Genomic DNA, 135,288 nt, shown 5'->3' on the forward strand with positions numbered 1-135,288 from the left:
ATGATCTAGTCCAGTGGCCCTCCCTTGCTCAGCGCAGGCTAACCCGGTGGCGATTGTTTATATACAAATCCATTATTGGGACATTACCCCCTTATTTATGTAGGCTTCTATCCTTCAAGGCCAATATTCGCTCTCTGCGGTCTAATGATAATCTCCACATGATTGTGCCTAGGGCTCGAACAGAGTAAGGGAAGCAAGCATTTAGAATTTCTGCCCCATCAGCCTGGAACCTGTTACAGAATGACTTAAAACTTGATAACTTGGTCTCCTTTGGTCACTTTAAGAGGCTAGTAAAGTATCGGGAAGCAGGCTCAATGGGCACCTGTCCCTGCTTCCCAAATTAGGATAAGTCTTAATAAGTCTATTGTATTGTAATTTGTTACATGTATTTCTAACTGTTGTAAGGCCATTGTGTTTTTTTTAATTTTTTTTTATCAGACAGATGTTTTGCCAGTTTTTGGAAAGCAGGGTGGGGAGCAGCAGCTCATTTGAATTTAAAGATACATGCACGGAAACAGCATGTTTTTCCTCCCACTCAAAAATTGTAATTTACAACATGTATAATAAATGATCTGTGGGTTTTGAGCTGAAACTTCACAAACACATTCTGGGGACACCTGAGACAGCTTGTAAAAAGGGTCATGATAGGTCCCATTTAACTTTAAGTTAGATAAAACATCTAATAAGGTTTAGCATCTAATGCTTTTTTAACAGCAATATGGAACATTAAAGTGTTCTGTATTATTACTAGGCTATATTATTACTCTACTGGGTATAGTGTATTAATGTCAAAGCACGGGAAAGCAATGTTGTTTTGTACATCTAACATTTTTGAACAGCACTAGGAATGCAACTTTCTTATATGGCCACAGCACACAGTCGAGAGGCATGTAACTAAGGTTTACAGCATGGTCAGGTAGACAGGAGGAATGCGCGCGCTCTAGTGACGCGCGTCTCTTCCACTTTAAGAAGGCGGATTCGCGCTGCACACACACTGTGTGTTTATTACGAGCCTTGAAGTGGCACATGGAAGCGTTACAGTAAAATCCATGTCTCTAAATATGGCGAAGCCTACTGGCTTTGACAGCACACACAACGGCGTGGAAGTTTTTTTTAATTCTGCATTTCATTACGATGACGTGTAGATGAGTTGCCATATTTTCTGTTCGTATATAAACTATTTTCACATGGTTCTTCTGCCACACACGCGCCTGTAAATGTGCCAGCGTTGGCGACTCCCGTCTGATCTGACTCTCACAGCTGGATATTATCGGCTGTTAAGGAGGAACTCTGGAGAGCTGAAGACAGGTCAGGAGAGCAGAGACTGAGATGGAAGAGCTGTCAAGCCCGAACAGACGCCAGTAAGCTTGTGGATTCAGTGATTTACACGCGATGGCAGCGTCTAGTAACTCCAGTCTGTCGGGTTCCTCCGTCTCTTCGGGTGAGTAACGTACTAATGAAACGAAATGAAACATGGATATTTTGTTTGGGAATCTGAAGAAGCACTTGACGTGATTATGGCAGAAAGGACGTGGTTGACAGTTTCATTTCTGTGGTTTTGGATGGAATTAAAGCAGACAGGATAGAACATGGTGAAGAGGTGTGTCAAACAGTACCTTTTCTTCATCCAGGACGTACTAGACCCACCTTTGACTTCCTTCACCAATGTAAGAGCATGCAGTTTTTAATATCAACCTATGCACGGTGGCAGAGGATTGTGTAATGTCACACTCACAGTGCACGAGTTTTACAGGCCACCTCTATCTGATAATATGGCATATGACTCTTTGGTTTGATCACGATAAATGTTAACTATTATGGTGGGAGGTTAAAAAATAAAAAAAATGTGCTGAATTAGGCTATAAATATTGTAATTCTAAATAATATCCTATATTTTTAATCCTCAGTGAAAAAACATTGGCCTACTGCATGCACTGATGTTGATTTCATGTAGAATTAAAAGCATTTTGTATTCTCTCTCTTATATAGCTATATTTCTATTAAGTTGTGGCAACCCTGTTACCATACACTCTTAAAAAATAAATGTTCTTTATTGGCATTGATGGTTCCACAAATAGCCTTTAGTATCCACGGCACAAAAGGTTCTTTATAGTGGAAAAAAGTTCTTAAGATTATTAAAATGTTCTTCACACTAAAAACTGGTTCTTTTTGAGGAGCCCAAAATGGTTATTCTATGACATCGCTGCAAAATAACCTTTATTTTTAAGTATGTCGTTCCCCATAACAAGTCCATAAATAATATAACTTTTAATATCTTATATTCAGTGAGGTTTACTAAAATCTCAAATAATCAGCGCTGTTACCATGATTTTATACATTAAAGAACATATTATCGAAAACCTGGATATTTGTGGAAATATCAGCGTATGAGGAAATAGTGTCATGACCTTGTCAATGATTCATCCCTGCATTCGTTTTTTTTAAAAATCAAAACAACACGCTCTTTCATTTTAATGACAGACTTGTCCTATTATTACGTTCGCATAAATACCCTGCCCCTTTCTCTCAGTCGACTGCAAGCTCACATTCAGATCTTCAGTGTCAACTATTGATATCACTGCCAGTAACGCCAACAGTCGTCCTCTCAGAAAATGATCTAAACTTTAAAAACTGGAAAGTTTGGGTTTTGTTGTGTCCATTTCAACATGTTGTAACGTGGGAACCAGAAAACTGGTTTGGACACATCCAGTGCAAATGCACTTCCCGCCCATTGTCTCAAGGGATAACGGTTACAACAGACATATAGCCTACCCTATATCTCAACATTTCAGAATTTTTTGCATCTAAAATGAGTCATCAAATGTTTTCATGGGCGTGTGATGAAAACTAATTACCCTATAAGCTGTTCCTCTCTCCGTTTGATGCACTTGAAAGATTTTCTATTATCCTGATCTTATTATCTGCAAGAAATTATTGATGTTGAAAATTAGCTTTTAAAATTACCTGTCATCTTCCTAGCTGAGTGTGATGGTGTTTGAACTACTTTTTCTCAAGTTTGATTGCCAATATATTACAGTAGCACCTCAATGCAGTACATGAGATCCACGGGGAGGAGTCGGATCAAGATCCAAGGGGTGGAGATGGGTAGGATTAGGGTTGGGTTTAGGGATTAGGGGTGTGTTTAGGGATCAGGGGGCGGAGTTGGCTAGGTTTAGGTGTATGTAAGGTGGGAGGAGTTGGATCTGGATCCGACTCCTCCCCGTGGATTTCATGTTCCGCAGTGAGAACCATCTCATATATTAACTTCCACCTACAACTACCTGTTCATTGTCAAAACTTTTGCCATATTTTGACACAGTTACCAAACTGCATCTTTTGCAAACAACACATTTAAATCTACACCCATGTACACTACTGTTCAAATGTTCGGGGTTGGTAAGATGTTTTCTCCCTGGCCTTTATTTGATACAAAATACATTCATATTTTGAATACTATAAAATGAAATTTATTCTTGTGATGGCAAAGCTGAATTTTCAGGTTCATTACGCCAGTCTTCAGTGTCACATGATCCTTCAGAAATCATTAAAATATGCTGATTTGCTGCTCAAGAAATATTTATTGTTATTATCAATGTTGAAAACAGTTGGGCATCTTAATATTTAGCCTTTTTTGATAAATTTATTGTCTTTGCTGAACAAAATGATTAATTTCTTAAAAAGAAAAACTCACAGTGACCCCAAACTTGATGTAGTTAATGACTTATTCACATTTTGTGAGGTTAGATGATAAACGCACATTGGTTGGAAGGAATGGAAACCACCATCCATAAATCCATAATTCCATGTAAGACACAAAACATAGTAAATGTCTAGGTTGGCCGGAGGTGTGAGAAGCACAAAAAGGGTTTGCAGGTGTCTAAATAAACCGATCCCAAGAGTGAGATAAGGTTGGAAGCGCACTCAGAATCACTCCCACATATTAACACCTCCTCATGCTGCTCCGCTTGGCATTGCGTTTAAACAGAAGGAGGGATGCGTATGATCTGAGGAACAGTACACGTCTCAAGGGAGTGCGAGTTCAAATAACAAGCTTTGTTAAATGGGCGTGTAAAGAAGAAATGTTTTTCCGAGTAGGCACTCATTTCATTGAAGCTCAATAGTGACCCTGGGAGAGAGAAACAGAGGGTTTGTCTCATTCAATTCGTGCTTGCTGTAACTCTTCGTCCAGAGGCACGGAACCGCGATTCCTCCCCCACGCCAAGCCACGGGCTCTTGAGATCCAGTAAAGGGATCAAGCCAAGCCATGACTCTCCGTGGTCGCCATCCATTCCCAAATAGATTATCTCACATGCGTGTTGCTGAAGAAGCAGAACTGCACTGTGGCTGCGAGGCCTGAAGAAGGCGGAGGAACTTTTTGTGCCTGCGGTACGGAGAGCTGTCATTAGCTCCGTGCCCCCGGTGTAATCATTGGATACTGAATACCAGGCTCGCCGTGTCTACAGGAGTATCATTATGTTGGAAATACACTTTTTTGGCTGAAAACCCGTTTCGTCTAGTTTGTTCTGCTTTATATTAGCCAAGGACAGGGCTGTAAACAAATAAAGGGCAGAGCGAGATGGATGCCGCTCTGCTCAGCTCTTCTGACTTCAAAGGCCAGTTTGAGCTTTTGATGTTTCCCTAAAGGAAAACTGGGACTGCAGCTCAGAACTGCAAGCTTGAGAACGATGTTGAAATTATGGTTGATTTATGGGTTTGCGCTGATTCGATTTGTTTTTAATCTGAAGGGGTTGTCTTGACTTAAGCTTGGGGAACTTGACCAGAAGGTTGCTGGTTTAATCCCAGGAAGGAGGGACTCAACTGTTCACTGTACCCTTAAGCGAGACATTTAACCCCAGGTTGCTCTAGACGGATTGTCTTGATAATAATTGCACTTCAGTTAGTCGCTTTGGATAAGACCTTGGATAAAATAACCTGCTAAATGACTTCTTACGTAATTATGAATCTGCATGTGGTAAGTGATAAGGTAGTTGTTAAATTTAGGTATTGTGGATTAAGGGATGTAGAATATGGTCATGCAGAATAAGGCATTTATATGTGCTTCATAAGTACTAATAAACAGCCAGTATTCTAGTAATATGCATGCTATAAGCAGCTAGTTAGTAGTGAGTATTGGACCCTAAACTAAAGTGTTACCCTTCTTTTAAAGTCAACATTACACAGCATTTACAACCCATTTTACTATTGTATTGTGGCTCTAAAAATCTTATGTGGTGTGATTATCAAGTAAGAATAAGAGTTTTCGGTAACACTTTAGTTTAGGGTCCAATTCTCACTATTAACTAGTTGTTAATTAGCATGCATATTACCAGGATGTTGGCTGATTGTACTTTTAGTTATTAGCAGTGTTGGGAGTAACGCATTACAAAAGTAATGCATTACAGTAACATATTACGTTTTGCTGTAACGCAGTAGTGTAAGGCATTACTAATCAATTTTCAGTAATATTTTACTCGGTACATGTTCGGTAAGGCTTGCGTTACAACAGACTTTTAGTTTTAATTGTAAAACAAACAAACAAACAAAAAAAAACAGCAAGACCGCCAGGCATTTACGAATTAATGATGCAAGTAGGCTAAATTACCTGTTCGTGGTCAGTCAATAGCCGCGTGTGGTGTCCAAGTCTGTAATTAAAGACTAAATGGCAGCGTCTTATATATTTGTATAGCGATTTATTTTTTACAGGAGTGCCGTGAGGTATGATTTCGGTCTCTGTGCTCGCGCTGGCCAGTGGAAAAGCAGCTAATGGTGAAGATGGCATGAAGAAGATTATACATTCGTACATTCGCGAGATGGACGTATGAGCATTAGGCTATTCGTTCTGTGTTTTCTTTCTAAACAGTTAGGCTATGTTTATGTGGTATTTTTCATGTTTTCATCACGCAATCATGTTTTTGATGCCGTGGTGACGCGTTCATGTAAGGGCGGCGGCGGCGCTGCCGATAAAACACCTAAAAGCTGTCACAAAGAACCGGCAAAAGCAATGATTATGAATATGTCAAATATAGCAAGGAGACATGTTGATTGTTTATTAATAAAGTCAAGATGAAGTTGACGATGCTGACTCGCGATCTTCGCAGTAGTGAATGCACCAGAGAGAAATGCACATTTCATAAGCAGAGAGCAGTCTGTTTTCTTTCGTTTTGAATTGTTCTGTTTACAAGTAGACATTTCAATATAGATACATTTTTCAGGTCCGTAAAATTAATACAAAACGAAATTCACTTTAAAGAAAGGCTTCGTGTCTTCTGTGTAAGGTGTCTGTGAAAGTTTTAAAGCAGTATTTTAGTGCCGCTTCAGAGCGGTCGCGTCCGTAACGGAGAACTGTCACGTCTGCAACATTGTTTTTTCCTCATAAATGCGAACACGAAAAATAAAATAAAATGAATATTTTATGTTCTGTGGAGAGCCAACCCTTCTTCATTAGATTTGAGCAGTGTAATTCACAGAATTACAACAACAAAAATCGTTGCCTCCTAAAAGTTAAAGATTTTTTTTTGTCACACATGACTGTCGATTTCCCTAATATTAAATATAAAACGCATGTGTAGACTGATATTTTTCTAATGTCTGGACTCCTTTCTGGGAGGAGCCTATGGATAAACAGACGTTTCAATATTTTGGTATTAATGCATTTTCTGAGAATTTATATAATTATATAAGTTTTGACTGCAAGTCTGCAAATGTCTTGTCCATAACGCTGGAATTCCCAAATTTGAAATAATTTATCCTCAACTAGTTTTGTGGTGTAGGTCTACATATTTTATAATGTTAAGTTAACTTCAAATAGTAACTTAAAGATGTGGTAGCATTGGATCTGGACGGTATGGATAACGCTGGGAGTTGGAAGGTGTGTGTCGCGATTCTGCAGGTTCGTGGATCTGAGTGTCGCGATTTCGGTTTCATATCGCATTTCGTTACAGCCCTAGTCATTTTAGAATGTTAAGTTCTACTTCTGTATAGTTATTTTGGTGAAAGTAACTCAAAAGTAATACAGGAGTAATGTAACGCATTACAATTCTGAGAGAGTAATATTGTAATGTAATGAATTACTTTTAAATAACAGTAACAAGTAACATATAATGTATTACAGTTTGGAAGTAACTTGCACAACACTGGTTATTAGTTATTCTGCATGACCTAAACCTAAACTGCACAATACCTAAACTTAACAATAACCTCACTATCTATTAATAAGCAATAATTAGGAGTTTATTTAGGCAAAAGTTATAGTTAATAGTGAGCATTGGACCCTAATCTAAAGTGTGATACATTAACATTAATAATATCATTACTTGTAAATGCTGATTATTGGTAATATTGTGAAGTATTATTACAAAAATCTAAATAACGGTTTTCTATTTTAATGTATGATTTATTTATTCTTGTGATGGAAAAGCTGAATTGTTTCAGTCTTCAGTGTCACGTGATCCTTCAGAAATCATTCTAATATGCTAATTAGCTGCTCAAAAAAACATTGAGAATTATTATCAGTGCTAAAAACTTAATTTACTTAATTGCTGCTTAATATTTTTGTGGAAACAATGGAGCATTTCTGTCAGGATTATTTGATGAATAGAAAGTAAAAAAAAACAGCATTTATTTGAAATAGAAATATTTTGCAACATTATAAACTTACAACTTAACTGTCACTTATTTTTTAATGTTGGTTAAACCGTATGAATTAGATTTGGCAGACATTTTTTTATTTATAATATATACAATTTGAAAATGAATTTTATTTAGATCATGGTCATCTTATAAAAGAGGCATTCAAGACATATAAACTATATTTTTAATATATGTTTGAATAAATTAGTAGATTTAGACCAATATATTTGCATGTTGTTTATCTAAAAATGGTCCTTTTTGATTTCATATTGACTGCTCATCTGTACTTGATCATAGTCATCATGAAAATGACGTCTGCTTTTTGTGGTTCTGTTCTGTGTTCTTCTGGAAGAGAAGGGCGAGTTCTACAACAGGAACAGATCACATGATTGAAAGCTCTGGTAAGCAAACAGCAAGAGAGATAACACTCAACAGGGCTTGCCTGTCCTTTTACTCGGGCTCTCTGCATTGCAGGCAGCATCGGCTTGTTTGAGGTGAAGCTCTGTTCCTTGTCCTGGAATTGGTTAACATCAAAGTCAAGTCTACAGCTAAGGAAAAAAAGGGAATAGAAGAACTCTTACAAATCAATTCATGCAAACAATATCACTCTTAAAGGGATACTCACCCTCAAGCCATCCTAGGTGTATATGACATTCTTCTTTCAGACGAATACAATCGAAGTTATATTAAAAAAATGTCCCGGCTCTTCCAAGCTTTATAATGGCAGGGAATGGCCGTTTCTGTTTTGAAGTCTATAAAAGCGCATCCATCCATGATAAAAGTGCTCAACACGGCTCTGGCGGGTTAATAAAGTCCCTCTGAAGTGAAGCGATGCGTTCGTGTAAGAAAAATATCCATATTTTAAACTTTATCAACTAAAACAACTAGCTTCCGGCAGACGGCCGCACGCAAGTCGACTTAAGCCAAAAGAGTAACACTTGACAATGTATGACGTAGGATGTACGAGTAGCGTAAGCTTTGACGCCTCTCGCGGTTCAAACAAACAGGGCTAGGAAACAAACTCAAGCTCCTCCGACATTTCTCTTCAAAAATTGTCGTTTTAGACTTCTAATTTGTGACTGGTGTTTTGTTTTGCTCTATCCTCTGCGCTTCCGCGTTCGTCATTACGTTGTGCGTCAGGTCAAGTGTTATTCTTTCGCTGTAAATCGATGCGTACGCTTTTGACGGAAGCTAGTTATTTTAGTCGATAAAGTTTTAAATATGGATGTTTTTCTTACACGAACCCATCACTAAACTTCAGAAGACCTTTATTAACCTCCCAGAGCCGTGTGGATTACTTTGATCATGGATGGATGCACTTTTATTGACTTTAAAACAGAAATGGCCATTCACTCTCATTATAAAGCTTGGAGAAGCAGGACATTTTTTTTATAACTCTGATTGTATTCGTCTGAAAGAAGAATGTCATATACACCTAGGATGACTTAAGGGTGAGTAAATCATGGGGTAATTTTCAATTTTGGGTCAACTATCCCTTTAAGCTGAAGACTGATGTCTGGGTAAATGTCTCTTAGCAGTGGTCTAGTAAAAGAACCTTGGTTTTTCGAGATCTTTTCTAAGCTGTTTCACGTCGCTAAAAAAAGCATGAATGAAGGGGCGAAAGATTGAATGGAAGCTCGGCCTGTGATGACAGAGCTGGTAAATGAGGCGTGCACATCACTTACTGGCCCGAAAATGGTACTTTCTCTCCTTCGCTCTTCGGAAAGCTGCTCATTATTATAATCTTGTTTTTAAAGGCTTTCGTTTCTTATTGAAGCCACTGTAATACGGTCTTTCCATTAGTGGTCATCTTAATAGATTTCTTGGTTTCTTGTGTGATTCCAGCTGTAGTTTTACAGTCAGTGAGTCTGAGTGAAATAAGTGGCTTATTTAAGACTGCCGTTTTATTGGTTAAATAGAGTGTTGCTGAGAACCAGAGGAGAGAGTTTTTTAGTGCTCACCTCTTCCTGTGTCTCTGCATTTATTATTAATCACCTCTGTGGATATTCCCATGGCCATCCATCACCCTCTGGAATCACATCACCAAACAATAGATCTCCCTGCTATTGATGTGTGCTTGTGTACTGTTTGTGTGTGTGTGTGTGTGTGTGTGTGTGTGTGTGTGTGTGTGTGTGTGGGTGTAAACTCATGGCAGGCCAACAGACCCTCAACAGTCTGTTCACTGACCTTCTGATCATACAAAACTGGAAATCACTTTCTCAAACTAGCTAGATCTAATCTGATTGACTGGCCTCGCGCAACTTTCTGGTGTTGGTGTATACAACATGGATTTTTTATTTATACTTTTATTTTATTATTTTGTGTACTGGTATTTAGGTTGAAACATGAGCACCAACACACACACACACACACACACACACACAAACATATATATATATATATATATATATATATATATATATATAAACTACAAACTGCATTGTAGACTGGACATTGTATACTGTGAGTCAAATGTCTGCCTACGTGAGACTGTGTGTTTCCTTTGCCAATCAGAAGTGAGTGGCTTCCAACAGTACATGCGGCACACACACACACACACACACACACACACACACACACACACACACACACACACACACACACACACACACACACACACACACACACACACACACACACACACACACACACACACACACAAACACACACAAACAATTAAACAAAGGCATACAGCCATACAGGAAAATACCCTAACCCACCCTCACTTGCATTCAGTGTTACAGGATAAACACACTTCATCTTGCCTTCCCTCGCAGTTACTCTGTCTTAATGCCTTGTCTCGCACATAGTCACAAAATTCTCCACATTTCTTGCCAGTTCTGTTCCTGAAGATCCCCACACTCTTTAGGCTCATTGTGTGAAGTGGAAGTGATGTGTGGCTTTGCTTTCTGTGCCTCAGAGAGACTGTATAATGTACCCTAGCTCTTTGAGCAGCATACTGTACAGATGGCCTCCCCGCAGGAGCTGGAAAATGTCCCCAAAAACACTGGATCAGCACTAAATGTGTGCGTATTGCATATTCACATATGTGTGTTGGCTGAAACAGACTGCTGTGTGTGTGTGGATATGGTTTTGCTGACATTTTTGGACCAAATGTCTCCACAAGCAATGTTTTCTTCAGAATTCTTTGGAGGTTTTGCGCATCCAAACTTCACTTAATATAACACAACAATTATGATAAAAAACTAAAGTAACTTAGAATAGGGTATCGTCCAACGTTTTCCCCTTGATTTTTCATAAAGTTGAGCTTCTATCAAATTTTGGAAAGCTCAATACTTTCTCCGACCTGCTGTCAATCCCACAATCCGATATGCAGGCGAGAAGCTCAGCTTCCATAGGAATTAATTGAAAAAGCAGTGGACATGCACTTTCAACGAGGCAAATTCGCATGACCAACTGAACCTGATGTGAAATCCGCATGGGGAAAATCTTTTGCCCTCACATGAAATGTTGATTTCTATTGAGATGCCTGGATTTTGCTTGTAAAAAATTGGAGAACAACATTATATGTTACTCTACTTTAAGCCTTTTATGAGTTCCTTCAAACTTATCATATAGACAAGCAGACTGTATTGATACAAAACCTGCTTTATTTCGATAACCAAAAAAATTAAATCACGTAATACATTTAAATATTAATAAGTAAGATGCTGATTCAGTAACCAGCTGATATATTCAGGTGAATGTATAGGTGTAACGCAATCAAATCACTGGAGGCAAGCTGGCGAGGACCCAAACACAAACTTTACTTTACAAAACATAAACAAACATAAAACAAGGGCATGGCAAGGCATGAGACAAGAACAACGGCAGGAAACAGTCAACACTAGAAAAATACAATCCAGGACAAAGACACAGGGCAAACATAAGAGCTTAAATACACTAACTAATTACAAGACAAGGAACACCTGTGGACAATGATCATACAATTAAAGGCTCTTTAAAGTCCGGTAGTTTCTGATCAGCTGTCAATATTTATATTGTTCATCAGCTGAAAAACTAATCTTGCTGAAAGTTGAATTAGAATAGAATTAGAAAGATTTCTGCAATTAGTTCATTAAGAGGCATTAAGAGTAGTATTCTAGTATACTGATCTGAATTCAGCCTATCTTTTTGATTCACTAAACAGAACATGTTTCATAAGTCATGTTTGTGAGTCAAATAACATTGGTGGCATTGCATGTTTTTGCATGCTGCCAGGGAGTACAGCTCAATGGAAAGATGTTTCTTGCCAGTATATCTTTTAATTGCCTCCCATTCAAAAAAGACATGAGGCAAACTCACATTCACTACTCAAAAAAAAAAAAATATTGCCATGGCCCTGAAGATGCTTGACAAGTAAACACTGCCAATAATGGATAGTAAACCTGAAAAGCACACATTGTGTGGGTGGTAAGCATTACCAATCATTAGTTCAATATAAAAACAATAGGAGTCTAAGTCCCCACAATAATAAAAAAAACAGTGTGTATAAATGCTAAGATTCGATAGTCAGGTTTTGCTAAGGCTATGTTCCTCCATATGCAGATATTTCAGACGGGCTGTTCGTCTGAAGTACATACTGCTAGTCTATGTTTGGATTTCTATGTTCTGCCCTAAGGATGCCTGTTCCCTCTCATCCGCTGAGCTTTAATTTGTGTGAGAGATAAGAGTCTGCCCAAGAAAGTGGGAGCTGTGAGGGTGTGTGTGAGCTGCAGATAGTCGCCCAACTTTCCATCTCAAAGCAGCTTTTATGCTCTCAGATTCTTTTAAGCAGTGGAATCTTTTCTGCAACAGCCTGGAAGAGCAAATGACATTTAACATTACCCAGCCTATAAAATACTACCTCAAATGGATGCCTGGGCTTTTGAGCTACGGGAGAAGTTGAATACAATAAGAGCCTTTACAGCATATCTCAACAATTTGTCCTTGGTTTGAACATTTTAATCAGATTCATCTAGTCTCTTTTTTCAATAATGGCAAACACTCCTCACAGATTGCCTGTAGCATTCAGGGAAAGACATTTTATTAATTAAAAGCCTTTTCTCCTGAGAACCGCAGCAAAATCTGGTGTCTAATCAAGAAAGATGCAGTATTATGCAAGATTTTGTACTGAATCTTTCAGTCACTTCTTTTCATAGTCTTCACAAAGCCCAACCTTCACCATTCTAATTGCTCTGACTTCAATATTCTTCCTTTTCAGGCTTTCGAAGCCTTTGTTCATTGTTAATTGACATACTGTAAGTAGACGGGAGTGTTTTGTGAATAGGCAGCCTGCACCTCCTGACCCTCAGGTTTCCTCCGTCAGTGTTCTCCAGCCTCTCTATTAGATCCAGCGATAGAGGGAAGAAAGCACCTGGCAGATCACCAAAAGAAATCATAAATTTTCCAAATGAGCCACTGAAGAATATCTTTTTTTTTATTGTTTACTTTGCAGCACACCAGCACTCCTAAACTCCAACAGACAATACAGCTTCATACTAATCCAAACAAACGCTCACATAAACACTGATTGAAAGCTAATCTATCTTACTTGACTACTGTAAAGTTCATACTGGGCCGCCCAAATAAATAAATAGTTCAAAACAAAAATGAAAATACTCACCCCCATGTTGTTCCAAACCTGTATAACTTTCTTTTGTGGAACACAAAGAAGATATTTTGAAAAATGTCAATGTTGTTTTTGAACCTATTGACTTTACTTGCATGGACAAAAACAGCTGAAACATTCTTCAAAGCAGTAATGCACAATTTAATCAAAATAAATGGCTTATGGTGCGTTCACACCAGACGCGAATAGAGCGTCTAGCGCGAGTGATTTCAATGTTAAGTCAATGCAAAGATGCGTTACGCGCGTAAAAAATTCCTGCGGCGCGAATGAGGCATAGAGGGCGGTGCGGTAGACGCGAATTCGCCTCATTGGCGCGACAAGTTCAAGCGAATGACGCGATTACCGCGAATTGAGCGTCTGGCGCGTTCCGTGCGAATGATTTATTTAGTGCTTTTTGTGCATTCACGCGTTTGTCGCGAATTCGCGTCTGCCGCCCAAGCTGAAAAATATGAACTTCTGCGTCAAATTCGCGCAGCGTTAATCAATCAGGAGCCAACTTGCTGCTGTCACGTGGTGAAGTAAATATTTTACCACATAAAATCTTGATTTTAATATATGAGACATTCATTTTGTATGCTATTTGTTCCATATCTAATCTAGATTATATGAAACATTATTATTATTCTAATGTAAAGAGAACCAGCATACTTTAGTGCAAGAACATAGTTCGTGTCTGTGTTGTGTGAAGGAAAAAAAACACAGGACAAACCTTCATGTGGTGTTCGGGTCAATTTGACCCGGAGAAGATTTTCTTTTTCCCGAAAATACTAGTTAATGTTATCGCTTTGGACTGAAACTTAGTGACTTTGTTCCCAAACGGTATAACTAAATCTAATTTTTTTTGAAAAATGTCTTCTTTTTTATGGGGGGGGGGGGGGGGGGGTTTGTTACCTTGTTACACTTGTGGTGTTCCCGGTCAAAAATGGCCGGCCTATAAAAAATAGCTTATAAGTCACTCATTATACCATATTTTCACCCAATCTTGGATTCAATCTTTTTGTCAACATGTTCTCTTTCAATTAGGACTGGTTTTATGTTTTGATTTGCATCTGAATAATCATAGGCCTCATTTATTTGAGAGTAGGCATTTCATTTTTTGTATTTTTTTTTAAACTTTTGAATAACTTTGGAAATATTAAATAAAATCTGAAAAAAAATTGGTATTGTTGATCACACTAGTCAACTTAAAATTTTCACCAGGAATTTTGTTTTGAACTGACGCGCGTAAAAACTAAAGTTTGAAGCGAAATTTACGCGCGTCAGTTTCACTCGTCGCACGAATTAACAAAGTGGTCAAGCGTCAAACTAGACGCGGTAGACGCGAATTTGACGCGCTATTCGCGGTTTGTCCGGTGTGAACGCACAGTTTGTCCGATTATCAAATCGCAAAGGCTACAATTTAAATAAATAAATATATGCGCTGTATCAGATTGAAGCATGGCACTTAGTTCATTTACTCGCAAGCAGCTCATCAACGATGTTGTGTGCTGGGATAGATTTTTACAAATATTGTTAAAAGAAGTTTGGATATACGTGAGCAGCGATATACTGTTAGCGAACATCCCGACGCCGCCCACACTTCACTCGCGGACGTCTGACATCAACGGACTGAACAGAAGAAATGAACCAGAGAAGATTTCCACGTCAAAGAAGGCAGAGCCTCAGAGCACACTTTTTCTAGTACGTAATCGCCACAGACCAATGGTAGTACGAAGGAGTTTACCAGCCGGAGCGTACTTTTCCCGAAAGTTTGCTTTGGTAAGCTGTTTCGAACTCCCAAAACAAACTAAGTTTTGGCCTGATTGTTTTTAATGACGTCACATCAGTTTGTTCTTCGATTTATCTTGAAGGGTCTTAAGACATGCTGCTGCTTAGATTACATGTAGCAGATCTATACAGGTGGAGCTAGGGAAACATTGACCAACTATTTAAATGTTGGGCAGCAAGACAGAACTTGGTAGAGAGGCTTGAGCATTCTGTCCTTTTTAGGGTCGCATCTTGTGACATCACGTCCTGTTCAGGACGTATCCGGTTCGTTTAGATGTCTTTGGTCCCTGTTGCGTTCATATTTCACCAGAGTTCATTTGGTAGCCAACCGGGACCAACCTTTTCAGGGGTCTCAGTCTGCTTGATTGGGGCGCATCAGTGCTCGGAGGGCAGCATTGCTTATTCAAATGAACCGCACTAACAGAGCAATCGCACAAGAGTTCATTTTTGTCGAACCAAACCTGCCAAGTGTGAACACACCCTTAGAGCGGCTCAGTTCACTGTAAATGCCGCTCCACATGAACTCAGCTAACAGCAACATGTGCCAACCATCTTCCCAAAATTGTAATGAGAATTGTCAAAAGAGAACCGTTTAAGGGCCCCCTTGCGGTTTGGTTTAACATTTGAAAATTCATAAATTATAACAGCCATATTTATTAGTATTCTACAGTTGTACTGTAAAAAAGTAATTCTTAAATTATATAATTAACTCATCATTCTTAAATTCTTAAAGTAATTTTTAAATTAATAACAACAATGATAAATAATAATATAGTCATTTTGCTATATAATCGCAAAATTTTTACAGCCCTACAAACAAGCACAGCAAATATGGATATTTTTTTAACTCGCAAAAGCAATTTTTATCAGAAACCCCCCCCCCCCCCCCCCCCCCCCCCAAAAAAAAATTCGTGCAGCCCAACTTCCAAATGTCTTCTTTTGTGGTCCACAGAACAAAAAAAAGTGAGGCACAATTGATGTCAGAGTTTTCAATTTGTGGCGAACTATATCCTTATTTAATTTGTTCATATCTTTCCTCCATATATTTAGTGCTGCACTACTGCCTGCATGTAAAATTGCTACACACTTTGTCATAAATTACAAAGGATTCAGACCAGAAAAACACAAACCTAAACCTCAGCCAACATTTAAACCTCGCTATATCATCATCTTCCAGAAAGACAAGGACTAAATCGCTTGATGTTCTTGCTAAATGTTCTCTTTGCAAGCACATGCCAAAGCCTTAAACCATACAATCCTTTCATTCTGGCTCAGCGTACCTATTGCCAAGCCAAGGAATAATGGGTATCTTAGCTTGGCAGCTCAGTTTTTTGTGTACTTTTCACCTGTGGCTTTATAAATAAATCTGACAAAATGTTTACAACTTTGACAAGACATATACAGAGCGAGCCCATGTTGTATAACAGTTGTTGTATGTTTGGCTGCGGGTTTGGATGGAGCGCTGTGTGTGTTTGTGGTTTGGACTTTGAGCTTGTGTTTTAGTTGTGAGTGTGTAGGCAGGGAGGAAATGCTGACTGGCCTCAGTAAAGTGCTGACATTAAAAGAGACAGTGCCTGAAATAAGACATGGATCCATAGAGACCAGTACGTATTCAGGGAAGAGAAGAAAACGCACATTGATTTATGCGTTCAGAGATTGTTTTACTAAAAGAAAACAACGGCTACTACTTTCCACCCTATCTTTCTTATTCGATCTACTTCTGTCTTTCTCTCTAACACAGACACAAGATCACACTGTCATTCTGAACTTACGCACACTTTCCAGGGCTGTATATTACTATTCTCAACTCAACAATGAGTGTGTCATTGCTTACGATGCAATGTGTTTTTTTGGGTAATCATTCCATGAATGATCAGAGATTCAAATACTTTTCTGGATGAGGAAATGCTGAGTTTTGTTCAGCACAAGCATGTTTGTGAAATGAGTGTCTTTGTCTTATTGCCAAATTTCTGTTTATGGGTTTGTGCAGTTACTGTCAGGCCTACTTTACGTACTAATATTGATTATCTAGAAGCCTGTCTGGCTAGACTGTGAGAGGAACTGTTGTGATTTATTCCTGAGAATCCTGGTTTATTTATTTATTTATTTTTATTTTGATGATTTCAGGCTTCTGTATTTAAACGTCAGAGAAAGATTTAGGATCATTTAATTTAATGACCTTTTTGAGACTGTTTACCTTAATCTGTAATAACTAATAAATAATACAGTAATATTGCTTAGGGCTGACAGTCAATTTAAAAATGAATAGCATGATGTTCCAGTTAATTAATCAAAATGAATCACATTTCATTAATTAAATAAAAAATGTTTTACTTAAAAAGAGTATACTTTGTGTAATGTTTTTAGACACTTAATTGCATGTTAACTGTAATTTTTAAAGGTGTCACAAGAATGAGAATAGAGTATGTATGTTTACATTTTATATATATATATATATATATATATATATATATATATATATATATATATATATATACATACATACACACACAAGTGCACTTCTTTTCACAAGTACTTTTTACTTTTAGCTAAAATTGCTCAGATTAAATTGCTTTACATAATTTGCATATAGTTCAGGAGGGCATGATTAAATGTTAGTTTTTGTATCTCATATTCTTTAAAGTAATTTACTGAATTAAATTGGCATGTTAAACAGTAATTGAGATATTTGAATTCAAATATTGTTTTAGACGGACTAGATTGACAGGACTGCCATTCTCATTATAATGTATGCAAACGAACCTCCATATCCAGACTGTCTGTGCTCAACATCCATACTAAACCATGTCAGCCTCTGACTTGAGTTCCTTTTGAGAAATTACTTGTGCACTAGAGGTGCTGCTTCCCCGTTCAATTATCTCACCCTAGTTTTGAAAGTATTTTCCATAATGTTATTTGAAGTTAGATAGTCTGGAAGAGCATTTCTGAAAAAGTTGGAAAACAGAAATGTATTACTAATTGCAAACTATATAGAATGGTATGGAAGCTAGTTTCCACCAAAAAGTTAATTTCCCAGCAGTTGCGAGTTTATATATAAGTGGGAGACAAAAAGCCAGAATTGTGAGTTATAAACTTGCAATTGCAAGAAAAAAGTCAGAAATGCAAGTTTATATATCACAATTGTGAGAAATAAAGTCAGAATTGCGAGATATAAACTGACTTAGACTGACTTAAAGAGATAAGAAGTTGCAATTACCTTTTTTCTTATTTATTCTGTGGTGGAAACATAGAATGGAGCTCTATTAGGGAGGAGCATGTCAATAACATTAGATGAGTATATAAATAGTTTATTATCTCATTTCTGTCACCCTTCCACAACCCCAACTCCATCTTATTTCCATTAATTTCTGTAGTTTATCAAGTCATCATGGGTGTACTGTGCTGCAAACCAAAATCAGTTAACCTTCATCTCACTCAAGAATTACTGTATTAATATGTGAAACAGATTATTGCTCTCTTTTTGATCTGCCCAAGTTCAAAAACAACTCGTTGTAACGCAACAAACTGTAACAGAATGCAAGAGGAAGCAAAACAAACAGTATATTGACATTCTACATTTTTATTCAATAATTTTTTTCTGAAACAACAAAAAATTCAACGTCCTTGAATTCCCTTTGTGTGGGGGCTTTTCTCAGCAAATTACATTTAAATATGGAAAATACAATTAATTGTGGTTCATTTTATTAATTAATCTGCATATGTAATTAATTTGATTAAAGTGTTTAATCGATTGACAGGCCATGTGTTTTAAATTAGAAAAATCGTGTGTGTGTGTTTTAGCGTGTGTTTTAGCTGTACGGGTATGTTAAACACACATTTGTATATTTATTGTCTTTGAGCTGGGGAACTAAATGAAAGAAGTGTTAAAACGTGTTCCCCGAAGGCATTGTAGAGGAAAGATTATATTGTCAGTGCCATGCACATTACGCATCACAGCTTACTGAAAACTTGCCATTAAGAAAACAATATAATAACCTTGGATTACAGCCGCTCTCTAACCTGACTAAGTTTATAGACCGTGTGAACATGTAGACAAGAGACAATTATTTTGACATGTTCATTTAGCACAGAACAGAAGACATCCTGACATTATTTTATTATCCTTTTTTGTAGATCCTGAAGATTACCAGCCACCGATATGGAAATCCTACTGTAAGTATTCTTGTAACATTACACATGTACAGACATAATTTTAATGTCTCAATTAGATCCAGTTGACAGACTTGACAATAACAACCAGAATAAAACGCACTCGACTGAAGAAATACAATAATCTGGGCTTCAAACATGAGAACATTGCATCATGGGAAATATGGTTTGGCATAGGGTAAAGGGAATAAGAACCAGGGCCAGAAATTAACTTTTTCATTATAGGGCAATATTTGGAATTGATTACTAGTAGCTTTTTTCACCTTTGTAAGAGCAATTTTTATAATTACCTTAATAAATGTATCTGTGTTGTCTTTTTATATCATATACTTAAATTTAACCAATTCATTCATTCAATCAAAATGCTATAGACTTTTACCTGTAAAATTGTTGCACGTCATATTCTGGCTACAAAAACAAAACAAGCTGAACTTAGTTGTTTATACAGTTTCAGCGGTTGCTAATCTCAATGCTAATCTAAATTTAAATCGCAACAGCCGTAATAAATTTAGTTTAATTGTGCACAGTTACATTTCCCCCCTTATCTTGAATGTGGTGGCATTTATGTTCATCTTGGTGGCATTTTTGCCTGTAAATTTCTGACCCTGACAGGAGCGATTCACTTGTCAAGGTTTTTTCTGGCCAGTGAGCATTATCTCCGATTTTTTTAGCCCATCCCACATTTCAACTCATTTTCCCTCGCATTCACTCCCACTGTGCAGTATTTTTAGAGCAGGCCCCATCCTTGTCATTCTGGTGGACGTTGTCCAGAACCCACTGCTCGTTCTGAGCTTCTTTGACAAGATCTTGGCATCGCTGTCAGATACCTCCCTGCTCTCTGGGAGGAAAAATCTGAGCATTGAGTCCAGATTCTGCCTGTGCTCGAACTGCGCCGGCCAATCGCTGCTCTGCATGATGAGCAGCTTTTAATGAAGTCATCATGAGAAGGTCACGTTCATGTCGAGCTGAAGTACCCCTGCACATCTGTTGCTGTTTTTGAGCCAGTATTGATCATTCCACTACCGCTGCTTTCTTCACAATGATCTAAATGCCATTATTAAACTTTTTCCTCACAGTAAAGAACTAATTAGTTCAGATTGATAATATACTGCCAAAAGTCCAAGAGTCCACTATTCCTTATGCTTTCATGTTATATTTTTTTAACTACCAATTTTATTATCATTAATGCAATTTGAGTAAAATGTTTAATTTGAAAATTTAACATGAGTATAAGATTGTAAGAGTTTTTTTTTTTTTTTTTTACTAGCATCATGATTTATTAATACGTTTTAAGGGAGTCACCCCATACACACAACATTTTACAACTTGAAATGATCTTGCCTTGACATTAAAAGGTCAAATAATCTGATATTCCCAAGAGGGTAAACATACAACATGTTCCTGGGTTTTGGATCCTGATCTTTGTTGATTCTGGAACAACATTACAATCAATCAACCAATCAGATTTGAGGGACAGGCTTGCAGTTTATGTGAAGTTTAGACTTACAACCAGGGTTAGGTGCTTCTACATCGGTGTTATTCATCTGTCATTTCCCTTTGATTTTAGGGATAATTTATGGGATTAGGTTTAGGGGTAGGGATATGGAATATGTTTAGGACTACATTTTCGAGCAAAAAAATATGTTAATCCATGAGCATGTCTTGACCTTGTTGCACCACAATACTTTGCCTTGGCGGACAAAAGTTTTTTCAAAATTATTAAGCAGTAAAGCAGTTTCGTTTTTTCCCCTAATAAATAAAAATAATAAAAGATTATGCCAAATGTTTTCTTTACAAGATTTTATTCTTTTGAATTTTTTTCTCCCTTAATTATGATATCAGGACAGTTGCATTAGTTGTAGAGCTGTGCAACAATTAATCTCTTTAATCTCATATTAAAGTTACTGTTAACATAATATATGTGAGTGTACTGTGTAAAATTGTTTTGTATATATAAACACACACATGTATTTAAGAAATATTTTTATGTATATACGGTATATATATATATTTATATATAATTTATATTATATCTAAATATATCATTTCTTAAATATATACATGCATGTGTGTGTATTTATATATATATATATATATATATATATATATATATATATATATATATACAAAATAATTATACACAGTACACACACATATATTATCTAAACACAAATTTTATTTTGGATGCGATTAATCACGATTAACAGTTGCACAGCCCCAAGTATTTTTTACTTTACGCCCCGCCCCCGCCACAATAATATCAAATTTTAAAAAGTATTTTAATACAGAACATTAAAATATGTTCATCATAAAAGATATGTATTCAAGAATACGCATGAATGTTTGACACATCCATATACAGTATTTCTAATTCAATTCACAATTTACAGTGTTCAAAATCTTAAAACTTAATGATTTTTTCCAGGTTTAAATATATATATATATATTTTTTTTAATGTAGTCTCAGACTGCAAATGCAGAGAGAGTTGGATGGGCACTCTACCACCTTGTAGATACAAGGTCTGTTTATAGGTATAGGAGATACCGGTGTATTCTCACTTTAGTGATGGCTTGAAATTCAAAATACCCATTATTATAATTGAGAATGAACTCTCTATCAAAGGAATGTTGTGCGAACTGACCGTAAATTGACCTTGCCTGTGCAAGCTGATTATTTAGGAGAGGATAACCTGAGGAATTCCTGGTGTTAACCTCCATTCTCTGTACTACATTTTAAAACAAACAGGCACAATCAAAACACCTGTACTTAAACCCCCTTGAGCTGAACACTGGCCCTTCATGTACTCCTTTCCCATATTGACCATATTCCCATAACGGTTGGTGTTGATTTATCTGTTTGCCTCTTGCGCAGTGTTCATTTTTCAATAGCTTTACCAATATTACCCAATCCACTTTTATAATGCGTTGTAGCTTAGTCTGACAGCAGTGTAAGTGGGTGTGTGTCCTCAAGCTCAGGCCTAATGGATTAATGTCTAAGAGAGAATGCTGTGTTTTGACACGCTCCATATATACCAACATCTCACCGCAGCGTTATAAAGATCAGAGGTAAAATAAACTGTAGAATTTCTTCTGTTGAGCTGCTTCTCATGCCGAAACACAGTGTAACCTTTTCTTATTTTCAAAATATAGAAATATTCATTTATAAACATTTTAGAAATATTTTGCTTTATTGTTCATCAGTGTACCAATTACAACAAGAAGCATCAAGACCAAAGAGGATCACATGTCCTCAGGAGGTAAGTACAGAAAAAATTTGTGTTAACACTCCCAAGGTTTTTCAAACATGACTCATATTGATTCAGTCTGCATATCTTTTACTAAACACTGGAGCTTATGTTTAGACTGTCGCCGTGTTCACAAAATGCTCTCATCTTGTTAAAAAGACTTACTATTAGAAAAGCTTGTTTAACCACCTTATGACCCGTTTGACAAAGTGATTTGTGTTGAAAACTGTATTTCTCAATGTGTTTCCCTCTCTTACGTTCTCCTCTCTGGCTTGCAGATTGAAAGCAGACCCAAATACTATGGTAGAGAGTGAGTGTCTAACTTTATTGGTGGTGCTTTGGAAGCAAAGCATCAATATTACTATTCCTCTTTTTACTTCTACTAGCTGTCTTTACTTCTTACCCACTTCCTTCAAGTATGCATGTGAAATTTGCTGAGAGTTACCAGAATTTATTATTTAAGCCTGTAATCAGTGATGGTGCACATTGATTTTGTGTAGTGATGTGTGTGTGGGTGCTAATATGAATGAATGAGGAAAAGACTGTGATTTATGTCGTGTCAAGCAAGTTAGAGTGTTTGTGCATGTGAATATGTAAGCATCACAACAGTCTGTGCTGTGTTTTTGCATGTGTGTGTACACCAGGGTAAATAATGGTGTCTCTGTACAGGTTCCATGGTCTGATTTCCAGAGAGCATGCAGATGAACTGTTAGGGGGGACTGAAGGTGCTTATCTCATCAGAGAGAGCCAGAGACAACCAGGAACTTATACACTTGCTTTGAGGTACATTCCATTCCAATCCATCCATCCATCCATCCATTCATCCATCCATCCATCCATCCATCCATCCATCCATATACAGTAATATAATATGCAGTACTACTTGTCTATCATTCAGATTTGGTGGCCAGACTCTGAATTACCGACTGTTTTATGATGGAAAGCACTTTGTGGGAGAAAAACGTTTCGAGTCGGTTCATGATCTGGTTACAGACGGTCTCATCACTCTCTATATTGAGACCAAGGCAGCAGAGTACATTGCCAAGATGACCACAAACCCCATCTACCAGCACCTGGGTTATACTTCTCTTCTGAGGGACAAAATAACTCACCGACTCAACCGGACCCACTCTGAGCCCAAAAAAGTTACTTTCCAACAGAATGATAAGGTAAGGTGCATACCTCTTCAGATATAGATTATAATGTTCTTACCATGTTACTAAAGGTTATAGTGTGTATCAGCAGTGTATGAAATATGAATTAAGGATATAATATACTGATAATCACAATACATTATAATAAATCCTTGGTCATTGTGTGCCAAATAAGATGATGAGGAAATTTGTGACAATTTTTGTTGAAATCATTCATAAAAGTGCTCTGTTTTTTGTGGAATCCCACAGGGCTTTGTTTTAGGACCTCTGTTGTTTTAATTGTATTTGTTAATTATAGTCTAGACTTGGGATAACTTTGGCATTTTTTGCTTGTTATTGAACATTTCAGCCCTCAACACTAACCTGCAGTAATGCTGTAAATTATTTTTCCTTATCTGAGCCGTCGTTGGCATTTGAGATGACATTTACATGCAGAATTCAGTGAGAGAGTTACAGTAATCGTAAATGCACATCTCTGTGTCTGTGTGTAGTAATAACAGGACATTGACACTGGCACTGCTTCATTATGCATTTTCCCATAGATGTTATCAAGGTTTTATTGATAAGAGTTAACAGGCACCGTATCCATTCATTTAGTTTTTGAAATATTATCCACACATTTTCTTTTGACCAAATTATGGTGTCAGACACCATCCTTTCACAAATCGTTGTTAGAATGGTATTTTGACAAATGAGCAGGAGCATTTCTTTGTGTGCATTTGGAAGATTAGAAAAGTGGGAGAGTGTTTCAGCATCAGGGTGTGCATCTTTGATGAATGATAATGCGATGAATGTGTTGTTTCCTCTCTCATTCATCAGACACACTGTCTGGTTCACTGACAGGAGAGTTTTATCAATTCAGTCAGGTCCACCGCTACCTTTTATAAATTCTGTTGCCTCACTATTGAGGTGAAATAGCTCTTCATAAGAGCTCTAAGTAAGCGATGATCAAACCATTCTTGAATTAGTCAACAGAAGTGTTTATCCCCCACAATCATGTTTGTATAGAGAACATTTGTTTTTGTTTACTGACACCAGACAGAGAATTTTAATTGGCTTAAGGATTTGAATTCATAAAAATGAACAACACACTTCAACAAGTGGAGTTGTTTCATCTTACAGCTTGTTCAGATCTCCACTAGAGGGCAGCGTCAACAAGCTGTCAAACTGTGAATATTGATTTGTATACAGTATATACTTCAAAAGATCTGCTTTGTTGTAGCCCAGTATTCCCAATATTTCAGTATTCTTAGACTAATAATGCTGGGATTCATGATAATAACTTTGCAGTTATAATTTTAATTTTGGTTGTGATATACTGCTGCTTTGTTATAGTGTGACTACAATTCTTACAGACTTACTAGAATCTTCCTATTAAAAATGTCTTTATTAGTGTTATTTTAGTATTATTTATACTGTATACTACTATAGTATTTATTCATAATTTTAATTAGCGTTCATTTTTATATTTTGTCTTTTTTTTTATTTTGTCCTTTTTTTTGAATAGCTATAATTTATTTCTGTTTCAGTCTTAGTCATTTTAGAACTTCAACTTATTTTATTTCAGTTAGTTGGCAAGTTTTTCAATTAATTATTTTATATTTTATTTCAGCTTTATTTAAGTATTTATGAATATGACCTATTTATTTAAATTATTTTTAGTAGTTTTAGTTTTGCTTTAATTAGCAATACTCTTAATGAGCTACCATTGTGTTTTAACGATGTTATTGTTATGGATCTATATTTAAGGCTTTTCATGATAATTGGCTCACCCTGGAAGGCTTAGCCAATTTGTTACAATGGATAAATGTTAATCATCATCAACCTTTACAGTGACCTCACATACGCTGAAATCCTTTTAACTTTTGTGTCTCGATTTACCTGTGCCTTACCATTTACCGGTTTCATTCAGGGACCAGAATCAGGGTGTGTCGTTCTATGACGACAGATTTCTTGAGCGATGACCTGTATGAACCGTTCACCTTGCCTGTTTGGTCATCTACGCAGCTCAGAGTTCACATGGCACTCTTCCTCTAATAACAGTAATCGCTGAAATGTTTTGCTGGCCTGGCAAGTTCCACCTAAAACCACTCGCTGATGATGGATTGGAGTTATTAGAATTAGCGCTGAGCTTTGTGGTGATTTTATCATTGTTGTTTACATTATATTTCAGCACTGCAGCTTTTAAAATGAAGGATTGGAATTATCTGTTTTTTTACTTTCCTGCGTTGGTCTTACAAATGAGTCTGGCTCTTACGGTCACAGTGTATTGGTGGTTTTATTATTTGGCCGGTTTGACAAAATTCATTTTTTGGCCTTCATTTTTAAATGTCTTTTCTTAGAGTATAAATGAGAATCTATTATGTCATTTACAGCCTGGTCTCCAAGATCAAGTATTGATATAGAAAATCCCTAATATTACAGCTGTGCTGACAGTGATAGACAGTATTTTGAATGAACTGAATAGTCTATTAAATGAATGTAGCACAATTCCCTCTGTGTGTATTGCATAGGATTTGTTTTTGTACTGTACATACTTTATGTGCCCTAGTTCTCTCTGTCTCCTCATCTGTGGGGTCTCTAAAAAGAGACTAGGCCTTATTGTCTCCCTTTTGTGTTTCGCTTTTGAGCCTCTTTCATTAGGAGACAAGAAGCCATCTGCCTTAGGACAAAAAGTCTTGCTCATACACTTTCTGTGCGCCCCATCTCCCTCTTCCCCTGTATCACTGTATGTGACTCACCAACATCCCTTTATCTTTTCTTTTGAGTGTATAGCTTCAACGTGTGACCCTCAGTAAGTTACTGTTTTTAGTGGTATTGCAGTTTATGCTGTCTGATGTTGGTTTTCAGTTTGAATTTTTGAGATCCTCATCATTGGCTGTGCATAACTGTGCTGGCCTAGCCTAACCTCTTGTGTTAGGTTATGTTGTAAATGCACATTTTGAATGTTTTTTGAGTAAATAAGTGTGAAATAATAGTTCATTTGTTGTAGTTTAGCAATGTTGTATATCTCATTTGTTAAAATAGAGCTATTCATGACCTTGTGAAAAAGAAGTGCACTTAATTGTATTATATATGCACTTGTTCAAATTTTAAAAGTATAGTTTTATTAAACTGTACTTGGAAATAATATAATATTAATGAAATAAAAAAAAGTATTCCTATTTCTCAACACACTTACAGAAAGTACACATTTTTTGTCAAATTAAAAGTTCTACTTTAAAGTACATTTTAAATCATGGTTTAATAATCTTTTGTTATGCTTTGAAAGAAGTACACTTATTTGTGTGTTGCACTGTAAAACATATATTTTCATGATTTGTTATTACAACTTTTTATCTTTTGTCAAATGTACTTCTATAAATAGTGTGGTTCTGTTAACATGCGTTGAGTTTCTCCTTCATTGTATAAACTCAAATTTTTCATTTCAATGAACTCAAAATTTAAAGTCAACAGATAACTTACTTTAAGTTAAACCAACAATATATTTTTAAAAGTGTATGTGTTATGTGTTGACTAACATACAAAAGCAAATTAATTAATTATAATTTTAACGGTATTATTTGATATTATATTTAAAGTAAATGTATTTTAAATGTACTTAATTGCAACTTCATCATTACAAATGTGTAATTACAATAAATACAAGTTTCAATAGAAAAGACATTAAAGTATATTTAGTTTACAATAAATATGTCAGTGCATTTGGCAATACACAATAATCATATTATAAAGACAATAGAAGTAATTATGAAAATACATATAAAGATGTAGGCTACTTGCATAAGTGCTATTTAAGTGGGTCAAAAAAGCTATTCAAATTTCAGCTAAATATATTTAATATAAATGTAATCTATAATACGTTTTAATTTAATTGCAGTTAATATGTAGTTAAGTTTCTGAAAACATTACATTTAGTTCGCACTTATATGTACTTTTAAAGTACCGGTATATTATTTCCGTAATACGTTCTGTTTTTTAAAAGTATGCTAAAGTGTAATGTAGTAACTTTTTAGCAAGTAATGTCATTCTAAAAAACTTATTTTACTCATAAAACCAAAAGGCTGCTATTGTAAAAAAAAAAAAAAACATAGGAAATTCCAGAGGGAATCCGTTCTAGGACTACAAACTGAACAGCTCTATATTGATTATAAAATTGCCATTATATTGGCCATCAGCTGCCTTGTGCCCTAGATATTGGCATCGGCCGTGAAAAACCCATATTGGTCGACCACTAGAGCACATGTTAACTGCCCTGTACCCCCAGCACACAAAAATTTGTGTCACCGTGGAGGTCAGCAGCAATAAAACCACACCAGCGCTTTTTTAGCAGTGCTCATACTTTTACTCGGAACAACCCTGACAGGCTTCCACTCATCTCCACCTCACTGGGAAATCAGGTACTTCATGTCCCTGAATGCGGCATATCTTAAATATGTGAGCCGTAGCCAGTTTGCTTTTCTTCCTCTTCAGCATTCTTTCTTTTTTACTCATCAGATCTCCATTATTCTTTCCTAATCTCACCATTTTGTTAATCGATGTAATCATGCAAATGACCGGCCACCCATACTAGGCCCGAAGTTGTGCTGTATCTGTGAGGTTAGCAAGTCTCATGTGTGTTCTTCAGGATGTTTCCGCAAATACCCAGACAATGATGCTGGATTCGGCATCAGCCTCCTGCTGAGAAGGGTCACGGTCCCCCAGCCTGAAAAATGAGTCTCGCTCGGTTGTGGTCTGACAGTGGAAATGCAGCTCCTTATTTACACCTAGTACTTGGTAACATCCATCTTAGATGAACTGGTCACAAGGGTTGATGGTCCTGAGATCGGAAGTTTAATTTCTTTTAAAGACAAATTCATTCGCTTGTTTAAAAAGTTTAAAACGCTTGTTTTAACATAGTGGATAATTGACAGGTACTGCAATTAGGCAGTACTTAAAGGGAAAGGACCTTCGTTCATCTTCGAAAGATGAATTAAGATATTTTTTAATTAAACCTGAAAAATTCAAGTCCATGCAACCAAAATTTGTATGCTTCAAAAAGATATAAAAAGTAATCCATATGAATTGATTAGTTTAGTCTTCTGCAGAGATATGTTCACTTTATACACGATGAACAGATTTGATGTACTGTAGGCTTTTATTCACAGAAGCTCAAACGTGCTTGCTTAATGGCCGAGAACCAATGAGGTTTGTTCTTGTGCTTCAAGCAAGTACAGTTAAGCTTCCATTGACCATATATGATGTTTCGACTACATTGTAAAAAAAAAACATAAATCAAAATGTACATAAATCAAAGATTATTGGAGTATGTTTTACAAGAAAATACTATTTCAGTCTCTCTACAGAAGAAAACACCAAAAATTCACAGCACCTAAAAAAGTCCAAAAAATCTAGATGTTTAACCCTTCGGAGTCTTGGGCTATTTTGGCCGTTTTTGAGTACTTTTATTTTTTTTTAAATTTTGCAACATAAACAAATGTTTACCATACCAATGTTTGGTATAATTTTTTTCAGCACAACATCACCTATATGATCAGACAATTAGTTTTTCACTTTGATGTACTCTATCAACATACTGGACCCAAAATCACACAAAAAACACAAAATCCGAATAGAAAAATTATAGCTTTTCTACTACAAAAAACACAAACATGCTCAATGAAGCATTTTAAAAGGTTTAAAATGTAAACACAAGTTGTAAATGTCAACATATACAGGTACAATTCAGATAATCAACAAATATACAAAAAAAATATGATTTACAAAAAAAAGCGGGTGTAGCCATAGGCTTTTTTTCTTTCTTTTTAGCTCAGCCACTTTTTAAAAAAATGTTGTGCACACAATTATTCAGAGAACTATATTTAAGGCCTTGCATTCCCAGAGTATGAGGGTTCGCAAATAGTGCAAATACAACATAAAAAATGTAAAATTGAGATAAAATTAAACTATATGCAGCAAAAAGCAGGTGTGGCAATAGGCGTTTTTTCTTTTCTTTTTTGCTTAGAAACTCTACAAAACACTTCATGTACAATTACACAGATAGCTACATTACAGGGATTTCATTCCTTGAGTAAGAGGGGTTCCTCAATAGTGCAAATATACCATACAAAAGGTAAAATTAACACAAAATCAAATTATACATACAACTATTTACAACAAATATCAGGTGTTTTTTTATTTTTATTTTTTATCTGTGCCTCTCCTCAAAACAGTTTATCTAAATCTACTCCTAAACTACCTAAACTACTCCTAAACTACCTAAACTATCTACACTACTCCTAAACTACTCTCAAAATCTACTCAAACTCTTCCAAAAACTAGCAATAATCTCTCTCTCTATATATAACGTATATATGTCTCTCTTTATCAACTCCGTAAATCCTCTGCCTTTCAATTTTGCGTCTTAGCTCAGTTGGCTCCTCCTCCATTCCCTCAAACGTGCATCCTGAAGAGCAGAGTCAGCAGATTCACACATTTTTCTCCGTTTTGTTTTATGACAAAAAACGACGAAGTTATTAGAATAAATGCAACGCCTGTCGCATCCCATCTTGCGTTCTTTTACGAACGCGTCAGTATTTTTTTATATAAAGTTTAAATTATCATATCTCCGTTTTTACTTGGTCTATCAACACAAAACAAAAAGTAAAATAGAATTTCAAGCCAGCACTTTCGACAGAAGTGGACGGCAGCGCTCAACGTGACTTTGTTTTTATGCTTCGACGTCTTAAACTGGTCATGTAACTTGATCACGCCGGCGTGATCTGCGACCCCGAAGAGTTAAAGCACAATAATCCATATAGGCAAAAAAGGCCCACAGACTATAAAGGTGAAAATGCCACAAAAGCCCATGCATATGCAAGAAAATGGCTTTTTGAATAGCTGTCCACTGTAGTGAGCTCTATGTGTGAAAAGGCTAAAGCAATACTACGCCCCTGTTTTTCAGTGACCCCCAAATGTGGTTTGAGTGATCCGGATCACAAAACATTTTGAATCCTGTTTTGCGCTACCCACTTTTGACTAGATTACCTGAAATGGATGACAAGATTAGGTTTAAATGGGGTATTTAAACAAGTCTGAATCCCTAAACAAAGGGTTCTGGTACTACAGGATTTTTCCGTGATGCAGGATTACGACTGTAAGGTGCCTAAATCCTGATCCGATTTGTAACCGAAGTTACCATCAGAAGTGAAGAGACAGAGAGAGGACTAGAAGGCTAAACCCCATAAAAGTTTACGTGCTAGACAGAGACTTGACCTGATAAAGACCTTTTTTTTAAGAGAACCTACTCTTCTCAGTGTAAATCTCTGATTTAAAGCATGTAAAGCTGAGCTCTTTGGCTTTGAGATGTAGGACTGTCCGCACTCAAGGGAACTGCAGTGGAATCGTGTATATAATTAATAAATATATACATAGTGCTGTCAAATTGATTTATTGCAATTAATCACATCTAGCATAAGTTTTTGTTTAAATAATATATATACACACAGACACACATTTGTAAATATAATAATATATGTACACATATAAACAAAAACTTTTATGTTAGTGGCGATTTGACAGGACTAATATATATATATATATATATATATATATATGTGTGTGTGTGTGTGTGTGTGTATGTGTATGTGTATGTGTGTGTGTGTGTGTGTGTGTGTGTGTGTGTGTGTGTGTGTGTGTGTGTGTGTGTGTGTGTGTGTGTGTGTGTGTGTGTGTGTGTGTGTGTGTGTGTGTGTGTGTGTGTCCGCTTGTCATGTGTGGGGCTCCGTAGTAGTTAACAATAATAATCCTGCTGTGTTCTGGATTCCATTTATCCTACTGTAGAAACCTGTTGAGATGTATCTACAAGACTGACACATTCCCTCCTCCCAATGTCCCCTCTCTTGTGTTGCCACTCTGTCAGAGTGCTGAATGTGTGCTATTGTTTGAGACACACTCCTGCCCCCAGGCAGCCCACCCACCCACCCCCAGCCCAGCCCTGCTCTGCTCATGCAGGACCAGGCTGTCCCCCTTCTCATTCGACCCAGATTACCAAAGAGTGAAGACGACAGTTGCCTCTGTTATCCCCCATTCCACATCATTGTCATCTTCCTGTATAGAGGAGATGCAGGATCTTCTAAGGACCAGGGTCCTGGTTGTTGGCACTAAGGGGTCAGCAAAAGGTGAATTAGCCCCTCACAAAGCTAAGCAGAAGGACCGTAAGCACCAGGAGTTGTTGGCGTTAGCTCTGGGGGTGAATCTGGGCAGTAAAGGTGCCCTCCTCTGGAAGCCTCTAAAGATTTTGGCTTGTTCACAGATCACCCCGTCACCGCTGAGCAGACGCACCACACTCAAGGATGGACCAGAGAAACACTGCAACTACGAGAAGATCCACAACTTTAAGGTAAGTACTGGTTGTGTTGCGACAACTGTACGTCATGTCTGAATTATGGTAACTAAACTACTGCTCAAGAGTTTGGGGTAAGTAAGATAAAAAAAACAACTTAAATTCAGCAAAGATGCATTCAATTGATTAGAAGTGGCAAAGAATACTGAAAAAAGATTTTCACAGTTTACAAAAAAAAAATACTGATGAAGCACAACTGTTTTCAACATTAATATAATAATAAATGTTTCTTGAGCACCAATTCAGCATATTCAAATGCTTTCTGAAGGATCATGTGACCCTGAAGACTGGAGTAATGGCTGTTATTTAAATTGTAATAATATTTCACAATATTACTGGGGATGTCATCTCGCAACTGCGATCATTTGACATGTAGAACATTTTAATGTAAACACAAATGTTTCATGCAGAATTCTCAGTTATTTTAGTCAGCTTGTATTAAAGGAATAGTTCACTTAAAAACGAAAATTCTGTCATCATTTACTCACCCTCAAGTTGTTTCAAACCTGTTACCGACATTCTTCAAAATATCTTCTTTTATGTTTAGCAGAAGAAAGAAATTCATACAGGTTTTGAACAACTTGAGGGTGAGTAAACGATGACAGAATTTTAATTTTTAAGTAAACTATTCCTTCAAATGTTGATATTGCACACACTGAATATGTTTTTTTTTTAATTCCTGTGTATACCTGTATATATGTTTGCGATTTCTCAAATGTTCTGATTGGATGGTTAATTTATTTCTTTATGTGCCGCTACTATGAGGTTGTTCGAATGTTTACTAATGTCTCGTTCAAATGTTTATGTGCTGACAGCGTTTAAATGCATGGTACTGTGAGCCTCGTATCAATAAGCCTAAATCTATCCTATGAGCCTAATTGCCTAGGCTTTTAATCCATTAACAGCGTTATTGATTGATTAGATTGATCGCACAAATCAATAACCTCTCGCTGCTGAATGGAGTCTCCCATTTCATGCCTTTTCAGTTTCTGAAAAATTACTGAGGCTGAGAATGAACTCAGTGTATCATCATCTGACTTTTTTAAACTGTAACAAAGCAAAACTGAGCAATCATCTGACTTCAACGTGTCACTTGGATGCTTCCTCATAACATCTTCATCATTATGTCACCTCCAGTCATAAGAACATCATGGATTATTCAGTATCCACCTCCCTCATAAGTGTTCTCACTCAGGCTGTGTTCCAAAACCTAGTGGGCTCACTCAGTAGGTAGAGTTTTTTGTAATTTATGTTGTCTCCTGAGATTTTTTGTTTCAAAGAAACAGCCACAAAAGACCGACTACTCTCCGCCTACTGACCCAATGAGTAAACATTATAGGCACGCTAGCCAGACGGGATTTAACCAATTTTGGTTTAAAGATGAAAAACGTTCTCTCACCATTCCTGATTTCTAACACGCACTCACAGCGGCTGTCAGAGCAGAAATGAAAGCTGATGCTCTCTGTATGATTTTCTGTCATCTCCAGCCGCATTCATATGTCAACTGCGCAAGCTTATTTTGTCCATTAGATCGAAAGATCTGAAAAAACCTATACATTTACCCGCCCATAGACCCTCCCCTTGAAGAAATCAGGACAGAAGTGGTTGAAAGTGGACAAAAGAGACGGATTAAAACACCAGGTGTAAACTGAAATGTGTCTCCCTCGTCTACTTGAGATCCGATCGACAGAAACACATTTTAATACCAGCTGTAAGCAGGGCCTAAAAATAATTAGGCTAATAAAAACTTTAATGTTTAGAAGTAATAAAATAAAATGTGTTCCCTATCGGTCAGTCACTACAACGTAGGTCATGACTGACCAATAGGAATCTCGCTAGAGAGGCCAATCTACTTCGAGTGAAACTAAAACAAGCCAATACACATTGGCGTGCAATCATTTGCATCAGCTGCGCGCCCTCGTTAGCGCGGGTATAAACGAGCAGCTGGTGCGATTGCACACTAGCTTTTTGCTTCGGAGCCAAGCACTTCGTATGCTGAACAGAGTGAATTTGAAAGCAAGCCTCTTCTGGATCTCTCCACTTTTGTGCGGGCGTGACGGCACAACAGCGCGAGCGGTCTTTTTCTCTTCTCTCTCTCTCTTCTTTGTTTGTTGTTTTAAAACTGAGCAAACAAAAAAGCTGTTTTCACGGCTGGTAAGGTGCGCGGTTAAAGCGCTCAACGGCCGTTTTTACGGCTGGTAAGGTGCGCGATTAAAGCGCTCAACGGCCGTTTTTACGGCTGGTAAGACCAGCGAGAGAGAATCGCGCACAGACAGGTGCACATTCCTGTCTGTGTTCGCTGTGACCGTTCCCCTGCGTGCTTCAGCACCAAGGAGAGCAGTCTCTAAAAGAGCTTACACAGATAGTTTGCGTCTTTTTCAAGATGACGTTCTATCTATGTGTTTCTGGATGCGGTCGTTACCTGGGGTCGCGGGATGGTCACGATCGCTGCCTTGTGTGTCTGGGCCTCGAACACGCACAGGCAGCGTTCGTGGATGAGTCATGTACCCATTGTGGGAAGATGACCATCTCGGAGCTGAGGTCGAGACTCACGTTCCTGCAAAGGGGCGGAGTCCCCGTGCCTGCACCTCGTTCCAACCCCCCTTCGCGGGTTGCTTCGGGCAGTGACACGGGTGACCTGAGGATTACAGTGAGCGCGCTTCCTTCGGGGAACCAACCCCCTAGGAACCCTCACTCCTCTCATGCTCCGCAACCAGTTGAGCTGCCAACGGAACGTTCTGGACCGTCCTCGAGATGTGTACCGGTCGTTTCGTTCGGCGCTCCCTGCGACGACCAGATGTCGATCGCTGCATCGGAGGGTGGGTCAGACCTCTCCGCGGACGACGGCTCGGAGCCGCTGCCTCCTTCAGGTGTGCCAGCGGTGCCCGAGTCGGACCCGGAGATGATGGCCATGCTTTCCCGGGCCGCCAACAGGATCGGGCTCGTGTGGAACCCTCCACCGTGTCCCGAGCCCTCGAGGTTGGACGATTGGTATCTCGGGGTGGCGCGCGCTGGTTCTCAGCAACCCACCCCAGTGCCTTTCTTCCCGGAGGTGCATGAGGAGCTCACAGGGACGTGGACGGCACCTTTTACTGCCAGAAACCGTCTCGGTGGATCCTCCTCCCTCACCACCCTTGATGGCGGGGCAGCTAAGGGATACACGCGTATCCCGCCAGTGGAACGGGCCGTTGCTATGCAACTGTGCCCTAACTCCACTTGGCGTGGAGAACCGTGTCTTCCTTCCCGGGCTTGTAAGTACTCGTCGGACCTGACCGGCAAGGCTTACAAGGCCTGTGAGGAAGCTGCCTCTGCCATGCACGCCATGGCGTTGTTGCAGGTTCATCAGGCCAAGGCACTGAAGGACCTGCACGAGGGTGGTCATGATCCACAAGTTCTCCAAGAACTTCGTGCCGCAACTGACCTCGCGCTCCGTGCGACGAAGGTCACTGCGCGGTCAGTGGGTCGTGCGATGTCCACACTGGTGGTCCAGGAACGCCACCTCTGGCTGTGCCTGGCTGACATGCGGGAGACCGACAAGATCAGGTTCCTTAACTCCCCCGTGTCCCAGACCGGCCTCTTCGGCGACGCGGTCGAGAACTTCGCCCAGCAGTTCTCGGCTGTACAGAAGCAGACTGAGGCCATTAGACACATCAGCTGCTGCCTCCACCCCACCGCCCGCGGCTCCTCGGTCTGCTCGTCGCCGTGGGCGTCCGCCTGCGTCTGCCCCTGCTCCCGCGCCGCAGCAGCAGCCTCCATCCAAGCGGCACCGTGGAGCCAGTCGCAGGCAGGGCGCCCCGCCCGTCCAGGCCCCCGCCAAGAGGGGCGGCAAAGCCAAAGGTAAGCGGCCCTAGGACGGGCGACCCAGAGGTGGAAGGGACTGCTCTCCAGGAGACGATGACTGCATCGCTCCCTCCCCCGGAAGAGGGCCGGGTGGAAAATCCTTTGTTTCGTTTTGTTTGTGTTCCGCCGCTGGCCTTAAAACCAGCGGTACCCAAATTTTCAATAAAAGAGCGGTTTCTATCATCTCTGGGTCCGAAGAGGGCCCGGAGAGTAGTGGGGGGTCAGAATCCTCACCACTCTCATCCGCCTCTTCTATCGCCAGCCGGCAGCTGCGTACGGTCCGAGAACGCCATCGAGCCGCCTCCCGCACCTCCTGCCCCGTGGAACCAGGTAAGTGCTGCACAGCACACTCAGACCCCGCTACGGGCCGCCTCCCAGAGAGAGCCTCCCGAGCTGCGTCCCTGTGTTCCACCTCGCTGCCCCACTCCGGGTACGCCTACGGTCCCTTTGGTCCCGCTTGTACGGTCTCTGCGAGCCTGGTTAGCGCTCCCCAGGCCGTCTCGCTGGCTCATTCGAACCATCAGGCTCGGCTATGCGATTCAGTTCGCCCGGCGTCCCCCCAAGTTTCGGGCCATCCACTCCACTACAGTGAGAGCAGCCGATGCCCATGTCTTGCGTGCGGAGATCGGAGTCCTACTAGAGCCGGTCCCTCCAGCCGATATGAGGTCAGGGCACTACAGTCCCTACTTCATTGTACCCAAGAAAGGTGGTGGGTTACGACCGATCTTGGATCTGCGAGTTTTGAATCGGAGCCTCCACAAGCTACCGTTCAAAATGCTCACGCAGAGACGCATTTTCGAATGTATCCGTCCCCAAGATTGGTTTGCAGCGATCGACCTGAAGGACGCGTACTTTCATGTCTCGATTCTTCCTCGACACAGGCCATTTCTGCGCTTTGCGTTCGAGGGTCGAGCATATCAGTACAAAGTCCTACCCTTCGGGCTGTCCCTGTCCCCCCGTGTCTTCACGAAAGTCACGGAGGGGGCCCTTGTTCCCATGAGAGAACAGGGCGTTCGCATCCTCAACTATCTCGACGACTGGCTCATACTAGCACACTCTCGAGATCAGCTATGCGAACACAGGGACCTAGTGCTCAGGCACCTCAGCCAGTTGGGTCTTCAGGTCAACTGGGAAAAGAGCAAACTCTCCCCTGTGCAGAGGATCTCTTTTCTCGGTATGGAGTTGGATTCGGTCGCCCAGACAGCGCGCCTCACAGAGCAGCGTGCTCAGTCGGTGCTGAACTGCTTGAACACGTTCAAGGGCAGGACAGCGGTCCCACTGAAACTCTTTCAGAGGCTCCTGGGGCATATGGCAGCAGCATCAGCGGTAACCCCGCTCGGCCTGCTACATATGAGACCGCTTCAGCACTGGCTTCACGGCCGAGTCCCGAGATGGGCGTGGCGTCATGGCACTCACCGGGTGGCAATCACACCGGCGTGCCGCCAGACCTTCAGCCCGTGGTCAGACCCCTCGTTCCTGCGGGCAGGAGTCCCCTTGGAACAGGTGTCCAGGCATGCTGTGGTATTCACAGATGCCTCTGCCACCGGCTGGGGTGCCACGTACAACGGGCATGCAGTGTCAGGGGTGTGGACGGACCCTCAACTGCGTTGGCACATCAACTGCCTCGAGTTGCTAGCAGTACATCTCGCCCTGACCCGCTTGAAAAGACGGCTACAGCGGCAGGGACGTGCTGGTCCGTACGGACAACACTGCGACCGTTGCGTACATCAACCGACAAGGTGGTCTACGCTCCCGTCGCATGTCGCAACTCGCCCGCCATCTCCTCCTCTGGAGTCAGAAGCATCTGAAGTCGCTTCGAGCCATGTATGTCCCCGGCTTGCTCAACCGTGTGGCCGACGAGCTATCACGAGCTGTGCTCCCGGGAGAATGGCGACTCCACCCCCAGGCGGTTCAGCTGATCTGGAGAGAGTTCGGGGAGGCTCAGGTAGACCTGTTTGCCTCCTCAGAGACCTCCCACTGCCAGCTGTTTTACTCCCTGACCGAGGGAACACTCGGCACGGACGCACTGGCACACAGCTGGCCCCGGGGCCTTCGCAAATATGCGTTTCCCCCAGTGAGCCTACTTACGCAGACACTGTGCAAAGTCAGGGAGGACGAGGAGCAGGTCCTTCTGGTGGCTCCCTATTGGCCCACCCGGACTTGGTTCCCAGAACTCATGCTCCTTGTGACAGTCCCTCCCTGGCCCATTCCTCTGAGGAAGGACCTTCTGACTCAGAGACGGGGCACCCTATGGCACCCGCGTCCAGACCTCTGGAAACTCCATGTCTGGTCCCTGGACGGGACGCGGAGGTTTTAGGTGACTTACCCCCTGAGGTACTTAACACCATCACTTCAGCACGGGCGCCGTCCACGAGACGTGTTTACGCCCTGAAGTGGAACCTGTTCGTCAAGTGGTGTTCTTCTCGCCGAGAAGACCCCCGAAGATGTCCGATAGGGTCTGTGCTTTCCTTCTTGCAGCAGGGGTTGGAGCGTAGACTGTCTCCCTCCACCCTCAAAGTACATGCTGCCGCTATTTCAGCTTATCACGACCACATAGATGGCAAAGCAGTGGGAAAGCACGACCTGGTCGTCAGGTTTCTTAGGGGGGCGAGACGATTAAATCCTCCTCGACCCCCCTCCATACCCTCTTGGGATCTTTCCCTGGTGCTTCGAGCACTTCAGGATGTTCCCTTTGAGCCTCTGCAGTCAGTAGACTTAAAGCTTCTTTCCATGAAGACTTTGCTGCTGGTTGCACTGGCCTCTGTCAAGAGGGTAGGAGACCTGCACGCATTTTCGGTCGACGAATCGTGCCTAGAGTTCGGGCCGGGTGACAGCCACGTGGTACTAAGACCCCGGCCTGGCTATGTGCCCAAGGTTCCTACCACTCCCTTCAAAGACCAGGTAGTGAACCTGCAAGCGCTGCCTTTGGAGGAGGCAGACCCAGCCCTGGCTTTGCTCTGTCCCGTTCGCGCTCTGCGTATGTACGTGGACAGAACTCAAAGCGTCAGGACCTCAGACCAGCTCTTTGTCTGTTACGGAGGCCAGCAGAAGGGAAAGGCTGTCTCCAAGCAGAGGATGGCCCACTGGATAGTGGATGCCATCGCCTTGGCTTACCAAGCACAAGGCGTGCCCTGCCCGCTCAGGTTGCATGCACACTCCACGAGAGGCGTTGCATCCTCCTGGGCGCTGGCACGTGGCTCCTCGCTAACAGATATCTGTAGAGCTGCGGGCTGGGCGACACCTAACACGTTCGCTAGATACTATAGCCTACGTGTAGAGCCGGTGTCCTCCCGTGTTCTCACCCTAGACGGGTAGAAGCACTGAGAGGTCTGGCTCTGTCGGCTTGCTGCACCCTACTGTGCACCCTTATTGCTCCAGAGTAAAACCTGTTGAGTCCTCCAAAACCCCTCGGCCCGGACTTGGCGGAGCGTCCGGCGCCAGGCCCTTATCCGCTGAATCCTTGAGAACCGGATCTGGGCTGGGTTCCATTTGTGTGACCCTACGGGGATCCCATATGTGTATATTCCACGGCTGCTCCTATCGGAAGCCCGTGTCTTTCCCTTGGGCTAAGTCACCCATTATTTCATATGCAGTACAGCCTTCGGCTAGTCCATATGCATTTCCACATAACTCTTTGAAGAAGTGGCTTCCGCAGCGTTCCTTCCTAAACAGAAAGGGCACGCTTTCCCAGTGTTATCCAATATCTCACTGTATGGGTTATTACGGAACAACAGTGTCAAACTCACTCTGTGTAAGCCTCCGCCTATCGTCCTTCCAGGCAAGAAGGTGTAGAGGCTTGCACGGGGGCGCTGGATGGGGTGCAGCGGCTGTGGCGCTTTGGTAGGGATTCCTATTGGTCAGTCATGACCTACGTTGTAGTGACTGACCGATAGGGAACGTCTCGGTTACATATGGTAACCCTCGTTCCCTGAGGGAGGGAACGGAGACGTAGGTCCCGTCGCCACATCCGCTGCCGCCCGCCGCGGCGGCCAGCTTCTCAGGCTTGGCTCCTCAGCAAAAAACTACTGTGCAATCGCACCAGCTGCTCGTTTATACCCGCGTTAACGAGGGCGCGCAGCTGATGCAAATGATTGCACGCCAATGTGTATTGGCTTGTTTTAGTTTCACTCGAAGTAGATTGGCCTCTCTAGCGAGATTCCTATTGGTCAGTCATGACCTACGTCTCCGTTCCCTCCCTCAGGGAACGAGGGTTACCATATGTAACCGAGACGATTGTTACATAAAATAGAACTAGCTTCATTACCTAAAAATAAAATTGAAATAAAATCAAACAAACTGGCAATTTTTCCCAAATTTCATGTTTGCTATGCATATTGAGTGCTATTTGTTTGATGCGCAGAATTTCTGCCTTATTTAGGGTTCAAATTGGTCACTTATTCGGTAGTATTTCAGAATGTAGACAGCTCTCTAGGTTTTGGAGAACTGCCAGTAGATGTGGACACAGATGAGAAGTATTGTAATTATGATATTTATATTTAAGCATTCAGACACCTGGGCTTTGTTCCAAAAACCCTGTGTGTTACGTCTTTTCTTTTGTCAATCTTTGAGTTGTGTTTTGACAGCACAAGGGCGTGCTTGGGAACATGCTTTGCGTGTGACTTTCAGCAGGTTGGTAACAGATGCCAGACACATTATTTTCCCTAGCAATCCTGTAATCTGACTCACATGTATTTTAATTTAAAAAATCAAGGCTGTGTCTATATGAGGGTCCACTCTATTTACATTCTTACAGCATCACCCTCTAGAGTTTACTTACAGGCTTGATTATTTCCTCTGAACTTTGACAAGGATCAGTTTTGTCTCTGAGTCTGTTCTTATGGTCAAACTGGCCCTCGAGAGCTCGTTTGCAGTTCAGGGTTTGACAGAGGTGGTGGGGTTGACACTTTCCTGAGCTATAGACAACAACTTAACTTGTCACTGGCTGTCGTTTCCTAAACTACATTAAACGTCATGGTTGTGACATTACATAAATACACTGAATTTATGACCCAAGAGTAAGTGTACCTTAATGCAGGCAAAAGTTTTAATCTGTTAAGTATTTCCCGGTTCTTTGCAGAACTTTTTTGATCATTGCATGGTGGCAATTTTTTATTGATTTATGTTTTAATATTTTCAATATATATATTTACATTTATTTTTGTTTTTATGTGTTGTTGAATTTTTTGTTTTCTTTTGAGATTTTTGAATCGAAATGAAATGAATTGTTTTAATATTTTTGTTTAGTGTTATGTTTTTGTTTTATTTTAAATGTATGTTTTTAAACTGAAATTAAAGTTACACTATGCAACTTTTGGCCCTCTAGTAAAACTGCATGCATTTTACACAAGAACGTTTTGGTTTTGCTTTAGCTCTGCGTGGCTGTGCGTATGAATATGGTTATCCGACTGCTCATAAAACATTCAGTAATAGGCTTTAGAGATATAACCAGTTTAGATGGAACGGATCTCAAGCTATGCTGAAGACATTTCTGTAGCTTTACGCATTAATAGAGACAATACTTCCTTGAAAATAAATTCCAGCACAGCGCTACAACAACCATAATGAAATGACCCTACACAATAGATAATGGTTTACAACTCTTTAAGAGAGCTATATATAGCAATTAATCTGTTCAATAAAATACCGTACTCACCTGTAGATTAACCGCCATCTCCGCATCGCTTTTACAACATTTCAAATCCCTCAGTTTGCGCCATTTCCAAAAAGCCAAGTCCATGTTGATTCTTGTTTTATTACGAGCTCTTTCGCCTTCTCTTTTTGCTAGCAAACTCTCCTCTGTTCAGCGTTCTTTTTTAACGGGTAACTTCCCAGAGATTGGAGATTTAACCGCTCCATGTCAACCTTTCTCGCTCGCTGTGAGAATTTACCTATGCCCCTCCCAAACCATACACGCGTCATGCATGGGCGAGTGACATATGTGCGCAATTTTCCGTGAAAACCCTCGTGTCAGGTATAAAATATAAACACTTGCAATATGCTTACCATAGTGAATCAAGGTTAGACAAAAACTTGTTTTGGAAGCAGTATTGATGATGTGTCGAATAGATTAATGAACATCACTCTGCCAAAGTTTATAAAATAATAAGCCAGTGGTTCTTTGTACATTATAGGTCTAAAGTATAAATGTGTTGTGCTTTGATCTTTATGTTTGTCCAGTCTGAGTGAGACAGGTATTGTTAGCTGTCAGGTACAGTGAGAAAAACTCTGGAAATGTCATCAAGTGTTTCTGTGGAACTTTTAATTGTGAGCGTTAGCTGGAAATGAAAATGTAGGGATGAACAAATCACTGACATTTTGTGTGTGTGTGCATGAGTTTTCAAAGTGTATTTCTGAGCTTGTGTGTGACTCATGATGACAACTTTGTGTTTGGTGTAGGTGCACACCTTCAGAGGGCCGCACTGGTGTGAATACTGTGCTAACTTCATGTGGGGTCTTATCGCCCAGGGCGTCCGTTGTTCAGGTAACCCTCCACCAATCAAAAACTCTCCCACACACATAAACTGTCCGTCAGAGTTATGACATCAGCAAAGGAGCTTTATTCATATCAAGTTACAATCAATAGCCGCTCAAGATCCAGATAATTTCTCATGCCCTTCTGGTAACAATGCGCAATTGCCTGTAGAAATGTTCCAATGTGCTGTGGAAACCTGAGGCTAAATAATGAAAGTGATACCTGGGACAATAAGGGTTTTAACTAGAATGCTGGTGTACGGGTAGTACTCTGAATTCCTAAATGACACCTGGTCCAAACCAGTTGAGTGCGTTCTGTTGAGTGTTGACTATTTATAGATGTACATACTGTATATACCAGAGTATTGTGAGATAGGCACACCCATGTGAACCAGGACAGTCTCCTTGTATTAACGCTAATTGAATCAGGCTACACATGACATAATATAAAGACGTGCTTAGATGCACATACTGTATCAGTACTGTATCAGAAAGTATGACACTTTATTGGTTACTTTGTAGAAGTGACATGTATGAATTATGCAATAACTTTAGAACTAAAATTTGAATTAAAATTCTTTAAAATTGAAGAATTTATATTGTTCATTCAAGTTCGATCATAACAATAAACTAATCTTAATGGGATAGTAAAAATGAGGACATTGGAATATATGTCATTATTTACTCACCCTCATATTGTTCTATCCAAACCTGTATGACTGTGGAACACAAAAGATGTTTTGTTTGTTTTTCTGTTTTTTTTAAATGGTGAACAATGCCTTTAATTTATACACACATTTAAAAAAAATTGTGTTTGTATATAGAAAGTAACCTCAAAGTAGCCTATTAACTATATAATTTAATATTATTAATTAACTTAATGCAATTGTTATTAATTAATGAGATGAATAAATGTTATTAAGTATTGTTCATTCATATTTTATGTTAGTTGTGGCATTAATAAAGGGATAATGTACTGTCAGTCGCTCATTATCGCTAAATAAACCTTGACAGGGTGATTATCCTTATAGGGATAGTTGACCTTAGAATGAAGATGAAGTCAGTTTTTTTGTTGTAATTAAAAATGTAAAAAAAAATTCTATTAAAAAACAGCCATATTAAATCGATAACCATCTTCGATACAGGATGTTCTTTGATGTGCCCTAGATAAACAAATGCACCATAATGCCATGATTACAGGTTTGGTCAGATCTCATGTTAACATGGCGCTGGTTATTGTTTGACAGCACTTTCCCAAAACACTCTGTACGTAAAATCAATCCAGTCACAAGGCATGACTGTTGGTTTGTCTCACTGTAAATGGTCTCACCCATTTGGGCCATTATTCAAGCCTTTTCTTTTCACACAGGAGCTCTTATTTCACATTGACCCCTGGGCGAGCCAGTGTCATCAGACACATTGAGAATTAGAGCAGAGTTGAATTTGTCCCCTGGCCCATATGGAGGAACACAGAGTTTTTTCTTATCTTTTCTTTATGGTGTAAAGATGTGAAGGAGGGGTCCAAGCAGGCAGTAAAATGGACAGAGAGAGTGATTAATGGGATTGCTGAAGATGAGGAACAGTGGGACAGCATGCGAATGCTACTGGAGACACAAAGAAAGACCACCCTTTTTCCACACACACTGTCTCTGTGTCCCTGCAGAGTATCAAACCAGGTTTATTACACCTAAAATAACATGAAATCTGCTTACTATTTTTCACATCTTCTGGTGGTGATAAAACATATCTGTTGAGTTAAATGGCACTCATTTTTGCACTCATTATTTGTTGAAAAATTCTTGCTACGAAGAATGTTTTTACATTTTAAATTTTTTTTTCAATAAATTGCGAAACATCGCCACTGATGCTTGGGTGTGGTTCCCTGAGCTGTGCTATGGGTTTCCTAGGGTGTTCTGGGTGGGGTACTAGCTCAAGTAAAAACAAAATCAGATCAGTTGAGGTGTGTTCATGTGTGTAGCACAAATGGTGCAGGGCACATTACATGCCGAAGTTTAATACCTTAAGGGGTTGTTCAAATATCTAACCCTGAATATGAGCAAGCATCAGTAATAAGGAAAAAGGTCACATTTAACAGTAAAGTTCAATGTGATAACATTAGTTCATACAATGGTTGACATGAAATAACAATGAACAATACTTTTACACCGTTACCCCATAATTAAGTATAAATCAAGTGTAAATAAATAATAGTTGATATACTATGAACAAACATGGACAACAGGGGTATATTTATAACTTAAAATTCATCCAAAACTTAAAATTCGCTCATCATTCCAAATTCTTGTGTTTCTTTCTTCTGCATAAAAGAATGATTTAGCTGTTTTTGTACAGTATAATCATTATGGGAGCCAATAGTTTCAAGTGCCAAAAACAGCATAAAGGTAGCATGTGACTCGACTGGTACATCCAAGTCTTCTGAAGCAACACATTCAGCTTTGTATAATGAACAGATCAAAAGTCTTTATCATTCTAGGAATATTGTTCATGTAATGTGCCCCGGGTTCAATACAAGTTACGCTCAATCATTGTATAATGTTGATTACCACAAAAATTAATTTCAACTTGTCTCTCCTTTTTGGATAACAATGGCCTGATGGCAAACTCGCCAAAAGTCACTCAAGGTTATGTTCTCAGATTGACAGAGCCACTAACGCAACAGCATGTGACGTATATTGTTACACTTTACCACCCAGCTTGACTGACACTCACCTGTCTCTGCACGTATACTTTACCCCCGAGGATATACCCTGGATCAGACACACACACACATACACACAAACTCTTCGGCTCTCCAGTCTCTTGGAGTCTGTCTTTTTGTCTCACGGTCCTCTAACCCTTTGACCTGTTGCTCTTGCAGACTGCGGGCTGAACGTGCACAAACAGTGCTCCAAACTAGTGCCCAGCGACTGTCAGCCGGACCTGCGCAGGATCAAGAAGGTCTTCAGTTGTGATCTCACCACGCTGGTAAAAGCCCACAACACGCCGCGGCCAATGGTTCTGGACATGTGTATCAAAGAGATCGAGCACAGAGGTACTGATCGCTTCTAAAATGGAGTGCTATAAATAATCAGAACATTTTCATTCTTTGTGGCCTTCAGCAAGGCAATTAATCACTGTCTCCCTGTCATATTAAAATGCGTAAAAAGACGAATTCTTAGATGCCAATCTTAAAGCAACAGGAAGATGAGCTAACATTCTTCACATTATGACTTACTGGTTGACGCCTTTCATTAAAGAGAGCAGTTCTCAAAATGTATTTATTTGAGAGAAAAACAACAATGAATGCTACAACGAAAGTGATCAAATTTTACAATTTAAAATTTTTTGTTTTAATCCAATACAGATAAATGTGTGTATGTGTGTTCTTAGGCAGCAAGTGAACATTTTGTCCTCAAAGTTAATGTGTTACGAGCAGGAAAAATGGGTAATAAAATGCTCAAGGATTTGAACAAGTTTGACAAGGGCCAAATTGTGATGGCTAGACGACTGGGTCAGAGTACCTCCAAAACGGCAGCTCTTGTGGGCTGTTCCCAGTCTCTGCAGTGGTCAATATCTATCAAAAGTGCTCCAAGGAAGGAACAGTGCTGAACCGGCAACAGGGTCATGGCTCATTGACGCACGTGGGGAGTGAAGGCTGGCCCGTGTGGTCCGATCCAACAGACGAGCTACTATAGCTCAGATTGCTCAAGAAGTTAATGCTGGTTCTGATAGAAAGGTGTCAGAATACACAGTGCATCGCAGTGTGTTGCGTATGGGGCTGCATAGCCGCAGACCAGTCAGGGTGCCCATGCTGACCCCTGTCCACCGCCGAAAGCACCAACAGTGGGAACGTGAGCATCAGAACTGGACCACGGAGCAATGGAAGAAGGTGGCCTGGTCTGATGAATCACATTTTCTTTTACATCACGTGGATGGCCGGGTGCGTGTGCGTGTGCGTCGCTTACCTGGGAAACGTTTGGCACCAGGATGCACTATTGGAAGAAGGCAAGCCGGCAAAATTTAGATATCTTTTGACCTAAATGAGGTCCTAACTGAAATAGCCATGGTTACCAAACATGCAAGGTGATTTACTAAGGTTTGCACTTGTCAATTCACTGGAATGTGTGACCTTATTTACCACCCAAAAAAGCACATCTTAAACCAGACACTTATTTGCGCAACTTTCCATTCCCATCAACGCTTTTTTGGAATTATGCTCTAACGCTAATTTGCACTGTTTAGTAAATCTGGCCCTCACTCTTTTATTCTTGCACAGTGTAAAGGGCATAGATATGTATACATAGATGCTACATTCGACCACTCTAGACACGTTGACGTGTATGCCATCATGGAATGGTTAACATGACACTGTTCATCACTCCCACTAACAAATCAATTAAATTTATTCAGAAAATGTTACAGCATTATGCAATATATGGCTGTGAAAACCGCTGAGCTATAAGTTACAGATGGAATGGGATAACCTCAGTGGTGAAAATGTACTGGTTTGTGTTTTATGTAGAACTCAATATGCAACATCCACATGGAGAATTATCACATCAAAGATTAACTAAATGATGTGAAAATCATCCGCTAATGTCTTTTGCATATATATATATATATATATATATATATATATATATATATATATATATATATATACATACATGTTAATAACTAAGTTGCAGATGCACAGTCGACTTCCTGTCGGGTGTCACAGACCAGATTTGACCTTTCCAATGTTGAGAACGGCTTAGATTATCATATATAAACTCAGCAAAAAAAGAAACGTCCTCTGACATTCAACTGTTTTTAATTTCAGTAAACTTAATGTGTGTAAATATTTGTATGAACACTAAAAGAGTCAACACCATAAGATATAAACTAAAAATGTTTCACAGACATGTGACTAACAGAAATAGTATAATGTGTCCCTGAATTAAGGGAGGCTCAAAATCAAAAGTACCAGTCAGTATCTGGTGTGGCTACCAGCTGCTTGAAGTACTGCAGTGCATCTCCTCCTCATGAACTGGACCAGATTTGTCAGTTCTTGCTGTGAGATGTTACCCCACTCTTCCACCAAGGCACTTGCAAGTTCCTGGACATTTCTGGGGGGAATGGCCCTAGCCCTCACCCTGCGGGTGCCCGACTTGCTCAATGGGATTGAGATCCCGGCTCTTCGCTGGCCATGGCAGAACACTGACATTGCTGTCATGCAGAAACTCACGCACAGAACGAGCAGTATGGCTGGTGGCATTGTCCTGTTGGAGGATCATGTCCGGATGAGCATGCATAAAGGGTACCACATGAGGGAGGAGGATGTCTTCCCTGTACCGCAAGGCATTGAGATTGCCTGCAATGACAACAAGCTCAGTCCGATGGTGATGTGATATACCGCCCCAGACCATGACGGACCCCCCACCTCCAAATCTATCCCGCTCCAGGGTACAGGCCTCGGTGTAACGCTCATTCCTTCGACGATAACAACAAATCCGTCCATCACCCCTGGTGAGACAAAACCGTGACTCATCAGTGAAGAGCACTTTTTGCCACTCCTGTTTGGTCCAGCGAAGGTGGGTTTGTGCCCATAGGCGGCATTATTGCTGGTGATGTCTGGTAAGGACCTGGCTTACAACAGGCCTACAAGCCCTCAGTCCAGCCTCTCTCAGCCTATTGCGGACAGTCTGAGCACTGGTGGAGGGATTGTGTGTTCCTGGTGTGACTCAGGCAGTTGTTGTGGCCATCCTTTTCCTGTCACGTAGGTGTAATATTCGGATGTACCGATCCTGTGCAGGTGTTGTTACACGTGGTCTTCCACTGCAAAGATGATCAGCTGTCCTTCCTGTCTCCCTGTAGCGCTGTCTTAGGTGTCTCACAGTGCGGACATGGCAATTTATTGCCCTGGCCACATCAGAAGTCATCATGCCTCCCTGCAGCATGCCCAATGCACGTTCACGCAGATGAGCAGGGACCCTGGGCATCTTTCTTTGGGTGTTTTTCACAGTCGGTAGACAAGTCTCCTGCGTTTTTAGAACTGTGATCTTAAATGCCTACTCTCTGTAAGCTGTTAAGGTCGGTTAACGACCATTCCACAGGTGCATGTTAATTAATTGATTATGATTAATTGAACATGCTTGGAAAAAATTGTTTAAACCCTTTACAATGAAGATCTGTAAAGTTATTTGGATTTTTACAACATTATTGTTGAAATACACAGTCCTGAAAAAGGGACGTTTCTTTTTTTGCTGAGTTTATATGATAAATAATTATGTAGCTGCTTTTATATTCAATGAAGTCGGTTTGCAAATCTCTGTTTAAACCAATCCACAAATGACTAATCAGAATGCATATGCAAATAGAGTATCATCATTTTTGGCACAAAGGGGAAAAAAAATTGCATCTTCCGTACAATTATTATATCATTATGAGAGGATACACTCGTAAAAATAAAGGTTCCAAAAGAGGGTTTCTTCAATGATCCCATAGAAGAAACCCCAAAGAACCTTTCAGGGAATAACCATGAAGATTTTAATAATCGAAAGAACATCTTCAGAAATTCAGAACATTTTGTGCAATGGAAAGGTTTCATGGATGTTAAAGTTTCTTCGTAGAACTATATATGACAATGAAGAACCTTTACTTTTAAGAATGTATCATCCAGCTTGCTTGTGGTTAACATAAATATTGAGAAAATACACATAGAAGAGACTTTTCAAATCTAGTCTAGTGAGTGAGTTTATAAGTGTTCCACATATACATTTTCCAGAATAAGTGAGTGAGGGATGACGTTCCTGTACACACAGGTGAATCGATAATAGATATACTGGGCATATATTATCAACAGAATAATTTATCATCCGATTAGTTGTTGGTTGCAGCCCTAGGTTGATCAATACAAGTTTACACGTCAAGTAAATTGGTGTTTTCTGCTTCTTTCAGGTTTGAAATCAGAGGGTCTGTACAGAGTGTCAGGCTTCACAGACCACATAGAAGATGTGCGGCTGGCCTTCGATAGAGGTGTGTAGTAGAATAACTACTTTACTACCTTTAGATTATGTGTGCAATAAACATGATGTAATCATGTGTATTATAGGTGTTGAACAAAGATTTGTTCTCTTTACGTTTTCTTACACGCTTGGATGAACTCACAATCATTTACGTCACTTTGATTCTATCAACATTCAACCTTTTTCCAGTCAAAACAATGTATTCTTGTATAGTATAGTGATTCATCTGTTATTTATAACAGATAACTAATTCTCCTCCGTAGATGGTGAGAAGGCGGACATCAGTGCCAATACCTACTCAGACATCAATATAATCGCTGGAGCTCTCAAGCTTTATTTGCGAGATCTGCCCATTCCAGTTATCACATATGGCGTCTACTCCAAATTCATACTGGCAGCCAGTAAGAGACTTCAGAACACTTTCACTGACATTGAACCTGGAACTTTTTCTTCTAATCTCTGATTTGATTATCCTTAATAATGTTTATTTCCCTTTTTTCTTTTTTTTAAACTTTGATTTTACCATTAAATTCTCTTGGATTCTGATATGGCACTAAATAATGAAATAACTTATGACAATGAATGAATGAATAAACAAATATATAAATTAATAAAAACATATTTAAATAAATAAATAAATCTTTTATTCAGTGGGGTTCAATATTATTTGAAAATATACACTACCGTTTACCACTACTAAATACACACTAACCTTTGGGGATAGTAAGTGGTGGTTGTTGTTGTTGTTGTTTATTTATACTTTTATTCACCAAGGGTACATTAATTTGATCAAAAGTGACATTAAAACATTTATAATGTTACAAAATATTTCTTAACTTTCTATTCATCAAAGAATCCTTAAAAAAATGCATGACAGTTTATCATCAACAGTGATGATAATAATAAGAAATGTTTCTTGAGCTGCAAATCATCATATTAGAATGATTTCTGAAGGATCGTGTGACATTGAAGACTGGAGTAATGATGATGAAAATTCTACTTTTCCTTCACAGAAAAATAAAAGCATAAATAATTCACAATATGACTTTTTTTTTTTTTTTTACCATATTTTGATCAAATAACTGCAGCCTTGGTAAGCATTAGATACTCAAAAATTAAAAATCACAATCTTTTGAATGGTAGTGTTATTTCTAATTGGAACAAAGTTCAAAAAGTATTTTATGTCAAAAATACAAAAAATAATCCCTTTCAATAGTGTTCTCAGATTTTGGACCAAATTATGTTTAAGCATCGGTAAAATATGTGCACTAGTGGCAGTTTTTAGCATAATTCTGAACGGTATTTTTCAAAACTTTTTTTTGAGCAGAAATAACAGACCCTGACTCCAGACTCGAGGCAGTTCATGATGGTCTCCTCCAACTTCCTCCAGCCCACTATGAGGCCCTGCGGTACCTGATGACACACCTGAAGAGGTAAAACCACAAATGTATTGAATTTCCAGACACATTTACTACTCCCTTAGGTTCTGGTCCCATAGTTTATTTCATGACTCCACTTTGAGCCTGTGGGTGTTCAGGTTTTTATTGCATTTAAGCATTTTACCTACAGCTTAATAGAGTGAGTTTACTTCCTGTCACCCTGCAATATAAAACTTCTAAGAATGATTAGGAGGAAACTGGAAACCCAATACTGCACTTTAGCTCCGTGTACTTCAGGAAACCTTTAAAATGATCCTCACGGAAAGCTTGTCAAGCCAGCTTTGCCGCATTTCCCTAACCATGGAAAGTAATATAACCAAAATTATATTTTCTGAGGTGATTTTTCCATGTCTTTTCTCTGTTTATCAGGGTCACCATGTACGAGAAGGACAATTACATGAACTCAGAGAACCTAGGAATCGTTTTTGGCCCGACGCTCATGAGACCCCCGGACCAGAACACGCTCGCCACTCTCAACGATATGAGATACCAGAAACTGATTGTTCAGCTCCTGATAGAGCATGAAGACATCTTGTTTTAAAAATGAAGACATCTTTTAAAGATTTTAAAGAGCTTGTACATTTGAAAAAGCGACCTGCCACACATTTCAAAGATATTATGTTTTCTCGTCATACGAAATTTTGGAAGTAATTGCACATTTCACTCAATGTGTTTCAAACCCCCAAAACTATGGAAGTTTTAAAAACTAAAAAAGGAATTTTATCTCACAATTCTGACTTTTGTCCTTTTTTTTATTTTTATTTTACTTTTGCGAGTTTATATGTCGAATTGTGAGACAAACTTGCAGTTCTGTGAAAAATAGAATTGCGATATAAACTCGCAATTGTAAAAAACAGACAGAAAAAAGTCCGAATTGTGAGATTAAAAAGTCACAATTACTTTTTTTAATTTGCAAGTTTATATCTCAATTCTGAATTTACAAACTCGGAATTGCGAGAAAATAAGTCAGAATTGCAAGCTATAATCTTGCGGCTTTTTATCTTACAATTTTGACTTTTTTCCTCACAATTGCCAGTTTATATCTCACAATTCGGACCTTTTTTTGTTAAACTAACAAATTGTGAGTAAATCTGAATTGCGAAAAAAACTCATCATTCTGGGGGTAAAAAGTCAGAATTGTGAGAGATAAATTTGCAATTTAAAAAAATTCACATTTACCTTTTTATTTTATTCAAACATATGCTGTTAAGCATGGAGCAACATTGTGTATTCATGCTGAATACAGTTTGAATTATTATTGATGGGCATTTTGTTTAAATTAAATTATAGTACCTTTTTTTTCTCTGATGCCAAACAAGTATGATGCATTGACCTTAATGCTCTACATGACGTATGAATCTATGGTCAATTAGCATTGTGAAACTAACAAATTGTCAAATATAAATTTAAAAAAATATATATATTTTTTGGCTCATGTGGTTGGTAAATGTATATGTACTATATTGGCAAGACAATTGAGATCATGTGTAAAGCACTTTTTAATTTTACATGTGTAAATAGTTATTTTTTTGTTCAGTGTTAACAATTCTGTGTTTAACCCATGCCTTTGAAATTGTTTTGTTTACCCTGAAAACAATAGAGTGATTATTCTGTGACTGGAAAAAAAAAGTTCTTAGAGCATTTATTTAGTGCTCGTTCCTTCCTCATTGAGCTTGATCCCATTTCAAGCACAAAATTGTTTGTATTGTATTCATCTTAGTCTCCTGAGGCGAGACCATTTATTCACCTTGGGAAAAAAAAGTTGATAAACGGTACAGTCACCTTGGTTTGACTTCCTTCAAATTGTTTATTTGATATAAGACCTTTCTACAATTTGTTTTTTTGAAGATACTTTCTGTGAAGAATGATTGTAATTTATCAAATGCTGATTTATTAAATTATGTAAATCTGGTTACTTTAAAATCTGTGAATACCTTGATTCTGGACTTCAAAATGAAGTGGCAGTCGAAATGAACTTCTGAAAGTAGTTTTCGTGTCATTATTTGAAGCTGCAACACCTCACATTTGCAGTATGTGAAATATGTTGCTGTAATTAGTGCTCTGTCAGCTCTCTAGGCGTTGGTTATCTCTAAGCTCGGTTTTCTTGTTCCAAATTCAGGGGTGTGTATGGCAAAATTGTTTTAGTATCAGACAGCTGAGACGGTATATGCCCCAAAGAGAATTTTTTTTTGTAACCAAATCACAGGTGAAGCTTGAACCTGAAACCAGCCTCCTGAGGGCAGCTGGAGGAGATCAACAGACCAATGGGAGAGATGAAGGAGGGTGTTTGAGACGCAGGTGAAGTATAAATGAAAGAATTCATCACTTATTAAAGTTTAGCTGTAGCTGCAGAGCTATGATGTTGTGGGTTTGGATATAGACAAAAAAAAAAAGCTACAAGGTTCTGCTGGATATTTTCATAAAAGAAACAAAAGACTTGACAGTCAGTCTCTGAATGACATTGAACACACCGGCTGCTGAGGTGAGTGTTTCTGATGGATGATACAGAAAGAACTTTATCTTGAGGACATGCTTATATATATGTATATAACACTGTAAAAAAAGAAGTTTCTGCCTTAAATACTGTAAGTACAATCAACTTGGATGTTTAAGTAATTTCAATTTAAATTACATTAAACTGACTTTAAAAAATGAGTTGAATCTTGTAGGCCTATATAACATAAAAAAACAGTTGGAAATTGCTTTAACTCACCAAAATAAGTTAAGCAATGTAAAAACATATGTTGTTAATCATATAATTTTTAGGTATATCATTGTAATCGGTGTTGTTTTGTTTTATAAACGCTAATAGTGTGAATTGAAGAATAATACAGAATGGCAGACAAATCCTCCTGGTGGAAAAACATAACTGGAAGAAACAAGAACAATTTCAAAGAAACCCAACAGGAATTTGGAAATTCGGACAAGACGTCAGCGAAACAAACTGGGAGCGAGAACAAAAACACCAATCTGATCAGCGACGAGACTTACGACGACTCTCAACTCGAGCCCTCCTTCAAGGAAAACACGTGCCGCAGAAATTGGACAGTTTCACGGTCTGGCCGTTTCAAGGAGAAACGAAAAGTGCGGGTCACCATGCCCGAACACAACTTTTATGACAAACACATTGCTGTCGCCAAGTAGCACAGCTAACCAATTTACGGTGTTATTAACGAAAAAAAGAAAAGAAAATAACCTGTTGCTCTGTTTAGCCTACACTGCAAGCGGTCTTCTGGGATTTGTGAATGGAATCTTCAGCCGTCCATCTGTCGCAAGAGCGTTGTATTTTTGTCGCGTTGCGTCGTTCGCTTGCAGTGTATAGAGGATGTAATGAAGAAAACCGGCATCATTTGCTGGAGCCATTGATTTCAATTTCAGTGACTGACAATGACACCTGTTACACTCTGCTGCCGTAGTAATCTGGGATTATTATTATTTTTTACTGCTGGTTGTTCTTAGAGACACGCTTCATGAATTGAGCCTACAAAAAGAAAGACATTTAGCCTACTCTGTAGGCTCATGTATTTATTGTTTGGGTTGTTTTGTTTTTAAAGAAAAGTCTCTTAGCCTATTTATTTTAAAAAGGGATTTAAAAGAAGAGTTTAAGGCTACCGTAGGCTAAATGAAGGAAATACAGATGTTTAGGCTCGATTTTTTTACCCTGATATGTAGTTTCCCCCCCCGATTGTCGAGGGAAATTCGGTTTCATTTACATTAGCCTATAAATATTGCACGTTTGAGAAGTTGTTACCCTATCTAACCTTTTTTTCCGGAAAAATTACCCAATCGGGTTTAATGTAAATCCATGTTGTGTATAGACTTATATATTTGTTTGGCAAAATAGCTCTTGTTTCCTAAAAAAATATTTGGCAGAACAATATTTCAGAACTGATCATATTAATTTACATTACAATAGCCTATAAATAAAAATTGTATCAGAGAGGTGACTAATGCGTTAAAATGTAGTTTTCATGTAATTTAAATATTAAGCTTGTTCAAATTTATATTTAGTAAAGAGTAAATATCAATATGTCGATTAAACAGATGGTTCTGTCCAAAGTGATTTGAGATTGAGCAATTGGAGCAAACTGGTTAGCTAAACATAGGCCTACTTAAACACACAAACTGTAAATGTAACTTAGACTAATGTTGCAAAGGTTTACGTAACTGTAAAAGAATGGAATGTTGTTAAACATGGCTCTGAATAAATGTCGTCAAATTATAATACACACCACAAATAGTCATCTGCATTATGTAGGTGTGTGATGATAACTATGCCATCTGTCAATGAAAGGTCACATGAATGCATTTTAACTGCGTGTCTCGAAGTTTTCTGTCCCTTTGTTCATTATTAAACACTAAAGTATGTTTTTATCTATGATATATATGTATGAGCCATTGCAGATAATCACTCAAAAAAAAAAAAAAAATCACACAACTTGTGCTGATTGGCATGATCTCAAGTTGTTTGTGTCATGTCAGGCCATAACAGGCTAAGAGAAGAGCTCCCTCTAGTGATGGTGTAGAAAACTACAATGTCAACAGTGATGAGCAGCACAAAACTGATATATTTTATACTTTATAAGAAATACAGGCAACTCCTGACAAATTAACTTTAACATGTTCTAAATATTGTAAACAGTATGCATAATTCATTTGGCACACACATTAAAAACACACAAACACACACACATACTAAAAAATAAACGGCACCGAAATGTTCTGAAAGGTTCAATATTTCAGTGAACAGGCACTTTTGGGGAAAAAAACATTCTCTATGAGCAGAATTTAATTTTCATCTTGCCATTGAAAAATACCTAAAATCTTCAAACACTACAAACAGCTCAAACAAACCTTATACCACCTGAGTGTATATTAAAAAAAAATGTTTTACACACATGACCTGTAGATAACAGAAAACCTGTTTATATCTACCGTAACATTATGTGAAATGATACTGACACGCTGCAAATCTCAGAAGGTAAACATTGGAATCTTTTGAAGGTAAACATTGCTGTGGTTTTGCAGGAGTGTGTATTTATAGTTCATCATGTTTGTAAGTGAACTCACGGGATGATATATATCCATCATTGTCTTCATCTTCTTTTTGGAAGATGTCCTCAACCATCACTTCATGATGGGTGTCATTGGGGGCATATCCATGTCTTTCAAACTCTTTGCGCAAGTATTCTTTGACCTGAAATAGAAAGCCATAACAAAAAGAACTCCCTGAAATAAATTACTATGAAACCCATGCTTGATAAAACAGCAGCTTTTCGACACACAGTTGTGAACAAACCTCTGATCTGGAAAGCTTCCAGTCATCATTGAGGTCCATTTCCTGAAAGGACTCATGTGACCTGGGCCCATTTCGGATCTCCATGATCTCGATGTCAAAGATCAGACTGCTCTCCGGAGGGATTTTACCTGAGTACAGAGCATAACCATTGGCAAGATCAAGCAAGTTCTTTTTGTATGGGGTGTTTTAGATCACCCTCAAAATTCTGTCATAATTTATTTTCCCTAAACCTGTTTGAAGTTCTTTCTTTTGTTGAACACAAAAGAAGATAATTTGAAGAATGTTGGTAACCAAACAGTTTCTGGTCCCCATTGACTTCCATTGTATTTATTTTTCATACTGTAAGTCAATGGGGGCCATCAACTTTTTGGTTAACAATATTCTTCAAAATATCGTCTTTTGTATTCAATAGAACAAAAAACTCATAGGCTACAGGTACATCTTGAGGGTGAGTAAATTATGAGAACATTTTCATTTTTAGGATGAACAAGTTCAATATTGGAAGGTGTAAGAAGCCAAAGTTCCTCAAATAATGCTTTATGAATATGCATCTTGCTGGCACACCTTTGCCCTCTTTGCCATATGCAAGAGCTGGAGGGACAGTCAGTTTCCTCTTCTCCCCCACACACATGCCTTGAAGACCCTTGTCCCAACCCTTTATCACCTCACGGATCCCCAGTGTGAACCAGACAGGGTTTTTGTCTCCATGATGACGGCTGCCGATTACAAGACATGTGCAAATCTCAGTTAAACTCTAGAGACATGCATGCTTGAGATGGCAGCTGTGTTTTGGAATATGATATGTGGTTTCTATCTGGTCTAAGTTGGTCATTAGCTGATCCAAACTAGACCATCTTGGTCCAGCAACACACCAGATAACAGCTAAAGCTGGTCAAACTGTTTTTGGACCATATACCATGCTAATGCTCACCTTATATCAGAAACAAACTACCATGTTCCAAAACATAGCTGTTTAAGCTTAAATGTTGTGTATTCAACAACCAAAACAAAAGAGCAGGCTTAGGTTAATGCAGTCTGTTCTTGCGGTGTGCAGTCTATTTAAAGTTTATGAACATGCAATAGATGGTCCATTAGTTGTCACCTGGAATGAAACATTGTGCCATTACTCTCCAGAAAGCCATCGTAGTGAACCAGAAGAATATCCCCGTATTTGGATTTACGATGGCAAAGGAAAGGTTTGTATAGTACTTCAATCTTCACCTCTGGTTCCGGAAGTTTTGCTCCATGCACGTAAAAGAAGAATGCAGAAAAAATGCATGTCCACAATTCTGGAATCATTTTAATATCAAGAACAGTTTAACAACCTCTAACTGTTAAGCTGATGTTTCATACACAACAAAGCATGAAAAGCTTCACAGAGTAGGGTAAAAGTTGTGCAGCCGCGACTACGTGGCAAGCAATTTTCTGCAGGGGTCTTTCCCAAAACGAGCTATGTTGGTCCGATTCGTTAACGAATTGTTCTTTTGTGTCGACTCTCTTCAATGAATTGTTCGAACCTGTTCACAAACCTGTCTAAATAATTCCGAGCAATTCAATACGAAGTGAGAAGTGTCCACATCAAAATAATTAATTGCAGAAATGATAATGGCTGATTGAATGACTTATTAAAATATATGAAACTTACTGAAATTTTAAACCAAGTGATCATGAATTTTAGTATTATGAGAATACGGTCAAAAGTTTGGAAACATTACTATTTTTATAGTTTTTGAAAGAAGTCATCAAGCATGCGTTTATTTGATGAAAAATACAGAAAAAAAACATTGTTATTATTACTATAATTTAAAATAATGGTTTTCTATTTTAATATAGGCTCCTTTAAAATAGAATTACTTTCTTTGATGCAAAGCTGAATTTTCATCATCTAGTCTTCAGTGTCACATGATCCTTCAGAAATAATTTTATGCGGATTTATAATCAATGTTGAAAACAGTTGTGCTGCTTAATATATATATATATATATATATATACAAAAACACGCGAGAGGCCTACTTTTTTCAGGATTCTTTAATGATTAAAACGTTTAAAAAGAACAGCCTTTATTTAAAATAGAAATCATTTGTAACAATATACACTGTCATTCAACAGTTTGGGGTCAGTAATTTTTTCTTTCTTTTTTTGAAAGAAATTGATACTTTTATTCAGCAAAGATGTGTTAAATTGATTTAAACAAATTACTGAAAGTAAAGATTTATATTGTTAGAAAAGATTTCTATTTTGACTGAGTAAATGCTGTTCTTTTTAACATTTTATTGATAATAAATCAGTAGGCCTATATTAAAATGAGAATGTAATATGCCACGATTAGATGTCATAACGCAATGGCGTAAAAGACTCGTTGATCTTTTAAAATGACCTGTTCAAAAGAACCGACTCGAAGAAATGAGACGGACTTCAGATCACACTCACAGATCCCAATGTAAACGTTACCACCCTAAAATACAATCCTGTATTATTATTGGTCAGCTTCTTTTGAAGACACGCCTTAACGACCAATATTCAATTTTCATTGGACGTCAAACACAGCCCCAGTACCACAACGCCCACATGCTCGTACTGTATCCAATCAGAGATGCGCTAAGAGAAAATCCCACAGACGTCAGGCGCATGGGCCGATCCTTCTATGATCACATGGATTTGAATTCTCGAAGCATTTACGAAAATCATTTGCGTAATCTCTACTCCCAGCAGTGACTTTGCGTCTTTTACGTATGATGGTCGTAGGTAAGAATTATCTCTAGTTTCTAAAAGCGGCTGTGTTGAGCTCAGTCTTGCCACGACTAAGTAATGAATTGTCAAGAGAATGTCTACCATGGAGGGAGTTCTCTATAAATGGACCAACTATATTAGTGGTATGTATGCAGCGACAAAAGTTATGTGTTATATAAATAAGGGAAGTATGTAAAGCAATTAGCCTGTTTGCTAGCTTTAGTAGTGTATAAATTAAGTTAAGCCAACATCCTTTTTAACTCTCTGTGTCGATACTTTATCCAAAGCAGTGACCAACTCACCCACATACAGTTCATCTGCTAAAAAAACATTCGCAGAAAAGTTCCTAAGATTATGTAATGGATTGTGTTTTATTCACTTTTGACAATGGGTTATTAAAAGCCTCTTGACTGGAAAAACAAGTCAAGCCATATTATGTTCATGTATCTTAAACGTCATCAGATACATTGTTACATGTGTCAGCTACAACTTAAAATGTCATATATGGCTCCTTTGTGTCTTTTGAAGGTTGGCAGCCCCGTTGGTTTGTTCTTGAAGGAGGCACTCTTTCCTACTATGACTCTCAAGAAGATGCATGGAAAGGATGCAAGGGCAGCATCAAAATATCTGTGTGTGAAATAAAGGGTAAGGGAAAGTTTATGCCTAACCCGAGCAGGAAACCTAATAATGGTTACATCACAAGCATCTATTCTTCATATGCTTCAGGATATCATAATACGCTTACGCAATCTCCGGGAACTTTTATGTCCCAGGGGTTGGTTTTCATTACTGTCATGGAAACTTTTTTATATATATAAATCATGCCATCAGAACTTATTTTTTCTACTCTTCAAATTATGATTTTATGATTTTACTCTTTTCTAAGACCCAGACCATCAAACCCAGCTATTAAAATTAACTGTAAAAGTATGAATTATCACATGGTTATAACCGTAATGTAAACACAGCATATTTTGATATTTACGCTATTGTGTGAAAATGATGTATTATTATTACCACTGCTAAATCAAACAAATGTTCATTAATAGCCTACATGATAAATCAGTAAAGAGCTTGAGATAAAATATGAGACATGATCAGAATAAAAAAAAGTGAGATATTTTTTATCGTACCTCATTTCTAACCTGTAATTTCATCAAAGGGGTGAAAATATTATTTAATTGTATTTAGGATACATGAAATGCTAGATATGAAGTTAGCGCTTAAAAAGAAAAATGTGTCAGCTATTTTATTCAAAAAATGTCCACAAAAAAATCCACTGCCATCATTTCCACCATATAATGCTATTAAACATAATACTTCATTTGAGATGTGGTATAAATGACATTGTGGTTGAAATCATTATCGCTTTTCTTAATAAAGTAAGGGGGAAAAGTTTGTGATTAATACGTGTTCACTGTTGAACATATTAGACTAATGAAACAAACCAGTAAGAGTGTGTGAAGAGACATTATTTTTTACAGTCCACAGGCCCCAAAATGTCCGTAGTTGAAGAAACACCCAAGTTCCAGCTATTGTGAATGATCTTACAGAAGGTATACTTTGCTAATCCATCTTCTTTGTCCTCCCTCCGCCCATTGTAGTTCACCCATCGGATTTCACAAGGGTTGATCTGATCATTCCAGGAGAACAGTACTTTTATCTCAGGGCAATTAATGCAGCAGAGAGGCAGAAATGGCTTGTGGCGTTAGGGACTGCAAAAGCCTGTCTTACAGACAACCGAACCAAGAGAGAGAAGGGTGAGTGTTGTATTTCTGCTGAAGTAGACAAGATATTCTCTGTAGATCATCTGGCTTTACAGTGAAATATGATAAAGTCATTTATAGGGTATTGTGAACAATATACGGTAGTGTATATTGTGTTGTGGTTTTTAGTCCGTGTCTATGGACTTTTTAGCTCCTGCAATATGACTAAATTAACTTTTAGCAGTTATACACATTGAATATTTACAGTCTTACACTTCCAGGAAAAAAATTATACCAAAAATATTTTGTGTCCTGGCACCAACTTCCTGTTTCGATAGTCAACGTGTCAATACAGGAAGCAAACCCCATTTCAAGGGATTCAAATTCAATTGCATAACTCATTCAGATCAGGATGTTTCCTCATTTTGCAATTGTTCAAAGAACTGTCTAGGAAGAAAGTAAGTGTCAACACTAGTGTCTTCTGTTTTCTTAGAGCTCCAGGAAAGCTCAGAGGCTCTGAAAACAAAAATGTCTGAGCTAAGGCTTTACTGTGACCTTCTCCTTCAGCAAGTGAACAAAATACAAGAAAGTCCTCTAGCGGAGATGACAGCTGATTCTGAGGAGGTAAGGGAGTGTTGTGTTGATTTTCATTGTCGACCTCGGCTGCCTTCTGTTTCACTATGCATATTTCAAGGACATAATTGAGGAAACATGTATACCATTAAACAATTTACAAGCTCAATGTCAAACATCAATAATGCAGGGTTATAAGTTTATCTTTTCATACCTTATCATTCTAAGGGTGTGCTCACACTTGTAGTTCGGTTCTCTTGGTTCTTTTGGTCCGGACCAAGAAAGAAAATTATAGTCCTATTTAGTCCTGGTTCACTAAGCATTCACACAGTCATTTTTAACACTGAACCTAAAGACACAAAACCAAAAAAAAACAGCTTTTATGATGTATATTTTGCGACGGAACTTATCGAACATTGTGGGCTGGGTTAAATGCTCTCGCTGTATGTGTGTGCATATGATGTGGTATATAATATGCATACTTACGGGGAGCCGAGCATACTTACAAATAATACGGGGAGCTGAGAACTCGTGAAGAGCTTATAAATGTGTAAAGGACTCAAAACAGCGGCAGGAATCCCTCCGTCACACACACAAACGAAATTCTGCTGCAAGGAGATGCAGTTCTGATGCCTGTCCCGAAATGTGATGAGAAAAAACAGGTATGCTTGAGGATTCTCTCCTTTTTGGGTCGCATGTCCTGTTTTTGGATCGTTTGCATGTCTTTTGTCCCCGTTGCAGTCATATTTAATTTGAACCGCACCAGAGTTTGTTTGGAAGTGGACAGAGACCCATCTCGGTCCACTTGTTTGGGTGCGCACCAGGGTTCTGATGGCAGCCTTCACACTTATTCAAATGAACCGCACTAACAGAGTAATCGCACCAGGGTTCGTTTCTAAATGTGTGTCCTTTGTCTTCATCACAAAACCAAGGGTCAAAAAGCTGCCCTGTACTGTTCAGACTGGTCAAGTGGCTCTGGAAATTCAGTTTTGGTATGTGTTGGTTTCAGGTAGGGGATGAGACAGGAAATCTAGTGAAGTCCACATGCACCACCTTCTTAAAGACCCTGGAGGAGTGTATGCAGATTGCTAGCCGGACCTTCAATCCAGACCTTCTGAGTCAGACCCCTCCAGGCTCTCCTCCTGTGGCTACCATCAAACCTCAGAAGGTATATTAAATAGACTGTTATCACCAACTGGAAAATACAAACGTTCGTGCTATTGTAATTCTAATTCAGTTTGTCAGAACCTACACTATTTCTTATTTCCATAGATCAACGCGACTGATCCAAAAAATCAGCACCAAGGAGAAACGTGAGTTCGTTCAGTAATGTTAATGGACTCTTGTGGGTCAGGTGTGCTTTTGTTTGTCTCTAAAATGTTGAAAATGTGTGTTATGCAGACAAAGGGACTTAATAAACACCTCAGGAGCATCAGCACATGAGAGTGGGCCAGAAAATGAACCACCTCCATCTCCTCAAGAAAGCATACCTACAGGTTTGCCAAGCATTAAGCCAGTCGGATTCAGAGCTGGTGCTACATTTTGACTTCCCTCAACTCTCATTTCCTATCTTGTCTGTCTTGTTTGGTTTAGGAAGTGGTTTAATGGTGGACCAAGAGGAGCCCATGGAGCCTCATAATGGCTCTTCATCAAGCACACATGACCCTGAAGAACCTGTAGGAGAGAAGAAGGACAAACCAACAGAAGAAGCAGACCGTGCTCAAGAAAAACAACAGGAAGTCTCCCATAGCCCCACACAGAACAAAGAAGAAATGGTCACTGAAGAAATCCAGGCTGACCTGGAAGTGAACAAGCCTCAGTCTGAGAACACACAGGAAGAGGAAGATAAGGTGGACACATTCTTCAGTACCATGAGCCACAGGTATGAGGCGCCTCCGTTGCTGTGATCCTCTGAAGAAACAACATGAATGTACTGCACACATTTACACAATTCAGAACACAGCTTTCCTTTGTTAATGTAAAGTTATAGCTAACAAGACTCTTAGAATTTTGTTTTACAGTAATGTGCTATATGCAGCATTTCAGTGAAAATCTAGATTGAGGGACTAGAAATCTCCATATAGGAACATTGTGTTCTAAGGAACCAGGTGCAATGCGATAAAGTGACGTTATCAATCATGTCTGTTTCATGTAAAAGGAATGTCCAGGTTAAGTGCAAGTTAAGAATCTGTTTTGTGAATGCTGTTAAATAACACAGAAAACAAGTTGGACACATGCGACAGTTCATAAAAACAAACAAAAAATGCATTGACTGAAATGCGCTAATAATTGAAGTCTATGAGATAATTTGTAGTCTAGCCTGATTAGATTATGGTTTTAAAAAGGCACTTCCCACAAATAGGGTGCACTTAGGTCTCCCTTTTTTTATAGCAATAGAAGTACAAATCCCTTTTTTTTTTTGTAAGCTAAACAGTAGGTGTGTTCACACCATGTCAGAACAACAAAACAATTTTTGACGGCTGCAACGCAATGCGGAAACACTCAAAATACCAGTATTAAAAATAGTGAAGTTTTATTATTTCTGTTCAATAATTCCTGTAATTGTTTATTGTTAATGTCTTAATGCAAGAGTACTATGAAAATAAAACGCATACAATTTAATAAGCTAACACAAGTTTGATAACTAATTACCTTCTAAATAAATTAAAGTTTATTAATAACTAGGGCTGTGAAAAGATTAATTGCGATTAATCGCATCCAAAATAAAAGTTTGTGTTTACATAATATATGTGTGTGCACTGTGTATAATTATTTTGTATATATAAATACACACACGTGCATGTATACATTTAAGAATAATTTTTTATTTATATATAAAATATTCATATTTATATATAATATAAATTATAAATAAATATATACAGTAGATACATGCAAATATTTCTTAAATATATACATGCTTTTGTGTGTATTTATATATATATATATACAAAATAATTATACACAGTGCACACACATATATTATGTGAACACAAACTTTTATTTTGGATGCGATTAATCTTTTCACAGCCCTATTAATAACGCATTTGTATATTGACTGTTAATTCTTTTATTGTGGTTTTGTATAACTTTATCTGAAAAAAAATTACAGCAATATTTAATCTCAAATTAGCTAGCAGACTCTTTTGTTTATTTATAAAGCTTAACAATTTTTTTTAAATTTTGGTAACAGGGTTATAACAACTCGTATAATATTTAAATTGACTTTTGGAATTTAACAGACAAACAACTTCCTTGCTGGAGAAGAAAAAGTTTTAAGACTGTAATTTGTACCCTGTTTGTGGAAAGTTCCAAAACAATGAACTAAATGTTGCACAATTTCATATACAATGGTTTCAACATGTACAGATTTGAAAGACAAATGGTCCATGATTAAATGTTTATCATGGTATGTTTTCTTTTGATCACTCAAAACGAGACCCGGCCTGTGATGAGGGTTTGTAGATTCTTTTGCTATACATAATTCTTTCTTCTTCTTTATGTAATGATGAGGTCATCATATAACTACAGCACTTATCTGTTCCAACAACCTTCTTTGGGCTGAAACTAAATTGAATTGAACATGTAATGTTATCAAAGCAATGGGTTGGTATTAAGATATAAAACCTTTTCAGTATTATACCACTGTGTGAAGATTGTACAATTTTTCATTTACTAAACATGTATTTAATGTGTGCCGTTCTCAATTAAGGAATGCATGCTCCAAACCGGTTTTCTCCTGCTTTGGCTATGCCTGCTTTTGTATTTGGTGTTTTATTTGATCAAATAAATGTGCTCTCTATTGATGTGTGTACTAATTCACATGTATTGTCCTTGTGTGAATGTCTGTGGTTTTTTTCTTGTAGATTTAGTGATATAATACTGGAGGACAACAGTGGTATTCCCACACAGGCCTTTTTGGATTCTTGCTATGCTATAGTACCAGTTTTAGGTAGGACACTCTATCTTTCCCTCTCCCTTTTCCACCCTTTCTTTGCTTTGTCTTTTTCCTTCTGTCAGTTCTGTCGGCTATCTCAGTCTTTGCTGTCATTAGTGTTGTGCTTATTAAAGGTTGTAAAAGGCTCGCGGGGACATTGATTTCTGACACTCTGTGCATGTGTCGGCTCGCCATGTGCCCTTGATTTTAGTCCATTTTTTTTTCTTATATTATTCTGCATCTCATATTAGTCTGCACAGCTAATCCCTCATTCTCCCTCAAGCATAGTCATGCATGCTCTGATATGTCTATACTGGGACAGTTCGGTGAGTATCTGCAGGGGCCCAGAACAACTAGAAAATAAAGTCCAACTGCAGCAATCACTTATGAAAACTTTTGCACAGCACTTTCTTCTTAAGAACATACAGTGGTAATGATTTTTTTTTTGTTTTTTTGAGGGGGCACCAGTCTATGGCAGTTTTTAACCTCACTTTTTTTCTATAGTTTGAATGGGCAGGATGCTTCTGAAAGCGATTAGGCTAGGATTGGTGTTTTTTCTGTGGGTGGTGGTGGCAGCTTTATCTTGCGCATCAGGAATGAAGCCGTGTGCAGATAGAACATGAACTGGCATGAATTTTTTATATCCCACAAACATTTATATATCTTCACAGATTAAAAAAATACTGTGACCTACCTATATATATATATATATCTACACTACCGTTCAAAAGTTTGGGCTCGGTAAGATTTTTTTAATACTTTTGTAAGAAGTCTCTTATGCCCATTTTCTTTAGTCTTCAGTGTCACGCGATCCTTCAGAAACCATTCTAATGCTAATTTGGTGCTCAATAAACATTTATTATATTTATTATCAGCATTGAAAACAGTTTTGCGACAATGTTTTTGTGAAGACTGATGCGTTTTCAGGATTCTTTGATAAATAGAATTTTTATTTAGCATTTATTTGAAATTGATTTTTTTTGTAACATTGTAAGTTGTTACTGTCACTTTTAATCAATGAATCCATCCTTGCTGAATAAATGTATATACTGTATATATATATATAATTTTTTTAAATCTTACTGACCCCAAACTTTTGAGTTTATGTTTAGGCAGAAAATAGGTTAAACCAACAAAGTACTTACAAAGGTTTTCTCCCCTCAGACAAGCTTGGACCAACTGTCTTTGCTCCAGTTAAACTTGATTTTGTGGGAAACATTAAGGTAAGTGTAACATGTAAACAACAAAACTCAATGCATCCTTTTTTTTATAAAAGCAAGAAATGAAATGTAAATAATAGGTGGCATATTTTGAATAACATGAGCAGTGGGTTTATGGATTATAGATTCAAATCGGTTAATACATTTTTAAATAAAAGTTTGTGTTTATATAATATACGTGTATATAAATTATTATATTTATTTAAATATATATATATATATATGGTGTGCGTACGTGTCTGTATAAATATATATACATATATGGATTTATATATTTAAGAAAAAATTTTATATATAATATAAATTATGTATAAATATATATACAGAGTATATACATGCAAATATTTCTTAAATATATACATGCATATGTGTATATTTTTATACAAAATAATTATAGACAGTATACACATATATTATGTAAACACAAACTTTTATTTCGGATGCGATTAATCACCATTATCACTGCCCAGCATATATATATATATATCAATGTAACCATTTATTTCTTTATTAAAATAGCCGGAAAAACAAAATTCCTTGAACCTGTGAATTTAAAACTTGGAGTTGGAGTTTTCCTTCAGTATTCCAAATTAGATTCCATTTTAGTGAAATAAATGTTGAATTGTGCCAATATAATCAAACTGGATGGATGAATAGCAAATTGTCTTAAACAAATTTTAGTTAATAGGTTTGATCACTCAAAGTAATGCCCTTGATGACTTTGAGATGGGCTTGTAGTGGGTTTCCTTACATATTATATGAATTAGGTCTTCGAAGGTTGGATTAGAGATTATGGGGTTGGTTTGTGTGGGGTGTTATCAAAAATTTCACCTAGGATACCAAAAGAGCTAGAGCCTGGGTCAACAATGTCCTCTAGTGTCTCCATAACCACTAGAGGGCATCATAACTTGATCTGAGTTGATCCTCCTTATTTGCTCTATCAGAAGATCCAGCAGAAGGTGGTGTCCGATCCTGAGAGTTTCCCCACCCTACAGAGCATCGTGCTGCACGAGGTGGAGACGGAGGTGTCACAGGTGCGGAACTCGGCCACAGAAGCGCTGCTATGGCTTAAACGTGGACTCAAGTTCCTCAAAGAATTCCTTTCTGAAATCAATACAGGGATGAAGGATGTCCAGGGAGCTCTTAGTAAGTCACATGATCAAGTGTAAAACTGTGATACATGGTTCAAAATGTCCAAACATGTGTCCTTCACCTACGTTGATATCAGTGCTTCGTAATGTCTCCTGTTGAAAAGCTTTTTTTTTTCCTTCAGATAAAGCATATGGAAAAACATTACGGCAATATCACGGATGGGTTATTCGAGGAGTCTTTGCAGTAAGTATTGTGCTAAGAGCTGCTTCTCCATTTTAAATCAATAGTTTTGTCTGAAAATTTATTTGCACTAGTGTCAAACACTTTTTGTTTTAAAGAATCGTTTTTTTTTTTTAACCGGAATTAAAAATTAAAAGTTGTTTAAAATATGTCCAAACAAATAAAAATATTAATAATGAATTTACGTTCGGAGCCCTGCACGACATGGGTCTTGGGGGTTGTGGGGGTGGGTTGATCGTGGGAAGATATCATGGTCACAAATAAAGAATTTTTTTCCCCTCATTTTAACTTAAAAAAAACTTATATAAATACACAAACTTGATGGATGTGATTAATCAGGATTAATTGATTTGACAGCACTAATATTGATATATATATATATATATATATATATATATATATATATATATATATACACACAGTATATATCACCATGAAAACAAAATTGACCATTTTTATTTTTTATTTAATATAGCAGTATTTATTATAATCTTTTTATCTGTTCACATCGTTATTTTTTTAACAATTATTCATGTGCCCTCGTACTCTTTGATCAAAATAACTTTTCCCTGTCACTCACGTGAAATCACAGCAATAGCAAACCACAACCATCCTATCAAGTTCCGATGGACAAAAGTCCCATCCTACATTTTTCCTTGTTCGAGGAGCCGTTTAACTCGGATATACTTCACAATAAAGAATATCACAACTTCCATATTATGCGGACTTTAAAATTGTCCTTTTGTGTTCCATTGATAAAATAACAATATTCAGTTTTAAAAAATCATGACAACATGCATTCAAGTCCCCTTTCTGACTCTGTTTTTGTGTTTGTGTATGTTAGCTGGCTCTACGGGCCGCCCCGTCCTATGAGGGCTTCATGGCCGCTCTGGTTTCTCAAGAAGGCGATGAGCTGAAGGAGGGTTTCAAGACTGGCATGCACCGAGACCTGGACTTCTACCTTCCAGCTATGGGGAAGCAGCTGTCCATCCTGGATTCTCTTTATGAGGAGTACGGCTTGGAATCAGACGAGATCGTGTGACTAACAAACACACCCGTCCAGCGAACACGGCTTGCTTCTGAAGGAGCTGATCGGTTTCAGTGGTGGAGTTGAATTTCTTTCACCCACTGTGGTAACCGAACCCTGAGTTGGTGTTGAAGAAGACAGGGAGGTTTCTGTGAGGACAGGGCTTGCAAAGCTTGACCAGTAAGAGGGTGTGATTCCAAGTGTTTTCAGGGAACAGCTGTATTTTTAGCAACCTTCAGTGGAGTGATCAAATGTTTTGTTGACATTGGTTGTATGTTTTTACATACACATTTGGGAATCAGAGTGCAAACTGCAGATATGGTGAAGAAGGCAATATACCACATTGTTTACCTGGAAGTGAAGATATTACTTATTAACAGTAAAAGTGCAAAAATGCACTTGTGCTTTTCTCCTCACTTGAAATATTGCATTACTTTTGTTCAGATACTCACATCTCATTCATTTTAGACTAGCACAAATTTATTCAGAGACCTTTGGGGATTCAGAACATGCATCATGAAACCATTAAGTATACAGATTTTTTGCAGTGACATAGTCTTTAAACACATTCAAAATTGCTCCAATTCAGGATCTTGTAGGATCTACTTGGTGTTAGGGACCAAAGGAGTTTCTTTTTCTTGGTTTAGTGGAGAAATTCCCGAAAAAATTTAACTGTGATGATCTTGGATCTTCATTTACAAAAGGAAAGATTTCCTCAGTGACTTTATTTATCGACTTATTTATATGAATAGCTGTTGATTTTATAGTGTAAGAATCACACTTTGCTCGCTCTCAAATCAAATTAATGATACTAATTTGTGCATGTTGCATTGCATGGGTTTTGTTTTTATATTTCAGAATTATATTACTAAATGATCAGCACATAATATGAGGGTGAATGTTCTAGGTTTATATTTTAATCTAATTGCATTCCACAGAGTTCAAAATCCCACAAATCATTGTCTTTGTAAATATGCCATCCTAACATTGTTAACTTTTTTTGCATTCATTTTCAATTCCAGTTTTGGTTGAACTGTCACAATTTATCCGATCTGTCCTTTACCAGAATCATTTATGGGATAGTTCACCCAAAATGAAAATTATGTCATGTTGTTTCAAACATGTATGACTTTCTTCCACAGAACACAAAAGATATTTTGTAGAATTCTGTTAACCATAAAAATGAGATTAGTCACACTTTTTTCTTTAAAAAAAGTTATTTTTATTTTTTTGCCGACATGACGATGGAATTTTCAATTTTGGCTGAACTAACCCTTTAAATCTTTATTAAATCAATATGACTTCAGTTGAAAAGCAGAGCTTTGATATAACACCATTAAGGAAAATGTTTGCTTTTACTTCTCCCAGGAATAGCACACAGTATCCATGTTGTCATTTACTAGTATTAAAATTTGTCTATATGCCTTTTTATATGTATTTACTAATTGTAATTTTTAAATTGTCATTTATACTGAATTGGCTGCAGTGTTTTTAATCGTTTAATTTAAAAATATGCAAAATTCTTAGCAGCATAGATGAGATGACCGTTTTAGACACGAGGCGACAGTTTTAGACACAAGTAATGTTACATCGTCATTATGACACGTCCTTCAATCCTTCAATATCTGGATGTGGTTGCCAGGATACTCTCACCACAACAAGGATGATCACTAGACTCATTAATAAGGGCCAAGAATAGAAGGATGGTTTTTACGTGCACTTCTGCATGTGTGATAGAGGGAGGAAGTTTATATATATATATATAAACTTTTTTTAAATCAAAATAGCAAATAACCTAAAGCAGTGGTTTTACTAGTAATCTTTTGTGACTACATGTACTATAAACGAATATAGTATTTATTATATGAGCATCATGACAGTTCTGAGAGGAGCTATGTTGCGTTACATACATTGGAAACTCTTAACCAATGCAACATTGCTCAATCTATTTCCAGGGTTCTGGTGGGAAAACATTCGGGATAACAGGTTTGGCAGACGGCATGAGGGATCGGCACTTGGATGCCAAATTGCAACATCCCCATCACTCATAACAACATCTGGCCCTCAGACAGCGTTTTTCCAGTGACCTGAATTCAAGCTTCCTGGAAGGAGATGTCTAATGTTAATTAGATTTCAGCCAAACAAACAGACCGTAAAATATTTTTGATCATGCAATATCACACAAGCTTTTATACAACAGTTCAATAAACAAGATGTTACTAAGTAACTTACATTTTCACATGGAAAGCGTTTCTCTGTCAAGTCAGTCTTTTAAAATTGCGTAATAGCTTACGCTTTGGGGAAACTCCTTTCTCTGGAATTGCTGGAAGCTGAATGAAATTACGCCGTTGCACTTGCAATAGCCAATGGCGTTTGAGCGCTTGTGCAGGTGGGCGGGCCCAGCCGCCATATAGGTAGTGGCGAGTGCCAAATCATCTCCTATTTCTCCTTCACTTAATTTCACTTCAAGAAGAGAGTACGATGTGAAAACTTAAAAGCGATATGGCCATATGGGCCTGGAGTGGTCAGTCCCAGACAGCCGGTAAAGGAGTGGATGGACAGGTCTTATCTCAATGCAGGCCATCAGTTGGACGACCCGCAGAGACCAGCTCTCATTTTCCTAAGCTCCACGATAAGCTCATACGGTCATGGCGCCCCCTTCATTCAGCTCAAGCCCATGCCCAAGGAACCCACCTACTTTCTGTGGTGGAGGGGGCAGACAAACGTGGTTATGCCCAGTTGCCTCCTGTTGAAAAGGCCATCCCGGCTCACCTGTGTCCGTCCCACTGATGGAAGTCAACTTAGCTGCCTTCTAAGCCATGTAGGACTACAGCCCACATAGCAGAGAAGGCATACAGTTTGGCTGGACATCCAGCCTCCACCCTTCATACAATGGCGGTCCTCCAGGTGTTTCAGACTAGACTCCTGAAGTCCCGGACGAGGAAGACCGGGAGTCATTTCGCAAACTGTGCACGGCAGCGGATCTCGCCCTTTGTGCAGCAGAAAAGGTCACTCAAGGAGTCGGGCACAGCATGGCCAGCCTGGTAGAGCTGCAGTGGCATTTGTGGCTCACGCTCACAGAAATGTGTGACTCAGACAGATCACCACTGCTTGACGCCCCAGTAAACCCTCAAGGCCCCTTTGGTTAGCAAGTTAGCACAAAAACAATCGAAAATGATGACTCACTTTTTTCCCAAGTGGACCGATGCCCCCCCCCCTCAGATGAGATCAAGATCATCCTCAGTGCAGTAGCCAACCTGACACTCTAGCCGGCCCTCTGCTCCAAGCATGAGCTTATGACGTGATCCTGAGTCACAGATGCATTAGACTTATAAAGAAGTCCTGTTATGGCACAAAGCAAGTTTCCTGCCAGTCGGGGCGCCCAACGGACCAAAAGCAGAGTTCCTAATGATCCTGTTGTCGGAGGAAGAGAGCGATGTCTGTGGAGAGAGGTGGACCGCATTTCAGAATCAGAATCAGAATCAGAAAGAGCTTTATTGCCAAGTGTGCTTGCACACACAAGGAATTTGTTTTGGTACTGAGGCTTCCAGTGGACATATACAAATACAACATGAAACATATTACTACAAATTATAAGAATAAAAAATAAAAATATAAATATATGAGAATAAAACTCACAGTTGGGTTTAGTCAGAATAGACATTTTCAGATTTACAGATTATGAACCTATTTACAGTGTTTTGAATATTATAAATAAATAAATCTACATATAAGTATCACCTGAGTTGTGGGATATTGCACTAAACAGTGGGAGTATTGCACTTACAGGCATATGCCTTGGGAGGAGTGTTAACTGTTCAGGAGGGAAATGGCCTGTGGGAAGAAACTGTTCCTGTGCCGAGATGTTCTTGTGGCCAGTGATCTGAGTCTCCGTCTTGACGGTAACAGTTCAAACAGGTGGTGTCCAGGGTGAGTGGAGTCTGTGATGATTTTACCTGCTCTCTTCCTCACTCTGGAAGAGTACAGGTCCTGGAGGTTTGGCAGGGGGGCACCAATAATCCTCTCCGCAGTCCGGACTGTCCGTTGTAGTCTCCTGATGTCTGATTTGGTAGCTGAACCAAACCAGACAGTGATGGAAGCGCACAAGACAGACTCAATGACGGCTGAGTAGAACTGAATCAGCAGATCCTGTGGCAGGTTGAACTTCCTCAGCTGGCGAAGGAAGTACAGTCTCTGCTGGGCCTTTTTCACAGTGGAGTCAATGTGATTGTCCCACTTCAGGTCCTGAGAGATGATAGTGCCCAGGAACCTGAATGACACCACTGCTTCCACAGTGCTGTTCATGATGGTGAGTGGGGGGAGTGCTGAGCTCCTGAAGTCCACGATCATCTCCAGTGTTTTGAGCGTGTTCAGCTCAAGGTTGTTATAACTGCACCAGGCAGCCAGCTGTTCAACCTCCAGTCTGTAAGCAGACTCGTCACCGTTTCGGATGAGACCGATGACAGTGGTGTCGTCTGCAAATTTCAGGAGCTTGACAGTGGGGTCTTTAGAAGTGCAGTCATTAGTGTACAGGGAGAAGAGCAGTGGGGAGAGAACGCACCCTTGGGGAGCACCAGTGCTGATTGTGAGTGTCTTGGATGTGTGTTTCCCCAGTCTCACTCGCTGCTGCCGGTCCGTCAGGAAGCTGGTGATCCACTGACAGATCGAGGATGGTATGGAGAGCTGGGTCAGTTTGGCTGTGAGAAGACCAGGCATGATGGTATTGAAGGCCGAACTGAAGTCCACAAAGAGGATCCTTGCATAAGTCCCTGGTCTGTCGAGATGTTGCAGGATATAATGCAGTCCCATGTTGACTGCATCATCCACAGACCTGTTTGCTCTGTAAGCAAACTGAAAGGGATCCAGCAGGGGTCCAGTGATGTCCTTCAGGTGGGCCAGCACCAGTCTTTCAAACGACTTCATGACCACAGACGTGAGAGCGACAGGTCTGTAGTCATTAAGTCCAGTGATTTTGGGTTTTTTGGGGACAGGAATGATAGTGGAGCGTTTGAAGCAGCAGGGAACTTCACACTGCTCCAATGATCTGTTGAAGATCTGCGTGAAGACCGGGGCCAGTTGGTCAGCGCAGGCTTTTAAACAAGCAGATGAGATGCCGTCTGGGCCTGAGGCTTTCCTAGTCTTCTGTTTTTTGAAGACTCGGCTCACGTCCTCCACACAGACCTTAAGCTCAGGTTGGATGGCAGAAGGGGGGAGTGATAATTGGAGAACAGGAGGTGATGCTGAATGTGTGAAGTGCAGATCAGACCGGGTGTGTGGTGTGAATGAGGGCTTTTCAAACCGACAGTAAAATGAATTTAAATCGTCAGCCAGGTGTTGATTGTCCACAGATCGAGGGGATGGTGACTTGTAGTTGGTAATGTTCCTCAGGCCATTCCAGACTGATGATGGGTCGTTGGATGAAAACTGGTTTTTCAGTTTATCAGAGTAGTTCCTTTTAGCAACTCTGATCTCCTTTGTCAATCTGTTTCTGGCCTGGTTATACAAGATTTTATCCCCACTTCTGTAAGCATCCTCTTTGGCATGACGAAGGTGTTTGAGTTTCCCAGTAAACCATGGTTTATCATTAGTGAATGATAAGAATGTCCTGGTAGGAATGCATGTATCCTCACAGAAACTTATATATGATGTTACAGTATCTGTGAGCTCATCCAGATCATTGGTAGCAGCTTCAAAAACAGTCCAATCAGTGCAATCAAAGCAGGCCTGTAGATTCTGCTCTGCTTCATTAGTCCATCTTTTTACAGTCCTTATTCCAGGTTTAGCTGATTTCAGTTTCTGCCTGTAGGTCGGTATGAGATGAACCAAACAGTGATCAGAGAGCCCCAAAGCTGCCCGTGGGACGGAGTGATATGCATTTCTTATTGTGGTGTAACAGTGGTCCAGTATATTACTGTCTCTGGTGGGACATGTAACGTGCTGTCTGTATTTTGGTAGTTCACGGGAAAGATTTGCTTTGTTAAAATCCCCAAGAATGATTAAAAGAGAGTCTGGGTACCTTTGTTCCGTTTCAGATATTTGTTCAGCCAGCTGTTGTAGCGCCGCGCTCACGCACGCGTCTGGAGGGATGTAAACATTCACGAGAATGAAAGAGGAAAATTCCCGTGGCGAGTAGAAGGGTTTACAGTTTATGAAATGTGCCTCTAAATTAGGAGAGCACATCTTCTTCAGTGTTGTTACATCTGAACACCAACTTTCGTTAATGTAGAAACACAATCCACCACCTCTCGTTTTCCCCGTTAGCTCCGCGATGCGATCCGCTCGGAACAGCTGGAAGCCCGGCAGATGTATTGCGTTGTCCGGTATGGCTTCACTCAGCCAGGTTTCAGTGAAGCACAAAGCAGCAGAGCTTAAAAAATCCTTGTTAGTGTGGGTGAGGAGAAGAAGTTCATCCGTTTTGTTAGGAAGGGATCGGAGATTCGCGAGATGAATGCTGGGGAGTGCAGTGCGCAGGCCGCGCTCGCGGAGTTTAACCAGCGCGCCGGCTCGCTTCCCGCGTTTGCGTCTGAACGCGCGTTTGAACAACAACGCTGCCCCTCCGACGAGAATGTCCAGCAAAACGTCCGAATAATCAAAAACTGTAGAAAAGGTTTCTGGTGTGTGTTTCCTAATGTCCAGTAGTTCGTCTTTGGTGAAACTGATAGGAAAAGAATGACTAAACGCAGAACAAACGAACAAAAACAACACAATAGCTGGAGAGCTCCACACCGAGGCAGCCATCCGCGGCGCCATCTTTTCAAGAGAGCGCGTTCCTGCTCACCGCACCCCCTGTGAGTTGCAACGAGTGCACATAAATGTTTGAATGTTGTTTTACCATTGCAAAGAGTTGGTGGACCTGAAAGATGCCTACTTTCATATGCAGATTTCCCCTCATCATAGGCGCTTTCTGAGATATATATTTGAGAGTGTCGCTTATCAGTTCCAAGTTCTGCCTTTCGGACTAGCTTTGGCCCCTCGCACGTTCAAGAAACGTATGAATGCACCTCTTTCCCCCCTGAGACTCAGTGGGATGCGGATTCTGAACTCGATGACTGGCTTATCATCACCCAGTCTCAGAGTGTGCTAGAGGACCACAGACACAAACTCCTAGCCCTTTTTACATGCTTAGGCCTGCCGGTGAACATGCAGAAGAGCACGCTCCAGCCCTTTCAGTACATCATCTTCTTAGGATTTTAGACTTGTATTCGATGATCGAGCGTTTTTTCAACAGAGAGAGTTCAGACTATTCTCAATGTTCTGACCTCTTTTGTGCAGAGGAGAGCCGTTCCTCTGTAAACGTTTCAGAGGTTACTTGGTCTGATGGCTACTGCAGCCTTCGTTTGCCACCTGGGTCTGCTGGATATGAGGCCACTGCAGCTTTAGTTAAAGAGCCGCGTTCCGCAGAGAGCATGGAAATCAGGGACAGTGCGCATTGTAGTAACACACGCATGTCTCAACACCCTGAATCAATTGAATGTTGCGTTGAGTAACCTTAGACCTGCCCTTTTGAGTCAAGTTTTCGACATTGCGTAATAGCTTACGCTTTGGGGAAAGTATAAGATTCCCACCATGTAAAACAGTGTTATCTCCCAAATATATACAGAGTAGATAGAGGAAAATGTTAAACATGCTGCAGCAGGTGAATACAACAATGCTTCAGACGGCGCCGGTGCCTTTAACACCATTATACACACAGTCGAACAACGCTGGACTTACGAAGTACAAAGAGTGATAATAATAATAAAGCAACAAATGCATTGGTGCATACAGCATTAAACCAGCTCTTACGAGCGAGTTACACATATTTTCTCATCGCCTGGCATAAATCTGCAGGACAAGCCACATTCACAAGCACAATAAGAGGGCAGACAGCTACAGTTGGACCCCCTGAATACCACTGAAATAACGCAGAACACAGAAGGTTATGCTATGAATGGATTAGTCTTGCAGTAGCTATCAGTGCAAGCAATAGCAAGGCACATCAGCCTATACGACTGGGATGAAACACGCTTAAGCCAGGCGAATAGCTTTTATTATCCAGTGCAACAGTCTCTGTTCTGACATTGGACGGCTTTTCTTAGCTCCTCCGAAGCAGACACACAGCTGCTCAGACATAAAAAATCTGCTTGCAGCATTATAACCTGGGCTCTGAACGGAGTTGAAAGCACTTGTATAACCATGTCTAGGTGTTAGCCTCACTCTACAATCGTTTGGTCCAAACTGCATACACGCAATGTTGACAGAGAGAGTTTGCAAATCCCCCACTTGCTTCCTACATGCAAATGCGAGCAGTAGTGCCATTTTAAACAAGAGTACTCTCAAGTCACTTGTCTCAGCTGGTTCAAAGAGTGGGTTTGGCAGCGCACTGAGCACTTATGATAAGTCCCTTACTGGCATTACATGTGGGCGGGAAGGATTCAATCGCCTCACGCCTCGTTATTAGGGAGTTTTTGCCTACTGAGCGACCATCTAAAGTGTTATGAGAAGCAGCAATAGCGGACACATAAACCTTCAGCATAGAGGGTGAGCTCCCAGCATCCAGCCGCTCCTGTAAGAAAGCCAGAATTACGGTCATGTCACAGTTAAGAGGGTCCTCATCTCTGCCCGGCCCGCACATTAGTTTGCAAACACCTTCCACTTAAAGGTGTGAAAGCATATCGTTGAAGGTGCTCTTGACTCCGCTATCGTGTTTAGCAATTGTTGCAAATCAGCCAGCGGGCTCACTCTGCACTGACCCGCCATACAGTACATGCAGGTCCATGTATCGGCCATGGAGGAGGTATCGACAGATCCAATAGCTCTGGAAACCACGACTGGTTGGGCCATTTCGGCACTATCAGCAAGAGTGTGCCTCTCCTCAGTGATGTTCTGCAGCACTAGCTGCATTATTTTGAGTGGGGAAAAAGCATACTTTCACTTCTTTGGCTAGTGGCTTGACAGCAAAAAATATGTAAAAATCATAAACTTGTGTTGGTCACAGAGCTTATTTTCTGCAATAATTAAAAAGCCAGTGGAAAAATTCTATTGTGTTTTTGTTGAGGGAACCAGGGTGATGCTTCCAGAACTGGCCTACAAAAATATGTCATCACTGCGCTCTATAACGTTTATAGCCCTCATCTAGACTTACAATTTAGTTTACTATTTTAGAATTAGATTTTTATATTAATGAAAACTCATCTAATCTAAGATTTAAGAGTTAATTGTTCCTTTGTTCCTGGATAATATCTGACCATTTATTTCTATTTCATATGCGCTTTTTTTTGTTGTTGTTGTTCATTCCGTGCTATTCTCTTGCACCTTGCATGCTTGCCATTCCCTCCTGTAGGTCAGGGATTTTCATTGGGGCCTCGGGTGACAGCTGGGTCCTCTCTGTTTCCTGCCTATGAGGCCCTCTTCCTCCGTCTTACACCAGCACCCAAAACATGACACCACTAAACCTGCATTAGTATAATCCATCATCATACAATATGGCAGCTGCCTTTTTTCCTATTTAATCACAGTCTGATTACTGGGCTGTATCCAAAATCTCCCACATACCCTCATTCAGTATTTCCCTATATTAGGCTACTCCACAAATCTAGTCCACTGAATGAGTGAATAAAAGTGAGTGAGCAAATTCGAACACTGAGTGCAGGGCTGCGTTTAAGCACTTCCCCTCAGGGGAATCCTAGCCGCCATTTTAAAGTGCTTTGAACTTCGTCAAGTGGACGAGGGAAGTTTTTTTGGACAAACCCGCGACCCTTCGATTTTTCAGAAAACAAAGAGGTGAATATTTACATACAAACCATTTTAGGAGACAAAACTCGGAAATGTATTCTGCCGTTTGTCAGTGAGGAAGCAGTCCTTGTGCATGCAGCTTGTGAATGAGTCTTCTTCTGGAAAAAAATAATTTATATCCTTATACATTTTATTTTGAACCCAAAATATGTATTTTTTTGTATGTGCGAGACTTCCGATTAATTAGCCGCCTATAATTAAATAACTTGAAGAATAACAAAATGCAGTGATTGCCACTGTAAAACTATTTGTGACCCTGGATGACAAAACCAGTCGTATGGGTCATTTTCTTGAAATTGAGATTTATACATCACATGAAAGCTGAATAAATACACTTTCCATTGATGTAGTATGGTTTGTTAGGATATGACAATTCTTGGCCGAGATATAGCTGCTACAACTATTTGAAAATATGGAATCTGAGGGTGCAAAAAAATCGAAACATTGATAAAATCGCCTTTAAAGTTGTCCATTTATGTTCGCGATTGTGCTGCATTCACTCACAAAAATAAATGTTTTATACATTTACGGTAGGAAATTTACTAAATATCTTCATGGAACATGATCTTTACTTAATATTACTTAATACTTAATTTACTTAATTACTTAATATAAAAATTGATAATTTTGACACAATGTATTGTTGGCTATTCCCACAAATATAGGCTACCCGTGCTACTTAAGACTGGTTCCCTTTCGTGGGAACTCCTACGTCTCGTCGGAGGAGTTTCCAACGAATTGGGATCACGCTAGGGAGACCAATGCCTTTGAGTGAACTAAAACGAGCCAATAAACATTGGCATGCAAGATTTGCATTCCGCGCGCCGCCTACCAGTGCGGGTAGGTATTAGTATAGTAATAGTAATCTATCTTCACGCTCAACGAGTCTGCTGTTTTCTCCGAGACCTCTCTGTGTTGGTGTGACGGCGCTTCAGCGATCTTCGCGATCTCCCGGGTACCAGCTGCTGCTTCACGCGATCTGCCTTTTTTCAAAGAGCTGTTGTCACAGCTGGTATTCGGTTGAGTGCGCACAGCGGGCTTGCAGTTTCCCCGCTGTGTTGCCGCGTTTATCCCTGTGTGCTTCAGCACAATAAGATAGCGTTTTCTGTGAAAAGAGCAACACGGTTGTAGATCGCTTCCCATTCAGGATGACGTTTCACCCGTGTGTTTCTGGATGCGGTCGGAACGTTGTTCGTCTCCCCTTTCTCGTAAAGGCTTGAGCCGCTCAGCGTGCCGTCGAGCTGCCGGCTGACAGCGCGGGTTGTCACGGCAACCCAGCGCGCGTCATTCGGCGCTCTAGATGCGAGGTCGAGACTCGTGCCTCAACGAGGTGGAGTCCCTTTGCATATTCCCCGATCTAGTTTCCTCTTCTGGTGGCCACCGGAGAGGGGCTACTTTGGTTAATAGTATTGGTGATCTGAGGATTACAGTGAGCGTTCTCCGACAAGACCACCTCCTCGGACCCCTCACTCCTCTGGCGCATCGCAAACATGCTGAGACTGCGTTCGTGGGTGGTTTATGCTCTCTTATGAGAGCATGACCACGTCGGCACGTTGTTCGTCTTGCCTTTCTCACGAGGGGTTGAGCGCTCAGCATGCCGTGTGCCATCAAGGTTATGGCCACGTTCACTGTTTTGCATGCCTGGCAGCTTTCGGGTGGAATTTCTGGTCCTTCTCATGAGGGACCAGCTATTTCATTCGGGGCTTCAGTGGAGGATCAGATGTCGATCGCTGCATCGGAGAGAGGGCTGTTACACTCTGGAAATGATGATGCCGAGTTCCCACTGTAATGGTGTGTGTGCTCATGCTGAATCGGATTCAGACTTGACAGCCACACTTCCCGGGCTACCCTGGGGACCCTGTGCAACGCGTAGTCGCCTTGCCCCGCCCCCGTGCCTGCCCGGATGTGTGTGAAAAAGTTTTAGCAGTATGGAAGCATGTTGGTGCTGTGGAAAGCCAAACGTGCCAAAATCTGCAAAAAAGTTTTTTCCTCTCTCACCACCCTTGGTGGCGGGGTGGCTTTGCTGATGGCAGACCACCTCTTCCCCACTACAAGTCTGTGTGAAGCCAAAACACGCAGTACACGAGGGTAGTTCTGAGTCGGGGTTGAGCTGTGCATTGACTGACCGAGTAAATGGTTTAAGTATTGACTGACCACTGGTGGTCCAGAAAAATCCCACAGCTAAACCTTGCAGAGGTGCGAGACATCGCCAAAGTTCGCTTTCTCTGTGCTCCTATCTCACAGGGTTTGCCGTTTTCGGCGACACTGTTGGAGACTGTGCCCTGCGGCTCTCCACAGTTCAGAAGCGGGTTGAGGAGACCAAGAGCTTGACCCAATGTGCTACCGAGTCACTCTGGTTTCTCCTCGGTCCGTTTGTCGCCAAAGGGTGTCAGTTACCTGTGGGAAAGATGTCACAGCCAGCTCTTCTGTGACGTCTTGCTTTCGCAGGAGGACGGCGCCACCTGTCTCAGCAGCCCTGAGACGGGCGACACGGAGTTGGAGGAAGTTGCTCTCCGGGAGATGGTGTCCTCACCTCTCCCTCCCCCGGAGGAGAGCCGGGTGGAGAGTTTGTTCATTTTCTGTTCTGCCGCTGGCTCTCCGGAGTCCAGTGGTACCCACATTTTCAATAGAGCAATTTCTTCCATCTCCGGGTCACAAGAGGTGCGGCCTGCAGTGAGCTACGCTCCCATGCCTTGCCACTACTTTCCCCCTCTTCCAGCACTCAGATGTCAGTGATGCCGCTACGGCCTCGTCACGCTCGCCTTCGCTGGGCAAGGAGGCGCGGAAGCCTGGACTCGAACGCCCCCAGGCCTCGCTCCTCGTTTCCCTTCCTTCCTTCGCCTCCGGACAGCCAGCAGCCGAACACCCTGAGAAAGTCGGGCCTTCCCTGCTGCCTGCCCCTCTGTGGAAGCAGCTGGTGTTGCACCGCACACCCAGACCCCTCTCTCGGCCGCAGCAATGCCTCCGGAGTCCGGTCCCTGCCTTCCACCTCGCTGCCCTCCGCGGTTACGCCGGTGGTTCGCGTGGGCTCGCTGGTACGGTCTCTCGCAGCCTGGCTAGCGCTGCCGAGACCGTCCCGATGGCTCATTCATACCATTCGGCTATGCAATTCAGTTTGACCGCCGGCCTCCCAAGTTCAGGGGCATCCGCTTCACCAGTGTGCGGAGTGTCGATGCCTGTTTTGAGGAAGGAGATTGACGTCCTGCTGGCGAAGGATGCGATAGAGCCGGGTCCCTCCAGCCGAGATGAGGTCTGGGTTCTACAGCCCTTACATCATTGTACCCAAGAAAGTCGGTGGGTTACGGCCGATCCTGGACCTGCGAGTTTTGAATCGGGCCCTACACAAGCTTCCGTTCAAAATGCTCACGCAGAAACGCATCTTTGAATGCATTCGTCCCCAGGGTTGGTTTGCAGCGATCGGCCTGAAGGACGCGTACTTTCATGTCTCGATTCTTCCTCGTCACAGACCGTTTCTTCGGTTTGCGTTCGAGGGTCGAGCATATCAGTAAAAGGTCCTACCCTAAGGCTTGGCCCTGTCGCCCCGTGTCTTCACAAAAGACGGCCATTGTTCCCATGAGAGAACGTGGCGTTCGCGTTCTCAACTATCTCGACGACTGGCTTATAATAGCTCACTCGCGAGATCTGTTCTGCGAACTCAGGGACTTTGTGCTCCAATATCTCAGCCGACTGGGAATTCAGGTCAACTGGGACAAGAGCAAACTCTGCCCCACGCAGAGGATCTCTTATCTCGGTATGGAGTTGGACTCGTTCAGTCAGACAGCGTGCCTCACGAGGAGCGCGTCCAGTCAGTGCTCAACTGCCTCAAGTCTTTTCAAGCCAAGTCTGCGGTCCCACTGAAGCAGTTTCAGAGGCTCCTGGGGCATATACTGCAGCCGCAGTAACACCGCTCGGCCGGTTTCATATGAGACCGCTTCAGCGCTGGCTTCACGATCGAGTCCCGAGATGGGCGTGGCAGAGCGGCACGTTCCGGGTCAACATTACCCCGCACTGTCGCCAAACCTTCAGTCCTTGGTCAGACCCTGTGCTTCTACGGGCCGGAGTTCCCTTAGTCCAGGTGTCCAGGCATGCTGTGGTTTTCACAGATGCCTCTGCCAACGGATGGGGGGCCACGTACAACGGGCATGCAGTTTCAGGTCTATGGACGGGGCCTCAGCTGCATTGGCACATCAACTGCCTAGAGTTGCAAGCAGTACGCTTAGCCTTGTGCCGCCTCAAGGGACTGCTTCTGCACAAGCATGTACTGGTCCGTACGGACAGCACTGCGACCGGTGCGAACATCAACCGTCAAGGTGGCCTACGCTCCCGTCGTATGTCGCGACTCACCGGCCATCTCCTCCTATGGAGTCAGAAGCATCTGAGGTCGCTTCGGGCCATTCACATCCCTGGTGCGCTCAACCGTGTAGCCGACGAGCTCTCATGGCAGCCGCCTCTTCCGGGAGAATGGCGACTCCATCCCCAGGTGGTCCAGCTGATTTGGGGAATCTTCGGAGCCGCTCAGATAGATCTGTTAGCCTCTCCGGACATGACCCACTGCCGGCTGTTTTATTCCTTGACCGAAGGATCCCTCGGCACGGACGCACTGGCACACAGCTGGCCCCGGGGCCTTCACAAATATGCGTTTCGCCCAGTGAGCCTTCTCGCACAGACATTGTGCAAGGTCAGGGAGGACAAGGAGCAGGTCCTGCTTGTTGCGCCATATTGGCCCAACCGGACTTGGTTCGTGGGACTCATGCTCCTCGTGACAGCCCCTCCTTGGCCCATTCCTCTGAGGAAGGATCTACTTTCCCAGAGACGGGGCACCCTATGGCACCCGCGTCCAGACCTCTGGAATCTTCATGTCTGGTCCCTGGACGGGACGCGGAGGTTCTAGGTGGCCTACCACAGGCTGTGGTAGACACCATCACTTCCGCTAGAGCCCCCTCTGTTCGTCGATTGGTGTTCTTCCCACCGGGAAGACCCACGAACTTGCCCGATCAGAGTCGTGCTTTCCTTCCTGCAAGATGGGTTGGAGAGAAGGCTGTCTCCCTCAACCCTAAAAGTGTATTATGCCGCGATAGCCGCTCATCACGATGGAGTAGAAGGTAAGTCATTAGGAAAGCACGACCTGGTCATCAGATTCCTTAGGGGTGCCAGAAGGCTAAATCCGCCTCGTAATCTGCAACCCGTACCCACTTGGGACTGAACTCTAGTGCTCAGAGCACTTCAGAGGCCCCCCTTTGAGCCATAGCAAACGGTTGAGTTTAATATCCTGTCTATAAAGACAGCTCTCCTGTTGGCTTAGGCCTCCTTTAAGAGGGTAGGGGATCTGCAGGCTTTTTCGATTGACGAATCGTGCCTTGAGTTCGGGCCGGGCCTTTCTCATGTTGTTCTGTGACCCCGGCTCGGATATGTGCCCAAGGTTCCTACCACTCCATTTGTAGATCAGGTAGTGAACCTGCAAGCCCTGCCCCCGGAGGAGGCAGACCCAGCCCTTTCTCTGTCCCGTCCGCTCCCTGCATTGTTACGTGGACAGAACGCAAAGCTTCAGGACCTCAGATCAGCTCTTCGTCTGTTACGGAGGCCAGCAGAAGGGGAAGGCTGTCTCCAAGCAGAGGTTAGCCCACTGGCTAGTGGATGCTATCGTCCGGGCTTATGCTTCCGAGGACGTGCCTTGCCCACCTAGGTTGAGGGCACACTCTACTAGGAGTGTTGCCTCCTCCTGGGTTTTGGCGCAAGGCGCCTCGCCGACAGACATCTGTAGAGCTGCGGGCTGGGCGACACCTAACAGATTCGCTAGATTCTATAGCCTCCGTGTTGAACCTGTCTCCTCCCGTGTACTCGCTACGGCCAGTAACGCGAGGAATTAGGTTATGTCGGCTTGCTACACCATTCCCGCCCCTCGGCCGGATACGTGCGTCTCCTTACTCCGTTGGTTCCCCAACATACGGCTAACCCCGTGAGTTCCTCCATCACCCCTTCGGCACCAGGCGAGGCGGATCGCCCGGCGCTAGGTCTATTACCTGTCGTGGGAATTGTGTGTAGACTGGGTGGCCTTCAGTGGTCCCTTCTGCGACCCATATTCTCCACGATCCAGCTACCCTCCGGGTTAGCATCGTGTCTTTTCCTCGACAGACAATTCTATCTTCCTTGCGGAGTACGCCCCCACCCCTCGGGCTGGGACTACCTCAAGGACTGCCATGTGTTTCACTAACCCACGGGTTAGTACGCGTGTATTCCAGTGCCTTCCTTCGGGCGGGCAGGAGCTTCCGCAGCGTTCCCTCCCACTGTTGGGCACGCTTTCCCAGTGTTATCCATATCCACTGAGAGGGTCTTGCAGAACAGCAGTGTGCTTTTCCTAGCTAGCTCCCGTCAAATCGATAAGAAACTGCTTCGGCGGGTAGCTAAGCTGGGCACTGGAAGGGGCCAGCACCATGGCGTTTTGTTAGGGATCCCAATTTGTTGGAAACTCCTCCGACGAGACGTAGGAGTTCCCACGAAAGGGAACGTCTCGGTTACGTATGTAACCCTCGATCCCTGAGTAGGGAACGGAGACGTCCTGTCCCGTCGCCATGCTGCTGTACCTTCACCGAGGACTGGACACCGTCCGGCTCCTCAGCGAAAAGCAAATGTGTATGTGCTTGCTTCCGACTTTACACCCGCACTGGTAGGAGGCGTGCGGAATGCAAATCTTGCATGCCAATGTTTATTGGCTCGTTTTAGTTCACTCGAAGGCAGTTGGTCTCCCTAGCATGATCCCAATTTGTTGGAAACTCCTCCGACGAGTTTTTTTGTGATCCAGGGTCAAATTTGTGCTACAAACCAGTGTTTATGATTATGATAATGAATTAAAATAATATAATGAGTACCAGTTTACAATATCAAGCAGCATAACAGAGATTTTGCACGGGTAAAATAACTGGAAGCGAATGATGCGGGAAGCCTCACACATTCAAGTTACATTAAAAATAATGAGGATAAACAAAAAAGTATAAAAATATGAGGACACTTTTTTTTTTTTTGGTTAGAAACACCCCTGGTTTCGGACCACTACAATGGCTGTACCTTCAAAAAGTGCACTATAAGGGTATAGGGGGCGATTTTGGACACAGTTTAGGATTTCAACAAGACATTTTAAACTCCAGACTATAGGATTATCAGAAAGTTTCCACTCAGCTGCAATGGAAAGTCCTGGGCAGCTATAGCTAAATAAGACCCCATTTGAGCCCCCCACAAATGCAACAGGGTCTCACCTCACACCCTGTTCCATGTGGCCAACTCTTCCATACTGGCATGTTCCCAACAAAGTTCAAATCAGATTCTGTTATGCAATGCATATGTAAGATATTGCCTAGCTCATCTGCAGGCAAATTACTCTAATGACATTAGTGGGTAAAGATATGGCTCTATAATATGGTTACTGAACGACAACCATCTTCAAAAATCTCAGTGCCAAGCTCGAGGTTCCTTCCAACCTTTAAAAACACACACACACACACACACACACACACACACACACACACACACACACACACACACACACACACACACACACACACACACACACACACACACACACACACACACACACACAATTTAAAAAATCCAGTCCAAACTCACAGCACAAGACTTTTGCAGGCTCCATGGTCATGTTCTCCAGGCAGCACAAAGAGTTTCTTTGCTGAAAACTGTCGACAGCATCCCTTTTATCTTTCTCTGTCACCTTCCGTCTTCTCCACGATCAATACACTGTCAATCACTGTCGGGCCAAACGCCCACATATACAGTCTGTGAGCAGCAGAACCAGAGAATCAGCACAGAAATGCTGATCTAACTGCGTCTGGCTGTGATCTAGCACAAAGCTTAGTCAGCTACAATTCATCAAATTTACTGCAATGAGAGCAGTTCGACATTCTCTGAAGGCACAGTAACATAAAAGTTTTACAGACATAACCTTCAAAAAAAATCTCATTTTTACATTTTCGTATGATCTGCTTACGCCCCAGTGACGGGTATGTTTTTGTATAATGCATTCAAATTCAAACAAATTTGTCACATGACTCCTAACAACGAGGTGCAATTTCCTGTCTGGGTTGTGTTCGGAACAACTTGTTTAGTGTATTTTGCAAGTGTATGATGCCTATTATGACAAAATCTGTTCAGGTTTTTAAAAGTTGTGTATTGTATACCAGAATTCAGGTTAAACAGGACATTTTTACCATTGAGGTGACTGGGAAAAGTGGAGCAATTAACCTGAATTCACCCAATATGTTTTCTAAAATCGGCTACAAATATTGAACTATACTTGATGCCCACAAGCTAGATGGAATCATAGTCTGAAGCTAAGAAATCAAAGTCTGTGCCCATCACTATGCGATTTTCTGTGAAATCGATCAACTTCGACTGCTCAAAATCTGCGGATTGGCTCTGACTTGCAGCAACTAGTGTCAACTTGTCCAGACTGAAAGTGGCAAAAATCTGGACAAATAACCAGCAAGTTACATTTTGATAAAAGAATATGAAGAGTTAATTTTTACATGCATGAATTGGGTACACTAAGATCAGGAATATATTAAGAACGTAAATAGGGTCAATTTTGATTCCATGTTCACATTTGTATTGACAATGAGCACTATTATTTTTTCCTCTCAAAACTCATATTTAAAAGAAGAAAATGAATGGGTCCAATATAAAGGTCTGTGACAAGTTAGCTTTTCAAGCTTTATTTTAACATCATTACAGGACAGTATCAAACATGTTTTAATATTGAGAACATCTTTCAAATTACACTAGGACAAAACATTCAGTCTCTTTTGTATGTTTGTTGTGCAATATATGATAACATCTTTTCTCAGTTTGTACAAATACAATATGAGGATAACAGTCAGTTACAAGCTTAATGCACTTTACCTCCAAAAACGCCTCCCTGTTATAGGCCATCAATGTATCGAAATGTGGCAATCTTGCTCTTTTTAACAAGAGTATACAATGAACATGCAGTTGCACAAGAATAACACATTCAAGACACTTATTTCCATATTATATCCATAATATTTTACATGAAATCTACAGATAAGTCAGGAATATAAATCCATAAATGTAAGCAAAGAGGTTCCCGTAGCAAATGCATTATATAGCTTATGGAAAACTGGCTTACATTTGATCAAAAAAAGTAATGTAACTCAAAGGTACTTAAGCAAAGTTTCACTGAATATAACAGTAAGTAAGTGCTGTATGCTACACCTCAGGTCCTCTAATCACAAAGGCTAAAGTACATCGTATATGCTGAGGTATATTCAGACTGGACTTTGGCACTGGGTATGAATCAATTTAAAGCCTTTGGGACAACATAAACAGTCCAGCCTTAATCCAACAGTCTTTAGCCTGAATAGCAGCAAAATGCTACTCCTGCAATAGCAGACAGTACAAAATGTTTAATAACAGCTGTAGAGCCTTCACATACTGTATGGTTTTCCCAACATATCCTCATGGCAATTCATAACTATTTTACATCTTGGCAAATTGGTAGCGAATTCCTATGAATTTGTACGTACCATTCGTACATTTTTGTAGGAGCTGCTTACGCTCCATTGACAGTTTGGTTTGAATGTGGGGTTACGGGTGAAGCTTCACAAGCTTACTTTTTCTAAAAAGTGTATGTTTTCGTACGAATTTATACAAAATAAATCGCCACATTATAAAATAGTTACTTTCTCTCATGAGATTGGGTTGGTTTTCCCACCCTAATTTAAGATCTTCAGACTCATAATCCTAATAAATAAACCGTATTTGCTTTACTTCAAGACTGCAAGCTCTTGAAGCGCAAGACAACAGTGTGGAACTAGGCTAAACTGTGGAATATGTGCACCTTACTCCACACATGGAGGTGGAAAGGTTCTGGATATCTTTAAGTGGTTTCCTGAGATATGATGGAAATGTTAGACTAAGTGTGACCCAGCAAGACATACTGAGAGCCTGGAAAGGAGGGTATTCTAACCTTAAACATCTGTAATAAACTATTATCAATCAGTAGTATTGTAGTATATTGTGGTTACTGCTGAAGTACATTTATGCAGCCTTTTTTAGATTAAATTGTCAGTGAAAACACTTCTATGGCCAGGGTCCAAAAATAATACCTGTCATGCGCCAAACGGGAGTAAGATGTGATTTTGGCGAGTAAGTAAATGGATTTACTGGCCATTTGGGTCAATGCAACAATGGTTGAAATAGCAAGAAACACTAAAACGAGTGTATAAATGGTATATGAGAGGTAGTGTTTAATATTAGGGTGAGTATAATGGTCGCAAACCAACAATAACGTACCTTTTTTCAACAATAATTTGAAGTCTAGTTTATATAATTCAATGTGTGATTTTGTCAGATATCATTTCGAAGGGTGCGAGACAGTGTTTTGAATATGGACCAGTTCTTTTTATGGAGTCATTCAAAATAATTTATGTCCCAACCCTGAATTTGCTCGGAGACAAAGTCAGTGAATTGTTCAGAGATGTTACTGAGTTTACAAGTGACTCCCTCACTGAATCGTGAATAATTTTTTGGTTATGTTCGAATTAAATCGAAGCGTGTACTGAAAGCCAAAGTTGGATGCATGCAATGGACTGAAGCACTTCAGAACCACCATCTTTATAGCCATTCTGACATTTGCCAATTAAAAAGTCATTTTGGCTTTTAGCTAAATATAATTTTTGAGACCCAAATTTTTTTTTGTTGTTGTCTGGAACCTTACATTTACTAAAATTTGTTCAATATACCCGCTGTTGAGCTGTATGGCAACAGGTTAATTTTGGACCCAGTATGCAAAGCTGTACTGATCCTAATGTACATCAGTGTTAAGAAATTGTTAGGATTCTTCTAGGGCCAAGCACCAGTTTGGTCTGAGCCTACATAATATTACATTTAAAGATATGAGCTTTTTCTCAATTACATGCCTCGGTAATGATCTCTGCTGACGCGTCTACTTAAATCGCAGCCTCATGCAAAATACTATAGTAACAATGTCACATTGCATTCCACATACAGAGCACCCTGTGTAAGGCAAGGTGGGGTGGACCAGGAGAAAATGGCTTTCCTCTGAAACAGTACTACAGTACTTTGAGGTATTGAGGAGTCTTTTACCCATCTCCAAGGACACCCAACTCGCTTGATTCCTCTTGCCAACCACACTGGCCAAATGTCGAGCCAGGGCCGGGCAGCGGGCAGCAGAGGCTGAATGAACGGATATTGGTGTCTGAAGTCCTGTTAAGAGTTCTTAAGGGAGCGAGCAGAACCGTGGCTTCGCCAAGCTTTCCTTTCCCAAGTGAGCTACGTGGCCTCAGAGCATCATGTCAAGAAAGAGTTCAGCTAATGTGTTTGTGATAATTCCCTCAATGATTTCTACTCTCAATTTATCTGCTGAATTTATGGTGTTCAGTGTCGTTGTTTATATGGATCTCGCCAGCTGAATTGAGACACTGCTTTATTGTGTCCTCATGTGAAATACTTGCAGTTTGATGAGTCAATGAAACAGTCAGCTGTGCATTTGAGATGTCCATAAGATCTGTGGACAGAAAGATGGACATTATTATTGTTTGGACATTTTGTCAAATATTATAGTCTGCTTTTTCAAGGACCATGGGGTGTTCCTTTATTTTTGTATGGGTTTTTAATTTAATTATTACTTTAATATACAATTGTGATTGAGTATAATATTCAGTAAAAAAAGATTATAATAATATTCAATAAAATGTCTTTAACTACTATGTACTAACCATTACCTTACAAGTAATGTGAGTAACGTAATTAGATTACTTTTTCCAAGTAACTAGTAAAGTAACGCATTGCTTTTTTTAAATTTTCAACAAAATATCTGAATTACTTTTTTCCCATTTATTCTGACACTTATCCTCTAGTTCTAGACTAAATGTGAACATGCATTGACTCATCTCTCTTGCACAAAAACAGATTCAGTATTCCTCAAAATTAATAAAACTGCAAACCTGTAATAATTAAATATTAAATAACAAGGCCACACAAATATACTTTATGCATTTAATATCACTTCAATCAATGTCAAATCAATGTCTTTGCTGCTGACATTTGATGGGATAAATAAAATAAATTATAATTATAGTTTTTTAGTTAATCTAAACTTACATATTTAATGGGATTTTAGCCTTTTTTAACTCTTTTTATATAGACTTGAACTGTCTTACCCAGGCAAAAAGGATCTGCATGTGTGAAAGCCGAAATCCTTTCCGTCACACTCCTCTGCCTCTTCATAACGATATCCATCCCCACAATATGCAAATTTGCACTCTGGGAAAGAGGAAAAGAAAGAATGAGAAACATGCACTGTAAAAAATAATCTGAAAAAAAAAACAGCAGCAGAGCTGCTTTGGTAAAAAAAATATGGTAAACATTAAGTTTTACAGACTGACCATCAATTTACAGTAAAACAAAACAACAAAATTTCGTTAACTGAAATAATGTAGACCAAACGACTAAAATCTGTTTGTTATCTTTAAAAACTAAAAACTATCATAATAACCAAGGTGGGATAGATTAAACCACAAGATGAATCAGAGTTCATCCCAAGCAGCTTTTCCACAAGCTGAGGGAAATACTAGATGCACAGTGTCATTCAAACAAATACGAAACACCATCATGATAACACAAATGACACAAAAAATAATGCAATAAACATTAATTTAACAACATATAATGTAACAGAATTCCCTAATGTACATAATTGATGACCAAAAAAAAACGAAGAAGAATTTTTCACTGTAAATTATAATATTATTTGTTCTTTTTACTTCCAAAAACGATATATTTAACAGTATTTTAGTGTAAAATTACATTGGAAAATTTCCATAAGATCTATTACAGTTTTTCACCATTTAATGTATGGGAATTAAGTAAAGTTTTCAAGTAATTTGTCTTTTAACCTCGTTAAAGACAAATTACGATCATTTTTTACAGTGAGAGATAAATGTACAATCTGTCTGTTATAAACGCAGACATGCCAACAGTACATTATCCATCTTTTTACAAGGCACACAAAATAAATAGAATAAATGAAAATCAAATATTGATTTGAGGTAGATTATTTTATTAAATGAGAACCCGGAGAACACAGAGCGATACGAGTGATAGCACAGCTGTGTATGAAATCGAATGCCTGGGACAACAGCCAGTTGAGCAGTTTAGAGGTCATTGTACAAAAATATTTGACCGCAGAATGCAGTGATCGACCAATCAGAATGTAGTATTCCAGAGAGCTGTGTAATGAATTAGGAGAGCATTTGTTTGGGTGACTACTGAATGAAGGCGTTATTCTCGGCTTGCCATACAGGACCTGATTATTCTTGCATTCCCATTTTAAAACTCACTCTCATATTAAACAGCATTACAGCATGTTGTTGAGAATAAGCTGTCAGTTGGAGCTCCGCTGTTTCAACCAGATACTTACTGACACAGCCATCTGTGACCACCTTATTTCCGTCATCACACTCTTCTCCGTTCTCAACTTGCACAATGCTGTCTCCACAGAAACCATCCTGGTCGGGATCCCGCTCCATCGACTGGAATGGTGTTAACTGGAATGAAAGAGTCTTTTAAAGACTTCGGAGACTAAAATCACTATGTGTGTAAAACTATTAAAGTGCCCCAATTATGCTATTTTAAAGGTTCCTAATTGTTTTTGAAGGTCTCTTACAATAGGTTTACATGCATCCAAGTTCAAAAAACATAATATACATTACAGGATCATCTCTTTTCTCAGTTTCAATAGGCCAACTACCCATTTATAACTTGGATTTTGTTTATTGATGGGCACCTGAATTGGCATCCAACCATCGGTGTCTTTGAAGTAAAGCGACCTCTGATCTTTACGAAACGCCAAAGCGTTGTTGGTCTGAAGGCGGTTCAGCTCCTGTTCGTTATTCACCACAAATATCTGCAACAGACATTAAATATCATCAAATGTCTGAACGTTGGACTGGGGAAAATAAAAATCATGATTCTAAAATTGAATATCATGCAAAAAACAATCGATCCAGTGAGGCGCACAGATATCTGGTGATATTCAGGCTTAGCTTGTAAACCGTGCCTGCATTGGTGGCTTACCGCTGGCACTCTGGGATAGATGCCCCGGTGCAAGTGCTGATCAAAGGAGGGGTTGACACTCGAGGGGCTATTGCATCCGCAGCGGCCTGGGCTGCCAGATTGACCCTTCTCTCCTTTCTGTCCTACCATGTACAGTCCTGGAGGAGAGGTAAACAACATAAATGTCCCTCCATGTGATGCAAAAGTAATGGAGTGATTTTAAGAGCTACTAATCCTGGCCCTCATCTATCATGAAGAGTAAGCAATTGAGTTAATATGCACAGAAACCAAAACAAGACAGCAGCTGTGCTGTGAATAAAGTGATGACATAATGTTTGTGATTCTGCACGAAGCTTGGCCGCTCCGGCCATCAGTTAAGGACATGATGTCATGGCTTCAGTCACCTTTGGGGCTTCTGTTTCAGCCGGGGATCAGGTTGCTTCTGAAGCTAAATAGACCAGTGGTGGGATTTCCTGAGGTGATTTAAGATCATGTGCTTCACCGTCTGCACATGGCAATAGCTAATGCTGCAATATCATCATGTGATCCTCAAACTAACAACTCAGAAGATGTACCATATAGTAAAAAAAAAAAAGAATTCACCAAAGAATACTGAAAAAGAAGTATCACGGTTTCCACAAAATTAAACAGAACCGTTTTCAAAACCGTTTTATTTTTGATCAAATAAAATGCAGCCTTCAAAAACATTGCACCATTACAAAAAACCCACCAAAAAAAAAAACATACCAACCCCACACTTTTGAACAATACTGTAATTGTTCTAAAATTTTCGTGTAATTTCCCTAGGAAAGTTTCCTTCCTCAGAGACCAAAAGAGATTTGAGATCTGATACTTGTATGTAAATATAATACCTGAGGCGGGCAAACCAGGAGGGCCAGGGTGACCAGAGACCCCCGGAGGGCCTGCAGGTCCCATGGGTCCAATTGCACCACTTTCACCTTTTGAGCCCTGCATCAGAAATTAATGATATTAATGAATGGTCAGTTATTTCCAATCTTTTTGCTTTGTTATGTTGCTATTATGTGTTTAAGGACGGACCACCTGCTTTCCCCTTTTTCCTGGGCGGCCGGTGGGTCCCCTGTTCCCCGAGCTTCCAGGTTCTCCTTTTGGGCCCATTTCACCCTGAGAAGGAATTACATATAATACTATATTAAAGGGTTAGTTCACCCAAAAATGAAAATTTGAAAATCTGTCATTAATTACTCACCTTTATGTCATTCCAAACCCGTTAGACTTTTGTTAATCTTTGAAACACAAATGAAGATCTTTTTAATGTAATCTGAGCGATTTCTGTCCCTCCATTGACAGCTACACAACTACCACTTTGACTCTTAAAAAAGTTCATAAAGAGATCGTAAAACTAATCCATATGATTAGAGCAGTTTAGTCCAAATTTTCTGAAGAGACACGATTGCTTTATATTTTATTCACATATAAATATTCATCAACACACACATCAGTTATGATATGATGTTCGCTTGAGCGAGAACCAATGAGGTTCATTCTCGTGTTATGCGGCACATTTGAGCTTCTGATCGACTCTCTTCAGAAAATTTCGATTAAACCGCTCGATTTACATGGATTAGTTTTACTATCACTTAATTAACTTTTTGAGGCATCAAAGTCTTAATTGCGTATAGGCTGTAAATGGAGGAACAGAAATCGCTCAGATCTCATAAAAATATCTTCATTTGCGTTTCAAAGATGAACGAAAGTCTTACAGATTTGGAACAACATGAGGGAGATTTTTGGTTGAACTAACCCTTTAATATTTAAAAAAAAAAGCAAACACTTTACAATAAGTTTCCATTTGTTAACTTTATTTAACTACATTAGGTAACTTGAACTAACAATAAAAAGTACTATTGCATGAAATCATTTTAGTTAATGTTAATTTCAACAATTACTAATACATTATTAAAATCAGAAGTAATAAGTTATATTTGTATTAATTAACATTAACAAAGATACAGTAAATAAATACTGTAACAATTGTATTGCTCATTGTTATTGTTAATGTTAGTTAATGCATTAACTAATGTTAACAAATGGGACCTTATTGTTACCAATACAAATAGACCACTGCATTATTATAAATAGCACTAACTGTACCATAACTTATAAAGTATATTATGTAATACAGCATATGCAGTTAACCAGTATAACCTCCTCTAGCATAATCCTGTAATATTATGAAAGGCTAAAAACGTAGTAATATTTTCAGCACCTTTTGCCCAAGCATTCCAGGAAGACCAATTGATCCCTGAAACAGAGAAAGATGCAGTCTTTGTACAGAAATGAATTATGGTTTAGACCGATTCAAACTTGTATTGCAACACAAGTACTCTGGTAACTTACCTTGCCACCCTTTAAGCCAATTTCACCTCTCAAACCATTTGAGCCCTAGCAGGACAACATCAAAACCCCAGTGACAATAAATCATTTACAAGATAAAAAGGGTCATTTGATGAACAACAGGGAAAAAAGTGAAAGAATGAATTGAATATTGAATTATAGTGGGTTCAGAGAGGTGACTCACTTTTTCTCCCTTATGTCCAGGGAAGCCCTGCATGAAAGAAATTAACATTAAGACTCAGAGCTCATTATTCTGTGTCCATATGACAATGCGTTATCACTATACAATACTAATTCAGGACATTGGGTCCAGACCTTGGGTCCAATTGGTCCTCTTGCCCCTGGCATGCCCATCAGCCCAGAGTCACCTTTCTCCCCCTGTTAAAACACATATGAGTCACTGTACACTAAAGAATTCACTGCAAATGTGTCACAAGGGTTCGGTCACACTGGCAAAACTCGAACAGTAGAGTCTAAAAACATTTAGTTTTAGAAAAAAAAAACATTTAGAAACAGAAACCAGGAATCACAGGAGCAGAACTGAAGACATCATCGACAAATACAACACAGGAAACTGGGGTTTAAAACACACAGGCGAACTATACAACAAGACACAGGTGCAAATTATGTTAGAGAAACAAGGGGAACTAAAAGAACTACAAAAGGACTACAAAGCTAGAAACAGGAAACAGGAATCAAAGGCATGAAAGAATACAAAATAAAAGTCCGGAAACACAAAACACACAGGGAAACCTGTGACAGTTGTACAGTAGAGGTCAATAACATTTCATGATTGAGAAACACAACTTTTTGCTTTCAAATTTCATACATGATTTGAAGAATATACAATACCGTTCACACTTTTGGGGTAAGATTATTTTTTTATTAATATGTTTATTCAGTAAGGATGCATTAAAATGATCTTAATGCAATTTAAATTTCTATCCGTCAAAGAATTAACTAAAATATTATGTAGCGCAACTGTTTTTAACATTGATAATAATAAGAAATTTTAAGCAGCAAATCAGCATTTTAGAATGATTTCTGAAGGATAATGTGACGCTATATGCTAAAAATGCAGCTTTACCATCACAGGAATAAATTACATTTTAAAATATATTTAAAGCTGCAGTGTGTAGTTTTTCCTCTTTGTCGCTGTCTCTGTTTGAAATATTTCCAATTGTAGTTATTCACGGAATTATCAACTTTATGTGGGTTGTGCCTCGGCACGGCACAGCGCGGATGAATCCGATGTTTTGAGGAGAATGTGCGGCTGTCAGTCACCGGGACGGTGTGGATACTGTCATTCGGAATCACAGATTCTACTTTTTGGAAGTATGACCAAAATAAGAATTTTCACCGGAAAATGTCATCTTAACAAGTAACTAACATCCACTTTTGTTCTAACCAACTAAGGAAAAAAAAGCATCGCAGAAAATTGCGCTGATTAAATCTAACGATCGCTTATCATATCACATCAAACAGTGCAAATTATACTTTGTTCTCAAATTGTTAATGTTAACAACATAAGCATTGCGTGACTACATTTAATGTGTATTAGGTCTTTTAATCTTTTAATGTTAATTTACAGTAGGCTATGTTAAACATAAAACATAAATATATTGCAGATATACAGTGTGTAGGTAAAGAAACGTTTTAGATTCTGCAATATTTTGAGATACAGAATATTTGCTTTTTCATCCTGACAAATGTGAATCTACTTCAAGTTAGTTCCTGCCTTCTGTAAAGAGAATCAGAAGGAATTGTGTTCACATGAGGATGGAATGAATTACTCACTTTAGGCCCAGTTGGTCCTTGCCATCCGCTTGGTCCATGTCGCCCTGGGAGACCAGGAGGGCCAGTGCGCCCCTGTAAAACATACAAGCTATGAATCTAGCACACATAGTTTAACATTTAAAGGTACTATAAAAAAAAAGTTCTTGTTTTTATATGGAATATTGCAGTTTTTATTATAATGATTTATCCGTGAACATCATTATTTTATTTTTAAATTCCTGTGGCCTTGTAAACTTTAATCAAAGTAACTTCCCTTCTCTCTTTCCTATTTCTCTCAGCGCAAGGGTGAGACAAGCTGTCACTCACATGACAAACCACAACCATCCAATCAATTACCGATGGACAAAATCAAGTCCCGCCCTACATTTCTTGTTTATGAAGCCGTTTCACTCGGATATACATCACAATTGGGATATACATCACAACTGGGCAGAAAAGACCAGCACAACTTCCATTTCATGCCGTCTGTAAGGTATACCAATTTGAGTTTAAAATAGACTTTATTAACTCTTTCCCCGCCATCTTCACGTGTTTTCACTGTTATACGTTAGGGGGCGCTATTACTGAAATAGTACAGAATCTCCTGATCAAAAGACACGTGAAGAGGAAGCAGAAACAAGCGATATCATATGTAAGCAGATGCATGTGTAAAATAACGCGATCATCAATAATAAACAGCATATAAATCAAAACTGCGTAATGTTATTGAATGAAATGTCGACCCAGGATGAGCTATAGGACTGTGCAAAGCATTAGGAGAGTTGATGGACTCGATCTACTCCATCTATGTTTTGATCACCATTCTGAACCCGATCTGGATGTTACAGTTGGTCTTCGACAAAAAGAGTAGTTAACAATAACAGCACTTTTACAGTAAATCAGAAATGTAATTGAGGCAGGCATATGTCCAAATGCAAAGAACACAAATGGAGACATTTAATTTTATATTTAACAATATTATTATAACATTATTTTCCTGTTATCTCTGTAAAGCTGCTTTGAAACAATCTGTAAAAAAAATAAATCTGTATATATCGCTTTTGTAAAAAAAGCGCTATATAAATAAAGGTGACTTGACAAATGTAATGGAATATTTACGATTCTATTGAGTATGATCTAGGCGTTATGACTTTTGTTCCTTTTAACACCTAAAGATGATTGGCTCCTCAAACACAGAGCAATAAGGACAAGGTGAGGACAACGTGTCTTCTGAGTGCTCTGAGGGACAAAACAGCCATCAGGAGAGAGAGAAAGAGAGCAAACTAAACCAAACCCCATCAGTCTCCTGGATTTAATTAAATTATGTGCTAAGGACAGGAGCCGGGGATTGTGGGAGAGCGAATGATTTATTGGACTGCCCCAGCACTAAGCGAAATTACTATGCAATGCTGCAAAGCTTCCTACAGCAGTTGCACTCTACTCTCAGTGCCTGCCTGGAGTAAAACAATGCACCAGCACACCCAAAACCCTGCGCAGTGGATTAGTGGCTTCTCGGTTTACACGCAGTAGGTATTACTGACTCTGGTCCCAAATGCCTTCCAGGAAACCACACAAGCCACAAATCACATTGTGGGACAGGAGCCATGGGGATGTTCCATTGTGGATTGAACTTAATGAGGGTGACCATAAGCATCCCTGATGTTTAAGCACTCCGCTGCTTATACATACAGAAGATCATGTGGAAACATGTGACCTGCGTATCTGTGTCAAGGTTGCGCTGGCTTTGAATTCCATCCAGCTGCAGTTGTGAAAGTGTATGTGTGTGCATCACTCATTCAGTGTTTTTTAAGCAAATCCAATTATTGGAAAGTAGAGGACATTAGGTCTCACCTTTTGTCCAGGTCTTCCAATTTCACCCTGGCAACACAGAGGAAGGGAGGAGGAAATAAGAACAGAGTCAGTCCATCAGTGTTTTACACAATATATACAGTCTTGTTCTGATAGTGTCATTGACTTAAAGGAATACTTCATCCAAAAAGGAAAATTCTGTCATTGTTTATTCAGCAACTGTAAACCTTGATATCTTATGTGGAACACAAAAGTAGATGAAACACAAAAATGAAAATTCTGTCATTGATTACTCACGCTCATGTCGTTCCAAACCTTTCGTTCATCTTCTAAAATAAAGATCTTTTTGAAATCTGAGACCTTTTTGTCCCTCCGTTGACAGTCTACGCAACTACAACTTTGACGTTTCAAAAAGTTCATAAATAGGTCATAAAACGAATCCATTTGGTTTAGCCCAAATTTTATAAAGAGACTCAATCGCTTTATATGATGAACAGATTGAATGTAGTCTTTTATTCACATATAAACATTAATCAGAGAACATAAAAAAGCTCAACTGAACCTGCTTGACGCACAAGAACAAACCTCTTGCGAAAGCACAAACATGCTGCTTAACACGAAAATGAACCTCATTGGTTCCTGCAGAAGCTCAAATATGTTGCTTAACACGAGAATGAACCTCATTGGTTTGTGAGAAAGCTCAAACGTGCTGAGTAACATGAGAATAAATCTCATTGGTTCTTGAGGAAGCTCAAATGTGGTGCGTAACATGAGAATGAACCTCATTGGTTTGTGAGGAAGCTCAAATGTGGTGCGTAACAAGAATGAACCTCATTGGTTCGTGAGGAAGCTCAAATGTGCTGCGTAACGTGAGAATGAACCTCATCGGTTCGTGAGGAAGATCAAACGTGCTGCGTAACATGAGAATGAACCTCATTGGATTGTGAGAAAGCTCAAATGCGCTGTGTAACACGAGAATGAACCTCATTGGTACTTGAGGAAGCTCAAATGTGCTGCATAACAGAAGAATGAACCTCATTAGTTCGTTAGGAAGATCAAACATGCTGCGTAACACGAGAATGAACCTCATTGGTTTGTGAAAAAGCTCAAATGCGCTGCGTAAAAGGAGAATGAACCTCATTGGTTCGTGAGGAAGCTCAAATGTGCTGCGTAACGTGAGAATGAACCTCATCGGTTTGTGAGAAAGCTCAAATGTGCGGTCTAAAACGAGAATGAACCTCATTGGTTTGTGAGAAAGCTCAAATGCGCTGTGTAACACGAGAATGAACCTCATTGCTTCGTGAGGAAGCTCAGATGTGCCGTGTAACACGAGAATGAACCTCATTGGTTCATGAGAAAGCTCAAACATGCTGAGTAACACGAATGAACATAATTGGTTCTTGAGGAAGCTCAAATGTGGTGCGTAACACGAGAATGAACCTCATTGGTTAGTGAGGAAGCGCAAACGTGCTGCGTAACACGAGAATGAACCTCATTGGTTAGTGAGGAAGCTCAAACGTGCTGCGTAACGTGAGAATGAACCTCATTGGTTCGCGAGGAAGCTCAAATGTGGTGCGTAACACGAGAATGAACCTCATTGGTTAGTGAGGAAGCTCAATGGTGCTGCGTAACGTGAGAATGAACCTCATTGGTTTGTGAGGAAGATCAAACGTGCTGCGTAACACGAGAATGAACCTCAATGGTTAGTGAGGAAGCTCAAATGTGCGGCGTAACGTGAGAATGAACCTCATTGGTTCGTGAGGAAGATCAAACATGCTGCGTAACAAGAATGAACTTCATTGGTTCTTGAGAAAGCTCAAACGTGCTGAGTAACACAAGAATGAACCTCATTGGTTCTTGAAGCTCAAACGTGCTGCGTAACAAGAATGAACCTCATTGGTTCATGAGGGACCTCAAACGTGCTGCGTAACACAAAAATGAACCTCATTGGTTCTTGAGAAAGCTCAAACGTGCTGAGTAACACAAGAATGAACCTCATTGGTTCTTGAAGCTCAAACGTACTGCGTAACAAGAATGAACCTCATTGGTTCGTGAGGAAGCTCAAACGTGCTGCGTAACGTGAGAATGAACCTCATTGGTTCGTGAGGAAGATCAAACATGCTGCGTAACACAAGAATGAGCCTCATTGGTTCTTGAAGCTCAAACGTGCTGCGTAACACAAGAATGAACCTCATTGGTTCTTGAGAAAAAGCTCAAACGTGTTGAGTAACACAAGAATGAACCTCATTGGTTCTTGAAGCTCAAACGTACTGCGTAACAAGAATGAACCTCATTGGTTCGTGAGGAAGCTCAAACGTGCTGCGTAATGTGAGAATGAACCTCATTGGTTCCTGAGGAAGATCAAACATGCTGTGTAACACAAGAATGAGCCTCATTGGTTCTAGAAGCTCAAACGTGCTGCGTAACACAAGAATGAACCTCATTGGTTCGTGAGGAAGCTCAGACTTGCTGCGTAACTTGAGAATGAACCTCATTGGTTCGTAAGGAAGCTCAGACTTGCTGCGTAACAAAAGAATGAACCTCATTGGTTTGTGAGAAAGCTCAAACGTGCTGCATAACACAAGAATGAACCTCATTGGTTCGTGAGGAAGATCAAACATGCTGCGTAACACGAGAATGAACCTCATTGGTTTGTGAAAAAGCTCAAATGCGCTGCGTAAAAGGAGAATGAACCTCATTGGTTCTTGCAAAAGCTCAAACGTGCTGCGTAACACGAGAATGAACCTCACTGGTTCTCTCGCTACAAGCGAACATGCTCAAACTTTCGTTTACCATAACTGATGTGCGAGTTGATAAATGTTTAAATGTGAATAAAAGCCTAAATTCAATCTGTTCATCATATAAAGCTCTGTGTCAAAGTGGTAGTTGCGTAGCTGTCTATGGAGGGTCAGAAAGCTCTCAGATTTCATCAAAAAGATATTTATTTGTGTTCCGAAGATGAACAAAAGTCTTAGGGGTTTTGTAATGTTTGGAATGACATGAGAGTGTGTAATTAATGACCAAATTTTTATTTTTGGGTGAATTATTAGGGTAAAGAATCAGTTTTGTGCCTGCGCACAAAAAAGCTCAAACGTGCTGCGTAACACAAGAATGAACCTCATTGGTTCTTGAGAAAGCTCAAACGTGCTGAGTAACACAAGAATGAACCTCATTGGTTCTTGAAGCTCAAACGTACTGCGTAACAAGAATGAACCTCATTGGTTCGTGAGGAAGCTCAAACGTGCTGCGTAACGTGAGAATGAACCTCATTGGTTCGTGAGGAAGATCAAACATGCTGCGTAACACAAGAATGAGCCTCATTGGTTCTTGAAGCTCAAACGTGCTGCGTAACTTGAGAATGAACCTCATTGGTTCGTAAGGAAGCTCAGACTTGCTGCGTAACAAGAATGAACCTCATTGGTTTGTGAGAAAGCTCAAACGTGCTGTATAACACAAGAATGAACCTCATTGGTTCGTGAGGAAGATCAAACATGCTGCGTAACACGAGAATGAACCTCATTGGTTTGTGAAAAAGCTCAAATGCGCTGCGTAAAAGGAGAATGAACCTCATTGGTTCTTGCAAAAGCTCAAACGTGCTGCGTAACACGAGAATGAACCTCACTGGTTCTCTCGCTACAAGCGAACATGCTCAAACTTTCGTTTACCATAACTGATGTGCGAGTTGATAAATGTTTAAATGTGAATAAAAGCCTAAATTCAATCTGTTCATCATATAAAGCTCTGTGTCAAAGTGGTAGTTACGTAGCTGTCTATGGAGGGTCAGAAAGCTCTCAGATTTCATCAAAAAGATATTTATTTGTGTTCCGAAGATGAACAAAAGTCTTAGGGGTTTTGTAATGTTTGGAATGACATGAGAGTGTGTAATTAATGACCAAATTTTTATTTTTGGGTGAATTATTAGGGTAAAGAATCAGTTTTTGCCCACACAATGCAAGTCATTGGGGTCCAAAACAACACGGGACTACATTAACATTCATGTACAGAAAACATTGAGACATTTTTCAAAATATCTTCCAACACATTCTCATCCTTTGGCGTCATATAGGTGACGCCATATGACATTTCGTCGAAATCTTACACATATGGCATCCTTTAGCGTCAATATGACACGCACTGTTATGGGTAGGTTTAGGTCTGAGGTAGGGTTACGGTTATGACACCTTGGGATCTGCAACTCATATTGACGCTAAAGGATGCCATGTGCGTCGGATTTAGACGAGCGTCACCTGTATGACGCCTTGGGTTCTGCGTCTCATATTGACGCTAAAGGATGACATGTGCGTAAGATTTCGAGAAATGTCACAAGCGTCACATGTATGACGCCTTGGGATGAGAACGGGCTGTATCTTCTTAAGTGATCCACAGAAGAAATAAAGGTTTGGAGTAACATGAAAATGAGTTACATAATAATTAACTATCCTTTTAAACACATGGCAGGGATTGCCATGTGAATTAAAGGAATCCACAAGGTTCCCATTAACAGCATCTGTTGCATGATGATAATTACCACAGAAATTTATTTAGTTACACTTTAATTTAAGATGTCCATGTTACAGTGTAATTATACATTTAAGTATTGAGTAATAATAATTAGCTACATGTACTTACTTTAGGGTTAGAATTAGGATGTGGTTTAGGTTAGTTGCATGTATTTCATAATATATATTAATTACTACAAGAACTACATGTAACGTGTAACAAGGACATTGTAAAATAAAGTGTTACCAATTATTCTAACCCATCCCTCAGTTGTGTTCATAGTAACGTACTTACAATAAAATATTATAGGTGTTAAAATAAAAATACTGTGAGATAATTTGCTTACAAACATTGTCTGTGCAAAGTTATCCAATTTTTCAGCTCTTGTCATGCATCTAATCCTAGATGTGTGATTTTTGTTCGTTTTTACAAACTGAGAGAAATTATTGTTTATAGTATTGACAGAATGTCACAGATGCTGTCGTTAGAACCCACAACATTTTTTAAAGTGGAAGAAGAAGAAGAAGAAGAAGAAGCAGAAGAAGAAGAATAAGAAGAAGAACTGTAAAATAAAGTGATAAGATAATAATAATAATAATAATAATAATACAATCTTATTTGTTTCCTAACCTCACTGGATCACTTAGATATGTATATTTGCATAAGTATGAGGCGTACCTTATCTCCCTTTGGTCCCTTTGGTCCTGGCAGTCCAGCAGGACCCTGATCATAACACAGACATTGCAAAACCTTATAGAAAACCTCTTGCAATTTCAGGTAATATCATAATCTAAACCCAAATTATCTATAACAGTCATTTTGACCAAATCTTCCTGGCCGACGATCACAATAATATTTACCACATAATTGAAAACCTATGGCAGGGATCAAACTGTTTTCAAACTGTTTTCAGAGGGAACTTGCAGGGAAGGGGTGAACTCTCTCTTGGGGCTTCGAGTGTCTGTGTGTCTCTCTTGGGGTTGTTTCTAAGAATGGCACGATGGAGCAGAGACTGGCAATGGAAAAAGGTCTATTTCCATCTGCTCTAAATGTGGAGCGTTAATGGCCTGCTGTGTCGTGGGGGGCCAAACTGGTCACATCCGTGTCACTACAGAAAGACGTCTGGGGAACTCACACGGGTCTCACTTGCTGAGAGGGTTATGAAGGCTAATTACAGAGCTGGAACTGACCATTGTGACAACCCAATACTTGGCTTCCTTGAAGCACCTTCACCAACTACGCAATCCTCAACAAATTTGCATGTGGCTATTACTTATGAAAAATACTTAACATTTGAGTTTGACAGAGTCTGTACTGGTAAACATAGCTTATGTGTCAATGACATGATGCTAATATTTTTTTATTCAGATCTATTAATTTATTCAGAAATAGATAAATAAAAATTACATAAATACATTGTTCGAATACATTTTTTCTATGATGAGCAAGTTTTACATTTTTTAATTAAAATTCATATAGCAAAAAATGTCATGCTGATACAACGGTCCTGCGTATCTGTAAGGGTTATTTAGTGTTATTAGTTTCAGAGTGTTTTAGGGTACGTTTACACGACAACATTGTACTAAAAACGGAAACGTTTTTCTTTGTACAGATGACAACATTGTCAAAACAATCACTGTTCACACGGGTCCACAAAAACGACCTAAAACGCTGTATTATGCTGCTAGGCTAGTAGTTGGCGATGTAAATAAAGACCACACGCCTGAGCACATACACATTCTTTTAGAGCTTTTAGAGGACACTCGCACCAAACGCGGATGCCTATAGACTGAACATGTAATACACATGTGCATGTCGTCATTGTTTCCACAGATTTGAGTTGTTGTACTTTACACGGAGACAACAACAGTATCATTTTGAAATCCCTTTACAGAAGTCTGCATTTGCAGGCCCTCAAGAGCCATTGACGTGTAAATGAACGGCCAAAATCCATACTTTTTAAAAAAAAAATTAGTTGAAAACAGTGTTACGTAACTAGCCCTTAGATTGTTTTTCTCTGTTCGACTGAGTTCTAATTAATTATTTGTTGTCATGGTTACTGATTGCTTTGTGCACCTGTTTCTTGTTCAGTTTGTTTATTCCAGTGTTTTTAAGCCTTCAGTTTAGTTCTACTCATTATCTAGTATGATCTTTGCTTTGATTTTCTCCTGTGGACTGTTTTCATGACCACAAAAGCATAAAGATGAATTGAGAATTAAGAATGAATGATTTTCTTTGACAAAAAAATATTTTTTGAAAATAATGAAGAAATGTTGTCCACCAATTAAAAAAAAGTAATGTGGTGCGACCAAGAATCATATTTATATTTCTGATATTTAAAATATGTGACATCCAATTAGAATCAAGGACTGGAACTAAAGTTTTTCAAAACCAAATAAAGAGAACCAAAACCAAGAGTATGTTTTAGGAATCTAAACTAGATTTTTCCTTTTGTCTGTCATATACCCTTCTAGCTCTTGTGAAAATAATAAGGTACTGTATGTGAATGCATCTTAAAGTTGCTTGTTTCATAGTTATCTGTGTAGTTTAGGCCTATGGTTTCATCCTTAACATTATATCACATTTGAAGCACATACCTGAGGGCCAGAAGGTCCTGCTGGTCCTGGAGGCCCTGGGGAACATGTGTGGGTTGTGGGATTGTGCTTCTCTTCTGAGTTCCCCTTATTTGGTGTAACACCAGTCTCAGTCTATAAGACAGCAATAATGAAAATGAGAAAATGTTAAATAAATAGTTACAGTCTTTGCAGCTTCAGTGGTAATCACAAACCTCTTTTGACCTTTATTTGCATTTATTTATCAAAGTGATGTAGACAAAGCTGTTGTGGTCATTGGGCAAACTTAGTGTATTTATTCACACCCTGAACCCTTGATGTAACCCTTGACCGGGAACCTACATAAAATCCATGTGCTGGATCAGTGGTCATGTGTCAGGACTCACCAGAGACCCCTGCCGCCACAGTGAAGGGGGTGGAGGGAAGAGAGGGGGCGGAGGTGGACTCAGTAAACAGCAGGGGTTGAATTTCTTTCTGGTTTCCAGCAACTGGAGATCTAGATGTGGGGAAATGGAGGTTCATGAGGAACATGTCAACAGACACGTGGGCCAGCGGAAAAGTGTTTCACGCCACTGTTTTGGAAAAGAGAGACTGAAACACATGAGCTACGATAGTTATCATGTGGATAAGAGTGTAACGAAAGGCCATTCATTCCTGCAACTACTGGATATTTAAAAGATTTATCTGCAAACACATGACGCTAGAACTTTTCTAAGAAATAAGGCATTTATGATGACTTCAACTGGTGTCAAGGGGGTTTTTAGAGATTCTACGAAGTCAGTTCACACAGTTACATTTACATTTAATCAGTTAGCAGACGTTTTTATCCAAAGCGACTTACAAATGAGGAGAACAATAGAAGCAATCAGACCAAAAAGAGGGAAACAGAATACAAGTGCTGTAAGTCTCAGTTAGTCTAGCACAGTACACATAGCAAGGTTATTTTTTAAATATTTTTTTCCAAACAAAACAAATAGAATAGTATAGAATAGAATAGAAAAGGTAAGTGCCAGTATTAATTGGTCAGGTGCTGACGAAAACGATGTGTACTAAATAAATGCAGTGCATTGCATTTACTATGAAAATGATCCACTAACATCTGAAAATAACTTTTTCTTGTCATATTGAACAGTATATGTATTGTTTTATCAACCTAACGTCTTTTGAATATTTGTGGTTATGTATAATCTGTCTTTATTTAAAATAAATTGTACTTGCTTTGATATGTTGTATATAATGCAATGATATTCATACATTAAGTGTGACTTTAGTGTCAAAATACTTTCCCACATTTTTTATATATATATATATATTACATAAAAATGTGGGAAAGTATTTTATATAGTATTTTATAAGTATATATATATATATATATATATATATATATATATATATATATATATATATATATATGTGTGTGTGTGTGTGTGTGTGTGTGTGTGTTATTGCTGTGCAGGAGAAAAAAAGTAACCATTTATACATGTATCACAGTACATTCAAATATAAAGTACAAAAAAATCTGTTAACTTTGCAAAAAAAAAACAAGCACTTGCCTAATTAAACTTTTCACTGCAGTATTGGCTGACAAAACTGAAACACTGCCATTTTGCCATTAGAGATGATAACCAGAGATAATTCATTGATGCCTGTGGGGAAATTTATTGCAAAATCAGGGCAACATCTCTCATAACGAGCAGTGTAACCCAAGTCAAGTTATGGATATTCTGCAACTGCATTTATTTAATTTGCATGAATCATGAAAATACCAAGTTATTCAAACAAGCTTATGTTGCTGCAAATAGTCGGATTTGCATATTGTGCAAACAAACTTCCCTCTGTAAGAGAAAACCCCTAATATCAGCACCTACCAAACATGTGCATAAGAGAGTGATGTCTTACCTGTTGGGAGAGGGAATATGTTCTCCACGTAAGAGAATGACGACACATAGCAGAGGAGTTGAAAATATAGTCCAAGCGAGAACAGAATCATTCTGCCGGCTGCCGTCTACCTCCAATAGCACCGAGGAGTGATCTGAGGCAGTCCCGCACTACTCCTCTCTCTCTCACACACACACTAGATCCACGCCTTTAGGAGAAGTGAAAGCCAGCCAATGTCTGTTACACCTCTCCCATGTATTGGCCCTGAGCTAAATATACAGGAGGCAGCCGGTCAGCTGCCCTCTGTAGCCAATATTAGCCTGTTACTACTGCCAGCACTGCCTTTGTTTCCCCTGCCTCAAATGGACAGAGAAAACAAAACAGTATGGATAGAAATGACATTGAAGTGACAAGGTGTCATGCAAATGGTTAAGTTAAACTACAGGCATTCATTTCTGTTTGTATAGAACGATAGAAAGTCAAATCTGCTGGGTTTGGTTTGAGGCTTGAGCATCTATAATTTTCTAAATGAGAACTTAAATCTGAGACGGGCTGCCACTGGCATGTGATGCACACACATGCATAAAATGACAGAATTAGCCTGCATGCTCTGTAGTGGAATATCACAGATGTTTTCCAGACCCCCTCATCTACCTCACCCTGTCTCCCTCCCTCGGTGTCCTTATTTTTTTTCTCCCTCTCTTCAGGACTTATCGACCACCACTGCTCAGAATTTATTGGCGCCTTTACTTTCCCTCAGAATTAATGACAGAGCAATTATGAAGAGGGCCGTTTAAAAGCCTGATGGGAGATGCAGTCTGTAAACCCCTGCAATCAGACAAAGTGCAGAACCAAGGAGACAGGCAGGAAGGGAGATGAAGAGAAAGACAGGCAGAGAGGGCTTCTTGTGAATCGCATTTTAATTTTACAACAAAATCCTTCAAAAGAGCATCACATTACAGTACATTCATTGTTTCTTATCACAAGCTGTTATTAGAAAAATATTTTTAAATCACTATCACTTTTATACAATAACAATGTACATAAGGCCATTTTTGTTAGTGCACAATAATTAACACAATTATAAGGCTTTTATAATGTGAACATTCTCACCTTTACATTTGGCTGTGAATATTGTTCTTTTATATGATGTAAAACTGTTGGAAACATTTCCACAATGTAGAATTGTGAAAATGGTGTGATCTGCCAATGCCAAGGAGGAGAAGCTCTCTCACTCTGTGATAAAGCAGCACAGTATGAAAGAGCAGAAGACGAGGCCAGGAAGACCTCAATTACGCAGATACTGAGATAAGCTTAAACAGAAGCCCTCAGGAGCAGTGCACACAACACTGACCTGAGATCAGAGGTTAAAATACTCTAAATATACAGTGGGAATTAAAAAAATTAATTGAAACAGTAAAATGAAATGATCAAACATACATAGTATTAACTAGTGAAATGTCCCTTAATTTGTTATTTGACATTGTTATAGCATTTTCTCTTTAAAAGGAGAAATTCACCCAAAAATTCTGTCATCATTTACTCAGCCTCATGACATTTCAAATTTGTATGACTTCTGTGGAACAAAAAAAATTATTTTGAAGAATCTTCCCACTGCTCTTTTATAGCTATAAAAAGAAATACAACAATGCGGGCTAGATGCAAGACATGAATATTATCTGTGAATAATGACTTAAAGGGATAGTTCACCCAAAAATGAAAATTCTGTCAGTATTTACTCACCCTCATGTTGTTCCAACCCCGTAAGACCTTCGTTCATCTTCGGAAAACAAATTAAGATATTTTTGATGAAATCTGAGAGCTGGATCACTCCTCCATAGGCTTCTAAGGGATTGAACTTGCCAGCCCCGAAAAGTTTTTAAAGACATCGTTAAAATAGTCCAAGTGACTACAGTTGCTAAATCTTAAGTTTATCAAGCGACGAGAATACTTTTTGTGCGCAAAAACAAACAAAAATAAAGACTTTATTTCAACTATTAATTTCCTTCTCTGTTGGCCTTTAGTCAGTTAACTTAGTGTAATAGCGGAGAGCTACGTCACACGTAGGCTCACTATTGGCCGACGCTGGTCATGCGTACAACAACGCATGGTACAACAACTATCATACGCTGTTACACTAGTGAACTGACTCGAGGCCCACAGAGAAGGAAATGAAAAGTTGAAATTAAGTTGTTAATTTTGTTTCTTTTGCGCACAAAAAGTGTTCTCGTCGTTTGATAAACTTAAGATTTAGCCACTGTAGTCACTTGGACTATTTTAACGATGTCTTCAATAACTTTTCGGGGAACAAGTGTCAATCCCTTAGAAGCTTATGGAGGAGTGATCCAGCTCTCAGATTTAATCGAAATATCTTAATTCGTGTTCCAAAGATGAACAAAGGTCTCACGGGGTTGGAACAACATGAGGGTGAGTAAATACTGACAGAATTTTCATTTTTGGGTGAACTATCCCTTTAAAAGTTAGCTTATTCCTCACATAAAGCTGTAGTATACCTTACACAAATCATATAGGTTGACAGACATGGTCACTATAAAGTACTGAACTTCAGGTTGAACTTCAGTAACTGAAGGGATGAGATTTTTTTGTGTATGCCAACCTGGAATGTACTGTAGCATCCCCCTGGTTCCCTCGACAAAAAGTCAATAGGATTTTTTTATTGGTTTATGGATTATTGAAGACAATATGCTTTGTGAACAAAAGTTTATGTTTCTTATATGTTTCATACATCAACATTTTGAAGCCTAAAATACAATCAGTAGCAATAAAAAGCTAAATTTAGGATTTAAATGGACAACACCACAGCCACATGACTTCAACGTCACCATCACCAAGCACAAAGCTATTTAAAATCTACAAGCTGGAAAGTTGTAGAGTTAAAATATAGTTTACAAGAGCATGAGTATAGAGCGAGGGCACGAGTGAGGTATATGTTGTAGAATATAATGTGAAAATATCTTTAGCTTGTTTTAACCACAGACCTTATTTCAGATATTTAACCAAAAACCCATCGACCTCAGAACGATGGAACTCATTTCTTGGATTTTATAGAAAGAGCTGCTGGAAAATCTTCAATAACAACAACAACAACAACAAAAAACAAAAAAAAAACATCAAATTTAGGGTTCCACAAGAAACATAAAATCACACTAAATGATAAGGCAAATTATAACAGAATTATTCATTTTTGGGCGAACTATTTCTTTTAAGTTTAAAAAAAAAAACTGGAATCTATGATAATTAATTTCAGTCAGTAGAGACTGCAGACCATGAGAGTAAATCATGTAAAATTATTGGTTTGGTTATTTTTATAGGAAACGGTGCCACCTAAATTGACCAAAATGTAGTGTAAGATGCAGTGATCCGACATCCGATACCTCTGTCAGCTTTTAAAGATTTGACCGCGTCAGCCAGGGAAACTCCTAGGAGATAAACACAGTTTCAATATGATAAAAACATAAAAGACAACAAAAGTTTACACATGAATAAACTCCATTGAAGTCGATCCTGTTTACTTCTAAATGCTTTTGTAACACTAGAAAGTTTCCATTCATCGTTGGGGAAGCCCTTTGAGTGTCGGTGTGAGAGAGTTTCAGTGTTCCAGCTCGCTATGACACCCAATCCTTCAATACATCTGCGTGTGGTTGCCAGGATACAACCAGCACAACAAAGAGGGTCACAGCTTTCAATAATGGGGCCTCATAACTTTCAAGAATAGAAAGGTCAGATATGTTTAAGGTGTGTGTACATGAGAGCAGGAGAGGTATATATATATAAAAAAGAGTGTGTTAGTGTTGAAATTTAAGGTTACACAGGCCTTGTGATGTTATGAACACTTAACAGGCATGCTGTACATGTCAAAGGTCCAACAACACCACACTCACCAATTGCCAATAAGTTAGATTCACTGTATTTCCTGTTTAAGAATATACAACTGAGTAGTGTTTCATATAAATGGTTATACCAAGGGGCTGTTGAATGCTTGAAACTGATTGGTTGACAAAGTTCTAAGCTGTGCAATTGTTTTCAGGGAAACACGGCTAAAGTAGTTCCAGGCAGGTTTTGACCGCATTAAAGTTCCATATCACTTCGCCAAAAATTATTTGTTATTTCAGCCTACAACAGCAATGCAACCAAAACCATAGGTAAACCAATAGTAAACAATAGGACAAAAGCGACAAGTTATTTCCATGTTTTTGCCACAAAATTAAATTTGATTAAAGCACATCTTCTCTTTCTCCCGCTCTCTCTCCCATTCAAATGCATACAGTACGGACACACACTCGCAGTCTCGCACAGAAACGTGTTCTCAGCGCTGCTGTGATGATTTTATCAGTAAAATAGTTTAGCAACTTAAAAGCTACATGACATTTCTCAGTATCGAGGTAATAACGGCGCTGTTTTTGTAGCCGATAAACGTACAGTTTCTCTAATAGTAGAGATGCTACTGCCGAACACTGTTGAGACATGCACAGACTCGGGTAACTTGTGTTCAATCTTGCCCTCTCTTAAACAACATAAAATGTATCTAATTATTGATAAATGCATTGTAAAGTAAGAGCATAAAAAAAGGCAAACATTATCGTTTAATACTAGTTTTCCCAAAACTTTAATCCTCCCAAAATAGACTTCAGTCGTAATTAATATTTTAAGCTTTGTCTAATTCTAATGCTCTAATGTGACATGTTGTTTGTTTTGTATTCTTGCAGTTCTGTAATAAAATAAGGTGGTCAGACTCTGAAGTATTGCACATTCCAATTCAGTGCGGCTTGCGCGCTCCCGTTTAAATCAGGAACTATTTGACACCTTTTTTCTTTGTTTCACAATACTCAATTAATGATTATAAACTGAGGTGGGTGTCTTTAGAAGAAGTATCTGTTCTGAATTTTACATAAATAAACCACAACAATCCTGTACTATTGGCACAGCTATTGATACAGGCTGCAGCGAAGGTTCCTTTCTTAATGATATTCCAACTGATTTAACGAAAATGTAATACTGCGTGTGTGTGCAGTACCTGTTGTTTGCGGTCTGAGGCCGGGTCTATAAGTACATTGATGAGGCTTGGCATCTCTGTGTTTTTCAGACTCTCCTGTAGTGCACTGCGGAGTTCTTCCACCGCTCGAACCAGATACCCATGACCCCTAAACGCAGTCATCACCTGCTCGTACCGTGCCTCTGGTAGCAGGGTCACTGGAGGAGCACTAACACACACACACAGGTCAGTCTAATAACCAGCGTTTGATACCAGCTGACTTCAATAGAAATGAAGCCTATTGACAGCATTTGTCTGTTACACTAAATTAAACTAATTTTTAACAATTAACTTGTTGACTCTAAATTTATTTAAACAATTTACAGGCCCCATGAGATATTAAAATATGCTGTCAAACATTTTGAACACATTTCAGCCATCTATCCCAACACATTTGTATTATCTTCATTCCATCTTAGTCCAGGATAAGTTGGAGTGCAACAGAAATTTTTATGAATATAGAGTCATAAAGTCTGAATTGGCAAGATATAAAGTCGCAAAACTTGCATCACCATCTATTGTCAAAAATTAGAAACAAAGGGAAACAAAACAAGCCATTGAAGCATATCTTCATTTCTATTTTTTTTTTTTTTGCACTGAAATGTAGAGACTGTAAATTTATATTATATAATATAACATTTACTTTCGGTCCAGGAATTTCAGTTTCAGGCACCTCTCCTTTAGAAGGAACTCAGAACTTTAATTAGGCTCAATACTCACATGGTGGTCATGTCTCCCATCTTTTCCATCTCTTTCCATGTTTCTGGATCCACTCCACTGTAGATGCCATTGTTGTTGATTACTATGATGATGATGGGCAGTTTATACCTGTTCAGAATTAAAAGTTATGAGGCAGCGCAAATAGAACCATTATAAAAGTTTGTCACAAACGTCCTGAAGGTGGAGCTCCATGTCTTAGATAAATAATGATTAGAATGAAGCATCATGATGTGTAATTCACCTGCACATGGTCTCCACCTCCATGCCAGAGAAACCGAAAGCGCTGTCTCCCTCTACACACACCACTCTCTGAGCGCTCTTCTGCGCCTGCTCCAAAACTGCTGCGGCAATGGCAAAGCCTGGACCCACCCCCATAGTGCCAAACGTGCCTGCATCTAACCTGTACAAGACATTCAGATTAGTGCTCTGGACAACATTACAGTAGAACTCAACATTTAATAGAGCTACTTACTCTACGGTACATTCCTTAAATTTCCTTCCCTGAAAAACAACTTATAGGAGTCAATATGTCATACAGCTAAAATGAAAATTGTGTTGTTCCTGTGATCTAAACATCACTAAAGTTGTTGTCTCATGATCAAAACATAATAAAAGATGTTTTTTTTGTGATCTAGACGTTTATATATTTTTTTATTTTTTATAAATAACTAATTTTCTCGTTATCTAAATATAGCAAAAGTTTTATGTGTGTGTGATCAAAGCAGTTTTCTCATGATTTAAACAACAAAAGTTGTTTCTTATTGTAGAGTGTCAAGTAATACACACACAGCTTGTGTAAGTGCAAACACTAGACTGACTTTATTGATGTGTTACCACTTCCTTTTAACAGGGGTCGCCACCGTGACGTTAACATCAATACAGATTTCTTAAAGTGATAGTACACAACTCTACACTTATGATCCAAACAAATCCGGTTCTCATGATCTAAACGTAACAAATGCTGTTTCTGTGATCTAAAATAACAAAAGTTGTTTCCTTATGTTAGTTGTTATCTAAACATTAGTAGTTCTTGTGATCTAATCTAACAAAAGTTGTTTTCTTATGTTAGTTATCTAAACTTTAGTTGTTTTTGTGATCTAATCTGACAAAAGTTCTTATGTAAGTTATCTAAACAGTTGTTTTTGTGATCTAATCAACAAATGTTCTCATTATCTAAAAATGACGTTTTCTCATAACGTAAACATGACAAATGTTGTTTTTGTGTGATCTAAACATAACACAAATAATTTTTTCATGATGTACACATAACACAAGTTTTCACGTAATAAGAAATCTAAAATCAACAAAGGTGGTTTTCTTTTAACCACAACATAAAAGGTTCAACTTTCTCACAGCAGAATAAATCTGTATGTCGTCCTCCATTCTCTCATCACACACAAACCATTTCCTATTTGAAATGTCACATCAAAGCAATCTTAAAATTAGCCATTGTCATGACAATCAGAGCACATCGTTTTTTCTGTCCCCTGTTTTTATGTTAACATTTTAATTCGTAAAGAGTGATTCACTGTTCAAGTTGAATCCCAGGTCTGGATCTGGACAGCTAAACAGTGAATACTGATCTAGGGATAAAAAAGGGAGAGTATATATCTTGCCAAGCTGTGAACAGTGGTGCAGGAAAATGTCTTTCACCTGTGTCGTGGGAGGTAATTGAGCAGCATGGTACGGCCGATGTCCATCGTGTTCGCTCCTTCACTCACTATGATGCAGTCTTTGGGCAGGAGCTCAGAAATGTGGTGGAACGCTGTGTAGTAGTTCATGGGCAGAGTGGACTGGAGAGCAAGAGTCTGTGGGACACAATAAAAATGGTTCATCTAATACTATAAATGCTAAATTCACAGTTGACATGTTTACAGAAAGCAAGCGCACACAAGCTCACCTTTGATATCTGAGCATTGGCAGTCATTTTGTCCCTCAGTGTCGCCCACCATTGTGAATCAGAAGGAAATCTCCAGGACTCTGACCTTACATTATCCAACAGCTTTAAACCAAGTAGAAAAAGAGATTTAAGGGAAAACAATATTTCATGGAAAACATGATTTTCCATAGGTTTTCCACCACATTGTTCTGCAAAAATGAGCACATTAACATATAACCATCCATTTATACCCATCATGACTGATTCAGTATTCTGTAACAGTGGACAAACTGTTCCTCGGTTCACAGGCAAAAAACGTTAGCCAATAAAAACAGAAATGAAGCATTATTGCTAAAGACATTTGTGTAACATCGTAAGTCGGACTAAAAGGAAATAAATGCTACAAAACATACTGTATTTTATTGACATATTGGGAGTCTATAGAACATATACTCTTTGAAAAAAGGTACCATTTAAAAAGGTTCTAATATGTACCATTTAGGTACTAATATGTACACTTTTGGTACCAACATGTACCTTTGAGGTACTAGTATAGTACTAACTAGTACAAAGCTGTATCTTTTGAAAGGGTACCACCCCAGTGACAGCTTTTGTACCTTTTTTTGTGAGTGTAGATTGTCATGATGGAGATAAGGGTGCAAAACCAAAAAACATTGCATTTATGTAAGAGAACTCTGGTGATACTGTAATTTACCTGGCTGACCACAGCCCGTATGTCTCCAAGAAGAGCAGATGCGGCTCTCACATTATTACTCAATTCCTCTGCACATAGATCCACCTAAACAAGTTCACAATAAACGGAAGATCTTAAAATTACATTTTTAATGTTGTTTATATATATCTATGTGGTGTTAAAATGCTTTAAGATGTTCGAAGCGTTTCTAAAGATGCTCGTTTCTAGAAGGCTTCTGTCTGACTCTGAACGGGAACCTGGTTGTGTAACATCAGCAACACATTATTAGCTGTTTCATGTGGTTCCGCGTATACTAAATGAAGCAAGGGTGTTACATTCAAGCTATTTTAAAGGGATATTTCACCCAAAAATGAAAATTCTGTCATTAAAGCTACAATATGTAATTTCCTTTCACCGCTAGGGGTCACTAACCTCTTACAATAACAAAGGCATAGATTGATGATGCAGTGATAAGCGGAATCATGGAACTTGCCGTTGTTCTTGGATGAGTGAAAACATTCAAGTTTTTTAACATGACTGTGGTATGAAGCAGGGCTCAATTGCTAATAAGAGACAGATATCACGCGCCACACGCGAGTCCCGCAGATATAAAGGAATAAGGACGTTTAATTCTACCGAACTACCCGTTAGTGCTGAATTAATACTCACACAGGTCAATTTATTTGACGAATTAAACTTGTGAGGTAACGCAGCGCTGTTTCATTTGGTCTAATGTTACACTATCATACTAAACAGCATTTCAGTCTGTAGAAAGTTATAATGTTATTCTATGTGTTAGTTTGTTGGCTATATGAGACTAGCAGTAAGCTAGATCAACATTAGAATAACATACTGCTCATATTCTAAAATTTCATCTTGTTGAGCTATATAACATTGATTTGTTTTATGTACATTTGTTCACCTGTCTAATAAAGTACATGCAAGAGTGGCGTCTATGTCAAGTCGGAGTGTGTCGCGGACGTGGAGCTCTCGGCATCTCGAAAACACCACACTGATATTGATGCTCGTTTTATTTCTCCTTTTGTCCCAAAGTCTGCTTCCCATGATCCATAATGTTTGAACGAAACAACAACAGTGGCGTGAGTGTGCTGCTAGACGTATCGCAGTTGTCCAACATCTGTCGTCACGGTTACTATGGCAGTACAAGCGGAAACTAGGAATGACGAGGATATTACGTTATTGACAGGCGACAAGTGACAGGCACTTTTTTAAATTGTGAATTTCTCTGAATTTACAAATTCTTGGAAACATTTAGGATAATGGAAGTACACAATTGAAAGAAATATGTAACACTGTGCAAATGGTTTTTGGATATTTTGATACAAAATTCTTACATATCGTACCTTTAATTACTCACCATCAAGTCGTTCCAAACACGTAAGACATTCGTTCATCTTCGGAACACAAATGAAGACCTTTTTAATAAAATCTGAGAGCTTTCTGACCCTCCATTCAAGGTAGAAAGGTAGTAAATACATCATAAAAAGTAATCCATGTGACCTAAGTGGTTTAACCTCAATTTTATGAAGCGATGCGTGTACGGTTTCCTAAAAATATATATAATTACCACTTAATTCACAAAATATTAATCTCCAATGAACGAGAGTGTATGCGACGTATGTGTGTTGTGTTGACGCGAGAGCAGACGTTGTTGCTTGAACGCAACGCACGTTGGAGATTTTTATAAATAATGCGTTAAATTATGTTCTTTTTGCACAAACAAAGCACTCGCATCGCTTCATAAAACTAAGGTTAAATCATTGGAGTCACATGGATTACTTTAATAATGTCTAATAATGTCTTTTAGTTGTGTAGATTGTCAAGATAAAAGAATGTCTTACGGGTTTGGAAAGACATGAGGGTGAGTAATTAATGACAGAATTTTCCTTTTTTGGTGAACTAACCCTTTAAGGCATAATGAAATTATTTTCACAGGGAAAAAAAAACATTTACATATGTCATTTTGATTATCAAAGAAGAGTTCTAAGGCATAAAATTATTGACTACAGGTGGATTTTAAAGTCTTTACGCTGATGTTGCAGAAACTTACTGAGTGTCCAGGTTGCAACTAACCTGAATGATCTTCACATGAGGACTGAATCTTGGCGGAAAACCAAAGTGCAGGATCCAGTTGAGTCTGGCCCCCAGCAACACTATAACATCAGCCTGCAATAGAGCTCTAGAACAGAGAGAGATGGGCATCACATCGCATCAGTCGGTTCCATTAAAAAGAGATTTTGTAAAGATCATTTAGACACATTCACACACATACCTGGATCTGGCTGCAGCGACACAGTTGGAGTGGTCATCTGGCAGTACTCCTTTCCCCATAGGTGTGGGAAGAAAGGGCATTCCAGTCACCTCCACAAGCTCCCTGATCTCCTTCTCCGCCCTGGCATACGCCGCACCTGCACCAGATCACAGCTCAACACTGCATGCCTTGAAGATGCTCAAACATCTGGGTCATTCAGTTCTATTCTGTTTACCTTTGCCCACGATGATCAGAGGCCTCTGAGCCGCTTTGAGGAGCCTGACAGCCTGTGTGATCTCCCTGCTGTCAGCCTGACTCACAGGAGGAGCAGGACAACTGGAAACAAACCTAAAGAAAAATGAAGAACAAGCAATGAAATTGTGCATATTTCAAGATCCAAAAGAAAAAAACATCAATAAGTGATCATCACATCATTAACTACGGTTAGTCCCCATTGCTATGATTAATCTTCAAGTCTACATAAAGCTCACCTGACACTGGTCCGGTCTATTTTGGCGTTCACCATGTCTCCAGCTATGTCTATGTAACAAGCTCCTGGGCGGCCATAAATGCTGCTCCTTACAGCCTAACACAAACAGAACATTGTACATTGTATATTTCGCCTACATTAGGAGCATTTCATTTCAGGAACCCATTAAATGTTTGACAAATATAGAGCAGTGCTTTTTTAGTAGGTATTGGTATGTTATATTTATGCCCTAAATTAATACATGATTAACTAACTGTATTTTTCTATGTACATTTCTGAAATGCACTTTCTGTAAAGCTGCTTTGAAACAATATGTATTGTGAAAAGCGCTATACAAATACATTTGAATTGAAAAATTTGAATTGAATATTGTTATTTTGAATTAGCTTTTATATTTATATTTTTAGTTTCCATTTTAGTTTAAGATTTAGTAATTTAGTAATGCGTTTTGTCTCAAACTTATTTTATTTCAGTTTTCTATTTTTCGTTTAAGCTTTTCATCCTATATTTACCTTTTATTTGAGCTTTGTCAATAAACAAAAATGATGATTAAAACTTTTAGTTAATAATCTTTAAACAAGATATTTTTTCCTGTAGAAGACTTTCAATTTTAAATAAGTAAAATTGCTAAAAATGCAAATTTCCAAAATGTATATCTGCTAAAATATATATCAACTTTTTTGTTTATGTCATATTGATGGCCTCAAAGCTGACAGACATGGACAACAAGCCACAAAACTTCAATTTTTGATTTCATGGGGTCTTAAAACACAATTTACTTTTTCAACTACAGCTGGTATCATCTCAAGGCTGCTTGGTCGAGCAGAAAACTTGCTATACAGACGACAAGCTTCAACCTGATGAGAAACAAGAAAAAGGATATCACAGATTAAAGAGACACAAGAAAATAAATACATATTATATATTAAGCACATATAAATATATGAGATGAATCACTATAGCTTATATATTAATTATATAGTATAGCTTATATAGTAATAATTATTGAATATTTGAATCTACTGATTGAACATGTTTGATTTATCAGTCACCAAATGCTGTTCATTTGTTGTTTAATGTATCAAATCAGTAAAAATACTGAGATACCAGAGGCTATTTTGTACCAAAGCCAAACATTTCCTATCGACCGTACTTGAGGGAACTCCTGAAATGCTCCTGTGGTTTCTTGGTTCCTATCAGATGAGCCGCCAATGACGATGACAGGCCTGTGAATTCAAAAAAGAGAAGAAAAGTAAAAAAAAATGCCCATTTGAGGTCAATTCCCTTTAATTTTAAGTGAATTCAGCAGTGTGGGAGTTCGCTACCAGCAGTTCGTGTTAGCATTGGCCATTCCTCCGAGAGCATGAATCATCCCAGGTCCAGACACCACCAGACACACAGCTGGCCTAAGGAAAGGAAATGATATTTCAGAAAAAAAGCATGAGAAAAAACAAGTAAAAAATGAACTGACATATTCATACCATCCTGTCAAATACCCAATAGCAGACGCAGCATAGCAGGCCTGTTAAGAGAGAGAAGATGCATGTGAACACACACCCAGACAGTCTTCATTGTAATGAAAGCAGGACACATTTGAACTAAAAGTGGAAAGAGAGACTGTCTTACTGCTTGTTCATTGCGCATGCCCACATATTTGATGCCCGCTGCTTGGGCAGCCATGGCCACCTCGATGATAGGCACGCCAACAATGCCAAACATGTACTCCACATTCTGCAGATGGAGTTAAATATAAGAAAAAACATACCTAATAGACATTCTAATACATGCGTTCTATACATGAAAATATATTTCTGCCTTTTAATTTTTAGGATGGGGGGTCCCTCGCACGAGGATAATCATGTTTGGGTGTCATCTAAAAGTTGGAAGCCCCTGATTCAGGCTATATATTTAGTCAAGTTGTTACAGATTTCTTTTCTTTTTTAATCTAATCATTTTTTGAGCATAAGATAAAATACACCAAATTTGTCATCTCCGTATTTAACTCCATGCCTGGTTTAGTGTTTTGGATCACACTTTTATTGACAGCTCTTATTGCGCATGCGCGGAACCTTTGACACACTGTCCAAGTTCAATAGTACAGGAGGCGATTCTTTGCACGCATATTGCAATGGAATAACAAAAGCACTGTAAATAAAATACACGTTTATGACTAGGTGCTATGAACAAAGGTTTTGACTAGATAGCATACTTTGCAAGATTATTTACTTTAAATATACAGGAGAAACTTAGAGAAAACACTGTTTGAAAAGCATCCCGGCAACACAAAACAGACCTGAGATTTGAGCGCCTCAGCGAACAGCTGAGCTCCAGTAACTTCATCCATAATTCACTTCACAACAGACTCATTTCACTCATAACGTTACAGATATCAAACTGATTATCTGGCTGCTGCTCTTCTTCTGTGGTTTGTACTGTGTAGTTGCAACAAAGTGAAAGTACATGTCTCCACCTCCTGGAGAAACCGGACGTGTCACTCTCACATTTGTGGCAAGGTGGTGTCCTATCCCGTTCTTATGGATCCAGAAGAATTTGAAGTGTGTGTGTGTGTGTGTGTGTGTGTGTGTGTGTGTGTGTGTGTGTGTGTGTGTGTGTGTGTGTGTGTGTGTGTGTGTGTGTGTGTGTGTGTGTCCCTTTGCAATAAAAACTTAAACAAAAATACAAATAACATGGTTAGATTTCTCCCAATGTTTTTCTTTAATGGTAACTCATTTAGCTTTCTTTCAAATTTTACTCATCAATATGACATTTCAACTGAAAATCAATCCTGAGAGCATTAGAAACCTACTAGATAGTGTTCATTACACTTAATTAAAACTTACATCTTTCAATATTCACAGTAATCCTCAATATTTAATAAAAATTAATATATAATATGATACATTATGTTGAGAATCTGCACTCCTGAACAAAATCTCATGTTCCACAGTTGCTATTTTCATTCCACTGTTTCCATTCTCATACTAATTTCGTAAACAAATAAACTAGGAAGATTTAAACTATAGAGGAATGATAATTTAAAGAGAACAACACATTACTACTTAAATAAGTCTTATTATAAGCACAATATATGACATGCATTAATTACTTTTATCAACTAGTTTGTAACTTTTTAAAATATTTATAACATAAAAAATATGAAATTGGTCATTTATGTAGTATATTTGAAATGAAACATGTAGCGAAGATTTACATTTTTTTACAAGGGTTCAATTTTACTGTGCAAAACATCATTACAGACATAATGACTTGAACATTCCTCAAACTATTAGACCTAATGATTTACACAATAGACATTGAGAAACTAAAAATTAAATCTTCAGGCTAAACATCATAAATGTCATTGTGAAGATAGAGGTTGTACTTGTCGTAGCCAGTATTTTCCATATTGCTGTTTTTGTTGACCTTCACGTCTGTTTTCCTGCCCATCGCTTGAGCTTCACTCTCTGTCTTCAAGATACGACTCCAGGATCCGGAAAAACTAACAACATATTATGAGAACATGAATTTAAAATACAGTAAATGTCATTTAAATATTTTTAGAATAAGTGACACTAAAAAAAAGTTATGAGAAAAAAAACCACTGTCTGATTATTTACTTATTATTTAATAATTTAAGACATTTCTCCTTATAAAGAACCTTTATGGCATAGAGGGTTCTTTAAAATTGAGTACATTTTTGTAAACCGGTAAAGCTGTAAAAGTGACAAATGTGAACAGATGTAAATTGTATCGCTTTGCAATAAAAACTTTAAAAAAATACAAATAAAAAAATGTAGTCAAAATTGTTTTTAAGTAAACTGAACCTGAGTGTAGCATGAATTCTGGTTGAAAAACGTAATTTTTACCTTTTGTGCCAAGTTTGAATTTTTAGCACAAAACGTTTCTAAGACTTCAACGACCTTTTAAGCACATGAAAAATATTCCTATAAACATGTCACATATAACTCCCACATTTGCTTATTTTTAAAGTCAGCAAGAGTATTGGTGTGAGGGATGAAGAACAGAGCAGTTTGACTCACCAGGCTCCTGGTCTGTGGGTTGCTTAGAGACTTCCACTCTTCATTTGAGAGGCCCGACTCCACAGAGACCATCAGTAGTGTCATCAGAGCCAACACTTTCAACCTAGATGCAAAACACATGCACACAACATGCAGATATATTAAAATCCCAGCATGAAACAGCCTTCCTCAGTAAACCACATCTTCGACATCTAACCAAAAGAACTCACATGTTTGCAGTGCCTGTGAGTGCAGTTTGCTGTTAGCTTGCCTCTGTTGCTCAAAAGCTTACTGACCTTGCTTTTATACACAGCCATACACAAACAATTCACATCTTCTGTCAAATTGGCATTTCTTTTTTACTCAAAGAATATCTGGATGGACCTTGAGTGCCATAATTGGTATAATTAAACCCTATAGCGTCATCATGGCTCCCTTAGAGACATACAACTCAGAATAGCCTCTTATAATGATGGCGGTATTCATGGGTTTAACCTTTAAAGGGGCATGATGTATGTAAAAGACTACCGGAAATATGAGTGATATCGAAATTATGGGAAATATTTTAATGGATATGGTTGAGGACGAATGTTGACAACCAATTATTATTTACTCTAACAACCAGTGGTGTGAAGGCTCAAAGGAAGACTTCAGTTCTGGAAGAAAGTTTTATATCCCACTGAGAATGATTATAAAACCGCCTGAGCAACTTCTAGTTCTTCTGAACTTACTAGTTATGAGTCATTTTATCGTTTCCTGTATAAACGAAATGTGCTGTTCTGCTTCATGTAACGACTGAGACAAATCAGACACAATTATTTGTTTTAGGTAGCAAATAATATTCTCACTCTAATAAAAACTCACTCTGGGATCTGTGGTCCCATCCCCCAACAAGGGCAAGAAGGATCTTTGGTTACCATGACTACGATCAGATAAGTTGGGAAGAATAAGTTTATTGCTGTTAAGAATGTGAGAATGCCATTAGAACCTACAGACATTAAAACAGACTTCCCTGCATTTATTTATCAATAAACGGATCTATAAATGAGCATGCATCCCAGAACATTTTTGTGAATGATTTACTGTCTTGTATTTCATGTATATTATGTATTTGATACTACGGTATGCATTTTATTATACAACCTTGGTCTCTATAACTTGGTACTTTGAAGATCAAAATGACTGTGTACATGATATGTCGATAACAACAACATATTATTATTACAAGAATCTTTCATAGTTTCTTCATCAGCTACCACCCATCCAGCTGCACATGCAAATGAGCACCCTTGAAACAAAGAGCCATAAACCAAAATCTCTGGCCTGGAACTTTCACCTTTCTTATTGGCCGAGCCAACCCTGAGAGGTGGGACCTTTCTCAGGCTTTAAATTGCATCAACACCAGCCCTTCACCCTCTCTTGACTTCTCGGTACATTTGCGGTGTTGTGCTGTCCTGCGTGGCCTCAGCAGGCCCCAGGGCAGCAAGCCTTGACTCACAACCAGCCATGTGCTCATTCAGGAGAGAGGACTCTCTCAACCACAACAGAATCCAGGACAACTTCAGCAGTTTGGCACAACGTCTTCATTCAACGCAGAAGTAGTCCATCGTAACTCCTACCATTGGAGTTAGTCCTCTCTTCCTCTGGCCTTCACTGCTGCTTCTTCGGGTTGATGTCTCCATGGGTCCCAGCAGGCTGTGACCACAGCGATTGCAACTCCAACATTTGACACTCACAGAACCAACAAACGTCAAGAACTTCAAGAATTGTGTTCACTGCAAGGCCATGCAAGTATGCTTTTAAAATGGTGCTTTGAAAATGATAATATTGATGGTTCTTTTCATAGATAAATGGATCTTTTCCATAGTTCCATTTCCTACCTCTGGTTTCATTGTCACTTTAACCATATACCTATGAATGCATGAATGAATGTGTAATCGTTTTGTGTGTTAGTTATGTTTTCGTGTTTTTGTTAAAAAAACTTGTGCACAATGTGTATTTGGTTCTGATTCTCTGTTTGCATTCGAAGTTTACCTTACGATTTAGATTGTGACTATATGCTCTATATGCTTCTGTGGAAATTGATAAAAGTGGCTTGGGAAAAGCAGGTTGTACCTAGAGCATGGCGCCGAGCAGGGGGAGTCTTTATACCCAAAGAAAAAGATGCTACAAGCATCAGTCAGTTTCACCCTATTTCACTATTAAATGTCGAAGGCAAGATTTTCTTCAGCATTATTGCTCAGAGATTGTCAACCTACCTATTAAAGAATGGCTTCATTGACACTTCAGTTCAAAAGGCGGGCATTCCAGGATTCTCAGGATGCTTAGAACACATCAGTGTTATCTGGCAACGAATTCAATCAGCTAAAAAGGAGAGGAAGGAGCTCCACGTGACATTCCTGGATTTGGCTAATGCATATGGTTCAGTGCCACATGAGCTTCTTTGGGCATCATTTGCTTTTTTTCAGGGTCCCGATGTCGATAACAAATTTAGTGAAAGCCTATTTTGGAGATTTGCAATTTAGTTTCTCAACCCCAGAATTCAGCACTACATGGCAATGCTTAGGGGTTAGAATAATGGCAGGATGCACCATTTCTCCACTGGCTTTTATCATGGCAATGGAAGTAATCATTAGGGCATCAAAATGGGTAGTAGGAGGAGAGCGCTTGGCTTCTGGGATGCGACTACCACCAATCAGAGCATACATGGATGACATGACAACCATGACTACAACGGTAGCCTGCACTAATCGGTTATTGGGGAAGTTAACAGATAATATTGAATGGGCACGAATGCAATTTAAGCCCTCTAAATCAAGGAGCATCTCAATAATTAAAGGCAAGGTAGTAGATAAAACCTTCTTCATTAATGGTTAGGCAATACCAACAGTTTCTCAGAAGCCAGTGAAGAGTCTAGGGAGATGGTACGATGGGGATCTAAAGGACAAGGTTCGAGTGGGAGAAGTTAGACGACAAGCAGTGGAAGGGTTGAAGAGCACAAACAGCTGTGCTCTACCAGGCAAACTGAAACTCTGGTGCTTTCAGTTTGGTCTACTGCCAAGGTTGCTGTGGCCACTGACTGTGTAAGAGGTTTCTTTGACATCAGTGGATGAGCTGGAAGCGTTAATAAGTTCATACATCAGGAAATGGTTGGGAGTTCCACGCTGCCTCAGCAGAGTAGGACTTTATAGTAAAGGAGTATTGCAGCTGCCAGTCTCTGCTTTAACCGAGGAGTTTAAGTGTGCCAAGGTCAGACTGGAAATGACTTTAGCAGAGTCACGCGACAAATGTGTAAGGGAGGCAGCCCCTGTCGTAAAAACGGGTAGAAAGTGGTCAGCAAAGAAATCTGTAGTAGAGACAAAGGCTGACCTTCAAATTGGGGATATTGTGGGACAGGTACAGCATGGAAGAGGGGGTTTTGGGCTGAGTTTAGCTCCTCCTAAATGGCACAAGGCAGGCCCAGCTCAAAGGAGGAAGCTGGTAGTCAACGAGGTGCGAAAGCAGGAGGAGAGGATGAGATGTATAAAGGCCATTTCCCAGGCCAAGCAGGGAGAGTGGATGAGATGGGAGAGTGTGGAACAATGCAAAATGGGCTGGCAAGACCTTTGGTCAATGGAAGAGAGTAGGATCAGTTTCCTTATTAGGTCAACATATGATGTTCTCCCATCACTGCAGAACCTAAACCTCTGGGTAGGAGAGGATCCCTCTTGTCCTTTGTGTTCATCACCTGCCACATTAAGGCACATTTTGACAGGATGTAAGGTGGCTCTTAGCCAGGGTCGGTTTACTTGGCGCCATGACCAAGTATTGCAATGTTTGGCTTTAGCATTGGAAGGCAAGCGTAGTATGACCAATAAGTTGCCGCCTGTTCTAGCAAAACATTACACGCAGAAGACAATATTCCTCCGCCCAGGCGAGCAACCACCAAGAAAAGGTGCTAACACCAATTCTCGCCCAGGACAACTGGAAGCTGCTAGGGACTGGAAGATGCTGGCTGATCTTGATCAACGGCTTATTTTTCCACCTGAGATTGCCACCACTAACCTACGACCAGATTTTGTTTTGTGGTCTGGATCAGTACGCATTGTTCAACTGATAGAGTTAACAGTGCCATGGGAGGATGCGGTAGATGAGGCATATGAGAGGAAGAAACTGCGGTATGCTCATCTGGCCACTGAGGCAGAACAGCGAGGATGGAGAGTCCAGGTTTATCCAGTGGAAGTGGGTTGTCGAGGTTTTGTGGCAAACTCTACAACCCGGTTCCTCAGAGACGTCGGATTCAGTGGCCAAGAGTTGTGTCGCACAGTAAAGAACTTATCTGAAGCAGCAGAAAGGAGCAGCAACTGGCTGTGGTTGAGACGGAAAGATTCTAGCTGGAAGTGTACAGGCCGCCATGCTACGGTTTCGTAGATTTCTTGAAAACTTGAAGAGTCTGTTGGTTTATTTGTATAGGTTGTATAGTATTTACAGTCATTACGTTCCTGTGTATATTGCGTGAATGACGGGTGGTTGGGCAGATATTGTGTTTTGCGGTAGGTGGTATGCCATACGGAACCGTTGCCACTGAAACTGCATATTAACGCACCAGTGGGGCTCGACAGCCTTAGTCAAACGGGTTGGCGCGTATGGTTCGGTTGCGGAGAGATTGTGAGATTGTGGTTAGGTCTCAGCAGCAACTGTTGGTTTATTTGTATAGTTTGTATAGTATTTACAGTCATTACGTTCCTGTGTATATTGCGTGAATGACGGGTGGTTGGGCAGATATTGTGTTTTGTGGTAGGTGGTATGCCATACAGAACCGTTGCCACTAAAACTGTAACAGCCTTAGTCAAACAGGTTGGCGCGTATGGTTGGGTTGCGGAGAGATTGTGAGATTGTGGTTAGGTCTCAGCAGCAAGAGGGAAGTAGAGGTCAGTAAGCTGGGCTGAGTTGAGTGGGGGACGGAGGGGGGTGACTCTGGGACGCCAGAGTCACTGTCGAGCCCTCTTGAGGTGTCGTGGGCTAGTCGAAGAAACACTGAGGACGGAAGGGGCCCACTTGAAGACCCTAGAGATGTTCTCTACTCCGCTCAATCAAAGAGGGTTGTTATGGGGGGACCGCACTGTGGTTGCAGCCGTTGTGTGCTGATGCGCAATACACTGCAGCTATTAACACCAGACAGAAGGAGATTCACGTCACCAGATGGAAAGAAGCGTAAATGGATGGAGAAGCATAGGTTACTGTAAAGCTACGTCTCAGTTGGTGATTATCTTGGCGAAAGCCGAGTACAAATCAGCATGAAGTTTTAACACCTACTCTCGTGTAATGGAAATCTTAATAGTACTGTACAGTCAGAAAGACATTTCCCTTCCCCGGAAATAAATATTTCTTAGAATTAATAAACAATTAACGCTGAGTGTCCACGGGACAAACAGGTGGGTTGAAGTAAAAATTAATTTTACTACATTAAGTTAATTATATGAACTGATCCAAATATTCATAATCAATTATAACCAGTTCTTATTGATTATTAATATTTCATAGAGCTGATTTGCTACATTCTCTATGGGTCTTTATCTTTCCTGAACAATATTTATCACTTCTCTGATATTAAAATTACACAAGGTTGTCACTTGTAGGGATGTAAGTTAGGTCTAAGTCCTCATTTTCATCATTATTGTTGGGTGAGTTTCAATATTGGTCACTGTACAATTTAAAATATTTGGTAACACTTTATTTCGGTGGTCCACTTTAGACATTCTACTTATTATACTGAACAAAATTATAAACGCAACACTTTTGTTTTTGCCCCCATTTTTCATGAGCTGAACTCAAAGATCTAAGACTTTTTCAATGTATACAAAAGACCTATTAATCTCAAATATTGTTCTCAAATCTGTGCTAGTGAGCACTTCTCCTTTGCCGAGATAATCCATCCACCTCAGGTGTGGCATATCAAGATGCTGATTAGACAGCATGATTACTCCACAGGTGTGCCTTAGGCTGGCCACAATAAAAGGCCACTCTAAAATATGCAGTTTTACTGTATTGGGGGGTCTGAAAACCAGTCATTATCTGGTGTGACCACCATTTGCCTCACACAGTGCAACACATCTCCTTCGCATAGAGTTGATAAGGTTGTTGATTGTGGCCTGTGGAATGTTGGTCCACTCCTCTTCAATGGCTGTGCGAAATTGCTGGATATTGGGAGGACTTGGAACACGCTGTTGTATACGCCGATCCAGAGAATCCCAAACATGTTCAATGGGTGACATGTCCGGTGAGTATGCTGGCCATGTAAGAACTGGGATGTTTTCAGCTTCCAGGAATTGTGTACAGATTCTTGCAACAGGGGGCCGTGCATTATCATACTGCAACATGAGGTGATGGTCGTGAGGAATGGCACAACAATGGGCCTCAGGATCTTATCACTGTATCTCTGTGCATTCAAAATGCCATCAATAAAATGCACCTGTGTTTGTTGTCCATAACATATGCCTGCCCATACCATAACCCCACCGCCACATGGGCCGCTCAATCCACAACGTTGACATCAGCAAACCGCTCACCCATACGACGACATACATGCTGTCTGCCATCTGCCTTGTACAGTGAAAACCAGGATTCATCCGTGAAGAGAACCCCTCTCCAAAGTACCGGACGCCATGGTCTGCTTCGTGGTCTTCAGTGTTGCATCTGACAAGCCTGAGTGCAGGGACTGAGCCTTCTCAGATGCATCACTGAAGACCAGGGATGTCAGGCATGAAGTTCCTCTGCCTCCACTGTTTCCCACCACAGCCCTGAGGTGAGGTACCCATACTCAGGCTCCTCAGAGATGGGGTTTGAAACCTTCATTATTGCCCACCACAGCCCTGCAGCGAGGGCCATGGTGAGCTCATCTGAGAGTTCAGGAGATAAGGACTGCCCTCCATTCTCAGGAAAACCGGTGGGCATGGTTGACGTACTCATAGTGATTTTGGAATTGATGGTGAAAGATGATCTAAAGAACACAGACAGAATGCAACTGTCTCTGACTCGGCACGACTGGGCATGATCAGTCTCTGAGACGGGCGTTGCTGCAGCAGAAACCTCAATCTGCTTCTCTTCAGGGAGCCTAAAATATCCCACCCCTTGACAGGTGCCTTTGTAACTATAGAATCAATATTATATGCTTGACCTGTCAGTGGTTATAAAGTTGTGGCTGATATATATTAATTAAGATAAACTGTCTGAGCTCTACTGCACCTTGTCCAGACAGGAAATACAAAGGCAGCACGTGTTGACCCTTCATGAACCCTTTGAAATGACGGATAAATGAATAACACATTGAAATGTAATTTCAATTATTAACTAATTTAAAATTAGTCTAATATTTCGAGGTTCTCTATGACTTGTACATGGTTTTCTTAGAGGCCATTTCATGCCCTTTTACAGTTTTGTTTTTAGGGTCTACTAGAATAGGTTCTCTTTCATCATCTCATGTTCGAGATCCAACTATGGGAAGGGCATCCGTACCTGACCTCTGCAGAAGCATCCAATTGCACCAAGTCTGGCTAGACAGACAGAAGCATGCAGCCAATGCGCGATGGTAAGGTCCCGCCCCCTTACCTAGCGCATATAACGCATGCAAGCGCTGCTATTCCCCAGTTGACATTCGCTTCTCGCAATCTCTGTATGTACACAGTTCGGCTGGAATTACACTGCTCACTTGCGTGTCTTCAGGAGGATATATCGCCTGATCAGCCTCCGCCAGACGTGACTTTTGTTTTTCAGCCTATCAGCTGTCTTCTGCATCTGGAGCCGCCCGTGCTCTCGCCGTTCTCACCAACTACTCCTTTCACGGCTGCCCGCCACGGATTTTTTCCGAGTTCTTCGCTGTAATGTCGCTTTCTAAACCTGCTTCTCACGGGAACAACCTATCACGGGCCTGCCCGGCCGCGTGTGGTGCTCTCATCGCCGCTAAGGACCTGCACTCGTTCTGCTTGGGTCTCAAACATGCTCAAGAAGCCTTGGAGAACCCGGAGAATTGCAGTCATTGCCTTATGCTGCTACCCAGTGTGCGGAGCTCGGCCTTTCTGACTCAGATGGGGGACATGGTGACGACGACGCGCTACCGGGGGACTCCCGGGGTGCCACCTCACTTATTTGGGCTGATCAGCCCAATCCTGCCTTCCCCGAAGAGGACATCTTCGCGGGCAACCTCACGCTCGTCGATGAACCGGCTGGTTCCGGCGACGAAGATGACGCGGCCCTTCTTGGGGTCTCAGAGGACGAGGAGGCCATCCCGCCCTCTGGCGTCCCACAGGCCGTCGCCCACGCGGCCTTGCCTCAGTCTATCCTCCTGGAGGTGTGTGAGCGGGCAGCCGCTCGCCTCAACATTGAGTGGCGAGCTCCACAGAGCTCCACTGACCAGGAGAGGGACATATATGACGGGGAAGTTCTGGGACCCCCTCCCGGTCCGAGGAGGCAACTCTTCCCCGTCCTTCCAGCCTGCGCTAAGCACATGAGGCACAACTGGAGCGACCCGCTCGACTTCAAACACGGTCTCACGGGCCTCGAGGTGAAGGATATGGCGGCTATTGGCATGGGGGACCCAACCGCTATCGAGCCTTCCATCGCCAGGCACCTTAACCCCGCACAGGGCGGGCTGCTCGCTTCCCCTAAACCGGTCCTGCCCAACAGACTGCCTCAGTTCACCAGGCCGCATATAAATCTTCGGCCTTGGCTGTCAGGGCCTTGAATGTCTCCTCCCTCATCTCCGCTTACCAGGCGGAGATTTTGGACGAGTTAGGGCAACAGTTAGAAAAGGGAACACCTTCTCTGCCCTTATGGAAGGAGATCCTGACGGTGAACGACCTTGTCCTCCGTAACGCTCGGCAGGCCGTCCAAGCCTGCGGGTGCTCTATGGCGCTCTCTATGGTGGGAGAGCGCGCGCTCTGGCTTAACCTGTCGGGCCTTCCTGACAGTGAGAAGAGGCGCATCGCGGGTGCGTCAGTGGAGCCAGGCCGGCCCCGCTGTCGCGTTGATGCAACAGCGGTGTGAACGACAAGAAAGAGGATGAGGCTTTCAAGTTATGCCTTCCTAGGAAGGCGGCACCACGCCAGGCGCCCCCTGCGCGTTTGTCTAACCAACCTGCCATGGGACGACATTTCCATCAGGGCAAAGATAGGCCCCGCAACAAACCCCCCGCCCTACGGCAGAATAACCCACCGCCTGCTAAGCACTGGGGAAAATCGGCTCCCGCCGCGGCTGCGGCTGGAAGACCATCTAATACTGCCCCCAACAACTCGAAACGGAAGCGGCCTGCCTGATGTCCGGCCGATGGGGGCATCGAGTCCACGTTCACGGGCCACGAGCCCTACGGACTCTTCTTGCCCAAGAACCCCTGTCCAAAGTACACAGGGTTTCCCGCGGATGGGTCGGTTCCCCCTCTCTCGAGGCTGTCCAGCCCAAGTGTTTAGTGGACGTTGTGTGTCCCCCCCCCCAACGTTCAGGGGGGCTACTGTGAGAAAAAGTGCAGAAGCAGTGTCACCACACCGCACACACTCTTTTCCCCTCTCTCAAGTATTAAAGGCTTCGGCCCCAGTGTTTCCCCAACACAAAACACACAAAAAACAAAAAAACACATCAAAACTAACGAATCATATGAATTCGTTACGGAGAGAGGATCTCTCTCCGCAGAGAGAATTCTTCTCCCTGCAGAGAGAGAAAATCTCTCTGAACCCAGGCATGCCGCCCCTAGTGTGTCCACAAGGGGGCGCCATTGCACCACAAATGAGCAAGCTGGGTTTACACAGCTCTGCTGCGACTCGCATGGGAACGCTCGCCAGTCACGAATGGGCGTGGCAGGATGTTTTGGCTCCCGAGTGGGTGATGCGTACAATAATGCAGGGTTACAGACTTCAGTTTGCTATGAAACCTCCGCATTTCAACGGCGTTCTCACTTCACACACGGAAGAGAGCGCCTCACACATTCTGAAAGAGGAAATATCCTCCCTCCTAGACAAGGGAGCGATTCAGTTGGTGCCCCCCAATCTGATAAATCAGGGATTTTATTCTCGTTATTTCCTGGTCCCAAAGAAGGACGGCTCTCTCCGTCCAATCTTGGACCTCCGGGTGTTGAACAAACATTTGAGAAAATACAATTTCAGAATGCTAACCCATGGCTCGCTCGCTCGCGCCATAAAACAGAACGACTGGTTCACATCGGTTGATCTGAAAGATGCTTTCTTCCACATAAGCATTTACCCTCCACACAGGAAGTTTCTTCGTTTCGCCTACCAAGGCACATGTTACGAATTCACAGTTCTGCCGTTTGCCCCGACTTGCCCTAAGTCCTCGTTGCTTCTGTCTGTGTGCAGAGGCGGGCTTAGCACCCATGAGAATGTCAGGTCTGAGGATTCTGACTTACATAGACGATTGGCTCATTATAGCCGAAAGAGAAAGTGTTGCAGGACACCTGCCGTGTGCTCGCGCACATCAGATATCTCGGGTTCAGAGTGAATGTGAGCAAGAGCAATTTCATACCCAGTCAGAATGTCATTTTCCTGGGCTTGGAGTTGAACTCAGTCTCCATGCGAGCACGTCTCTCTCAAGAGCGCGTTCTCTCTCTAATGGGCTGTCTGTCACAGTTCAGAGAGGGGCCGAGAGTACAATATCGAACATGCCTCAGGCTGCAGGGTCTTACGGCCTCATCCATCCAGGTTGTACCGCTGGGACTCCTGAGAATGAGAGTGTTCATGATATGGGTTTTGTCAGCCCGATACGCGATCTTTACCGCTCTGTAACAGTGACGCGCGCGTGCTCTGCAGCCCTGCGCCACTAGAGGAGCGCGGACTTTTACGCACAGGGAACCCCTCTGGGAACGATTATGATGCGGAAAGTTGTGATGACAGATGCGTCCCTGACAGGCTGGGGTGCCACCCAGGAGGGCAGAACGGTGAACGGTCTGTGGCCGAGCAGACTACGTTCAGCGCACATAAATTATTTAGAGCTAATGACCATTTGGAAAGCCCTGAATCATTTTCTGCCTCGTCTGCAGGGACATCATGTGCTCGTACGCTGTGACAATACCACGGCAGTGGCTTATATCAACCATCAGGGAGCCGTGCGCTCGTCGAAACTTCACGCTCTAGCTTACAAGCTTTTGGTGTGGAGCAGACGGGTTTTTCTGTCGCTACGTGCGACGCATGTTCCGGGCATTCTGAACAAAGGCGCGGATCTTATATCGAGGGGAAACCCAATCTACGGAGATTGGCGCTCTCACCCGAGATTCGGACAGGCAAACGTAGATCTATTCGCCTCGCGCGAAAACCACCATTGTCCTATGTTCTTCTCGTTAAAGAACGTGGACGCGCCCCTCGGGGTAGATGCACTGGCCCACCCATGGCCCAGAGTGCTGCTCTATGCTTTTCCTCCCCTGTGCCTGATAATTCCCATACTGGCCATGGTAAGAGAGCAGGGCCTGTCTCTCATTCTGATAGCACCCAGGTGGCCCAAAGCACCATGGCTGGCGGAGTTAATCCCTCTGTTGCATGCCGAGCCGTGGCGCCTGCCCCCCCGCACAGACCTATTGTCTCAAGCGAACGGGGAGATTTATCACCCACACCCGGACAGGGTAGCTCTCTGGGCCTGGCCCGTGAGAGGATGAACCTAAGCGCACTGGGGCTTTTCGCCGCATGTTATTGCTACTATACAGAATGCCAGCGCCGTTTCTACACGGTCCTTATATGGCTGTAAGTGGCAAGTGTTCGAAGGGTGGTGTAATAGGGCGTGGTCTCACATCTTATCAGTGCTCAGTTCCTGATATTTTGTGTTTCCTTCAAGACCTTATGGAAAAAGGGAGGTCTTTTCCACAATTAAGGTCTACCTGGCTTCGATTTCGGCCTGTCATGTGGGTTTTGAGGGCTCAACAGTCGGGCAGCATCCTCTAATCCGCAGATTTATGAAGGGTGCCCGTCGCTCTTTGCCAGTCATCAGGAGAACTGTTCCTCAGTGGGTCTTCTCCTTGGTGCTGGAGGCTCTGTCTCAGTTTCCTTTTGAGCCTCTGGGAAGTATTTCCCTGAAGTTGTTGTCTTTTAAGACAGTTTTGCTCTTGGGCTTGGCATAAGCTAAACGTGTCAGTGAGCTACATGCACTCTCGGTTCATTCCTCGTGCACTAAATTCTCTCTTAGTGGAGATAAAGTTTCCCTTAAGCCTAATCCGGCCTTCATGCCGAAATGCTTTCCTGCGTTCACATCGGAGGTGTTGGAGCTGTCCGCTTTTCACCCTCCTCCTTTTTCCTCCCCGGTGAATCAGAGGCTGAATGCTCTGTGTCCCGTCCGTGCTTTACAGACATATATGACCAGGACCACTGCTTTCCGGAAGAGCGACCAGCTCTTTATTTCATGGGCGCCCCCGCATAGAGGGGATCCCATTTATAAGCAACGCCTCTCACATTGGCTTGTGAATGCTATAGCCTTGGCATATGAATCAAAGGGAGTGCAGCCCCCAGGGGACATCATTGCTCATTCTACGAGGGGCTTAGCCACCTCTTGGGCTTTGTTTAGGGGAGTCTCCCTGCTCCGCTGCCAGTTGGGCTTCTCCTCATACCTTTGTGCGTTACTACCGGCTGGATGTCACCAGTAACTCGGTAGCACATTCGGTTTTAGGGGTAGGGTCTTCTTAGCCCTTCCCTGTAACCCCGTTGGAAGTAACGAATAGGAGTGAATGGGCCAGCAGGCCATGCACATTCCTGTCACCTAGCATGCCTTCTGGGTGTATATATGTACAACCGTGTTGCTGGGGTTATTATCATGTGTGTGCCACATACATGTTTCATGTCCTGCACGTGCACAGCAGTTACGTGTGTGC

At 40.2% G+C, this 135,288-nt stretch overlaps 6 protein-coding genes, 1 long non-coding RNA gene and 1 pseudogene across 9 annotated transcripts; 3 read left to right on the forward strand and 5 right to left on the reverse strand.

The window, feature by feature from the left end:
• Positions 1–903: 903 nt before the first annotated feature.
• chn2 (chimerin 2) lies at positions 904–52,695 on the forward strand. Its single transcript, XM_077209212.1, has 13 exons — positions 904–1,441; positions 19,142–19,180; positions 22,379–22,434; positions 22,701–22,732; positions 23,092–23,205; positions 23,321–23,591; positions 31,870–31,956; positions 42,196–42,280; positions 45,149–45,322; positions 49,210–49,287; positions 49,541–49,678; positions 50,605–50,710; positions 51,086–52,695. The coding sequence occupies exons 1-13, from the start codon at positions 1,393–1,395 to the stop codon at positions 51,255–51,257; spliced, it is 1,401 nt and encodes a 466-aa protein (XP_077065327.1). The 5' UTR covers positions 904–1,392; the 3' UTR covers positions 51,258–52,695.
• On the reverse strand, positions 47,474–48,251 carry LOC143713664 (uncharacterized; annotated as a pseudogene).
• Positions 52,696–52,961: 266 nt separating the features above from the next.
• Positions 52,962–55,090, forward strand: LOC143717960 (uncharacterized). The gene is made up of 2 exons (XR_013196288.1): positions 52,962–53,198; positions 53,529–55,090. It is a non-coding gene; the product is annotated as an uncharacterized LOC143717960 (long non-coding RNA).
• Positions 55,091–55,265: 175 nt separating this feature from the next.
• On the reverse strand, positions 55,266–57,503 carry fkbp14 (FKBP prolyl isomerase 14). Its single transcript, XM_077209215.1, has 4 exons — positions 57,118–57,503; positions 56,580–56,731; positions 56,016–56,143; positions 55,266–55,913 (listed from the first exon to the last, which is right to left on the reverse strand). The coding sequence occupies exons 1-4, from the start codon at positions 57,312–57,314 to the stop codon at positions 55,755–55,757; spliced, it is 636 nt and encodes a 211-aa protein (XP_077065330.1). The 5' UTR covers positions 57,315–57,503; the 3' UTR covers positions 55,266–55,754.
• Positions 57,504–58,725: 1,222 nt separating this feature from the next.
• Positions 58,726–70,016, forward strand: plekha8 (pleckstrin homology domain containing, family A (phosphoinositide binding specific) member 8). The gene is made up of 13 exons (XM_077209180.1): positions 58,726–58,888; positions 59,274–59,390; positions 60,350–60,505; positions 60,945–61,075; positions 62,034–62,192; positions 62,297–62,337; positions 62,426–62,520; positions 62,618–62,906; positions 64,891–64,976; positions 66,126–66,184; positions 67,126–67,327; positions 67,455–67,516; positions 68,358–70,016. Exons 1-13 carry the CDS (start codon positions 58,840–58,842, stop codon positions 68,553–68,555), a joined length of 1,644 nt encoding a protein of 547 aa, XP_077065295.1. The 5' UTR covers positions 58,726–58,839; the 3' UTR covers positions 68,556–70,016.
• A 16,985-nt stretch (positions 70,017–87,001) lies between these two features.
• On the reverse strand, positions 87,002–107,589 carry colq (collagen-like tail subunit (single strand of homotrimer) of asymmetric acetylcholinesterase). Its single transcript, XM_077209213.1, has 17 exons — positions 107,351–107,589; positions 105,838–105,947; positions 105,476–105,586; positions 103,557–103,601; positions 98,421–98,447; positions 96,591–96,662; positions 95,109–95,171; positions 94,978–95,004; positions 94,797–94,841; positions 94,666–94,701; positions 93,480–93,560; positions 93,290–93,386; positions 92,439–92,575; positions 92,149–92,268; positions 91,783–91,909; positions 90,524–90,626; positions 87,002–89,868 (listed from the first exon to the last, which is right to left on the reverse strand). Exons 1-17 carry the CDS (start codon positions 107,439–107,441, stop codon positions 89,799–89,801), a joined length of 1,362 nt encoding a protein of 453 aa, XP_077065328.1. The 5' UTR covers positions 107,442–107,589; the 3' UTR covers positions 87,002–89,798.
• Positions 107,590–109,989: 2,400 nt separating this feature from the next.
• Positions 109,990–120,912, reverse strand: hacl1 (2-hydroxyacyl-CoA lyase 1). 3 transcript variants are annotated; one of them, XM_077209208.1, is made up of 18 exons: positions 120,731–120,860; positions 120,064–120,168; positions 119,919–119,959; positions 119,763–119,843; positions 119,591–119,663; positions 119,217–119,294; positions 118,439–118,533; positions 118,183–118,295; positions 117,969–118,104; positions 117,770–117,875; positions 115,697–115,780; positions 115,003–115,104; positions 114,756–114,910; positions 113,344–113,502; positions 113,103–113,210; positions 112,365–112,551; positions 110,725–110,769; positions 110,379–110,416 (listed from the first exon to the last, which is right to left on the reverse strand). In XM_077209208.1, exons 1-17 carry the CDS (start codon positions 120,779–120,781, stop codon positions 110,737–110,739), a joined length of 1,707 nt encoding a protein of 568 aa, XP_077065323.1. In that variant the 5' UTR covers positions 120,782–120,860; the 3' UTR covers positions 110,379–110,416; positions 110,725–110,736. The 3 variants fall into 3 exon arrangements, with proteins under 3 accessions (XP_077065322.1, XP_077065323.1, XP_077065321.1); XM_077209207.1 differs by having other exon boundaries at positions 109,990–110,769; positions 120,731–120,912; XM_077209206.1 differs by lacking the exons at positions 110,379–110,416; positions 110,725–110,769 and having other exon boundaries at positions 112,195–112,551.
• A 737-nt stretch (positions 120,913–121,649) lies between these two features.
• Positions 121,650–122,718, reverse strand: c16h2orf66 (chromosome 16 C2orf66 homolog). Its single transcript, XM_077209216.1, is given in 4 exon segments — positions 121,650–121,897; positions 121,899–121,936; positions 122,478–122,580; positions 122,687–122,718. Coding segments are annotated over 4 exon segments (261 nt in total). The 5' UTR covers positions 122,689–122,718; the 3' UTR covers positions 121,650–121,779.
• Positions 122,719–135,288: the final 12,570 nt, after the last annotated feature.

The sequence above is a fragment of the Siphateles boraxobius genome, unplaced genomic scaffold (assembly GCF_051911475.1).
Source record: "Siphateles boraxobius isolate OS27281-9 unplaced genomic scaffold, OSU_SipBor_1 12, whole genome shotgun sequence".
Classification (NCBI taxonomy): domain Eukaryota; kingdom Metazoa; phylum Chordata; class Actinopteri; order Cypriniformes; family Leuciscidae; genus Siphateles; species Siphateles boraxobius.

What these genes read in the sequence shown, in the direction of transcription:
- fkbp14 (XM_077209215.1), bottom strand. Translation starts at nt 57,314, where the DNA reads ATGATTCCAGAATTGTGGACATGCATTTTTTCTGCATTCTTCTTTTAC. An exon ending in GGCACAATGTTTCATTCCAG is followed by an intron (nt 56,732 to 57,117) that starts GTGACAACTAAT and finishes TGTAATCGGCAG; the next exon opens with CCGTCATCATGGAGACAAAA. An exon ending in GGAAGCTTTCCAGATCAGAG is followed by an intron (nt 55,914 to 56,015) that starts GTTTGTTCACAA and finishes TTTCTATTTCAG; the next exon opens with GTCAAAGAATACTTGCGCAA.
- colq (XM_077209213.1), bottom strand. Translation starts at nt 107,441, where the DNA reads ATGATTCTGTTCTCGCTTGGACTATATTTTCAACTCCTCTGCTATGTG. An exon ending in CAGGACCTTCTGGCCCTCAG is followed by an intron (nt 103,602 to 105,475) that starts GTATGTGCTTCA and finishes TGTTATGATCAG; the next exon opens with GGTCCTGCTGGACTGCCAGG. An exon ending in CTGGACATAAGGGAGAAAAA is followed by an intron (nt 94,842 to 94,977) that starts GTGAGTCACCTC and finishes TTGTCCTGCTAG; the next exon opens with GGCTCAAATGGTTTGAGAGG.
- plekha8 (XM_077209180.1), top strand. Translation starts at nt 58,840, where the DNA reads ATGTCTACCATGGAGGGAGTTCTCTATAAATGGACCAACTATATTAGT. An exon ending in ATCTGTGTGTGAAATAAAGG is followed by an intron (nt 59,391 to 60,349) that starts GTAAGGGAAAGT and finishes CGCCCATTGTAG; the next exon opens with TTCACCCATCGGATTTCACA. An exon ending in ATTTTGTGGGAAACATTAAG is followed by an intron (nt 66,185 to 67,125) that starts GTAAGTGTAACA and finishes TTGCTCTATCAG; the next exon opens with AAGATCCAGCAGAAGGTGGT.
- hacl1 (XM_077209206.1), bottom strand. Translation starts at nt 120,781, where the DNA reads ATGGATGAAGTTACTGGAGCTCAGCTGTTCGCTGAGGCGCTCAAATCT. An exon ending in CATTTCAGGAGTTCCCTCAA is followed by an intron (nt 119,295 to 119,590) that starts GTACGGTCGATA and finishes GTTTCTCATCAG; the next exon opens with GTTGAAGCTTGTCGTCTGTA. An exon ending in GTCGCTGCAGCCAGATCCAG is followed by an intron (nt 117,876 to 117,968) that starts GTATGTGTGTGA and finishes TCTCTGTTCTAG; the next exon opens with AGCTCTATTGCAGGCTGATG.
- chn2 (XM_077209212.1), top strand. Translation starts at nt 1,393, where the DNA reads ATGGCAGCGTCTAGTAACTCCAGTCTGTCGGGTTCCTCCGTCTCTTCG. An exon ending in CAAAGAGATCGAGCACAGAG is followed by an intron (nt 45,323 to 49,209) that starts GTACTGATCGCT and finishes TGCTTCTTTCAG; the next exon opens with GTTTGAAATCAGAGGGTCTG. An exon ending in GCGGCTGGCCTTCGATAGAG is followed by an intron (nt 49,288 to 49,540) that starts GTGTGTAGTAGA and finishes TCTCCTCCGTAG; the next exon opens with ATGGTGAGAAGGCGGACATC.